The sequence below is a fragment of the Sphaeramia orbicularis genome, chromosome 24, assembly GCF_902148855.1.
Source record: "Sphaeramia orbicularis chromosome 24, fSphaOr1.1, whole genome shotgun sequence".
In the NCBI taxonomy this organism is placed as follows: Eukaryota; Metazoa; Chordata; class Actinopteri; order Kurtiformes; family Apogonidae; genus Sphaeramia; species Sphaeramia orbicularis.
This window is the reverse complement of record NC_043979.1, coordinates 22,168,185-22,312,363: the sequence shown is the minus strand read 5'-3', so window position 1 is coordinate 22,312,363 and position 144,179 is coordinate 22,168,185. Positions and strand designations below refer to the sequence as shown.

Below are 144,179 nucleotides of genomic sequence, written 5' to 3'. Positions count from 1 at the left end.
AGAGGGATGGAAGGAAAAAGTGATTGAAAGCTGGAAACTGAGGCGTATGGGATATGATGGAGAGGAGGGAGGGGAAGCAGGGGATTGGGGTGAAAGATGCAAGGAGAGAGGAGAGAGGAGGGGAGGGGAGGAAGGGGGGGTTGGGGGGTTACCGTGCACTGAAGGAAAAGGGGGAGAGGAATGAGAGGGCGGGCCACAGAAGATACAGATGTTGTGATTGTGTTTGTGTCAGTGTGAAATATGATTAGTGTTCCCTCTCCCTCTCTAGGAAGCTGATCACCCTGGTGCCTGCCACACACACACACACACACACACACATATACATGCACACACGCACAGTTAACGGAAAGCAAAGTGCTAAACAGGATGGTGAATGAGCATAAGCATGTCAGCATGTCTTGAGTGAGACCTGTGTGTCTGCATTTTGCACATTTTTATTTTTTTTAACCTGCAAATAGGTTTGTCTTCATCTGTGTATGGGTGTATTATGCTGGTGTGTATGTGTGTGTGTGTGTGTGTGTGTCTGTGATTTTTTTTTTTTTTTTTTTTGCGTTTTTTGTGTGTTCATGTGTGCACACGCAGACAAGTGTACGTTCACTCCCCCGTTGTGTTAGCTGGTAAGTGATTCCACAGGCTGTTGGCGGAGCTCCAGCCCAGCTCAGAGGAGGAAGAGAGAGAAGTGAAGGCAGAGGAGAAACAAGCAAACAGAGGAGAGAGAGAGAGAGAGAGAGAGAGAGAGAGAGAGAGAGGCAGCGGCTGTGTAATTAGTAGCAGGTTTTTGCAGCCCTCTGCTTCTGTTTAATTAAAAACTGAAAGAGGGAAAGAGGAAACAAGGAAGGAGAGGGAGCCTGCGAGAGTGAAAGAGAGTTTTGCATAGTTATTCTGTTTTTGCCAGGGGCAGGTGCGAGGCTGGCGCTGGGAAAGATGCCCAATAGCTCCAGGCTTCTCCCACTAGGCTTTGGAAAGAATAGTTAAAGGGATGAACTCCACCAACAGTTGGATTCATTTAGAAAGTGAATTAAAAGTGAACATTCTGACTTGCTCTCGTGTTACATGATACACATGATGGCTCAAATTCTGTGTAGTGATAATGACTAGCACTGATGGGTAATAGTGAAGGTGATGATGACGAAGGTGATAAAGAGAAAGTCTTTTTTTTTTTTTTTTTTTATCCGGCAGCTGTGTATCAGGGCGATGATGACTCAGCAATATCGGCAGCAGTCGAGGTGCTGATGAGGAGTTCTCTCTGTCTTCACTTACCCAGGGCTATGGATCCATATTGCTGAGCACGCTGTTTCACTTCCACAACAAACTACTTCCTTTTGTGTCTTTCCACCACCTCAACCTTATCGCCCTGTCATTCGTCCCGGCTGTTGAGCATCACCGCTCTGTTTTTTCTGTTTCCCAATTTCTGTTTGGCCTTTGCTTTCTGTTGCTGTCCCCTAGTGTCTGTCTTCATCTTTCTCTCTCTGGCTCATCACGTACATAAGCCATCACTATCTGAATTGTTCTGTCACACCGTGTTTTCTGGCTTTTTATATAATCTTAGTCAAATTCATAGTTTTCCAAGGCTACTTGAGATTTTTGGATAAAATTGTAGTCTTTCCCGGCCTTAAACCTGCATTAATGCACCTTTTTCTATTCTTTAGTTGACTACCATTTTAACACATCCAGCAAACACAAAGTAACATTATTTCTCATATAACCACCTTAGGATTGTTGAATCCAATATCCAGATGGTCTTATTCAGTTCCTGATTTGTAAAAATGAGAAAAATCCCAATCTTTGATGCACCACATGCAACACTTTCCTTATTATACAAATACGTGCAATCCATTTGTTATAGAAATGATCAATATTGCAGGTTTGGTGAAAAAAAAACCCACATATTAATGGACATGCATTAATACACATGCATTCAAAATGGGTACAAGCAGCTGGTAGTGAAATTTGTTTCCAGCAAAGCAATAGTGAAAACACCCATTAATGACATGTTCTGATTGATATCCAGAGCCATGGTGACACTGTTCCTGGACAGAGGCCTAGATGCAGCTGTTTTTAGTCATTTGTGTAAACATTCATTTACTCAACTTTATTAGTTGCTATTATGGAGATATATGTGTAAAGAAGTTTAAACAACTGGAAACTACACCGTACACCAGTCATGAGTTGATTCTTATGGCTCTCATTCCAGCGATACAACCCAGACAAACAAAACCTGTACAGCTGCTCTTCTCTGTCTTTGTCTCTTTTTGTGTGCGTTCAGGATATTTCCTCAACATCTTATGTTTCCTTGCCATTCTGTTGTACAGTGCATTTTTGTGTGTGTGTGTGTGTGTGTGTGTATGTATAAAATGCCTTTGCAAAGCTCTTTCTTTCTCTTTGCCTTTCATCTTTTGCTAAGTCTTCCTGTCTTGAGAAGTAAATGAGAGTGTGATGAACTGACATACGGTCAGGTAGGAAAATAAAGACAGGAGGAAATAGAGATTGGGGGGAGGGAGGGAGGGAAAGAAAGAGGAGGGGAGTTGGGGAGTGAGGAGCAGCTGCCAAAGCCAGTCAGTTGGAGGAGAGTGAGGAGTAGGGAGATAAGGAGACAGCCAGAGAGCGGGAGCTCGCAGGCACCCGAAAGAAAGACACTGATACCCTCTCTCTCACTCTCTCTCTCTCACTCTCTCCCCCACGTACCCCCAACCCCCCCTCCTCTCTTCCTTCCTCCACTCCCAGCCTCCTCTACTCCTTTGTGCAGTGTCTCAACGGAGCTGCGTTTGAGTGGCAGGCCGTCACAGATCAGCTAGCAGCTAAAGCAGAGGGCTGTGTGTATGTGTGTGTGTCAGCCAAGGCAAGGCAGGGGGCTGCCAGCCCAGAGCGAACAGATCAGGGAAGAGTCTAAGTGGGTTTATCAGTGCTGCCGAGAGCCAACACACACACACACACACACACACACACACACACACTCACACACACAAACACACATAAAAAAAAAACAAAAAAAACACACACACATTCAAATAGCATAAACACACAATGGTCACACAAACAGAAAGTAAGGAAACAAAGAAGTGGGCAGTAAGCCTTACATACAGTCAGATTTAGCATGCCGATGTGCATGCACACACACTCTCTCTCACACACACTCACACATAGATGCACATACAGAGAGAGAAAGGGGTATTAGACTCAACCAAAGCAAACCTGTGAGCGTGAAAGCGCCTTACTGCCTGCCTGCCAGCAAGAGATGTGACTGGATTCTTAAGCAGCCAGCTAGAGAGTGAGGGCTGCTAAATACACTCACACATCCACGCGCACACCGCTCATATCTCAAGGTTCAGACGAAGGCTCGTGCCTCATTCCTCTTGTAGCTCAGTGCCTCGGAGCCCCAGCATGCTTGTTGAGGTAACGATTAGGTGTGTTTGCTCACCTCTGTCTGTGATTTCCCAGGGTGTCATATCTTTATTTTGATCACATTTATGGAGTTTTAATGTTATTTTTTAAGGCGGTGACATTTTTATTAGATAGTGGAGTTAAGGCAGGAGGAACAGTGGATGTACGATAAGCTGGAAGATGCATATACCTCACCTTTGGTCTAGTTCAGGCAGAAATGTGTGAGATTTTTGTGCACAAGAAAACACATTGTATCTGCTTACTATTTTATATTTTTAGTGGATTAAATTCCTGAATATGCATAATGTTGACAGGGCTTAAAGGCTCCTACAGACTGAGATTTCAGCAGCCATAATGTGTAACGTGATCTAATAGAACCTTTTATGTAGACTGTGTGATGATTGCATTCACTGAAAGTCAGGAATGTAAATGCACAAGAGCAAAATGTTATTATGTTGTCGACCTGTGCCACTAAAGATGTACAGTAAACACTGAAGCTAAGGTAATGATCACACTGTTATGAAAGTGGTATTTACATAAACAGGAAAACCTCCAAAGTTGGGGAGGAAGACCAAGAATGAGCATGGAGTCTTGAATAAGGAAAACAGGACATTTTGGGATGACAATGTTGCAAAGAGTTTTAAGGTTTGTAGCTTATTTTCAACTACCTAACACGTGTCGTGTTAATCAATACATCATGTCATAGTAACTTCCTATTGGTTGTTAAGTATACGTGGGTCATAGTCACACTGTGAGATGGTTGTGTGAGATGGTTTATCCAAGACTGTCTTTAGTTTGACAGGGTTAATGGTTGTCTGTGAACCTCCCTTGTGATGCAAAATACTCACAGTCAAGAATATCACTATGTTTTCCCATCTTTGGTCTGTGGTGGCCCAAAATCAGTTCACACCTGGCTTAAAGCAACAAACAAGGAATTTTTTTGCTGATTTATTTCACGGATTCACTTCAGTGTCACCATGATTATTAGTAACTTTTCTGTGTGTAGCTCTTCCTCACAAAAACATCTGATAAGAACACTGTATTCTAAAATAATATTAAGAGAGAAATCATGTACAATTTGCAGGTTTGTGATGGACACTCTAAAAGTCATCATACTAAACACACTAGAATCCTAACCCACCATATATTCTTCAGGATAACACTTCATAAGATCATATTTGCAGTCTGTTGTGTATATTGTAAAACTAGCGTAGTTGTTTGCTGCAATGACTTTTTTCCATTTGAATACATTTTCTTAATTTAAAGTGTATGCTCAGCCACCACATTCAAGCCGCAGCACATAAAGTTAATAACAAGCGATTATATTTGTTTCCCATGCTTTCCATATACGTTAAGTGTATGCGATTAATATGTTAATTAAAATGTGTGTGTATTTGCTTGCTTGTGTGTGTGTGTGTGTGTGTGTGTGTGAAACTCTCCACAGAGTGCTGTAGTGTACTGTGTGATACTCTTTGTGTAGCACTGGAACAGGCAGGCCTAATTACGTCTTTAAGTGTGTAATTAGGAGCGAATGTAATTGGTCGTTTGCACACACAACACACTCCTGGTTGGGATACACAAATCATGTCTGACACAATGCCTTACATGGCTATACACTGCATTAATGACAGGTGATATAGGCATCCCGCACACACACATAGGTGAAGATTTAATTGCTTTTTCAGTATTTATTTGTTTTTATGGTATGCCTACAACCAACAGCCTGCTTTTATTATTGATTTAAGTAATTTGATTATTGCTTAGTCTAAGTGTCAGTTTACAGTGAGACCTGCTGGTTTCAGTTTGAGCTCAGACAGTCCGTAACCCAACAGGAGTCACTGTACAATGATGTAAAACAGAGAAAAAGTACCATTTTTGCACCCCTTCTGTGTCTACACGCTGCTCTTGTTAAATTGAATGAGTTGGTTGCACTTTTCCACCCAATGGTTTTGCTCATTTAAAGGGCACTCATGCAGTTTAGTGTTGCAATTCCATATACTGTAGTTTAGAGACCTGTAAGATGACAACTTAAAAAAAGAACAAAGCACGAACTGGAAGGATGTCGATCAGCTGACAGAGGGACTTTGGCTTCAAACATTCCTGGAGACAATCTCTTTGGAAGGAGCTGCGTCTAATCTTTTAGAAATGCATAATAAGGAACAACTGTGGAAAGACATAATGGACATTATTCATAGAATACCTACGTTCCCCAGAGACTTGAGACAAACTGTAGCAACATGAATGGTCTGTTTCCTTCGGCCCATATTAGATAGATGGTCCCAGTGGCCTTCATTTTGTTGATTTTATCCTCTGCACCCTCACCTCACAGAGCTACATGAATCCCTTTCTTTTAATTTTATTTTTTTTAATCTACACTTTGTGCAGGTATCTATATTGATATGTAAGTCAAAGCATTGCCCTTTTTGTTTGTTTGTTGGAAAAACAATAAAAATTTACGCAAAAAACAAACAAAAAAAGCTACAGATGCAAAAATGGAAAGGTTTTTGGTGAATTCACAAACGTGTCAGAAGATGCCACATATTGTGTCCTATACTGTCTGTTGTTTAACCCATATCTGAAAAAAGTTCATGACATATGCATACTGAATCAGAATGAACTGTAATAAGATAACATATACTTTACTTGACCCTTAAACTCAATTGGCCAGTATCTCAATACATTAAAATACCATAAAGTAAATAATTAATTAATTATTCATAATTAGACATTAGTAATTTTAGACTGTAAAGATAATTATTGAAAACAGGAACTGTCACCCATTGAGTTAGTTTTTGTAAGTGACATTTGTTATGTAAATTTTGTATTGTGTTAGAAAAGGCTGAATAACAAAATTTTAAAAAGAAATGTCCTCAGTGGCCATGTTTCCATAAAATGTCGAATGTATTTAAAGGATCATGTAAAATGTCATACTATATTTGTTTCCATGAACTAGTTTGAAATTAATACATTTATTTTCACACCGTTCTTACCTGCTGTTTTGAGGCTAGTAGTTTGCAGTTTGGTTGTCACCATGTTGGCTTTTTGGAGCAAGAAGTGACTATATTTGGACTAAAGGGGCGGAGCTACAGACATATCAATCAAAGCCAGACACAGCAGATATCAACTCTAGATTTTTTTAAATGGAGGATAGTTTAAAAATGCACGACCAAATCACTTATTAGAGTTTTCAAATTAAAAAAAAAAAAATTGGACTTGAATAAATCTGGAATAAACAACAACAACAACAACAACAACAACAACTGTGACTTAGTATCTCTAGAGGTAAGTTCAGTGTAAGTTTGTGAGAACCAGGACTTTTTTGAGCCAAACCAAACACTCCTCAGCACTGTTACAACTTTAAGACACTTCCACATTGGCTTCATTTTGGAGCCCAGATCCTTTTTTCTTGGCTGTAATAGTAAGGGGTTATAAATGTGTGAAGTGTTAAGCCAGGTTTCTATCCAAATTTCAACCTAATTTTCTGTAAATCTGTCAAAGAAAATACTAATATTTCCATCCACTACTGTCATGTCAGTATTAAGAGTTTGTTCATCCTCCTCCTTATCGTGGTTTAAAACTTTGCCAATTATAGTTGCTGTCTGGGCTGTTGAGTGAGAAGCTGATAGTCTTCTAGGGGTTTGTCCAAGCCTTTTAATAACATTTGTTTTTAGGCAGCTTTTTATATATGTTGCTGTTTCGATCTAATTTGACATTTGTTTGTTTCTTGTATTAATCAAGTGAATGTTTCACTGTCCTTATTGGACTACATCTACACACACACAAACTTATTTGCAAAATCTGTTTTCATTGCACTTATTTGCATTTACTTTTCATTTATACATCAACTTTTCTGCTTCTCCCATGGGTGAAAACAAACAAACTAAATGAAAATGTACAAATTGAAAATGCGAATATATACCTATTATAGCCCTAGTAGTAGTCAATAATGTTCTGTATGATGTAATGAAACCATCAGGGTTATTTTCTTAGACTGTAGAGAGCTCCCAGCAGGGCCGCAGAAGACACAAAATTGAGTTTTGCAGAGTGCCCCTTCCATTAATTATCAAAGTTGTTGTCCATTTGTTTTCTGTCCATCAAGCGATCAATAAATAGATTAACCATTACGACATTCATTTTGGAGTAAACGGGCAAAGTTTACGGGTCCAAAAGTCTATACAAACTTGGAGTGACAGTACTGATGTTGTGCTTACGTTACTGTATGGGGCTGTTGAAAAGTGCACACACCTATAAACACATACACACTGAATAGATGGATAAGGACAGAGGAGGAAAGAGGCGAGGAGAAGGAGATTGACAGGGCAGGCCTCCAGCCTCTCTGCTGTCCACAGAAGGGCTGTTTGTTTAGAGGAAATGACACGTGCTGCCGAGGAGGAAATGATCTGCTTGGCCCCATGTAAGATCCTCCCTGGCACGAAGACCACTGCACTCAGCTCTTTCCTCTCCTCCAATACGCCCTCACACACTCTCACACACACACACACACACACACACACACACCCCTCCTTCCCTTTTCGTCCCTTCATCTTCTCAGCTCTCCATCCATCGCTCGTCTGTCACGGCAGGAGTGCAGCCAATCCATCACGGGTCGGAGCTGGGCGAGCCGTTAGGGCATGTGTATGTGTGTGTGAATATGTGAGTCCCAGTTGTGTTTGAAAACGCACACACTGTGCATGTGAATCCATCTTATGTTTGTATGCAAGCTCTGGCGCACACAAACACGCACCTTTTCCTCACTCCTTCACCTTTAATAAACAGCTTGACCGGTGTGTGTGTATGTGTGTGTATGTGTGTGTGTGTGTTTGTGCGTGACACCAAGGAAGTGGACTGGCCCTCCCTCTGCTGTGCTCTACCGACAGATCATTGGACCATGGCGGGCTGCAAAGAGCCACACCATGCTGGGTTAGAGACTTGTGATGAAATATCAAATTATGTAGTGGAAGAGTGTGACTGCATGGGGGCTTCCACACGCGCACACACATACATATCCCTGCAACACAACTAATCGAACTGTTGCCATATTCCTCTAAAAGTCTCCCACTGAGTCATTATGATCCAGTGGCAGCAACAAGCCAGTATTACTGATGGCGTGTTGTTTTATTTACATAATACATCTCCTTTAGGCCGCTGATGTGGTCTCTGTAAAACCACTTTCGATTTATGAGGCCATTTTCACGCTTGTTACCACAGGAAATATGAGTGTCTATCAGCATGTGTTAGATAGGGAAAGAGTGAGAGAGAAATAGGTAGAGTCCTAGCGGCGTAGACAGCTTTACACACTCCGCTCACACACAGTATCTGCGACGACACACACTCTCACAAACTAACACACTCAGGCTTCTGTGCTTTGTTTTCTAGTGACAGTGAATTGTGGCTGTGTGCTGAAAGCCAAATTCGGACTCATAAAACACACCAGCGCTCAAGCTATGAGGGTCTCTGTGGGAATTGTGTGTGTATGTGTGTGGATACATGTTGCAGGTTAACCACAGAGTAGGTCTCTGTAGTTGCAAAGCCATCCAGGGGCACATAGGGATCAAGCTAAACCCAGCAGGGAGCTCTTGGCTGGCCATCAATATGCACCGCCACAGCCTCCCTGGACTGGATATCATCAGTTCTCTGTGTGAATGTAAGTAAGTACCTGAAATGACAGATCTTACATGTGTATGTTGGTAATTATTTTGTCTGAAAGTGTAGGTGTGTGTTAGTGCTGCATGATATGAGGAAAACCAACAATGTTCAATAACCTTGCCCAGTGCGGTGATGATGATGTGACATGTGATAAATCAGGAAATGAACCTGTCTGTGGTCGCCAAACTGACACCAATTAATCTGAGGGTAGTTGCTAGTCAGGGCTTCATCTGTTAAACGCTCACATGCTGAGTGTGAATGCACATGTTAATAAACTGATTCTTATTACTCATCAGGTTTGAGGCTGTCTTGTACAAAATGTTAGCCAGACATGTCCAGGCCATAATAATGATGAAGTGTGATTTATCGGTCAGGTCTAGTGCGTGTTTGTTTGGTTACTACGCATCTGCATGTGTGATTTTGTAAATGGCCGTGTATTTTGGTATTGTAATCATAATCATAGTCAAAGGAGGCGGAATGTAATTTCAGCTACAAGTACTATCTTAAATTATATGTTACAGCCAAGTAGTAGTTTGACAGTGGGAACAAGACATTCAACAACAAGATATTTTCACAGTTTGAAGCTATATGTAACGTTTAGAATAAATCAAAACAGTCAGGCCTGTGTTATATATATTTTGTGCTCTTAACACTATATTCAATGTTTCCAACAGTCTTCTGATGCACTTCAATTTAGTTGCTCGCTTGTTACTAATATTAGATATTTCAGCTACTTTGTTAAAAGGAAATTACATAGATTGCCTTTTAACAAATGACAGATCATAAATTGTAAATAAATGTGAATGAATATTATTTCTGCCCTAAGTTACATCAGGCAGATTTTCACTGACTCCTTCATAGTATCATTTACTTGTACTGTATGTGTTTTACTATTGCTTTGATTGAGGCCCCACATATTACACACTTAAAAGTATGGTAAATATGCACATTGAAAACACCACCAGGGATCTTTGGATGATAGTAAGATAACACCCAAATTCTCAAGAGGAAGACAAAAAGTAGGCTTTCATTTACATCCTGTAAGAATATTTGCTTGCATGTAATGAACAGACTTAAATGTCTGTTAATAGCTCAGAGGGTTTTAATCATATTTCATGATCATCTGCAAATAGAATATGTTTAGTGTCATGAGGTGTGAGATATTCAGAAAAAGGAAATTCAAGCATCAGCACTTAACCGGACCGTAAACTGAAAACTGAAAGCTGACAGAAATCTGCTATAAGTGGACACTGATCTAATATTGTTAAATAGTCAGCTATTTTAAGGGTTTATTTAAAAGCAGTGGATAAATCTGTTATCCAAAGTTCATACAGTAATCATCCAGTTGACAAAAATCAAATTCCATCTTTTTTTTCCTCCCATAATAATACTTTTACCTCTGAGACCCAAACCAATTTAATTTTGTTAATTAATTTTTATAAGCTGAAATGGTTTGGCTCTAATACGTTTTTTTTTTGGAATTTATTTGCAAATACACTAAGTGTGCCACAACTCAAATTATGATGAGAAAATTACCTGAATGACAGTCGGATCCAAATTGCACCGGTCGCTGGGGAAACAAACACACAGAGGCACATACACAGTGAATCAAAGGCAATTTCAGTATCGATGGCTCATGTTTCAATAAAAATCAATGGTGCTTGCCTTGTGTCAGGTAGGGTCAACCCTCCAATTCAATTTCCTACTGGAGTGCAGCTACACAGAGAGGGGTTACGGGGAGGAGGGCACACGTTTGTGTGATGTGTCCTGAGGTCGTATGCGCACACTGACAGCTGCAGCGTCAGTCGGAACAGCTTCCATCAAACTCACAAGATCAGCAACAGGCTACTGGGGTTTTTCACATATAAATGCTTACATTTCCGTCCCCTGTGAAAAACATGACAACACCTACTTTTTGGTTCGGACACAGTTACACTTTAACCCATGAAAACCCAAACAACCACCAGTGAACAAAATAATGTACTGATATAACAAGTTAATACCTGATGATCCACTAATCCTATTAATCCATGTAAATAATTGGTGTAAAATACAGTTTTTCATCTTTTCATGGTCATTAGATATGACCCATTTGGATGTTCAGAGGCTCCGTAGTTACTGTGGAAACACCGTCATCTTCTACAACATTGATTCACCAGTAAAACCCATGGAGTTGGATCTATGACAGTGGATGGAGACATGTATTTTTACATTGAGTTATTGATATCTTTGCTGGAAAAGTCACTTTTTCTTCCATTTTCTTAGTTTTGATATAATAACGTTGAATTTACTCTGAGTTTTAATGCATATCTAAATAAAATATAGGAAATTAAATACAGGAAAACATATGATTTACTATGAAAAATGCAAAATACAGAGGATAATATTGTAATAAATGGTGATAAATCACTTAAGAAAGGTTAAATAGAGAGAAACATTCACTTGGGAACCACCATAAAAGTAGCACTGGGTCTTTATGGGTTAACCCAGTAGGTCAACTGAGAACCAGTACTCATTTACAATGAAGACCTGTCAAGTGACAGCATAGCTGGCAGATAAAACAGTAAAAACAAAATAAAGGATCAAATAATATAGTTATATAACGAGCCATAACAGTGCTAAAAGAGTATTTATTTTAATAAATTTTTAATTAAAAATAGTAGATATAAACAGTAAGAACATAAAGACAGATAATACAGTTTTATCTTGTAATGCTTCTTTAAATAAATTCTGGCTTAAATATCTAACATGTTCTATTTCTGCTTAAAATCCCCATTAAAACTAAACCTACTATATGTTAAATATATTGTTGACGTGTTTTTCTGTTAAGAGAAATGTTTCAGTGTTGTCAGTGGCAACAATACATGACCTCTTCTGTAAACCTGAATTAAACATGAGTCACATCGGATAGATTTTAACAAAAGTGGTGAATAAAGCAACTCCCATGATCCAATGCTTCGTCACTGCATATTTTTTGCCATTGCTCTGATTGAGAGACCCCTAGTTGCAGAATTTATACTCTGTGCATTTAAAGAAATTATTCATCTAAACATAAATAATTTCCGCCACCAAAGGTGAAAGAGATCATTGCGTAAAGAAGCTTACAGAACGTCTTTAAGATGCCAAGACCTGCATTGTAATATGCATTAATCTTCTTACTTGGCATCGCCCTTTCATCTGAGAGGAGCCTTGAATCACTCCACACATTCACCCACACATTCTTACATTGTTCTCTACAGAAAAATGATGTCCTCCAAACTTTATACACTACTTTTCACTGCCGTAATAGTATTGGATGTGCATCAAGAGTTTAGTGAGTTAAGGAGTCAAACTTAAATTCTGTTAGAAAATTAGGAGTTAATATGGCTGGCAAAGACACACACAGTGTCGCCTCAGTCTCCAGTGAAAATAATGTCCTCGCTCTGCACAATGTGGAGCTGTCATGTTCGATGTAGAGGCAACTTGATTGTTCCCAGCAGCACAGTCACCAGAAGACAATGATGCCGCTGTGCATTTCTGGAGTATAAAACTTACATTTCTACTTACAAGAGAGTATCATGGTGTTTTACCACTAAGGCAACTGTGAGACTCTTTTATATTTTTACAAAATAAGCGCTCTCAGTTAGTTTTAGTCAAATGTGGTTAAAGGTGCGTATGACGTTCATTACTAGTTTTACATCAAATCTGTAAAACCCCAGTGATAGCTGAAGTGTCACAAGTCTGTTAGTCTTTCTGTGATTATGCACCTGAATCACTCCCCTCATGGTGAACAACTTTGAAGTGTACTCACTTGGGTTTTTTCATCATTTCCATGCAGCCGTAGTAGCAAGAGGTAATGAAGTCGTTTCCGTGTTTGTGTCCACTGCGGTCATAATTCGGTTGTGTGGAAATGCCAAAAAAACCTGAGTGATTGTTTGGTTTAGGTAAACAAATAGACTGTTTGAGGTATAGTTGTTCACTGTGAGAGGAGTGATTCAGGTGCGTGATCACAGAAAGACTAACGGATTCATGATACAAAGGCTATCACTCTTGTTTTACAGATTTGATGAAAAATTGGTGACGAACATCATACGCAGCTTTAAAATCCAGAAAGATGTAATCAAAACTGAGAATCTATTTATGATATATTTAAACTACCCCACTGTCTTTTCCAACCTTGCCTAAACCAACAATATACAGTCGCATAAAAAATTATTAGACCACTCTTGTTTTCTTCAATTTCTTGCTCATTTTAATGCCTGGTGCAACTAAAGGTACATTTGTTTGGACAAATATAATGATAATGATAACAACAAAAATAGCTCATAAGAGTTTAATTTCAGAGCTGATATCTATCCATTTTCCATGGTTTTCTTGATAATAACCAAAATTCCTTCAGTTCTTACATCAATATCTATGGCATTGTACTGACAAAAACAGTGCTTTTAAGCATTCCATGTTTTCTTTTCTGTCTGTTTTAGTCACATGATACACACAGGAGTTAGTACTTTGTTGTTTTTGATAACTTGATGGTCTCATAATTTTTTCTGCGACTGTATATTAACCTGTCTAGAAAAATAGAGAAAATATGTGCACAAGACAACCACAAAAATCAGAGCTTAATGACATCTATAGGTAAAAAGCAGTGTTTAGTATGATAATATGATTTCTGTTCATAAATACACCTAAACCATAAGAAACATCTGACATGAGCAGGATGAAACAACTGACAATCAGTGCATTAAATCTCATATTGTCTGTACAAAACAGTCAAAGACATTATTTGCAAAGGGAGGTCACATTAAATAGATGATGCTTTGGTCTGCAGAAGTATTTTTACTGATATTTTTTTCAACATATTTCCGGTCTATTCCAGTTTTATCTTGATCCAGAGACATAAATGCACATATATGATCACTATAACAGCAAAGCTAAAGATTTTATACATAGTACTATATGACAATAAAATGTTTAACCCCCAAGTGGTTACAACTCTCTTAATGCAGAACAGAATGCCACAGAAAAAATGTAAATGTGGTACATAAATGTGAATACAGGGTACTTTGGTCAGAGTTGTACGTGAACTATTAGGGCTTCTCTTGTGGGTTAAATATATGTAATGTGAATATTACTACCTGACAGGTCTTACCAAATTTATCAAAGTATGTGAGCATTTTCTTGCAACAATTGTAAAATAATGCAAACATGGATCCTTGGTATATGGAAGTAGTAGCTAATAATAATAATATTTTTTTTCCGTGACTGTATACCTGAGTTGGGATGCTTACTTTGATCTTTTATATCCATGTCCTGCCTTTTCATATCCACCATTCAGCTAATCCACATCCTGCCCATTGAGGAAAGGCAAAAACTAGCAGATCCATCAATGACAAAGTATGCTGAGATTATACTGTATGTATCCATGGTCTGTGGAGACGTAGAAAGGCAACATTCAGGTATATTTACATGGATTATATAATTTTTAGACAAACTCAATTAAGGTTAGGAGGTTAGCATACGTTTTGATCTGTCCCTGCGCTCTCTTTTACATAGTACTGTACACACACAAACCATACATCACTACATTTCTATACATTTTATATGTGCTGTACAACCCTCACAGTTTGTGTATACGTATCCAAAATATATTACACATGAAATATAGCCCTTCAAACAGGAGGGCTACACACCTCACCCCTCCGCTCATACTCTTTTCCATCTCCCTCTCTCTCTGTCTCTCTCTCTCTCTCTCTACACACACAAATTCACTTTATACTGGCTACATGCTGATTGGACACGGGCAGGGGTTTGCAAACAGAAATGCTAGTGACGGGAACTACACTGAGAGAGAGAGAGATGAGAGGAGCCCCTGCAGTGCCGAGGATTGGGTCACAGTCCTTCATACTCTTAACGATGAAAACATCAAAAAACAAGACACACTTGTGAAGGTGCGGACAGCAAACGCTGATACGCACATAAAAAAAGAAATACTGCCAGTGGCCTTGAGGCTGGCAGGATTTTATGTCTACCTTGTAAATGACTGCTCTCTGATCGTGTGAGTTTAGGGTTTATGTACGTTCAGGTGCCTCACAGAAAAAAAGGAAAAGAGAAAAAAGAAGAAGGAAAAGAAAGGAAGGAGCATGGATCACTGACCCCCAACCATCCCTTTCCGTTCAGATTGTGTCACTATTTCCCGACTGATCTATGCCATCTGGCTGTGGATCTAAATTTTGGCACCCCATCCATGTGGAATGCCCGACACACGGCTCAAGTCGCAGTGAAATGAAGGGAAAATGAAAATGAAATGAGCTGAGCTTCTCTCCTGATCCTGGTCTCAGCTCTGTCCTCTGCTCAATCTCATCACCCTCCTCCTCCCCCTGCCCCCCCCTTCCCCTCTGTATCATCATCCTCCTCCTCCATCCTCTCATCCCTCCCTCCCTCCCTCCCCTTCCTCCCTCCCCCTCCTCCTCATCCTCCTCCTCCCCTCCCTCCCGCCACCCCTGGGTAATCAGTGTGCTCTCTCATTCCGTGGCACACGGAGACACATTGATCTGGCAGTGCACACTCACGCTTGCATTCGTGGACAGCCACCTACACACACACACACACACACACACACCAGTCATCTCACACACACATAAACACACACACTCATACATTGATCTGGCCCGCAGGTCAAGTTCAATAGGAACAGCCAAGCGGGCCTTTCTTTTCTTTCTTTTTTTTTATTTTTTTACAGACTAGCTCCGCAGTATACTGCAAAGAGCTCTGTGTCTCTCTCTTCTCTTTCAGTCGTTTCCCATCTCTCTCCGCCACACACACACACCAACACACACACATTCTTTTACACGTACTGACTGGCACATGGATCTGATAAGAAAAAACACATAAAATAAATGAACTCACATAATTCTACATGATCAAATGACATACTGGAAACATCCATCATTTCCTGTTTAAAACCTTCAGCAAGACATATTTTTTATAGTTTCAAGTCCCATTAGATACATTCAGAGTCATTCTAAGTGACTGAAAGCCAGGCAGATCTGGCTGCAGCTGTTTTACCTGATACTTATAAATTAACATTGACCATTTTCATTACTATTTGTTGACATTTTGGTGTTTTATGATTCTGTAATTTATTTTTATTGTCATATAAATCCTATAACGTCTGTGTGTATAGACGTTTCTGTGTCTTGCTGTGGTAGTAAACTGGGCCTGTCTTGAAGGATGCTCTTGTAAAACAGGTTTTTAATCTCAATAAATGTTTCCTGGTTAAAGAGTCAAATTAAAAGTTAAAGGGTTAAAGTAAAGGGCATCCATTGTATATACTTAAATAATGAATCTTTTTGCCTTTAATTGAGACAGAGACAGTAGAGAATGATAGGAAACATTAAATAAAGAGACTTGAATCATTGCAGACACATGCTGCTACCTTTAAACCACAAACTACAGCGAGGCTCCGCCCAATTCTGCTTGCAGCTTTAATATATTCTTGTTATTCCAGTTAACTCTGGTGATGTGAAAAGAGTTTTTAATAAGATGATGGATACAGTTTACTCTTTTGACACCCTATCTAAATCTGTGTTATCGGTGTATATGATGATATGCCTGTGCAAATTAACATCTGTTTAAGTGTAACTCACCAACTTAGAACATTGTATTTGAGTAAATATCTGGAACCTATCAGTTTTTTCCTGCAGGTTAAAAATGAACAAAATGGGCTCAGTTTGTATTACCTTTAACCTGCATTTCAGTTATGGTCTGAGCAACTTGTATAAATTAAGCGGGTAAACAAAAGTGTGTTAGAGTGGGAGATAAAGTGTGTTTGGATCAGCCTACACCTTCATGGTCGATACTCCGTCTTGTTTTGCTTGCTTGAGCCCTTGGGTGCTTTGTAGGTCTTCAGTTATGTGTAGGTACATCATGTACTTGGATTGGATGTTTGTCATGTATTTTTTTTTATTAATTTACAGACCAATATAAATCAATCATTGTTAAATATGGATAAAAACACTATGCTGGAGCCCACGGGGTCCTCTCCTGTTTCTGTATGACATGAAAGACACAACGTCTATTTATGTTCAAGTAAGTATGAATTTTCCCCCCGAGACCAGGCTGACGTAAACATACAAATACTGTAAATGAATATATACATTACAACCTTAGAAACAGGGGAATACATGCACAGACAGACAAAAATCAGAGAAACACTCCCAGCACGCTGGAGACACATAAGACAACATCTCAGAGCATGCTGGGGTTGTTTGGGAGGGAGAATCCCACTTGACTAAAATCTCTCTTTTCCTCTCTCTGTAATTTTTCACTCTTTTATGATTCTGGAGTAATTTATCCCTCTGAGAGAGAAAGAGACAGACGGACATACAGAGAGGGAGAGACAGCGGGGGAGAGTGAGAGCGTCCCACATTTGGCACTACACTTTGATTTAGCGAAGCAAATTTAATTTTGTTTGCTTTATGCAAAAACGCAGCATCGGCCTCGACTTCTGTTGATTTCCACTGGAGGCAGAAACATCGCTAATGGGAGCTAGTGCCGCACTCACCACAGCTACAGGGCTACGACACTAACTGAATTAGCCTCATGCATATATTTAATACAGACCTGCTACACAAATTAGCCCAGTGGTATGTAGCCTAGCACCTCTCCAGTGAGGCTTTGAGATCTGAGCTGCAAATTAATTGGCTAGGTTGCCTCCAAGAGTAGCTCCTCTGTTTTTCCTCCACCCCGAATTATGCTTTCCAATTGCAGAAACACATTTGATATGCATGGAAAAAAAGCGTGTAAAGCAGTGTTCCCTGACAAAAGCAATATGCGCTTTCAGTTTTCACTTTTGTGCATCTGCCACTCACATGATGAAAGTAGTGTTTGTGCATTTGTTCATGTGTAATTGCCACAACATATAGGCTAATAACACATAGAAGTACAGGTCTGAATACATTAGACAACAGGAGCGTTTCCTTGTAGACTGCCCCGCTTTGATTCTTTATTGTGAAAGTGACTTAGTTTCTGAGTCTGTTCATTAGGTGTCACATGAATTCCACAGGCTTAGAGACACTGTAATGATCATGTTCATGTCTGTATCCCATGGAAACTGGATACTAGAGGGATAGTAAACCATATCCACTGATACTCACATAAACAGTCACTATTTAATAAAAAGAAAGAGGCACAAGGAGGGAAACTAAAAATCTTGATAAGAAAATCCTTTTGCACATTTGTGTAAAAGACGAAATAAAAAAGCAGGAGAACAAGGCAGAGATTAGTTTGATTACCACACTGAAAACAACCATTATTGCTCCCCGAGGTCTCTCCTCTATCCATCTTGGTTCGATCTCAGGACATACATCTTGGCTCAGGTTCAAGATCTTCAAACACAGCTGCAGTTTAAGTGAATGCTGCATACACTCATATGCTCAAATCAGACTTTTTTGTTTGACTTTTCATATTATTGTTTAATTCTGGTCTGGTATGAACTGGTAGCAGACCCGAACTGACCAGCATTTACAAAAGATGTTCCATGCAGCACATGACAAAGAGGGAGAATCAAGTGTGTGACTCCAGCACACAATTGTAACAAATACTGATAGAGAATGCAGACTGATCTCATGAAATCGCGTTGTATGTCATGCCAGTTCTTATGGCATTTGGTGTGCTATAGGTACGCATTTTCATCCTTTCACGTGTTATTCAACACCATTTGATCGCGTGTCAGATCTCCGGTTTACATATCCATAACTGCTAACCCTAACCGCTAGCTGCTAACCCTAACCCCTAACCCTAACTGCTAATCGAGTGGTATTTTATGCAACATGAACATACACGTGGAAACCTTATAATACGTACAGATAACAGGCCAATTAAAAGTGGCCTGTTACCTGTACGCAGTTCATGGTATTACGTTGGAGAATGACATAAAAGGAAAGAATATATCAGTTTACATTGTAAAAACATATAATTTTCCAGGTTTTCCATGGACCACTTCTGGACCTGCTGCAGTGGTTCTGCCTCTCTCCTGCCTTCATCATCATCACTCATTTATCCATATAGTTATGATAGTGTTTATCATATAGTTCCATAGATGGTAGAGGTTTCTATTATTAGTACTAACTGTTATAGTAGTAGTACATCCACTGTTAATACTTGTTATGTAGTAGTAGTAGTAGTAGTATTAACAGTCATGGACTTTTGTTCTGGTTTCTGGTAATTATACTAACAGCAGATGATCTGCTTTTGACAGTACTAGTTCAGTTATCTGTGCATCAGTTGCCTGCAGTGGCAGCTGCTAAAGACACAATGTGGAAATGGCAGGAGCTCCCTTCCCTCTATGCATATTCCTCTAGCCACTTCCGATGTTTCCAACGTTTCCACGTGTTTGTTTCATCCATATAATATCATATGGTCGCACTGCCGCTGCAGGTGGCTGCGTAAACCTCCCTTTCCCACAATGCACGTTGCGACAAAATTCCGAAGATGTCCAAAGATTACCTCCCAGCTCTTTTTGTAAACACACGGTTTGTTTATGGTGGATGGCACTTCGAAACTGTTCACCGTAATGCAAGAGATTCAGGTGAGTAATCGTAGAAAGACTTACAGATTTGTGATACTTAGGCTATGACTGAGGTTTTACAGATTTCATGAAAAATTGGTCACAAAAGTCTCCCACACCTTTAAAGTTTGCATACTTGGTGACAGAGGTTCATTGAACATCACACATCACAGGAAGTGTTTTATCTTGCTTGCAAGCGCTGCAGCAAAAAATGTATTCTTATGATCTGGAAATCTGGGGAGTATACTACAATGCAACACTGCATCAATAAGCTTGTGTCCTGAGAAAATACCTCATACTGTTGTGAGATCGGATCTGGGCCCTCATTTTGAAGGTGTTACCATATTGGGCTGTAGTGATTGAACTAATCCTTAACCTCTGGATTACAGTATTCTGTAGGACATTTATTCTGATGTAATTTTCATTTATTGTCATATGTTGCTGTACAATGATTTGATGACTGATGAAAATTATGAGGATTTTTTTTCTTGCACTGAAAAATTAAATGTGCTGATACCATGCATAATATATTTTCATGCTGCGTATTTACATTTCATTAAATACAGTACTGTGCAAAAGTCTTAGGCCATCTTTAGCTATGTTGTTTTTGCAGGGTTGAAATGAGTACACATATTTATTTCTTGTTCTCTTTTCTTTAAATACTAGAACATTCAGGGCAGATAGAATATGTACACAGTCTTTAAAGACACACAAAAAACTGAACTAAATGGGTTCAAAAGGTTAAAGTGACTATTTAGTGTGACCCCTGACCCCATGACAAGAAGCAGCACAAACAGTTACAAACATCTGACATGTGTTGAATGAAACCTGGTACAGAACATCAAAAAATGCAATAAATCTCATATTGTCTGAACAAAAGGGTTAAAGACATGTTACGTCCAAAGGGAGATCACACTTCTGTAAATACTACCTCTTTGTTTTATTGAAGCTGTTTTTTCCCTGAAAGTTTTGTTTTTACTGCTGCACATACATCACATATATCCAGAGTGTATCTTAGTTAGTTTAGTTTTATTTCGATACATAAAATCATCAGATAACAAAAAAACATACAACATGGTCAAACAAAATTTTTCAGCGCTTGAAAAGGGGTGGGAAGAAGTATAATTTATAAACTCCCACCCCCTTTTTACAAACTAATAATTAAATCAATACCGCGTCCTTTGCTTTGTTAACACTTTTTTTTTCTGCAAATTTTTCCAATAATACAAAACATCCATACAAACCATTCACATACACTTTTTTAGTCACCTCACACAATCAGATTTGGATAAACAACCGTTTTTAATATAAACTATAATATTTATATGCACTCTTAATCATGATAGTCTGTATTAATTCATTGCAATAATATCTTATTTTATGCATTCTCCTATAGTATAACTAGATATACACTTATTCAGATAATGTTCTATATTTTGTTATTATAGTGGATTTATACATCCTTTTAAATGCACAAACTTAAGAAAACATTTTAAAGTTCTGGTCCAGATTATACCACAGATGAACCCCTCTAACAGAGATACACTGGCTTTTTATGTATGTTCTACACTTAATTTTCTTGAAGATTCCAGTTCCCCTTAAATTATAGTGACTTTGCCCGGGCTCAAATATCTCCTGTAGATTGTAGGGGAGCATATGGACATGGGCTTTATATATTATTTTAAGAGAATTAAGGTCGACAGGATCGTGTAATTTTAGAGCATTTAATTTTATAAATAGGGGATTTGTTGGAGCTAAGTACTGTGCTTGATTGACAATTCGAATTGCATTTTTTTTACGTAAGAATATAGAATTAATATTTGAAATATAATTATTACCCCATATCACCACAAAATAGTTGAGATATGGTAGAACAAGAGAACACAGTCTGAACACAGAGACTGAGAATTGCATATGTGTGGTCATTATAACTTTAATAAACCAACAAACCTGAGAACGTTTGTATAGTACTGTACATCTTTACAAAAAAGAAAAGATTATCCATAAAAGGTGAGTGCAGATTTAGTGAATAGTTTTTTGTGTTTGCATGTGAGAACAAATAAGAAGCCCGTAATTAACACAAGAAACAAACATATAAATGGCATATTAGATGGGAACTGCTGTTGGAAAACCATCATTTCTGAAGAACAGGAGGAACCAATGTTAGATAAAGGCTGTGGTGTGTTCAGAGAAGAAACCACTGGGAGTGTTTGAAGCAGAGTTACATGATCCACTTTTGTCTGCGGTTTGAATATAGTCAAAGTATCTCACACTTTGGTCAAGTAAGAAATTGAAGATGAGTTATACTTGCCCGCGGTACCTGACCTTGACTCTGGAAATGGTTCAAGACAATTTCAGTGGCACTGTAATTTATTTCAGTGTTGAAAGTGCACATAAATTTACTGGGGGATCTTTATAATGGGCTGAACTGTGTGTTGTGTTTTAACAAAGGCTAGTCCAGTGCACCAGCGCTTAAGAACTTTTCGAGGTGATGTTGACTTTCCACTCATACTTTGTCATAAATTCACAAAATACCATCTTTTGTTCTCCAAACCTTTATGTTCCGACTTGTGGGTAGTGTGTGATGTAGTCAAACAGGGGGAGCTTGTGTTTTTTCAGGGTGTTTAAAAAGGCAACACAAAAGTAAGAGGTCTGTTGAATAGGACTCGCTGTGCCCTGCCCCCCAACTTGAAGTAGAGATGGAGGGTGTTGTAGAAGCTGTAGTTAACGGTTAAAGGATGATAAATAGACATGCAGGCAAAATTTTGCAGTATTTCACTAATTTTTGGTTTGCATATCTATATGTCTACATTTAAATTCTACTCTGATATAATGTGCTGACTATTCTGTTTCTTCTCATCTCTCTGCAGTGTTTCCATCTGTTCATCTCCAAAACACGAGTTCACCCCTCGCCCTCTGTTCCGATTTGTAATTGACCAATTTAGTAACTAGTGTTTGCACCTGTGAGTCATCACTGTGGCCAATTGATCATTTCACTTCAGCGTGTTGAAGGACAATGCTTACCGCATGAGCACGAGAGAGATTTTAGTCATAAAGATTGAGCCAAATGTAGCGTATATTGTGCAGCATGTTGACAAAAAACTGTGGTTCAGAATTGCCATCTGAGTGAAAGGCGGAAAATGTGCTGAGAATGAGTTTCAAGGGTTTGGGACATGGGTGTCAGGTTTTAGTCATTTTGTCAGGCTCAGGTGTTAGCATATAAACAGTTCAGACGGAAGTGTATTAAAATTATAGAAACAATATCAAACACATATAAACATACTTTGACACATGTTCACAATACAACATTTGTCAATTTCTTGCTCCGATGCATGATTAAACATGATTTGTGGACAGAAATCTCCTTTAAGAGGGAGACAAAAATCTCTACACTGCAAGAATTTGCTGATCAACATATAGACATGCAACAGTTTTTCCTTGCTCTTGCCTGCCAATAAGTACATTGACCAGTATCGGTAATTGATATGTGGACCTGTGCTTCTTAGATCAATACGTGCCGTGATGACCATCCTTCATTAGAGTGTGAAACAGTCAATCATGCATGTCGGGCATCTGTCTATAAGTCATTCCTTTATTATTGCTTTGCTGTCTGTATAACCACAGATGCAGAAATAAAAATGGCTGTTTTTCTCTTTTCATTTATCTGTCCTTTTCTCTGTTCGCATAACCTACACCTCCTAATTCTTATGTATAGATACGTTTATATTGTATGAAGCTAAAAATCCATCGAGATAAGCATGTTTAACTTAAAAACAGCAGTAAAAGTGTTGTCACTAAAAGATAACAACGAGCCTTAAAGCTGCAGGTAAAATATCAGAATATTAAAACACACCTTCCCTCTGCAGTTCTCTCCTGTCTGTCCAAATCAAAAGACTAAATATACTGTTGCCCATACAGTTAGAATATTTTTGTTTTCAGACACAATCCCCTTTTTATTGCTATTTATACACATCAGTAATCACCTTTGACCAGGTTCAGTGATTACATAGAGTTCCAGTTACATTTATCTGTCAAGAATAAATCACATCATCACAGTCCTTTCATTAAAAGAGGTAAAACTATTTTACCCCAACTTTATTTGCAACAGTGTATTAATATAGATGATATGACTTTTGCAAAGCCAATATGTCAACACACATAGTAGAGCAGCAGAGTCCTGTCTGCTTGAATCTGAGCAGCATTCAGTAAAAAATAAGGTAAATCACACATTGAAGTAAATACACAAAAGGGTATTTAGCCAAAATCTCCCATCACAAGGAAATTTTTTGACAACCTGTAGTCACGAGGACATGCAGAAATTTACTTTCCCCTAAAGACCACTTGAATTTTAATATATTGAAAGGTAATTCTCAAAAATATTAATATAAATATTTCTATTCTTTAACAGATGTTGCATTTTCTCCTCATGTCTGCATGGGTTCTCTCCAGGCCCTCCACCTTCCTCACACCATCCAAAATCATGCAGCTTAATGGGTTAATTGGTCAGTCTAAATCACCCATATGTGTAAACGTGACAATGAATGGTTGTTTGTCTGTACATGTCAGCCCTGCAATGAATTGACAACACATCCACGGTGTATCCTGACAACCCTCTCATGGACAAAACACTCCAGAAAATAAATGAATGAACTGATCTCAGTGTTAAAATATGAAAAAGTATTTGTTATTCCTCAGCTGGGATATTATACAGGCTATTGTTTTACCTTCTCACCAGTTAAATCTAGCACAATAATAGCTAGAATATCTTACCAAGGCTAAAGTAAATATGTTTTTCTTAAAATAAGATTACAGTACAAAGGCATACTTGACAAGATTCACAAAGGGAAAAGCTAATTTCCCAGAAACAAGATTTTACTTGCTTGAAATTTCTTTTATGCAGTGTGAAGCACATTTATGAGCTTCACTAACACTCTGCCCATTGAAGTCTCAATCTCCCATCTACGCTGATTGTCTATCTACACAGATACAACCGGATATGTCACCACTGAAGGCCTATAGAGTACTCTTCGTATCGACTACCATAGCACGGTTGCCCATTGTGTATCCATTTGCATGGATAGCTGTAGATTTATCTGTACTGTAGGCCACAGTGCAGACTTGTGTATGGACATGTATGGAGATTTACTCCTGTTTTAACCCCAGGGTTAGCCATCAGTATTGATTGGAACAGACTTAGCCAGATTTTAATCCCTGCTTGGCCCAGGACTATCGATCAGGGCGCTGAGCTTTCAAGTGGGTTTAACGACCTACCTGCCCCCTCTCCCGCCTCTCACTCTCCTCTTCATGATGCGCTCTTTTTCTTCTTTACTTACTTGGAAAGGAAAGAAAGACAGGTTTGTTATTACCCACCAAAGCAGAAGTGACATGAGGTGTTTAGCATGTACCCGCTCCATCGCTAACACCTCCACCACCAAACCATTACAGTAGGTTGTGACAGCAAGCTGCCTCTAATATATGACTGCACTCATGCTTCGTCTATCTGGAGTTTGTGTAGGACATTATAAAACAGCAGACGAGATGAATCTGTGCTCCACGACAGCAATGTCACGGTAAAAATACCTGCTGCTGAATTATGAGCACTCACCTAGAGGTAGGAGCGTCCCTTTATGTCTTTATGGGTTTTCTGAAGACAGTTATATGGGACAACATAGGAAGTCTTATAGGAGCCCTGGTGCCTTGGGAGTTGGGGAGTGTTCTGAATTTATAGTTTCATAGATGGTCACCACTCCGATTGGTCCAATATTGTAACGCTGGAAATGGCAAACTTCAGCTTTAAAGATGTTTGAGGGTTTTTCTATGTGTGTTCGTGTGTGCCGTTGCTTCCAAACCCTACGTAGAAATATGAATTTGAGTGAATATCAGCTTGTGGAAACATTTGTCACTGTGTGTGTGTGTGTGTGTGTGTGTGTGTGTGTGTGTGTGTGTGTGTGTGTGTGTGTGTGTGTGTGAGTGTGTGAAGGATGGTTACTGTGCATGGCGTTTCTCCTCCATTTGTCCTCCCAGAGGCAGATCAGGCGAAGGGGAAATAAATTGGAGAAAGAGAATAAATCAATGCTAAACTGAGCACCAGTGAGACCTCCTAACCCTGACACTGTTTCACACACACATACACACACACACAAATAAATGCACACAAAATGTGAAACGTGTCCAGGGAAAATGCCTCATATATACATATAAAACTAGACACACACATACATACATATGATGCAGGAGAAAACACGACACCTACTCTTTCAGTCTTAGAAAGAAAGTCGTACATGAGTAAGTACATGATGTGTTCTGATGGAGATGGACACCAACAACAAGACATCCTGACATAAGTCCAGATCCAAACTACACTGTACAGAACTAAGACTATACTGTTCAGGCTACAGATGGAGCCTAGCTATGGTAGTTGAGGGGCAGAGGGAGTGTATAGATTGGGATTATGGGGGAGCATTGGGAAAAGGCTCTTCAGTGTGTTTTCTATTCAACCTAAGTCCTCTAAGACCTCCTCATCACTTCTGAGAGCAGCAAGCTGAGATCTGATCTAATGCTGAGTGCCACATGTGTGTATTTGTGTGTGTGTGTGTGTGTGTGTGTGTGTGTGTGTGTGTGTGTGTGCGTGCACATGTGAGAGACACAACACTTTGATGAGAGCCTTTTTGGGCTGTGTGTGTATGTGTGTGTAATGAACAAGTCCGGAGTGTGTATGTGTGTGAGTATGAGCTTATGTTTAGGGGTAATGAAGGAGTCCAGGTTCTGTATATTTCTGTTTCATGTTCGTGCATTCTCCCTCATCCCTGAAGGGCTGTTTGGGGTATTCTGTGCAGGTTTTGCTCACGGGGGGAGGTGGGTTCTCGGGGTCTTGCATTCAGATGTAATTAGCCCAGACAATGGCCTGGTTAAAGCTGGAATCCTCCAAGTCCCCTCTCCCTTTGATTGTGTGGGCCAGCTGTGGAGGAATGGCCATTATCTCCCTGCGTCCGGCAGCATAAAGAAGCCCCCCTGCCCCAGTTACCCCTACTAAGGGTTCCCACAGGGGGAGGGACATGGGTCGGTCACGCACTGGTCTGGAAAGTGAAAGCAGACAGAATACAGGCGAACACTGGTTCGCTTGCAAACATTCACTCTCATAAAAAGCTTCACCTGGCACTTGAACCATTCTCTTTTCAAACTAATGTGGGAGAGAGGGTGGCAGTATTTACACAAGAGCAGAAAAGTGGCTTTTCACATCTGGATTTCAGGAGTGCTCGCCAGGTTTTGGGGACACACTTGTGGAAGAATTTTTAAGCCAAAAAGAAAATCTGAATTCCATGTGTAAAAAGCTCTAGATACCTTTATTTTATAGGTGTATACCAGACGCATGTGTTTGTTTTTGTTGAGTCTGTGTGCGTTTCAATCATAAATATCTCATAGAGGGTTCTGGCTGCGCACAGGGACACTTAGGCCCATTAGACTTGCCAAGAAATTGAATCTTTACAGCACTGGGGCCATATAATTACTGTTAATTTAACGCTCAGATTCTCCATCATTAACTCTCACTCTTGAATACAGAACGAAGGACAGCGAAACAGAGACAGTATGTGTATGTTACCGCTGCCTGTGTTGACAGCATACCCAGGCCTTTGACTGAATTAACAGCGACCTCTTCGTCTTGTAAGAACAGGACTCGCATCGTTTATGCGTTATTAAGTCCTGTAATTGGGCAGCCAGTAGTTTGCATATTAGTCTATTAGGGTAATATGTTTTGCCTCTCTCAACACACGGTTTTCCAGAGCCCCTGGCGACACATTTGGTAATTCTCAGAATTACCCCCTAATCATAAACCAGTGTTCTTTCGATCTCTATAATTCAGTGTACGTCAGGTTAGCTTTATCAGATTCAAAGTGTTTATTGATTAACCTATCACTTCCTATGCAGATTTCATTTTTTACTTTAGTCTTTAATTAAGACTATAAGGCAAATTTTATTGCATTTGTGTATAATTCTTACTTTCAGTTCACATATTTCACTGGTGCCCATAATGTTTCATGGCATGGCTGTTTGAAGGTGAAACTTGGATAGTTTTTGTCCTTTGTGGTTGCTTTAACCTCTTAATAGCTGTTATGTTTTACAGCTAGTGTCCCACTTTGCGCCAATAAAATCACATCTCCTAAACGCTAGTAGTTGCCAAAGTAGGTCCAGGGACCCCCCAGGGGTCTGGAAGGGTTTCAGGGGGGCTCAGAAAAATGAGAATTAGTTTAATTTCAATATTATTGCATTCATTTAGATATAGAACCACCACATAATCCAAAATGAGTGCTTTGATGAGGTTTTCTTATTGTCAGTGTTACTTTCCGACCAACAGTGCCAGGACTGCAAAATTATATTATCAGATGGGTTTACGCATTTTAGGTCCTTTTTTGATGAAAGCATTTACAGCTTTGGTAAAAGCTGTAAAACCACTGGTTAAACAGTGTTGTTAAACAGTAACTGAGTTGAGAATCTAAATTAATTCAATTGTAGTGTTACATTTACTGAGGAAATATATGATTAAAATTAGGTTATTAATCAAAACGTCAATGATTACATGTATTTGTTTTCAGAAATCGCCTTTTATGACCCTAGATTCAAATTTGTCTTTACTGTAATAAGTGTTTTCTGTTTGTGGTCAGCTTTAAATTCAACACATTCCTGTTTAATTAATGTTGATGGACTTCTGATAAAAGTAATTAGTGTTAAGTACTGCTGAGAGAATTAAAGTGTCTGCTGTAAAATTATGTTTTAGAACTTTTCAGCTGTATTTCACAATCACAGTTTAATGAAATGTAATATTTGATGTCATGAATGAATGAATTAAAAACGCTATATTTTAAGGGGGCAACTAATGATTTATAATCTTACATTTCAGAAATTCTTAATTGAAATTGTTTAGTATCATCGGGTCAAAGTAAAAGTAAAACTATTTTTATGCTTTATTGAAGCATATTTTTGTTTTTAAAACCTAAGAATACTTTCAAGCCATCACAGTTTTATTGAGCTGAGCTGTAATAAATTATTTTCTCCTGCAGATATTGAAATTCAAGTCTTACTTTGGCAGGTTTGGGAAAACCAAACCTCGCGTGGCAGTGTGAGTGCATCCATCTCAAAGTTTACCCAACAAGCAGGTGGAGGGGGGCAGCCCGGGTGCAGGGCAGGCTAAGGGATCCATTCTTGCAGCTTTCTCTCTTTGCCCTCGAGCTGCCCTCTCCGCTCGCCCCCATTATTTGTCCCGACGGCCGAGCGCGCGGCCCCAATGAGCCCTTTGGAACGGAACGAAAAGAAGGAGCGAATTGCAGCTGTGACGTGGGCGTTGTTGTTCCATTCAACGCGTTCGCCATGGCAACGGGGCAGAGGCCCTGGAAGCACGCAGCCCCTCTCTCTGGACAGCGTCCTGAGGGCAGAGAGGCAGCTGGAAGTTTCTGCTGTGATCACTGCTCTGGTTTCATGTCCCCAAATCCCCAAATATACTGCCTCAAAATCATGTGAATAACGTTAAAGTCTGCGTTCAGTCTTGCGTGTCCCGGGTGGGTGTGTGTTGGGCTCCTGGAGGTGCGTTCAGGAGCTGATTAATGCGCTCACAATATCAGTTAATGTGCAATTTATATCGCTCTGGTACAACTTTTACGCACCATTTTGACGCACGAATCAGTAAATCTTGACCCACTGACCTAGAGCAGATCGAGGTTAATAGTGAGTGTTTACAAAACAAAGTTACTTTTTTCCTCTTAGAAGAGCTTGTAGAGTCTATTCTGTGTTTACAGTCGGCAGCCCGATTTCTCCCTCCACTTTGTACTCTAGCATGCGGCAGGACTGCTAGTATTGTTGGGCAGAGTGATTGGGGTTTCTGTACAATCTCCCGTGACCAATGAGCGGGGTGCTGTCAGGGGTAACCACATCTGTCAACCGTTCTTGGCCAATAAAGAGAGGAGCGAGGCGGACCACAGGTGCGCGCCTCTGCGTCCCCTTGGCACAGCGCCCGGGAGATGCTGGAGAGAGACGCCTAGCTGCCCCGTGGCGCAAAAGAGTTACTGTCAAAGGCAGCCTCCTTTTAACTCCAGCTATCACTCTGGCTCCGATAGTTATGGCGACCGCAACGTCCAACCACTACAGCGTCCTCACCACCCCCAGCAGCGCGCCGCCGCCGCACTCGGAGTCCGGGAGCATGCAGCAGGCGGCAGCGTACAGGGACGCGCACACCCTGCTCCAGAACGACTACAGCACGTTACCGGGCGGTGGACATCCGCTCAGCCACGCGCACCAGTGGATAACGGCTCTGTCTCACGGTGACAGCGGGGCGCCCTGGCCATCCAGTCCCCTCGGAGAACAAGACGTGAAGCCCGTTCTACACGACAGTGACCGAGAGGAGCTGCAGAACTCCACCAGTCTGCAGCAACAGCAGCAGCAACAGCAGCAGCAACAGCGACACCCTCACCTAGCGCACCAGCAGGCGCATCACGACGCCAGAGCATGGCGAACCACCACAGCTTCCACGCACATCCCCGGCATGGCGACGTCTGAGGGACAGAGCCTGGTGTATTCGCAGTCCGGCTTCGGTCTGATGCCGGGAGGAGAGCAAGGGGGGATGCACCACCACCCCCTGCGGGATGAGGACCACCACAGCCACAGCCCGCACCTCAGTGAACATGGAGGCGGCCCTGGGGCCCACCAGCAGTCTCTTTCACACCATCACCAGCACGGGGGCCACCAGGACCAGTCGGATGAGGACACACCGACCTCGGACGAGTTGGAGCAGTTCGCCAAGCAGTTCAAACAGAGGCGCATCAAGCTGGGCTTCACCCAGGCGGATGTGGGTCTGGCTCTTGGGACGCTGTATGGAAACGTGTTTTCCCAGACCACCATTTGCAGGTTCGAGGCGCTTCAACTCAGCTTCAAAAACATGTGTAAACTCAAGCCCTTGTTGAACAAGTGGCTGGAGGAGGCGGACTCCACCTCGGGGAGCCCCACTAGCCTGGATAAAATCGCGGCACAAGGAAGGAAAAGGAAAAAGAGAACCTCCATTGAGGTTGGTGTTAAAGGGGCTCTGGAGAGCCATTTTCTCAAATGTCCGAAACCAGGAGCAGCGGAGATCAACTCCCTAGCGGACAGCTTGCAGCTGGAGAAGGAGGTGGTGAGAGTTTGGTTTTGTAACAGGCGGCAGAAGGAGAAGAGGATGACACCCGCTGGGGGACAGATACCAGGAGAGGACATGTACGGGGACACCCCTCCTCATCACGGAGGACAAACTCCTGTGCAGTGACCCAGTGTAGTCCGTCATTCTGAGCAGAACACAGACCCTTAAGGGGGTCGAATGCCTCCTTATTTGTTTGATTCTCTGTGCTGGACCGCTCCGAACTGGACCTTTGCCAGTTTAAATGTTGGACCCCTAGACACACACAGTGGGAATATAGTGGCACTCAAGCACTAAAAATACGCATAGCAGAGAGCTGTATGGAGAGGTTTCATGCCGCGGAACTGGCAGCATATTGGGATATTATGGCCGATGTGCGCGAACCAAAAAAGAAAAAAAAGGCGATACGAAATGCTTTTTATCCCTACTACCAAGGCGCCAATGTGTCATTATGTAATGTGTCATTAAAGAAAGGCAGAGTGGGATGCGGACACGAGGTGTCTGCAGGGGAAAATATAAAACAAGCTTCGGGCATGATAAGTCGCAGTCAGTGTGGGTAAATAAACGCCATCTTTCCATCATAACAAAAGCAACAGGGGTTCTGTGCAGCTTGTGGCAAGAGAGGGCTGAAATGGCAGACAACTGCTGTACAATGTTAAAAATTCAAACCAATACCAGCCTATTATTATTATTATTATTATTATTATTATTATTATTATTATTATTATTATTATTATTATTTTACGTGTTAATATTAATCCAAATTTAGGTAGTTGTTTAACTTCACCAATAATTTATTATAATAAAATGTTCTCTTATTTTATAAACGTAATTTCAAATTCTCACAATTAGAATAATCTATAATTAATATACAAGTACTTCCTAAAACATAATAATAATAATAATAATAATAATAATAATAATAATAATAATAATAATAATAATAATGTTAAAATGAAGACTGAGTATTGGTTCACTTTAATGCTTTTCTTTTTGTGCAGACATTTCTGTGCGCCTGTTTACAGTGTGTTTTGCTGTTCGTTATTTCTGTACTTTTCCAAATGCTGTGACAAGAAAGACCGAGACTGTCCGGCTGGAACACTCAAAGCAATCCAGCTCATTTGCCTTCCTTTCCTAAGAAAAAAAAATGCAACAAAAAAACAAAACAAAAAAACAAAAAACAAACTGAATATATCCTGGTACCAGCTCTGGCCGCAGAGGCTACTACTGTATGATTCACTTATCTCTGAGAAGACTATTTGTGGGATGTATTTCCATTCGTTTTTGTATGGCTTCGTTTGTTTGTTTGTTTGTATGTTCGTTTGTTCAGTTTTCTCTGTCAGTCTGTGCCAAAGCACAAACACAGACACGTGTTCTTGTGCCACTTAAATCCTGTGATAAATAACTTGATCTGAAAGTGGAAGGTTATGTGGGTAAATCCACTAATGGTTGGAGTTTTAATTCTCTGACTAAATTCAGTAGAAATTGCAGATATTAAAAAAACTCAAATCCAACTGGAGGATATGGATGATATAATGTAATATTAAAGTAGGCCCAGAGGACGAATTTAATGCGACTTTCATGGCACGTTTTGCTTTTGAGTAACTTTGTGAATGCATTAGGCCAAGTTAACAATGTCAAAACAATGTGTACGTGGAAATGGACCATCAAAAGTCCCGTTTTTAATTTTTTAATCACCAAGTAATAAGCAAAGCAATATTTTAACCAGTGTTTTGTAATTACATTTGCTTTGCTTAAACCATTTAATAATAATTTGCACTTAATTTAAATGGGCCCAGTATTTCTATTTTAATTAAAAAGAAGCCTACAGTAATTCTGTGACGACGTGAGAAGTAACTTTCATCAAATCCTTCATTTGCATTTGAGTTTTTTTGTTTTTTGTTTTTTGTTTTTTTGAGAGAGAGAGATAGAGAGGGAGGGGATAAATAAAAAACCAAAACAAAATAGCATCGACCTGAAATCTGTGATCATACGAAGAGGAAAAGAAATCAATGATTGCACAATTTCTATATGCTTTTTGTCATTAAATCGTATTTGTTTTCTACATCACTGTAGTCTTTGCACGTTTGTTGAAGCTGCAGGAAATGTCGCGAGCGTTTAGTGCGCTGTCTTGCATTATAATTATGGATTTTATCAATTCGTCTCGGTTGCTTTAATTGTCCTTCAGCTATTTCGGAGAAGTGTTTGCCATCGCTGATGTGCACTGATACTGTTCTGTGGAGAGATACCCGTGAAGATGCTCAGACAGCATTAAAACACACTGAGGAACACATTTTCATCAGGCCTCATAAGGAAAAAACTAAATTAAAATTAAAATAATATATTTCTTTGCACACATGGTGTTGATTTTCAGGCCTGTGAACGGAATAAGTTAACCAGAGGATACACTTTGGGCCTAAATGCCTTCATGGGACACAAGGTGATGCAATATAAATGCTATTTTTCAGGGTATTATGTTATCATTTGGCTTTCTGCCTCATTATACATTATAAAATATATACGCATAATAAAACTATAAACATGTATTGCAGCGTAACTTTAATCTTTAAGGAAGTAATTCCAATAATTGTAGGTATGTGATATGTGTGGCTTCATACACACATTAAAAAAATAAAATAAAATTTAAAAAAAGCTGAAAAATCAAAATAATAGTTGTTTAATTAATACAGAAGTGAAAATCCTGTTCACACTGTGTATTATACGAAAAAGCAGAACACCTCATACATTACTCCTGTCTCAGTAACATTATGTAATAGCCTTTAAATCATATATCACCCGCTAACTTATCTGTCTTTTTCTTTAGCCCAGCTCATTTTTCACACCTCATGTCTAATATTTTTTTATTAGATGCTTGGACTGATCAATAGCAAAATCAGCATCAGTCTGCTAATGCCACCTAGTGGATGTTATGAGACCAAAAGGAGACTTATGAGAGAAGGACAGAAACATTAAATGATGATGTAATGTACATTTTTACACTCTTTTCTTATTTAAAACTTGTAGAATTTTTTTTTTTTAATATCACAGAACAGCAAATGTCACTTGAAATTTCCAAACATTTTCCTGCATCATGTATTAATTAAGGGCAGGACAGAGTTTAGTTTGATAAGGTGCTCATTTTGATTTTTTTCCTTGATATAAGTGGAAATCATAAATTAAAATTAGCAGAAAATCGTATCAGACAGACTTAGTAGGCTCAGTGGGTGTAAAAATTGAAATGAATGAAGTACTAAAAAATCAGATCCATTGACGTAAAGAGTATTAAATAACCTGTTTTTGTGTTTGTAATCTATTTCAGTCCAGGAAGAATTCAGGCAATGGCAGGCTTTCATTTTCCTCTCACAGCGTCCTGTTTAACAACAGTTTTATTTCATAGTCTGGGCTAGACTATTAATATTCAGCCTTTTATGTTGAAATGTGAGCCAGAGTGTGCAATTTAAGGGCAAAAAGAGAGTGAAAAAAACCATGAATATTTGTGTGTGTGTGTGTGTGTGTGTGTGTGTGTGTGTGTGTGCGTGTCTGTGAGTGTGAGCCAAGTCCTAACCCAGCTCTCTGGAGGACCCTGTTGCCTGGATTCTGTCCTATCAGCAGGCGACCATCTGCCCTCCTCCCGGCCCTCACGCTCCTACAGGCATCCTCTGCATTATTCATATTTTTACACACATAAACACACAATGTGGCACACTCGCACCTCTCTGCACCTCTCTGCACACAAAAACCCCAGCAGCTCACACACCGTGCCTAACAAACACACACACACAGCTGCTATCTTTGACACTGTACGCCATCTCTGAGTCACCAGAGATGGTTACACTCTGGTGTCATTGTCAGTTCTGAATTGTCTCCTCTGTTTCGTGCCGAAGGGGGACTCCGAGGGATTGTGCACAATAGTTGCAAAAAAAAAAAAAAAAAATCGTGACGAACCAGTGTCATCAAATATTATTCATCTTTCCTTTTAATGCACTTTACTCACCTAAAATCTCCCTCCCTACAACCACTGCTTGCTTTCTGCCTCTCATTCTCTGCTGTCCTTTTCTTCTCTGTTTCTCCAGAGCTTCAGCACAAGCACAAAGAAAAGGGCAGAGAGCTAATCCTTCAGCATTGTTGGGTGGGCTTAGTATTGTCATATGGTAGCAAGCACAGAGGGAGGGGGATTATGAGACAGATATATGCCAGAGCATACCAACCTCTAAGTGTTGATTCAGAAGTGCTTATATTTGGCCCAAAGACACGGTTCACCTTTTCGTCGTGATTTTTCACTTTGACACAACTGACACCAAACAAGAGGAAAATATCACAGCTATATTTAATGAAATATCATGAGTAATCCATTGTCATACAGCTTTTAAGTCTAGGTATAATACATTCATAAGATTTTTTCCTTTTTTTTTTTTTTTTTTTTTTTACTTTACAGAGCATTTATCTTTTAGATCACATTGTCTATTATTTATTTATTTTTTTTGGCTCTCTTATATACATTTTGATGAGATTCCACAAGTGTTTCAGCACACACAACACCAACAAACAATGCAATATGGCTTCTACGGTCTACAAGCAGAAATCTCAATGGGAGAAAGGACGCATGACAGGGCCGAACCCCCGACCCCTGGCCTTTAACAGCAGAGGAAAGGAGACGGATGGAGTTGCCCACAGACACAAATGACTTTTGCAATTTTTCTAGAAATGGGTGAATTTTACCAGAGGGAGTGAGGACGGTGAGCAGCGGGATGACTGACCTCACCCTGCTGATCTGAGTCACTTTGGTATTTTTCCTCAGTGTTTTGTGTTTCTTATGGTTTCAGCTGAACATGAAGCTCTAACTCTAACTGAGTCTTTTGAGAAAGGCAAAATTTGCAGCAGATGAGGGACTTGATGAAACTGGCATTTTGATTTTTAACACTTATCAGATGGCATCTCCAACATGGACATACATGCTTGAATGAAGTGAAAATTTGTCAACAGAAACCAGAGAATCTACAGTATTGCACTACACGCACATTAATACATTTCATTTCTCAGCTGTAGACCAAAAAAACATGTAAACACAAGAAGTAATAGTGCAAAATAAATAAATAAATAAATAAATAAATAACCGTGGTATTATTTCCTAGATTCAAACACTTCCACAATCAAAACCAACAAATATAAACAACATACTAAATAAATAAATAAATATGACATATAAAACATAAGTCATATGCTGGCACTGGTATAAAGTAAACTGCTTAAGTGTCAGTTTCTATGAATCTGACAACTGATAAGAGAAGGCAAGAACATGCAGGCAAGGGGTTTTAAGACACACAATAAAATTACAGCTTCAGGCCAGATTATTGTCTGGAAATTCAACTGCAGCACACACACATAAAGATACTTAATATGACTTTGTGTCTTTCCTAAAGGCTTGGTTCTGGCTTTGATTTGTTGCCAAACGCACTGATGTTTTTGACAGAGAAAACAACAATAAACCAACCACAGTAGTGAATGTATTTCCACCGTCAATAAATTATTTTGGAGCCATTTTCATTAACGGCATCATGGTCCTACTTTAAATGTAAACTAAACTAAAATGTTTAATGACTTTTGAGCCATTGGTCTTATCAATACACTAATATAATTCAGGTAAAATGCAGCTTCTCAGCTTTTCAGTGGCATCACGTGTCTTTCTTGTACATTCAGAGACTCTGAAGTGAACGTAGCAACATGTAGTTCGATACATGACAGTGGTTGTAGATGCCTGTTCATTGTTAAGGTTATGACATGTTTTGCTGAAAACGTCACTTTTTCATCAGTTTTCTCTGCTCTGATATTATAACCACTAAATTTACTCTGAACTTTAATGAACATCTACATGGTCTGAAAAGTAAGTATAGGAAAATATGTGATTTTCACTGGAAAATGTAGAGGATTATATGACAAATATTGATAAATCATTTAGGAAGGCTACATGTAGGAAAAAAAAATGATTTGCAAGATGCCAGAAAATTCTTTTAGGTCTTTAAGGGTTAACAATCACATAATTTACAATTTACAACCCAGATTTTGCATGACATCAAATTGTTATTTCTTATTTGACAACATAATGCTACATGCTATTGCTACAAACTCTACATTTGTCCGTATTTATAAAGCATCGTGTTAAATCTCTGATGAAACTGTCATGATTCTCTTTTATTCCTTTCATGATTTATTAATATGTGACTATCGCTATCACTTCTAATTTGACATCCCTTTTCTGCAAAATGATACGAAATCATGACAGTATGTGAGTGTGTGTCTGTTAGAGAGAAAATGCAGCAGTGAATTCTAACCAGTGTGCTTTCCTTCTTCTACAGAGGATGACTCATCCATGCACATCGTAGACAGAAGCATATACCCCTTGCTTGCATCCATATAAGTGGCCTCAACACACAATAATAGTGGTATGTGCATTTGCTGAATGACAAACACACATATAAAACCCACACTTTTACCATCACACACCCCGAGTAACACGCAGCCTACCAGAAAATGAAAAAATGAACAGAACGGACCTGTTTTTGCTTTCTTATTGCTTTACATAATGTTTTCGGAGAAATCCATCATTTTTGAACAAGAGTCGGGTGATGATTGGTGAGAAAAAACTAAAACTGCTGAAACTTTGAAAGCAATGAATACACTTCTTTTTTATGATTGATTAGCTACATTTGTGTGTGTTTGATTCGGCCAGAGGCACTAACGAAATGAACTGCATCGAAACGTCAAAGTTAAGCTAACTAAGAAATGCTGATAAGATTTTGCGCATGAAGTGTAAAGGGAGATTTTCATCGGCACGTACCAGCCATGCACTTTCTTACCGACTCTATATGATCTATTTCTACATGATTGTTTCCCTCGCTTTCAGTGGTTGAATGCACATGTAAGATGATGTATTTTTCATTTATTTTTACCTAAAGCTAATTTTCCTAATTGAAACACAGCAGCCACATATGACAAGCACATGGCAAAACGCAGAATGACTCAAACTGCAGCAGCTGTCAGTCAGTGTTGTCATATCCCAGCTCTAAATGCATTGTGGGAATAATTATTCAAATTTTTTTGGCAAAAGAAACAGAAGCTACTTTAAAAGGTACTTGTGGCAGATTGCATTGCTTTACTCTGCCCTAAATATGTCTATAAGGATGGGAGTTGTAAGTGTAATATCCCAATTGCGTGTCATACTGATCCTAGACCAGCAGAGTGTGTGGTCTGTTAATGTCTACAAAACAGTTTGGTCATAACGTAACAAAGAAGGGATTTTATGAGACAAACACCTACAGTATTTACACCATGACAAAGGATGGTGAGTCATATTTGCAGGCTATCTATACTATTTATATTTATCTATATTCAAACAGTCTATCTGAGAATCAGATATATTTACACTGAAATGAGTTCATTCACATAAATCCTGTACAGGTCCTACGTGTCAGTGTCCTATCAATACCAGGCGTTAAGGGTTAATCAATACACACACAAGGCTGGATGGCGCTATGAGGGACACATGGGCCACGCACACACATAGTTGCCATGGTTACGGCAACACGACGACAGTTAGGAGTTGCGACTGCAGACAATGTCAACCTCGTGGAGGAGTTTCTCAGCAGCGGCGTCATTTACTCCTGATTTTTCTACGTTTAGTTTTTACTTTTCTCTCTTCATTTTCCCTTCACTTGGACTTATCTGCTGCCTCACTGCTTTCCTCTCCTCTTGTGACTTTTCTCTTTCGCATTACTCGACTTATTCCTCCACTGCAGCATGAGTTAAACCTCTCCATGTTCAACCTCTCCACTGACAGAGGTGATAAGACACCACAAATACGCCCCAATTATCTCCTGCTCTAAGAGGTAGGGGGTATGTATACCTGCAGGATGCAGTTCCAACCTGTGGTGTGTGTATTTGTGTGCATCTAGGTTGTGTGTGTGTGTACGTGACTGCTTTGTCAACACTTGAGCTGGTCTATTTCAGAGCACTCTGTGTCCATGTCAGAGTCATACAGCGAGTGGCCCGTAGGGTCGCTGTCGGGTGAACGCAGTTCCTGCGGTGTGTGAGTGTGTGACGTGTGAGTGTGTGACGTGTGAGTGTGTGTATCGTCCTGGAAAGAGTCCGAGCGGGAGTAGAGGCCCAGGTCGGGGAGTTTGGATGGTGAGTCGCTGCCATCTGATGTATCGGTGTAGCAGAAATCCTCCAGGTCCACGAACCACTCGGGCCAGAAACGCCGGCGGATACGCTCACAGTACATGGCCAGGTTGATCAGCTCACCTGCAGGAGACGAACACACAGCTCAGAGAGAACATTCAACCGACTGACATGATACGATAAAATACAATACGATATGAAACGATATGATATGATACCAACGATACAATGCCATAATATACGATGCGATTTGATATGTTATGATACGATGCGATGTGATGTGATACGAAACAATAAAATACAATATGATGCCATACGATATGATACAATACAATAACAATGTGATACAATACAATACCACAGTACTATATATTATAATATGACACCATATGATATGATGCAATACAGTGTGATACAATATGATATAATATGATAACAATATGAGACCATACAAGGTATATGGTATGATAGTGTACAATACTGTACCATACAATACCATATCATACAGTATGATACAATGTCATACAATGCAATATGATATGATCCGATAAAATCTGATTCTTTGCCTTTAGGAAGAGTTAAACACTGTTGGTAAAATCCTTAGACAAAGCATTAAAATTACATTAAACAAATTATTACACAACTTCAAGCAATAATGCATTATCTATCCGTTTTAAAAGGCTCCTCTAGACACTATAACTGCTATGACTCATGCTACTGCCTCAGTGTTTAACACTGTAACAGAAAGGGCATGTATGACTTCCTGTTCCTTATTCCTTAGTGCACAGGGTCCACAAAACAGTTTCTTATATGGTGCAGAAAGTAAGCTGCAATGGATTGTGTACAAACCAATAGAGTGTCAGAATGGTATATGTTTATACGTCTCATTCAACCACAATCAGTTTCACTCTATCCGGATGTCGCCATTTATCTGGATTGTTTTTTGGTTTTGTGTTTTTCTTTGAATGATGACAAGCTAGAATGAAAACAAGCCAAAATGAAATAGGAGTAACAAGGCTATTTTTAAAATGTAAGGAGTAGAAAGTACAGATAATTGCGTAGAAATGTAAGGAGTAGAAGTAAAAAGTTGGCAGAAAAATGATTACTCCAGTAAAGTATAGATAATCAAAATTTCTACTTAACCTCCTGAGACCCAGGAAATGTCAGCAAAGTACAAGCTTTTTTTGTTTTTTATTAAATAAGTGCCTATATTGGAAACATCATAATGCAACAGTTTTTTCAGATGCAGTTTTTAAAATTTTTATGGAATGTCCTTTGTAGTGGACAGTTTTCTTTTCTTTTTTTTTGTATAAAGTTGTGAAACTCTTGTCCACAAATGTGAACAGAAAACCCATAGCTGGGTCTTAGGAGGTTAAGTAAGGTAATGAATTTGTACTTTGTTACTTGACACCTCTGATGATTAATCTCTGTCTGTATTATGGGATTTTTCCGATGATTTTAAAACTAGAGTTGAGAGATAATGGTGACATTAACAGCTGATTATTCTTCTTTCCTCCTTCCTACTAAATTTGATTGCTGTTACGTAGACATCCTGTAACATTATCATGTCATTTTAATCTTCTAACAAAGGGACTGCTGGTTTTTTTGCCTTTAGGGTGAAATCCTCCTTCAACTGTGATCATAATTACATCCCAGGGTTTCAGTGATTCACACCTTTGATTAGCTGCTCAGGCCGTGTTCCTGGTAGCGTCCACATAGCAGGAGCCAGGTGACTAAACACTGCAGCATCGACTGTTGAAAGTTTAGAGCCCATCAGGTACTTTTTATCCCCTGAGACAAACACAAAAAGATGACTTTTATTACAATTATTCAGTACCCATGCTTTTCTTCTAACCCCTCTGTTCTTCTTCTTCTTTAGAGCTGAAACATTCTGTATTTGCAATTGGAACATTGGATCATAAGATCCAGTATAAATGTGAATATCTTGGGTCTTATGACACATTACTGTATGAATCATATACATTATGCTCTGGAATGCCCTTTAATATGAATGGGATGTGTTTCCTTCTATCAATGAAAAAACATGATCATATGTTACAGGTCTTCAGCTGGAAATATCAGAATCTGTCATGGTCAAGTATGACCACGAGGCTGCATCCCCACTCCTCTTGCACTGTATCTGTCTGGTGTTTTTCATCTGCAGTGTAATGTTGATTCTAAACAGTAATGCTCAATTTTCACCAGAAGAGGGCACTATAATGCTATCCTCTTCATTTTGCAGCCACTTCCAATCAAACCTAAATTATAATACATAAAATTATTAGACCACCCCTTGTTTTCTTCAATCTCTTGTTCATTTTAATACCTGTACAACTAAAGATACATTTGTTTGGACAAAAATAATGATAACAACAAAAATAGCTCATAAGAGTTTACTTTCAGAGCTGATATCTAGACATTTTTCATGGTTTTCATGATAATAACCAAAATCACTTCAGTTCTTATATCAATAGCTATGACATTGTACTGTCAAAAATAGTGCTTGTAGGCATTCCATGTTTTCTTTTTTGTCTGTTTTAGTCACATGATACACATAGGAGTTAGTACTTGATTGCATAACCATTGTTTTTGATGACTTTTGTGGTCTAATCATTTTTTCTTCCAAGTGTAGGTGGATATAGTTCAGAGGACACACATTACAAAACCATTTTAATGGTTTTATGATGGTTCAGTTAAATAATATGTGAAAATGAAAATGTGTCTTACTGGATGCTTATATATCACCAAATCTGCAATGTCTTGCTGTTGGATTTCTTTAACAATTACACAGTGTTGGTGTGTTTCTCCCTGTGATGAACTGCTATCACACCCACAGTGTACTCTTAGTAGCTGGGATATGTTCTAGCACCCACTGGGATCCTCTCGAGTGTTAAGCAAATGCGGAAAATGAATGTTGTGTTTCCTGTGACAATTAACTGCGTATTATTTCTGAGTGAAAGCATATATAACCTCTAGTTACCTAGCAGCGTGGCAAGTGTGCGCATGTCCTTCTCCATCAGGGCATAAACTTCCTCCTTAGAGAACCGTCCGATCCCATGGCCATACATCTCCCTCTTTACAATCCCGCCGGTCAGGTGACTCAGAATCCACTTGAGCAGGTCACTCAGTGGTCCGCTCACTGACAGCATCTTCTGTGTTTCTTCCAGGTTGTCTACCCACTGACAGTAAGCTATGGTCCTGTAACACAAAAGAATTATATTCATGTATATAATTGTCATCTCAGAGTTAGTTAGTTTTCAAAACCCCTGCTTAGACAGTGAATCCTGACCTCAATAGTTTGACATGTACTGTACCTTCTACCTAAAACAACAGAAATATCAGTTTGACTCCCACTCTCCTCTCACCAGTAGAAATGCTCCTCCACCATTTTAGTAATGGCACGAGACATGGCCTTTTCTTGCGGCGTCAGGCTCTTGTTGAGGCTCACGCCCAACCTCTCCTCCAGGAAGTCGATGATGAATTCTGTGCCACACACCTGCTCCTGGTTGTACTCGATCCATGGCATCTTTCCTTGTGGCGAAAGTTTCCCATCAAAGTAGTTCTGGAGAAGAGATGGATTGAGGTTCATGAAGGAGAATTAGGTGTGTTCAGAAAATGACAGATGGGGAGAAAGAAAGAAAAAGGAAAATAAGGTTGCAGGAGAATTACAACAGAAATCAATTAAGTAATAGTTGCCACAGAAACTCAGACTATAAATAAGTTATTTACAGAAAAAGCAATCACAGGAGACAGGATTTCACCATAAGTAGACTTAGATTATACTTTCTCAGTGAAGTTATTAGACATTCAGTCAATCTTTGGATCTATAAAGTCGGCAAAAACTGAAAAACAGCCACAGGGCTGTGTGTTGGTGGTAGAATATGCATCTGGGTGTCTACAGGTATCAGACGTTAAAAATTTGATGCACCTTTTTAAGATCAATTTTGGTCAAATTTTAGACAGTTTTGGATAACTTTTCTACTTTATAATGATGCAGTAGTAAATTATATAGCAAGTAAATATAGTCCCATGCAGAGGTAGGTTCATGTAGGGATATGACTGGATATCAGAGTTGGATTCATCTCCATAAGAGCAGATAGACAGTAATAACACATTATTATCTGTGGTTCAGCAATAAGTTTTAAAGATTTGTGAATTATTACGTATTTCCAGAAATGTGATCCGTGAATTGAATTAGAGACACTTATTGTGGCTTTTTAGCATCTAACTTCAGAAAAACAAACACACCAAATGAAAATTTTGCACAGTCCCATAAACATCCATCACAGAATAAACCCCCGCTCATAAAACTATTCCTACACAACTAAATAAACATCAATATGCTGATTCTGAGAACTGATGAAGGTCATAAAACATGTCAGAGTGTTTCATTATTTTCTGACACATGGCTACAATCCTACCTGGTAGGGCAGGTCCACCATACGGAGGTAGGTCTCCATCTTAAGGCAGAAAGGGGACAGAGACGGTGCGCCAGTTTTGGGCCTGGAGAACTGGTGGAGTATAATGGCATCCTTAGAGTCCAGCTCTTCCTGTTTTCTGCATGGACAAAGAGCAGCAAAGGGTCGGAGTTAGGTTATAGCAGAGTCACCTCCAGATCCACTGCATGTCAACTGGTTTACAATATGTGGATAGGAACAAAAGCTGGGAATTGGCACAGTTTATTTACAGTTTAAGTACAGAAGTGGTTGCAGTAAAAAGCAAATGCTTGCTTTTTTTCTCTGTCAGGTTAACAGACACAGCCACCAGAGATTTAATGTCTGTCACTGTAATCCTCGCTTAAGTGTCAAGAATGTTTTTGTATTTTGGTCTCTCTGGGAGTGTGTATGAAGACTAGACTACTGTACTTTTACTCAATCACTGCATTTAAATACTAATGTGAAGAGCTTATAATTGTTCTATAAGTATTTCTATTTAAAGTAGTTTTTTACTTCTACTCAACTACATCTCAGAGGCAAATATCATACTTTTACCCCACTATATTTGTCTGACAGCATAGTTAGTACCTACTCTTCAGGTTCAGATCTCCACCTAAGTTGACTTTGAAAGTCTGTGATAAACTGCAAGATTAATGGCTAAGAAAGTTCTTCAGTTTCTGTTGATTTGATGAAAAATGCATTGGTGAGAACCTGAAAACAGACCTGTTTTATTAAGCTCATTAAAAAGTTGACATTTAGAAATATGTGGTTCTCACAACACAACAATGCCAAAAACGTATGATGATGTTATAGAATATAATTCTTCATCGCTGTAGATTTAAATGTACAACCATGTCAGTAGTCATTCATATTAGCTCTACTGTAAACATTTACAGCAGTAAACTGCACTATACACATTGATGGAGCAGGGTAATTACACCTAAAATAATTAGATTTTTAGAAAATCTCCTTAACAGGCCATCTCAGATTTGCTTCACACTGGCAGAAAATAACATTATTAGTCTTAGTAAGTAAATACCATATGAAATTCCAGCTCTACATTACAGTCACACTCAATTATCAAAGCCCCAACGACTCAGAGACTACTGAAGATATAAGGGTCAACTTTTTTATGATGTTTACTGGAACTAATATAATTTCCTGAAAGTATGAAGCAAATTGGAGATGGTCCATTAGAGCCTAGGGTAATTTCATACAAACTGACTGAGCCATTATATCAGTCTTTAACATCATATATAATAGTATTTATATATGACTGTGCATTGACTTCCTTTAGTTATCACACTATATGTACATTTCATTGACAATACCTACACATTTCACTCAAGTAAGGTTTGTACATGATACACATTTCATCTGCACACACTGTATATTTTAGTCTCTATGTATTGTGATTATTGTATGCTTCTTTTTGTACAGACACGGGCCACTATTCCAGTTTCATTGTGCTATTGAATGAAGTACTGTAATGACAACAAAGATTTATCTTACTTATTTAAATGCAGAACGTTTAGTGTAATGAGTATTTCCACACCATGTCTTTTACTTAAAATAATCTGAGGACTTCTTCCACCTCTGTCATACTACACTGTAAAAAATAACCGTAGAATTAACACCAAAAGTTGTAAAATTGCAATATAAAAAACTGTAAGTGAAAATACAATGCAGAGTTGTTTATTTGAAAAGATTTTTGTGTTAATGAGTAAATATAGCTGTAGTTTTTAAAGGAAGAGTATATTAAAACTAGATTTGTGTGTAGAAATTCTGTATTTACATTGTTTTGAGAAAATAAAACTAAATTGAAAGAAATGTGGTGCCGTTTACATTGCAAGACAATAATGTTGAAATAACAGCCTATTTTCATGTTTTTGTTTTTGTATCTAAAAAAGTAAATTTAACATTTTAAACCTGTAAATATCACAGAAATCCAAAGTTGAAACATACATGTTAAATGTTAAATATACAGGTTACTCCATAAATATGTTTATGGTTTGATGTGTTTTTTTTTTTTTACAGTATTGTTCTGGTAACCACAGCTGCCACTTTTTTCCCGTAAAAACAATGGGATTTTTTTTCTTACGGTGTATAATTTGTCTAAAGGAATAAAAGTGAGTGATTTAGATTGACTGAATAAATCAAATGATCTGCAGCCAAGGCCATTTAAGTGTGTCTGATTGGCTGTCAGCCCCAGGCCTTTTATAGCCTCCCAGTCAAGGGTAAACTACTATGTCAAAATAACAACCCGAGAGAAAAGCCTATGCATGTAAATGGATAGTGTTATGAAATCCAGGGCTCGATATGGACACGACATGGGCACGAGACTCATGGATACATGTATAATGCAGAATTAAAGGGAGCTGTCCACTGTGGGTAGTGCTGAAACCTACAAACAAGCACCGGGAGCTGTTCATCCCACTGTGGTGCTGAAATAGCAAACGACTGTAGCATGAAGTTGTTATTGATGCAGTAAAACCCCCTGAATGCGTTTATATTTCTTACACATACACTAAAAGGTGATCAAATAAAGCCCAGCAGAAAGAGTAGGACTGAAAAAAATGCTACAGTTAGCAAAAACAACGATGTAAACACTGCGTAAAATGTGTCCAAACAGACATTCGGAATCCAAATGGACTTTTACTGTACGACATGCAACGTGTATTTCCGCTCTAAACATATAAAAATCGACCCCGCATTAACGACATACATAAGTTTACTGGTTTAGTATGTGTAAGGCCTGCACACCAAATGTCATTCACAGCTAAATTCACCTTACGTTACTTTGACATCCCATAAAAACACAAACGAGGCTCTCGCCAATGGTTAGCAGCCTCATATTTTCCACCTTTTACACCGATTATTATATATATATATATATATATATATATATATATATATATATATATATATATATATATCTCCTGTATAGCCTATATACAAATCTTATGGGCCCATTCGGTAATGCAAATGGACTGCAGGTGCAGCAAATCCAGATTTTTAGGAGAAACACAACAGTTTAACATGAATTCAGTCAAAAAAAACAAAACAAAAAAAAACCTAAACTAAAGATGTCGGTGACTTTAGGCTGAAGGCTGCAGGGCCTGTGTTGTTGTTGGATAAAATGACATTATAAATGCTTGTGTGCTGGAATCACAACAGGGGTCATCATAAAGCCAACACAACATGATCCTACATCATGTCGTCCCGTCCTTGAAATATAACAAAGTGACCCTCTGTCATAGCATGTTATGTCAGGAGACATGTTTAAAGAGGAACCAGTAATTGGGAGATTAACCTTGTAAAAAAAAAAAAGGAAAAAAAAGAGCAATCCGGGAGATATGAGGTTTTGACATTAATTTGTAATCATTAGTGCTAAAGATAATCCTTGAACTTCCCCCACAGGTCGTGTATTTCTGCGTCAAACAAGCCAATAAACGTGGAAATCTCCAAATGTGTATGGGTGAAGGGGCTGGGGTTGGGGGGGGGGGGGGGGTTTAGTTACATCATAAACCACCCACTCACGATTCCTTATTCTCCACAGACTCCGCTTTCACCCCGCCCAATCTGGCGAGATTAAGTAATGTCAAACCCCAGCGAAAATACACCAGACCTTGGAGATGTGAAATGAAAATGTGACAGAATAGGATCCACAGCGGTTTTTCTAATCGATTTCACCCCGGAAATAGTGTAAAGTGATGATGTGTGCAGCTGCAGATCACTCCTCTGATGCCTCTGTGTTGTTTTGTACCTGATGGCCAGCAGTTCGTGCAGCAAATAAGCCGCCGCAGCGAGCAGAGCCCCTCCAGTCAGATACAGCGTCTTCCGCCACCACGAGTCCGAGCCCAAAGCTGACATGATCCCGCCGTAGTCCTGCAGTGGGTCGGCGATGATGTACCCATAAAACGAGAGCTGCTCATCGGTGGCCAGCAGGCCGGAGGAGAAGCTCTGGTTCTGGCCAAGATCAACCACAAACGACCGCGTCCAGGCGAACCCGACGCGCCAGTACATGCTCTCTGTCTCCGGCCGCTTTCCGCCTCACTCTGGCAGCTCGGGGCTTCATCAGCGGGGGCTTCATGGGTGCAGTGGGGTCCAGGAGCGGGGCCACTGGATGAGGAAGGGCCCACCGGACACGAGCATCCCGCCCGGAGCCTGTCCCCGCAGAGGGGTCGACATCCTCCGCAGCCCACTCGGAGCTCGTTGCTTGCTTGTAGCCTCCCCACGATCACTGTCAACCGTGACAAACAGGCTTCCGGTGCACTGTTACAAAATAAAAGCCCAGTCCAGGTTTGAGGAGATCTGGGTCTACAACAGGGGTGTCAAACTCACTTAGGTTAAGGCAGGGGCCAAAGGTTCAAATCCGGCCCGTGGGATGAATTTGCAATGTGCTGTCTAACCCATTTTAGTTCAGGTTCCACATACAGACCAATGTGATCTACAGTAAAAATAACAGCATAACAACCTACAAAAAATAATGACTCCATATTTTCTAATCAATTTGATGTGGAAAAAAATAACATTACATTATGTCTGTAAATAATGACAACTTCAACTTTTTGTCTTTGTTTTAGTGCAAAAAATAACATTAAATTATGAAAATATTTACATTTACAAACTATCCTGTAACAATAAAATGTGAATAATCTGAATAAATATGAACAACCTAAAATGTCTAAAGAAAGTTAAGCGCAGTTTTAACCATTTTCTGCCTGTTACTAAGTATTTTGTGTCTTCGTAGATCCGATCCATAATGCACATGTAGAAATGATAAGTTGAGGCAGAATATTTTTAAAATTTCACTTATTTTTCTTTGGAAATTTCTTTTTTTTTTTTTCAGGTTATTCACATCTTTTTGTTTGGATAGTTTATAAAAGTAAGTATTTTCATAATTTAATGGGGTTTTTTGCTCTAAAACAAAGACAAAAAATTAGAGTTGTCATCATTTATAGGTTATTATGCTGTTATTATTTTACTGGTCCGGCTCTCTTGAGATCAAATTGGGCTGAATGTGGCCCCTGAAAGAAAATGAGTGTGAGACCCCTGGGTTAAGGGATCACATACAGCCCAGTTTGAGTGGAGTGGGTCAGAGCAGTAGAATTACAGGATAAAAACTTTCTCATTTATTCCATCATTTGCAATTACATTGTAAAAAAAAACCCTTGAATTTCCCTCAGGATCAGTAAAGTATCTATCTATCTATCTATCTATCTATCTATCTATCTATCTATCTATCTATCTATCTATCTATCTATCTATCTATCTATCTATCTATCTACAGGGTGGGGAAGCAAAATTTACAATATTTTGAGGCAGGGATTGAAAGACAGTGTATGACCAATTAGTTTATTGAAAGTCATGAGAATTGATTTGCCACAAGAAAATGTACATAATAGAAAATGTTTTTATTCTATGTGTCCTCCTTCTTTCTCAATAACTGCCTTCACACGCTTCCTGAAACTTGCGCAAGTGTTCCTCAAATATTCGGGTGACAACTTCTCCCATTCTTCTTTAATAGTATCTTCCAGACTTTCTCGTAATAGTTTTGCTCATAGTCATTCTCTTCTTTACATTATAAACAGTCTTTATGGACACTCCAACTATTTTTGAAATCCCCTTTGGTGTGACAAGTGCATTCAGCAAATCACACACTCTTTGACGTTTGCTTTCCTGATTACTCATATGGGCAAAAGTTTCTGAAAAGGTATGGATAATAGTGTTAGGTATGATTATGACATCAATATATGTTTTGTTTCAAAACAATTGACATAGTGCCTGCTGAGAAAAAACAACTAAATGTTCATTGTAAATTTTGCTTCCCCACCCTGTATCTAATACGTACGTAACGTTAATGTATATATAGTGCAAGTAATATAAATTGTAGATTTTCCTTTATTTTTCGCGTTTCACTGTTAATGTTTCTGGCTGTGTTTCCTGCACTTTACTTTATATATATTTTTTGTTGCTGTTAACATGATAATTTCCCCATGGTGGGATCAATAAAATCTTATCTTATCATATTTACTTAAATTTTATTTGTAGAGCCCAATATCACAACAAAGTCGCCTCTCGGGGCTTTGCAGAAATTGTTGAATTGATTAAAAAAAACACAATGAAAGATACGATATCTTATCTTAGCTCTAATTTTTCTTTTTGGTTTAGTGCAAATGTGTATCCACGAACAACGTGAAATTGTCCTCAAAAATATGCGCAATTTTGTCATTATTAGTTTATCATGTACACATGTGCATTACTGATCGCAGTGGATCGACAAAGGCACAAAACATTTCATAATAGGCATCTTGAACTGAAAAATATAGTATTTAACTTTATAATGGCTATATGTTTGGCACCCCCTGGTCTATAATTTAGTATTTGTAAAACCCACATAATATGAAGCAATTATTGTTATATGAACTTAGTTCTTATCATTTGCTGGTATTTATTTTAACATAATATTGCACTGCTCTGTATTTATAATAATTATATTTATCTGTGGAGAAGCATTCAAGAAACATTTTTAAAGTAATCAATTTAATACACTACACTTTTTACTTCTAGTACTGTGCAAAGGTCTTGTTTTTGCATCATTGTAAATAGCATATATATTAACCTGTTTAGAAAAATAGAGAAAATATGTGCACAAGACGACCACAAAAATCAGAGCTTAATGACATCTACAGGTAAAAGTCAGTATTTAGTATGATAATATGATTTCTGTTCATAAATACACCAAAACCATAAGAAACATTTGACATGAGTGGAATGAAACAACTGACGATCAGTGCATTAAATCTCATATTGTCTGTACAAAACAGTTCAAGATATGTTATTTGCAAAGGGAGGTCACATTAAATAGCTGATGCTTTGGTCTGCAGAAGCATTTTTACTAATATTTTTTTTCTAACTTCAACACATTTCTTGTCTATTCCAGTTTTATCTTGATCCAGAGACATATATGCACATGTATGATTACAATAACAGCAAAGCTAAAGATTTTGACAATAAAATGTTTAATCCCAAAGTGCTTACAGCTCTCTTGAGGCAGAACAGAATGCCACAGAAAAAAATGTAAATGTGATACATAAATATGAATACAAGGTACTTTGGTCAGAGTTATACTTGAACTATTAGGGCTTGTCTCGTGGGTTAAATATATGTAATGTGGATATTACTACCTGGCAGGTCTTACCACATTTATCAAAGTATATGAGCATTTTCTTACAACAATTGTAAAATATTGCAAATATGGATTCTTGGTGCATGGAAGGAGTAATGATATGTAGAAATTACCTTTTAACTATCGAACATCTACTGATCTCCTGAAATGAACAACCATTTTGCAAAAATAGGAAACCCAGAAGGTAATAAAACAATAAAAAAATACAAAACCATGAGGCCAAATGAATAAGAGATGATGAAAAACAAAAAATCAAGACATAAAACATATGTGGGATGGTTAAAATAGGTAAATGAATATAAAAGTTAAAAAGCAACAGAGCAATAATTAAATAAATTATATGTTTATGTTCAATAAAGTTTTTTTTTCACTGTGTAAATATCAAAGACGCTTGTGTTATTCTTTCCACATTGCAGTGTGATGTAGGGGCTTTTACTTTGAAGTACAGCTGCTTTAGGATGTGCAACCTATTTTTTTCTGCAAGCTTTACCATGCGTCTGTGACGTCACGGGGACTGCGTGTACCCCACTGTACCCACACCTGACGACAACAACTGAGCAGTACATCCTCTCATACTCTACAATGAGTTAAACAGCTTTGTTATTATGTTTTAACATTAAAATGTGGAATCATATATGATGTTTATGTTTAACTGAAAGGACCAAGGTGTTAAAACATGAACTAAATCCCAAAAACTGTTATATATAGCTGTTATGTATTTGTTACTTTAACCACTAGGGGTCCTACCACTGCTGGGTACTCACATTGAAGTTAGGTAAGGAGACTTTGAGACTTTTGTAACATGGTAGAGGATTCCCCAAGGGCAGTGCACGTCATCTGAAGAACAGCAGTGAACCACTTTGTTTTACACACCAAACATTTTATTACCTTAAGTGATCTCTCAAATGATAAACATAGCATTTCAAGTAATAGATAAAACATTTTGGGAACTACTTTTAGAAGATTTAGTAGGAATATTTAGGTGAGGTGAAGCCCTTTTATTTCTATGCCCTCTTGAGAGAATGATCATGTAACAGAGGGAGCCCGCTGAAGTGGAGGAAAAACGCCAGAAGGGAAAAGCAGAAAACGACAAAACTGCTTCACTGTTACGTCTGCTCTTCCCACAAAGTAAGACAAAAGCAACATGAGACCGACTTTAAACATGGTAATGTTTTCTAATAAGTGGTGTTTCCAACAGCTGCGAAAGAGAACACAGTAAGCCTCTAGAGACAAGAAAATCTAAATTAAAAAAGCTTTAAAAACAGAAACATTTCACCTGAATGGGATGTGATGTGTTTTACATGAGGGGGCATTTTCTGTCACCAGCAGCTTTTATTTTGTAAGGCTTTGAAGCACCTTGTTTTGATCCACACACACACACACACACACACACTTCTCACTGCATTACATGACAAAAATATAGACATCTACACATGGACACACACACATATTGCCACAATTTGATGATTAAATAAATGGCGGGAGCACAAATAAGAAAGCACAACAAAAATTTGACAAATAGTTCTAATTTGCCTTTAGCCCCGACAAGCATTTAATTAACAAATTAAGAAACAAAAAAGGATAAGAAAATAAACTTTACACAACACATTATTCTACAACTAAAGCAGAATAAATGAAATACAATTAAATGAAAAGAGCTTTGCAGCAGGCAAACAGAACCATGACAGGTAAAATAAAGGGAAAGGGCACTTTCACCAGCCTATAATTTCCATCCAAGTGGAGTTACTTAATTGAGCAAAAAACATGATAGAGCAAAAAAAACAAAAAAAGAATAGAATCATAAGACTATTTACAAAAGGGAAGCAGGAATGGGAGGAAGGAGGTGGAGTTGTCATGATTCAGAAAACAGTAAAATAGTCATAATTCATTTCAATTCATTTCTCAAAGAGAAAAGTTCATGATCTACCAGTAGACGGCAGGGGTGTCCACTCAACAGCACAGGATCAAACCGTTCTACAGACACCAGTACAGAAGACTACTATAGTCCCTGAGGAATAAAAAAAATCCACCCAGACTGGTCACACTCACACAAAAGACACACATACATACATATTTGTGATCAAGTTTGCTCAAAACCCAAGGAGCTCCATGTGAAAATCTCGCTCCTCGGGGCTGTTCAAGGATGTCAGGATCATCACAAGACTTCTGAACCATCACATCTCTAATTCACCCCACATTCCCACCCCTGTCCAAAAAAAAAGTTCCTCAGTTTTCGTTCATTTTCAAGTCTGGAGCAGAGTAGAGTGGCCTTCTGGCGGCTGATATCTTAAACCCATAACGAGCAGAGAATGGGGGGTTGAGTGTGAGGACATGGGTTCTCTGCTTTTGGGTGGTCATGTGACAGTCAAAGACGAACATGGGAACTCGTTCAGGGTTGTTCTGTATGTTTTTGACAGATCCACCCTGTCTACATCAATGTGATGGATCCAGAAGAACACAGAGTCCACGCTATGACTGGCTGTAGGAGTTGCTTTGGTTCCCGTTGGAGCTCTGGTCACTCTCACTGCAGAAATGAACAGAGACACAGATGGAGAAATTAAGTATATGCAACACAGATACATATTTACAAGCATGAGGCTTTACATGTATACTACAGGATGATGACAAACATTTAAGTGGCTGATATTTGAAACTTTACTCATTTTCAGATTCCATTAAACTGTTATTAAGATAACACTTAGGTAAATAGTACTAACACTAGAAGCACTCGGAGAGCGCAGACCTCCGCCAAGGCTGATCAGTGGCCCCCCCCCGTGGGCCCCCCCAACCCCGATCACCACCAAAATTTAATCATTTCTTCCTTATCCCATTTCCAACAAACCCTGAAAATTTCATCCAAATCTGTCCATAACTTTTTGAGTTATGTTGCACACTAACGATCAGTGCCCCCCCCCCATGGGCCCCCCCCACCCCCGATCACCACCAAAATTTAATCATTTCTTCCTTATCCCATTTCCAACAAACCCTGAAAATTTCATCCAAATCTGTCCATAACTTTTTGAGTTATGTTGCACACTAACGATCAGTGCCCCCCCCCCCCCCCATGGGCCCCCCCACCCCCGATCACCACCAAAATTTAATCATTTCTTCCTTATCCCATTTCCAACAAACCCTGAAAATTTCATTCAAATCTGTCCATAACTTTTTGAGTTATGTTGCACACTAACGGACAGACAAACAAAAACAAACCCTGGCAAAAACATAACCTCCTTGGCGGAGGTAATAATGGTGCCCAGTGTTGTCATTGTACAGAGGATGCTATTTGCTGCTCTAGGATCAGAGGCATAAAAGAGGTACAAAGATCTTGGATCCAAAACATAGCCAATATGGAAGTATCTTCAACTTGTAATGCCAACTGGCTCCAGAAAGCCCGGTCTCCTATAGACTTATATCGAACTTCTCTCTAAAAATCTGACAATTAGAGTTTTCCAGGATTCATTTCAGTCTCTTCACCTCTAATAAGTAATCTGATGGTCCATCTTTACATTTTGCCTCTGATGGTAAGATCTTTGTGCACATAGAAGCGTTTATGTCAGCTGTGTCAGACTTTGACAGATCTCGACTGTGATAACCTCTGCTGCCAACATAAAGATGGAACAACAATGTCCCTCCATTCCAGCCTGTAACTTTATACAGGTTGGTGAGGTGGAACAGCATTTCCATGTTTTACAGGATGTATAAAAGGACATATAGTCTCTTTGAATTTTAGAAGCTGCAGTCAGTAGATAAAATACCTGCAGAAAATCTGCAGTAATAGAAGTGCAATTGCATTTATTGACAACATTACCCACTTAAAAAAAAATCTTCTTAAGGTTGCACATCACAGCAGCACCAAAAGTCAACATTCAACCAGGTTTTCTTTTTCAATAGATCACATGAGATGTGTTGGAATTCCAGATTCACCACATTAAGGAAAACTAATTCCAGTATTTTCTTCTGGGTGATCTCTGCAAAACTAGAACTGGTAATATTATGTGGAGTTAGATTCAGTATGACACCAGAGAAAGACGACTGAAGGATGCAAACATTTGGTTTAATGTATTCAGGGTGCTTGCTCTTTATCCAAATAAAAATTCCAGAATCTTTCAAAACTGCTATTTTTCCCCCAAGACCTTGATTTTATGTACTTTTATACTTGCATGCCTGCTTTTTTGGTTGAGATTGTACCTGTTGTGTGTGGTAGAAACGTTAATTTTAATAAATGTATGAATGAATGAATGCATAGTTCACAGTACATTATGATTTACTGACAGAAACATTTTCAAAACATGAAAATCACAAAAGTAAATATGACACAAACAAGTTTCATTAGAATCATTCCAGTACCGACCGGTTAGCCAAATCATGTCAAGTTTTTTATATGCTTTTATGTATTTCTTATTTTACAAGATTATGTGCCTTTGAGCATACTCTAAAATTCAACTATGAGATAAACTTCTTTTCATACTTTATTAAGACTTTCACACAAAAATCCAGACTTTTCAAGGTCTGGAAAACGGCATGTCAAAATTCCATACTTTTTAAGACTTTCAAGACCTGCACAAGCACGCTGCGTATTGGTTAAATGTATTTAACTGCATTGCCCTTACTGGAAGAGGAAAGAGCAGGACACTTATTAACATATGTCTATAGTCTATTGACCACTGAAATGACATACAGAAAAACTGTCAGGTTTACCTGTTAGGAGGAGGTTTGGGCTTAGGCATCTTGTTTAACACTGCAGCTATCTCCTTACGATCATCAAAGTTTTTCCACTGGTCGTAGAGCTTCAGAATGACACGGATAATCTCCAGGATCTTGACAGAAAACATACATACACAGGAGTGAACTCAAACTGAGCTACAGCTAAAGTAAAACTGATTTTCAAGTATGGTATCAAGATGTATGAGTTCCAATCCAAATTTCTGAGAGCAACCATGCACTCTTGCTTTCAGTCAGATTCACCAAAAACTACTAAAATATTTTTTTTTATTAAATGTCTGAGGTACCAAACTTACTTTGTCCATATCTACAGAGAGCTCTGCAAACCACTGCCTGGCATCTTTCTGTTGCACCACACAGGCGACATGCAGACAGGCTGTGGGGAGAAAGGATGATCAAGTTACAGCTAATAAAGCTACTTTAAAAGTCAGTAACTACATTATACAGCAACAATAAGACATGCAATGGACTAATATTACCTAGGGCAATCATGAAGGGAGGATAGAGCAGACACAGATCCGTTCTGTAAGTGTCGTTCACTATTCGCCTGGTAGAGAAACACGACAGCATCAACTATGAGTGGTGCTACCAAAATCAGTTTAATGTATCATGATATAGATTTAAAACATCGTAACTGTCTCATATTTTAATGCAGATTCATGAGCACAGACACAATCATACCAGGCCAAGGGCAGCAGCATGTCCTCCTGTCCCATGTCCTGCACATACTGCAGCAGTGGTCTGTATGGGTGGTACACAATCAGGCAGCAGTCCTGAAAAATTCATTTAATCAAAAACAATCCATTCAACCAACAATTATATTACACCCTTTAACCTCATTAATAGCACAGATTGTACTCCTTACCATCAACTCTAGAAGGTAGAATTCACATTCTAATATCTGTGAAGAAACAGTGTGTGTACATGTTAGATCAGAAAGGGGGAAGTTACATTAAAAACTCTCATATTTACTTTGACCGAATATTTTATTATGTGTGTGTGTGTGTGTGTGTGTGTGTGTGTGTGTGTATATATATATATATATATATATATATATATATATATATATATATATATATATATGTACAGGGTGTCCCATAAGTCTCCATACATAGGAGACATAATACATATGGTTCTAACATGTATTTCTTTATATTTCTTCTTTATAGTTCTTCAGCAGTGGAGGACACGCATTGAAATGTGTTCCCGACAAAGTGGCAGTCATATAGAGCATATTATATAAATAAAAATGGTTTATGTCAAGAAACGTTTATTTTTCCTATGTATGGAGACTTATGGGACACCCTGTATATGTGTGTGTGTGTGCGTGTGTATGTATGTATGTATGTATGTATGTATATATACACACACACACAACATCAATGAGCATATCTTCTACTATTACAACTTTAATGTTTTCATAATGTGTGGTACATAATTAAAGTCAAGTGATATTCACCAGTTTATCTACACTTAAACTCATTATGGACGATATTTAGGTTTAATGCCACACATCTGTGTGTGCATATAATTGACTAGGTTCTAGTATTTCTCTCTTTTTTTTTTAAATCACTTGATTTCCACAGCAGAGATGGTCACTGGTAGTGAAGAACATTTGTCAATCAATAAATCACTACTACCAGACGACATAAATCTAATTTACTTCAGTGCTTGTTTGACACAAAGTTGTGCTGTAAAGCGTAACTACCAAGTGTAAGTGACCTTCCATAAACCATCAGTGTCCCCAATGGTCCTCCTGCCACTAGCATTAATATAATGTCTACAGAAAGTGGACATGAGAAATTATGTTATGTGTCGCAGCACTGTGCAAACTCATTCTCGACTATGTGAGCCACTCCCTCCTTTTATCGCTCCGCAGCGGCTCACTATAAATAATAGTTTACACTGCTTTCTGGACAAGCAACGTGTCAGAACAGCCCCAGTGACGCCCTGGCATCTCTGTGGAGATGCTGGATAAATAAAATTCTACTGCTGCATACCACTTAACACCACATTGATAGATGCTGTGCAGAATAAATGTGTGTACACTTCCACATGGGTCAAAGCCATCTCCCACAGCAACAGGATTTTTATCAGAGCTGTGTGAACATTAGCTGTGGAATTTCATGTATTACTAGACACTGACATGGCAACACTGTGATACAGTGTAAGGTGTCTTGGCATGCTGTAATGTAGCACAAGAGTGCATAAATAACTCTGCAACAGCAGAGGGAAAACAGTTATGAGTATGCATAGTTAATCCACTCACATGATTCATTCTGTAAGGGAACTCCTTTGGAAAGGCGTAGGAAAACCTTGTTTTCACTGTTTGACACAAAATACATTGATGGATTACGAAACCATGTACACTGATGAGCAAAAGAAAATAGAACAGATTTTTATTTAGCACTAAAATAACCTTAGAATGGAAAACATGTAACCAAATGCGGTCACTTACACACAGATGTTGCCGCAGAAATCAGCCTAGTATTTGACACAACTCCAAATTCCTGGAAAGGACATACATGTGTGAGGTCAGATCAAATAAAAACAGCAAAACTAAGGACAGAATATGAACCAGATCAAAATAAAAAACATTAGCACTGTAACACATGTGACACGACAGGATGATCCATACCTCAACTTTAGAAGCCAGGAAAACACAGGTAGGAGCCATAAGAACTGGATCTATACTTTTCAAGGAATACCTGAGAGCAAAAACAATTTATGAGTCTTACTGCTGCAACAAATATTTTGTAATCAGCTATTTTAGAGTCTTGTCAGAGGTGTCCTGATATTTTCCTGCTATGCCAAGTCAACCATCTCCCACTAGAGACACAGAGATGCATATCCTGACATTGGAATCATCTAAATAGTGACTGGAGACCAAACATAAATGCTGCCTCAAAAACGCCAGAGAGCCATGTATTGGTATTAGTTCTCATATAGATTAGAAATACACATATAGGGTCAATACAGACTTGAAAAACTACACTTCACTTTGCCTGCTGTTTACCTGGCGTAGAAGCGTTTAAAGTAAACAGTTGCAGTTGCGATGACTTGCTGCCGCAGTTTTAGATGTTCCCCTAAAGCCTGGATGACTGAAACACAGAGAAAGACACATACAACATGTTACAGGATAAATATACTGAGTTGATATAAATATTAAGATGAGTACAGTGAAATAGACGGAAAATATCCCATTGTTTATGAGTAGATAATAACAGATAGTAAATCTACATGAGAGCAAAGTCCAGGGACAAAACAAAACAAACTCAGATACCATTGGCAAAGAAAATCTGCAGCTTCCAGTACTCCTCTTCTGTCAGAAACTTCAGGTCCTTCTGACGCTCTTTCATCAGGTCCTGTTTATCCAGAACCCACTGCAGACTGTAGAGGATCAAGATGAATATAATGTTATTTGGAATATTAAACAGTTCTGCTTGTCAACCTGAATTCACCTCAGGCTAGCGGGTAGCATCAGTATTCACCCAAACACAGCCAGTTAGCCATTGAATCTGACTGCTATTGTGAAGCAGGAAAAAACACAAAGGCGGGGTAATACTGTTGAGCTTTTATCAATGTTGCATTATCGTTTAATCCATTTTATTTTAATGTATATTCTCTGTTTTAGCAACAGTTTACCGGAGATTGCTAGCGCTTCGTTACGATGCCGCCGCACAAACACAGCTAACGCTAGGCCTTATAACAAAGACGAAGATTGACAAAATAAAGACGTAACAAGTCAAAATATTCACTAAAACTTACTAATGAGAACTTTGCCAGAAGTTTCCCGCCATGTCGTAGAAGCTGAGGTAGAGAAATACACTTTAAATTGATTTTATTTCCTACAAAGAAGTGGGTACGAAAGGCAAAGTAGTTTTCTAAGCAGACACTGGGGTAACATGAAAAGTGTTCCGGAGAGCACCGCGAAGGAGTTGAATAGTTCCGAGGATGTTTAAATTATTATTCCTCTTCAAAATAGTCTTCTCAGACCACAGAAAAGCAGTTTTTCATTACGTTCATAATCGTAGTAGATTTTTGCAGATCCAAACATAAACTTTACTCTGAATCAAACTATAGCGATTGTTTGGATTTGATTAATGATCTCTGTCAATGAAATAAAACCAACTGTTAAAAAAATTAAAGAGATAAAATGACTAAATGCAGTGTGGTGAGAAATGGGCTATTATTACTACATATTGGGTACAACTGTCTTTAAAACTTGGCAAAGTAGTGTAAGAGAGAACGTAGTGTTTAAAATGAAGATTATTCCAGCATTCTCATTTAATCACTGTTTTCTTGGCATAACCTTGATAGATGTTTGCAGGGAATCTCACCACTGGGTTGGGAGGGTTCAACATTCCTCTGTAGTATTGAGGGAAGGGCTGAGGATATAAAGACCCCACCACAGGCTTAAGGTGTGAGTAAACAGATTCCAGCCTCCAGCTGAAGTTGAAGTAGCAGCGAAAGGAAAGTCAAGATGAGTCGCAGTCCTGAGAGGATGTCTTCATACCGCCGCCACTTTGAGGGGACCATGGCCGGACCCTCTATGTATCAGCTCCGGGTGTCCAGTCCATCTCCCACCCGGAGGGACATCAGGCATCGGTCAGCCAGCCTCACAAGAAGTGGTGGGATGGTTGGGCGAAGGGCTACCTCCAATAAGGCTCGTATGACCAGGTAGATCATCTTTTCACACTTATAATCTGAAGTTTTTACTCTTATTTTTGATGATTTTCAAATCTACTTGTATTTTAATTAATTTTAAAACAGAAAAAGATACAAAAGGCAAAATGAATCTGCTGTACTATCCTCTTTGGTCCTGTCTCCAGCAGTGTGAGTATGGGAGCCCTGTGCTTTGGTATGTCCATGGGACTGGGGCCCAAACTGGACCTGGATGCTGCTGCAGCAGAGAACCAGGCTTTTATGCTGACCCGAAAAAATGAAAGGCAGGAGATGGTAGCCCTAAATGACCGTCTGGCAGTGTACATTGAAAAGGTATGGCAGGTTCAGGACTCAAACACACAGAAACAGAAACAAATCTGCACAATACCTGTTAACATACATGTTTTCTTGACCCTAAACTCTCACTAATTATTAAAGTATTCCTAGATCAAGTACAATAAATAAATAGACGTACAAGAAATTGACCAATAAGTATTGACCCCCTCTTTGTGTTTTTATTTGTTATCATCCAAGTCTATATCTACTGTGTTTTCTCTTTTAGGTGCGTAGCCTTGAGTCAAAAAATAAGGTGTTGGAGGCTGAGATTGATTCCCTGAAGAGTCGTAATGCTCGATCATCAGGTCTCAGGCAGCTGTATGAGTCTCAGCTCAAAGATCTCCTTAGGGACGCTGAACAAATGAGAATCCAGAGGGTGAGATAGTCTGTATCAAATTCCACATCACATTTAGATCATTGCATGTTGTTGTAACTAGTTTACAGTCCATTTGCAGGTGAAACACTGGTGCTGGATGATGGATCATTGTGTCCCTGCTCTGTACAGGACTTGGCTTTGGCGGGGAAAGAGGCGATGTTAGGCCAGTTGGACGCACTGAAGGGTAAATACGATGCAGCCATGCTGGCCAGGAAGGAGACAGAGCAGGAGATTGAGGCTCTTCGTCCAGTAAGATGCACTGGAGTGTTCAACCTTTACATCTTTTAACTAACTGTAAATTAAAACTTATACTGTAGTTGACACATAACTACCTATATAGTATGTCCATATGAACATGTCTGTTCCAGGATGTGGATAAAGCCACGTCAGCACGGATTGCTTTGGAGAAACAGCTGGAAAACCTGGAGATTGAGCTGGCCTTCCTGCAGAGAGTTCACAAGGAGGTAAGATTTGTCCAATCTGTCAGTCTTCAGTGTACTATATGTATGAGTCATAAGCTGATAGCTGGCATGCCTTTCATTTTATCATTAATGGTTTAATAGCTGGGTAATTGTTGCTGTGACAGGTTGAACTTAAGCTGAGAGTGTGATGATGAATAGGGTGAGTAAGACCATGAATATGGCAATTATCAGCATAGTGCAAAGGCTGAGTAGGAAGCACAAATGAAAGGGTACGACCAGGAGTGCACAGTTGTAGAGTGAAGTTTCCTAAACATAAAGAATATACTGTCTAAATAAATGTTTTATCTAATCCCTGTATGAAATAAATGCAAATATATACACATATTTTTAGGTCAGCCTCAGCATTTCTTAGTTTTAATGTGTTTAATGTGACTGAAATTTTAATGTGACAAACAGGATACACAGTATTTTGTTTAGAATGCTGCATGTTTCATTTCTCTTCTTTTTATGACTGTCTATGATCTCCTGAAAGGAAATTGAGGAGCTGATGCAGCAGATATATTCAGCTGTTTCCAGGGTGGACATGACCTTTGGCCTCCCAGACCTCTCCTCTGCCCTCAGACAGATTCAGTCCCAGTATGACAGCATCGCAGCCAAAAACTTACAAGTAAAATTCAAGCCTCACTGCTGTTATTAACAATACCCCTCTTAGTGTACTTCAAGAAACATGTGATTCATTAAAACTGTGTTCCCCCAGGAGATGGATACCTGGTATAGAACAAAGTTCCAGGACTTGACCAGCGCCTCCACCAAACATGTTCAAAGTGTTCGAGGCGTGAGAGAGGAAATTGCAGGCTACAAGAAGGATGTGAGTCTGATTTTCTGCACATTTATGGTTGGTGTTATGATTTTAATGTTTAAAAAGCTGTGTGTATATGTGTATTTTATGTAGATCCTCAACAAAGAGCGTGACTTAGAGACACTGAAGACAAGGAATGAGTTTTTGGAGGCTCAGATCCGCGATGTAGGGCAGAAGTACAAGAAGAGAGAGGAAGAATTGCAGGCAAGTGAAATGACTCAATGTGGAGACGTAAATATTTATATTCATTCTAGCTGTTCTATTGTGTAACTGGTAAAAATATGGCAAAATGTTTGAAGTCCCATAGTCATCTGATGATGTATGTAAATGTAATATATAGTATATGAATGTATTGAATTTGTTAAGAAAATCTATCCAGCAAGTGAAAACTGTAAAGTAGTGTACATTATACCTATTGTATATATGTCAGAAGTTAATTTCTTGACATGCATGTCTTGCCCATAAATAGAAATATATCCTCATATACACAGAGGATATGTATATGTATGTGATTACAACATTGCAAATACTTCCTCATGAAGGTATTTGGTGATATTCTGTTGTTACAGGAACGTATAGACTCAATTAATCTGGACATGAAGGTGACTAAGGAGAAGATTGCTCTGCTGCTGCGGGAGTACCAGGATCTGCTGAATATGAAGATGGCTCTGGAGATTGAGATCACCACCTATAGGTGAATAATTGATCAGGTCTGGTTAAAATGGGCTTTTGAAAGTTGATAACTAGTATATCAACATATCCTCCTGAGACCCAGCAATGCATTTTTGTCTTTTGTTGGGGACAAGAGTTTCACAGCTTTACTTAAAAAAAAAAAAAAAAAAAAAAGTTCACCATAAAGGACATTCCATTTAAAAACAAATAAATGAATAAAACTTTAAAATGTATCTGAAAAAACAATGTTGCATCATGTCATTTCCAATCAAGTTGATTATTTAATGTAAAAACCCAAAATCTTTGCTTCCCTGTGTCTATATATTGAAGTTAAACTCAATATATGCAATATAATCTACAGTATATCTGTAATTTCACATTGAGCAATGGCTGTCATTCATCTGCTTTAAATACTTACAGAAACCCTTTTTAGTAGCTTTAATAGCTTTGAAATGTTCATTAGTTTTTATGTCCATTGATCCACCAGTTTGGTTTTTGATTTAGTTAAAAGAGTGTAAGTAGTTTTATTTTGTTTAAAGGAAATGGCCAGTTTTATTGGATTGGATTTATAGAAGCTGAAAATGGAATAATGAAAGACTGCTTAACATCAAACCCCTGTTTATTAAAGATCCTATATTGTGCAAGGCCATTTTCATACGCAGTTTTGTTTTAGCTCTCACATTTTGTCTTAGATTTAAGTCATGGTTTGCCATTAATGATAATAAATATCATTCTGTGCTTTCTTCTGTTTCTTGGCAGGAAGCTGATTGAGGGTGAAGACAGTCGTCTGAGCACCATGGTCCACAACCTGTCTCTGATTGGAGGCCTGCCTCTGACCTCCAGTGTGAGTCTGCAATCAGCCTCAGCGACTCCCGCAGCGACTTCAGAGCGAGATGATGGCCCCGGTGACAAGAAGAGCAGTGATGCTGAAAAAGCAGCAACTGGCAGCCCTCGAAAGGAGACGGCCTCATCAGACACCCAGACTGACCTCAGTGCAGAGGAGCAAGCCACTGAGACGTCTGAGAGGAAGACGGTTCTGATCAGGTAGAGCTGACTTTGCCAGAATTACATAGAGGATCATGTGGAAGACAGTGAATAACCCATTTTATTTCCACACTTGTTTCCCTTTTTTCCCAGAACAGTTAAAACAGATGAGGACACTTACGAGAGCAACACACAGGAGCGCACCATCACCATTTCTGGAGCAGCTGATGACACCGATGAAGAATAGGCTGAATCCAAATGCTATTTGTTGCTTTTAAATGCCCCCAAGTTACTGTGTGTACTGCAGTAAAAAGATATTCCACCTTGTGCACAAATATATGATCAAACTTCAGGACATGAGACTTAAAAGCAAAATAAATCAAAATCCTTTCCTTTGCTAATGCCTGCCCCTAACACTGTCAGCCTCCATCTTTTAATCCTCCTGTGTGACCGGAACATGTGCTTGAAAACTGCATAATAAAGAGCAAGAAATCATATCTGTGGTTTTCATCATTATTTATTCAAACCAGAGCAGCCCTTCATATTTATATCCAAGAGAGTGCATTTGATGCAACTGCTCATAAAAGGCAAACAGATTCATGTATTGGCATAGTTCAGTGAGACCCATCTTAAAAACATCTGGAAAGTACTTTTTAAAAAATGTATTTTGAAAATAATTGATGTTTTCTTAACCCATAAAGACCCAGTGTGACTTTTGAGAAAGTTCATTTTTGTCCATATTTAACCGTTCTTAAGTGATTTATCACTATATATCATAATATTATCCTTTATATTTTATGCGTTTTCAATGAAAATCTGGTATTTTACAATATTTAATTTGCGGATCATGTACATTAATCATTGTGATGAGATTACATTTGAGAGTTATTGTCAAAAACAGAGAAAACTTAAGAAAAAAAATGACTTTTTCAGAAAATATATCATTAACTGAGCATAAACTCAATGTGTCCATCCACTGTCATTGATCCAACTCCATGGGTTTTACCGGTGAATTAATGTTGTAGAAGATGATGGTGTTTCCACAGTAACTACGGAGCCTCTGATGACCATGAAAAGATGACAAACTGTATTTTACGCCAATTATTTGCATGCATTGATAGGATTAACGGATTAACAAGTATTAAACAGTCTAGGTCAGTAGATGCTTTTGGTCACTGGCGGAGGTTTGGGTCTTTATGGGTTAACTGTAAATACATAATATCTTATTCAGATTACACAGAAAGTCATGAATTTCAGACATAAAGTATGATTGCATCTATTTGAGACTGAATGAGGTTGAATAAGCCAAGGTAGCAGAGAAACCCTTTACCCCTCATTTTCTCACGCATCTCTTCACATGTCAAAGGAATTAGATAAATAGAAAATGACAATAAAGTACCTACTGCAGTTACCGGTATAAAATAATTTGGCACTTCACTAGATGAGACTGACACTTTCAGTTGGAACGGCATAAAGAAGCACCAATAATATAAGACACGGGTCAGTATTCTGTGCTTTTGGTCTAGTGCAATGGTTTTGGTTCCTCCCCGACTCCACCTGCAAGGCGGTAAACTGCAAGGCTGACTTCATGTGCTAGGGCATCAGCACTCTCCTGAAACACAAACACAATGCACAGAGCAAGAGGATTAGTCTCAACACAATCCCACTGATTAAAGGTGGGGTATGAGATCTTAGAAAAATGGTTCAAACAAGCTACATTTTGAAAATACTCAATTCAAAAGTCCAAACCCCTTTCTTCAGACATACCCCCCGAAGCCACGCCTCCAGAGTACTGGCACGCGCAATGGTTGTTCTCGAAGGGTTCACGAAAGCTGCACAGCAACAATTCAACTGGCTCTGGCGGCCCCGGCTCCGGCCCCAATCCATGCATACCTCATTCAGTCTCGTCCAACACCCCCGCTCTTACAGAACAGCTCCAATTCATACCTATCTGACTAACGTTACATTTCCTTGTGATTTATGTTTTCCGGTGAACTTTCCATCCTAATATAGCTGATATAGCCAAGCTCTGGCTTTGGCTTCATTTCCTGAGCAAGTGCTTCAAACCTCTGAGAAAGCATGATTCATGCACAAAGAGGGGTATGCGCAGAGGGGGGAGGGACAAATGGCAGTTGAGTTTGATAGACATATCAGCGTCATTTTGATTGGGCGCTGAAAATGAATGGATGGTGTTTTTCCGTCCTGTCCATTCCACAGATGACTACATTTTTTTAATTTCTGTGTTAGAGCATTTAATTAATTGGTTGTAATCAGGGTGTGAAAGGGATTTTAAGCAATATAGTCAAAAATGCTCCAGGAAAACATCTCGCACCCCACCTTTACGAAAAGAAGACGTTTTGCAAAAGATGATTTCTCACCTGAGTGTCTGCCTCTGCGTAAACTCTCACTATATCCTCAGTGCCAGAGGGTCTCACAAAGGACCGGGCCTGTTTGTACTTGTTCACAAGGCTGTCAACAGTGTCCTGCATTCCTGGTGGACTCACTGCACGTCTCTCTGCATCTGTTGTGTCTATTGCTCTGCGATCTGCAACCTACAGAACAAAGACGTGCACAAACACAAGTACAGCTGTGTTCACATCACATACTGGATAAATGTGTCTAAGTGGTTTAGAGAAACACTACAAACCCCTTCAGTGCAGACAGATCAGAACAGCAACAAGAGTAACACAGATATAATTTTATTATACAATAAGACTTCTCTAGGTCATATTTTAGAGAAGGAAAGAATATTAAAAATGTTCCCTTACTCACAGATGATCCTGTCAGGAAATCAGTCATTTAGTCATTTAGTGTGATGTGCAAGTGAAATTAACCAAATGTACGTCCCCCCTATTAAAGATTCAGTAAATAAATGCAACATTTACTTTTTAAGGTAGTGTAGTTTAAAGAAATATTAAAATACATTAAACAAATTTGTTTTCAATCAGTGTGAAATTCTGCCTAACTTTGATGCTTTAGTAAATATAAAATATAAATAAAACCTATATTAATTTTTGTGAAATATCTAATAAATCAGAAATTTGAATTGACTTTTCTTATGAAATGAATTTGGCTATATGTAAATTCAGACTGCATTGTTTAAATACAATCAACTTGAAAGAATAATGTTTGTGAAATCTTATTTTGCTTTAATTTTTATAAGTACCTCATAACTTTACACAGTCGTGGAAAAAATTATTAGACCATCAAAAGTCATCAAAAACAATGATTATGCAATCAAGTACTAACGCCTGTGTGTATCATGTGACTAAAACAGACAGAAAAGAAAACATGGAATGCCTAAAAACACTGTTTTTGTCAGTACAATGCCATAGCTATTGATATAAGACCTGAAGTGATTTTGATTATTATCAAGAAAACCATGGAAAATGTCTAGATACCAGCTCTGAAATTAAACTCTTATGAGCAATTTTTGTTGTTATCATTATATTTGTCCAAACAAATGTACCTTTAGTTGTACCAGGCATTAAAATGAACAGGAAATTGAAGAAAACAAGGGTGGTTTAATAAGATTTTCCACAACTGTACATATACATACTGTATATTACAGTAATACAATTTTCAATTTAGAAGACATATATATATTATTAAAAACCCTCATTCTTAAGACAGTTAAAGTAGGTTCCAGTGACCAATGTTTGCCTCATATTTTTACATTAAAGTTCAACAGAACTGATCACTCTACAAACCCCATTCACATTCTGATAGATGCTGTTTCATAGCTTCTCCAAATAAAAGTGACTGAATAACCATTTCCCTTTATACTTGACTGTCAGATTTTAAATACTATAAATGTTTATGGTACCTTGACTTTGAGCTGCCTGTTGGGCAGGTCAGCGTAGACGGCATCCCACTGCTGGACGCTCATACCTTTAATGGCTAATATGGCTTCAATGAACAGCATGTCAGAGATGGCATCACCCACAGTCTGTAGCGAACAAAAATCAAAATAAGAACAATTTAATGTAATAATGAAGCCTGTGTGTTGTAATCAGGGTGTCTATACAGTAGGTAAAACACAGTGAAATGTAATGACTGAAAGATTAAAGTCATTATTTAGTGTGACCCCTGACCCCATGACAAAGAACAGCTCAAGCAAATATAAACAAAATGACATGTGTTGGATGAAACCTGGTACAAAACATCAGAAAAATAATGCAAAAAATGTCATTCTGTCTGAACAAACCTGTTAAATGCAAAGGCAGGCCACACTAAATGGTTTATACAAACCCTCTGGTTTGTAGAAGCAGTTTTTCCCCTGAAACTTTTGTTTTTAATGCTGTATCTACTCTCCAAACATCCAGATTGTGTCTTAATATAGAGTCTCAGAAATGCATATGTGTGGTTATTAGAACTTTACTAAAACAACAAACCTGATGTTGGCTAAACACTTCTGCACAGTACTGTATATATTTGGATTTAAGACATTGTAGGACAGTGTTTTTCAACCTTGGGGTCGGGACCCCATGTAGGGTCGCCTGGAATTCAAATGGGGTTGCCTGAAATTTCTAGTAATTGATAAAAAAAAACCAAAAAAAACTTACTAATAAAAAATATATGACGAGTTGAGAGACAATCACAATCCATAAAAGACATGACAAACACTGAAGATGAAACTGAAGCACTGTGGTACTGTTTATCTTTCAAATGTTTACTGCGGCCGGTTTCAGATGCTGCAGCTCTTTCATAATTCATAGTTTTAGTTATTGTTTATTCAGTATTAATTGTCAGCCTTGTAAATCCAAGCTGGACTGACTGTACATATCCTGACCAAGGAAAATGAAATTCCCACTTTGTGCAGTAATCTACAACTGGCTTTTCTGCCTCCGTCCATAATAATATACATTATATAGACTAAATGTCATCTAAAATTAATGTTTATTTGCAACATAGTATAGCAAACTATTATATGATCAAAAACAAATTAATTTTAGCAAAAAAAAAAAAATGTCTGTTTTGAATGTCTGGGGTCGCCAGAAATTTGTGATGTTAAAATGGGGTCAGGAGCCAAAAAAGGTTGGAAACCACTGTTGTAGGATTTGAACTCTGGATGAAACGGTTCAATATGTGCATGTTTTTCTACCTGATTGATGACATTGATAGTGTTCTGCAGCAGAAGAGCCGCTCTCTTCTTCTCATCATTGATGTTGGGATCCTCTGCCAGCTGGCAAATCTTCTCTTCAGCCGCTTCACTGAACAACACCTGCACAGCACAGCAACACACACACCACGTCCCAAACATCCATTGGATACTCTACGCCACAACTTACATTTCTAATCAGAATACAGCATAAGACATTTTACAGTACTTTTAAGAGGGTGTGTCTTGTGAACTCACAGTTCCATGACCGTTGGACTCAAAGTACACAGCGACATCAAACTCCTGGGCTGCATGGTGGAGATGTTTCACTCCTGTTTTAGCACATCGCACTATTACCTAACACAGGAAAATATGTGTTGTTTATTTACTGCAAACATAAAAATAAAAGAAGTGTAGTGTGAGCGTCTTCTCACCTTCATTGTGTTCTCCAAATAGTGTGTTGAGCTTCCGTTAGCATAAGCCGTTTGTACAACTGCCACCTTCAAATTTAAGCCAGCCTGTACATCCACAAATAAACAAGGGTTGGCAAACCTCTGTGAGCTGTGTTTGATTCTTGGTGTATATTTATATGTGTTTGAAAGTGTACCTGTTCGAGTAGCTCCTTGAGGAAAGTGCTCATGAGTGTGGCTATCTTATCTCCATCCAACAGGTGAAACTGTCCTTCAGAGTCAGTGTAGTAATAAACTATCCGATCAGCATCTCCGTCAAATGAACAGTAGCGTTCGCCTGGGTTCATTTTAAAACCTTCCCAGAGAAAAGAAGAGTTGAAGACAGAGATATAAGGAAGGAAAATTAAACTCACTGTGGGTCTTTATTCAGTACTTTAGTAAAATAAAACATAGATCATATAAAAAAGGTTATTTAATATGTCACTTCAGTCACAAGTATCAGATGTTGTAACCCATCTGACTTCTACGCAACCATCCCAACATCCTCCAGATATTCTTCAGCATATTAGGAACTGTGTTATAGACAGTAGTAGAAAAATTGTTTAGACACCCTTAAAATTTTACACAATCTCAAATCTTGAAATATGAAATATTATTATCACAAAATGTTTTTTTTTTTGTGTGTGTGTAGATGGGATAGGCTCCAGCACCCCTGCAACCCTAGTGAGGATAAAGCAGGTTCAGAAGATGAATGAATGAATGAATGAATGTTTTGTGTGTTTCATAAGGTGTGGCTGCATCAGACAGACAGGTATGGAGGCTGGTGCACACCTAAAAAGTCTTCAGGGGACAGGTGCGTAGGAGCATGAGATACAAATGAAGAAGAAAAAAGGTATCCCACACACTGTCCATTCAATTTGCAAAAAACTTTAATATAGGCTTATAAGCAAGTTTTTTGCAAGCTGAATGGACAGTGTGGGGGATATCTTTTTTCTTCTTTACTGATGCATCAGACAGACATAAATGCAAATGATTATTTTTTGACAAGAAAAGATGACAAAATTAAATTCTTGATAGTTTCAAGTGCAGGGCATTATTTTCCCAGTTTTTACCTCAAGAGAACAGTGCACATGCAGAAGGGAGCATGAGGGTTTGGAGAATGGCACAACACTTTGCAGAATTCATTGATTTAAGAGTGATTCTTAATGCAACAAATCACCGATTTTCATGGCAAAAATTTGAAATATAGGGCATGGAATCAAGTTTTGCCTTTTACTAAAACTGTGTTCAGAAAGGACCAGAATAAATACAGGAGAGAAGGAGGAGGTGAAGTTTATTCTATAATTATTGCATCCAGGCAGTGCTCTGTTCGATAAGAAAGATAAGGAGGCGCCACTTCCTTGTCCTCAAATGCACATCTGAGAGAGTTTCTTAAGCTTCACAGATAAATCACGAGTGAAATTTTCATTTTCTGGCCAACTGTTGTTTAGAATTTCTATTTTTTTCCCTTGCAGTATCTGATTTGTTCATTTCCATTTGCTCCAAACACAAACTGAATGTTCAACTGTCGACTTCCAAAATAAGTGAATATTTCAACAAAAGTGTCTTAAAAAAACAAAAAACAAGACAGAATCCTCCAAGACAGATACTGGAACTGTGACTACAACAGTTTCTTGTGTTACGCAATAACAAAAAAATATGTATAAATATTTGCTTATTTTAGAAATAACAACTGCATTTTGTAATAATTTACAGGATTTTCTCTTTATAATGCCAAACATTTTTCCCTTTTTCAGCCACAGCATTTATTTTCTTCAGTTGCAGAAGGCACTGGGCCTTTATTTTTAATTTCCTGTTTAATAAGTGGAAAAAGTCATATTTAGTACAAAACCTCATTTGGATCCAACTGTGTTTTTCTACAAATGCAACACTTTCTTAATCAATACAAAATAAAACAGTTAATTTGAAGGAATGACAGTTTTGACTCACACATGCAGTTCATTTGTTTGTGTTGAGCTCGATAACAGCCATTATTAGAGATCGGCCTTGTAAGTTGACTATTGGTTTTTACTTGGGGATATAAAGTACAACACATACCTAAGTCATCACATATTGTGGTGGTTACTACAAAAAATGACAAAATATAGGAGTTGCATGAAATAACAAAATATAAACTAAACTATGGATGAATTTTTCTACAGTGGTTTTTGACAAGATTCCCTTGAGTTTGACAGTACTGTGTAAATGTAAGTGGATACTGTTTTTATATAGTTGCTAACAACAACAGCAGTCTATTTATCCTTATATGAGCTAATCTGATAATTTTATGTAGCTATTACAGTGCTGTGTTTGGACATAATGTGCCTTCTAAAAGCCAAAAGGTCAAACTTACAGTTGCGGAAAAAATTATTAGACCATCAAAAGTCATCAAAAACAATGGTTATGCAATGAAGTACTAACTCCTGTGTGTATCATGTGACTAAAACAGACAGAGAAGAAAATATGGAATGCCTAAAAGCGCTGTTTTTGTCAGTACAATGCCATGGCTATTGATGTAAGAACTGAAGGGATTTTGGTTATTATCAAGAAAACATGGAAAATGGCTAGATATCAGCTCTGAAATCAAACTCTTTTGAGCCATTTTTGTTGTTATCATTATATTTGTCCAAACAAATGTACCTTTAGTTGTATCAGGCATTAAAATGAACAGGAAATTGAAGAAAACAAGGGTGGATCTAATAATTTTTTCCGTGACTGGAGAGTATACACATTAAAAAGCCTTTGTCTCACCTGTTGGAGGCTTTTGCTGCACTTTAACAAAGTCAGCTCCACACTGATAATTAAGCTTTCCTTGGCTGCCATCGTTGAACAGTGAGATCTGCAGCTCCTTCTTTAAATGACTTTCCATCTCGCGAACCTTCAGAGCCCCGATGCCATTAGCACCATCCACGGAGAGGAGCTTCTGGTCATCTGTGCGGTTGGATGCCTACATGGTAAAAGAAGATTCAGAGGTTGGTGGAGAGACGGAGACAGGAAGATTATCAAAAGACTGTCACAGACACACCTACTGTACAATAAGTCAAAGACAAAAATAACAGACCACGCCCTATTTTCTTACATTCTTTGTGAGCTGGATGAAGGCTTGGCAGAGTTTGCTGTAGTAACCATCCAGTGTAGCCTCTCCATATTTACCCTTTGTGTTCTGACAGCGAACCATGTAATGGAGCTGTGGAGTGGTCACCAAACCATAGTCTGATGGAAAATAAACACACATCTGTAGTCAAATACTGAAGAGAAAATATTATAACAAAAGTAAGCAAATATTAAAAAAAAAAAAAACTGTGTAAATGAACCTTTGCTATGACCATCAAGAGCAGACACTCCATCCAATACTGCCTGTGATAGTCTGGCACTACTGCTCCTGCACACACAGACAAATATTTGTATAGAAACACAGATATCCCTGAACAATCCATGTAAGTATGTTTAAGTTAAGAAAAGTCAGTCTGTTAAAGACAGACGGCAATGTACACACTCACACACACATTGGTGACTGAAAGCATTGTGATATTTATACATTAATATTTGCAATTTTAGTTTTGCTAAGTCTATTATAAAGTCAGGTCTCATATTTTTACATGCAGCCACAAATTTGCCCCAATAGGACTTATAGTCTGTACAATACACAAAATTCTGATTTGCATAATGAGAACTCCTCAAAAACACTATTTAACACAGAGAAAAATAAACTGTAAGAAGCCTCGGCCTCTATGTAATGCAAGTGAACACTGGAATTCATTATTAATACGTGTACGGCTGCACTACACTGCTATTTGTACAAGACATACAAGTATGATCTAAATAAATGACTCATTACATGATAAATTATATATTTTTGTATTATATAACATGTATATTAATATTACTAACCTGGTGTCTTTTCCCACAAACACATTAGCTTCCTGGCTCATGTTTATCGCCTCCTTCTCTATAATATCCTTCAGAACTGTGAGTAAGTCGTCTGCATTGGCCAGCTGGGTGGCATAGTGCTCCCATGCTGGCGCCATCATCTCACCCATGGGGTCGATCAGTTTCAGCCCATTGTCTTCCTGCAATAAACATCCAAACAGATAGAGAAAGGAGAGTGAAGCCAGGGATAGGTAGGTACATTAAAGAGCTGTATAAATACAATTCTGAGCTGCAAATGTTGGCAAACATTACATTAGATGAGGTAAAATGAAAGAACACACTAACCTCTGGGTTGTGTGATGCTGTGACCATAACTCCGATGGTGGCTTTGGTGTTTTTGGAGCGGAGTGTTGCGAGCAGTCCCATTCTGAACATGGCATGGTCCAGATGTTTGGCATTTGTCCTCAATCCGGCTGTTCCATAATGCAAAGTCAACCCTGGGGGCTTCGGGTGCATAATGGACTGTTTTTCCACTTCCTGAAACTGGGCCATGACTGAAACACACAGTTTTGTTCAGCACTTTCAACAATTTACATAACAATGGTAAATGTCTTTGCTGTGCCCTAGGATAAAATCTCACTACACACACACACACACACACACACACACACACACACACACACACACACACACACAAGACAAGCAAACACTTCTTCCCACCCCTTTTCGGACATGCAAATGAAACTATTGTGCTGTTCTTCCTTCTAAGATTGTCTTGATTGTTAATTTTTGTATTATTATTTATATTTTACTTGTACACGTATATGTTAAATTTCATTGCATTTTCAGAATAAATCACTCAATCAAAATATAGGAATGATTCAGAAAAGAAAACATAAACACAACATTTTAATTAATTAATTAAAACATACTATCATTCAGACTAAAAACAGAACATTGAGTCGGTTTTCTCATTAAATGCCAAAGAACAAGATGAGGGCAAAGTGTGCTGTAAATTACAAGAGCAGCCTGTAGCCAACTAGAAACAGATAAGCTCAATAAACTGTATAATCACATGAATGACAATCCTAACTTACACTACTCATACCACCTCAGTTCACTTTAACACGTTACAAACATCTGTGCATTACACGCTAAACGTTACGACAACATCGAACATTTTAATCTACACAACAATATAATAATTGTCAGATTTAATTCACTTACTGTTGTGTTTTCTGAATGATCAGCAGGACAGAAGTGCAGTCGGTGAAAGACTTCCTGTTCCTCCGGTTGCTCTTCGATTCATTGAAGACGTGGCCGCAGTTCCGCGTACGTCATGACGTAAGCACGTACAGCCTCTTTGACAGTGCGTCAGTGAATTACCAGTCTTGTGCTGTGATGCAGGGATGCCCCAACCATGTCACCATATAGCATGTGATTTCTTACGATATTCTTTCTAGATTTGTATTTTTTTTAAAAAATATTATAGTTTTTACATGAACTTTATTTCATATATGATTTTTTTTAAATTACACTTCATCAGTTTAGCGCAATTAGTAGAAAGGACAAATTATACATATGTCCCCTTCAGCAGCTATGTTTAAGCCTAATCTAAATGCTTTTTCCAGTCACTAGAACTGTTTCACCTTCAGTACCTATACTATGCGTGCAAACTCGTGATGCAGGCTCCACAGCTGCGCAAAACCCACTGTCACGCTCCTGCATTAACCCTTTAGCTCCTAGTAAAACCAGGTTTTGCACAAACCCGTGTCTCCTTCCCTTTAAGAGACGTGGGACGGACGAGGGGACGTGTGTCATCCAACCGTGTCCAAGCACCGCGGGGGGAGGAGAGAGAGAGAGAGTAGATGGACACATAGACAGGACAAATAAATAAACAAACCACAAGGGGAAGGAGAAAAGGAAATTCCGTCCTGTCTTTTTTTTTTTCCTCTTCCCGAGCATCTTGCGCTGCGCAGTATTGGCGACACCTCCGGGGAGCGGTGCGCATTTTCTATCGAGGAGACGACCACGGCACCGAAAGCGACAATTTTTTAATCCTAAACTAACAGATCGAAGAGGAAAGAAACGTTGTGGTTTGTCAAACGGAAGGGAGACTATTATTTTTTATTTATTTATTTTTTTAATGCAAAGACGCGAGAGGAAAGGCAATCAAACCTGATGCCCCCTCCAAACGGGATATTTGACAGACCTAAGGAGAGCTGATCATTCTCTAAATTCTTACTATTATTTCTTGGACGATCGGTGAAGGTCTTTGCGCATATTTTTTCACTGGCCTATTTTTTTTTTTAGATATTTGCTGCGGGCTGAGAAAACGCTTCCATTGCCAGTTGAGTGTTACATAACCGAGTGGCTTTAGCTGTCCAAGGTGCTGAACTGAGCGGTCGTAGCCTAAACGGGACGAGCCGTGGGGAATTCACACCCTTGCGTAAGTCTACCCATGTCACAGCGCAAATTATCAATGTGACTATATGATTTGATGCAAAAAAATAAGGTTTATTTAATCACTGGGGCTCATTTTCTGTCCCTTTTCCACCCACACAGAGGTCACAGGCCTATCAGTCGGGGAAGAGGAACGCACCGGATCCGCTTACTGCATACTGGGAAAAAAAAAGACATTGGGGTTCATTTTCTATTTTTCCCTTGTCCTGTGGTGAAATAAATTCCTAAAGTGGTCGATTCAACGGAGAGAAAATGTCGGGGCAAACGCTCACGGATCGCATTGCCGCTGCGCAATACCAGCTAACGGGATCAGATATGGCCCGGGCTGTCTGCAAAGCCACCACTCATGAAGTGATGGCGCCCAAGAAGAAGCACCTGGACTGTAAGTGTAGTCCTTCTTCATCTTTACTGCTGCATTACCCTCCTTCCGTTCAGGGCCTTATAGATAGACTACCAGGCTTCACACATGCACACATGCAGACACACACATGCCACATGCCACCACAGTCATAAGAGCTATTACAACCCCTCAGTTCTTAATTTCCTTTGACTAAATGGGTGTGGTGCAGTAATGAATCGATGTAGCCATAGTGATGACCCCTCTGGTGACCCTCTGTGTCATACTCCAGTAAAAGATGATGGAAACCATGAGGGAGAGAAAGTGTGAAGGAGAGAAAAAAAGAGGGAGGGAGAAAAGGTTACATTTTAAAGCAATCTGACATGTCATACCCAGAAGAAACCCAGTTCATTTTCTTTCCTGTGCTTCTATAAAGCCATTTCCTGTAACTTCACTGAATAATTGTAGGCTTGCATGTCCACACACTGAAGGAGGAGGTGTAATTTTAATGTGATCACATGCATATTAACTGAAAAAAAAAAATGCTCCAGTTTCAGAGCAACATGCAGAGAGGTTCATACATCATCTAGGCTATCATTGAATTAGGGCTCAGCTGGTGGAGGTGTAATGTCATGGCAGAATAAAACTATCAAACCTCACAGCTTTATTGACACGTCTACAGTTGACAGCAGGGGCCACCGTATGATAAATCATGATTAATCACTGTCATCTCCCACAAACAGTGAGTCAGACCCCAGTATTGGTGCGGTGCTGCATACAGATGATTGGTAGTCTGTGTATGTCTTTTAGGTTTTTATGTCTGTCTGTGTCTGTGTGTGGTCTCTGGGAAGGTCTGGTTGGTCTGGTGTCTTGGGCAAGGACCTTATATCTTGTGATCCGCTCCCCTGCTGAATAATTTAATAATCAGCCAATGACTGCCTTGCATTATTTACACAGCCAAAGGTGACAATGCTAAAGCTAGATTGCAAGAGAAGACCATTGCTTCCTCATTCTCTGCTGTGTCCATGTGTCAGTTATGACTTTTTGGCTGTGGATACAGGCAGCAGAACACTTTAACTGCTACAAATCATGACCTCGTTTTCTAACCACAAAGAACAGACTGTGTTAAAACGATGACCTCTTGCCAGGGCTAATACTGAATGCAAATGGGGGGAGTTTAATACGCTTTATGTCTATGCTAATTCAACAAGATATAGCCTACATGTACATGAATCCCTGTAGTTTGAAGTCTACAAGGTTGTGCTGTATCCATTTCTAGGGCATTTCAACAAGCTGTATGTAGGCCACTGTGCTTTTCTTGCAGGAGTAAATTCGTAACCTAAAAAAAAGCACAATGTGTTTGCACTCAGAGCAGAAAATCTTTACAAAAATACTCAACAAAGAGCATCGATTATAATATTAAAAAGTACAAATGGAAGCCATAAATGCCCACAGTGACAGTGACACGGCCTCTGACCCTTGGGGTGGACGTGGGTGTGTGTTGGCAGAGATAGTGAAATGTAGTTGCCATGACAACAGATTGAGAGTGTCAGGGGCTGTCACTGTAATGACAGTGGAAGACCGTGAGAAGAAGAGAGCAAATGACAGGATGCTTACTTCCAGAGATGTAGCCATAATGAATGAACACTTTGTTTAATGCAATTCACTTAATGAAATGTGTTTTTCAGTGAATTTGCAATGAATTCAGGCAAATTAACATATACAGTGCATAAATTATAAGATAAGTGATGAATGAATATATAATCTAACACTAAACCAACATTTTTTATTTTGCATATTTTGTTCTAAAACCTTTTTGTATTGAAACATCATTACAAGTGATGGAAATGAGTATAGGCCTGAGTAAATATAGCCTAACTAACATGCAATTTCGATGACAAATTACTGTAGTTGTTGTTGTCATGGTTGTAAATGATGCCTAAGCTGAAATATGAGCAGATGTTGATGATGTTTGTAGGACATTTCCGTACAGAGGGAGCACAGGTTTCATTTCATTTTGACTCTGGAGTCCGATTAGTTGGTCTGTGAATCCAGTTCCCAGGTGTTTGCCCTTTGGATGTTACCCAGGCTCCCTCAGCTTCAAAATGCTCTTTATTTGATTACATAGACACAGTAGATGAAATGGACACTGGAGGGTCAAGTGCATAGGTTTACATTCAACTGAGGCTGTATTTTGAAAAAGTAAGATTAGGATCACATACTGTATGACATATGACCCTCCAGTCTGAGAACAGCATTGCCTGTTTTTCTGATCTGCTACCCTTTAGACCTTTTGTCTGTCTCTCCCTGATTTGCTTGGATTTTAGATTACATTTGACTTTAATTTGTGTGTCATTTTTTTTGGCAAAAGCATCTCCCAAATGAATAATTTAAAAAAGGATTATTGAGGTTAAACATGTGAATGGTGACCGCCACGTGCTGGTCACATGACAACCATTAGACTCACATGAGTGGTGTGAACTGTTGCAAAAGCATTTGAGAAGGTTCTGTAAATGCCTTGACAATACTCAGTCTGCTTACAGATACATCTATATATTAACAAAATGCATCAATGCCCTGTTTTTGGCTTCATGCAACTTCATTTTATCTAGACTGTTCTTGCTACCACCTGAGTGTTTGTTGTGTAACCAAAAACACACAGTTGCGACGTGCTCTTGTGCGGTATGGGGCCTTGGTTCATTCTTAGAAATCTCCTCAGTGCCGTGGATTACCGTAAGAGTCTTTATTTAGCTCAGCCAATCCTCATTAGAGTCACACACACAACTGTATACATAGACACATACATAATCATGCTTTGTGTGCCAGTGTTTGTTTGGTTCAGGTAATGATATCACAACAGAAAGCATGGATTATAGCCTATGATATGACCCATGTGGCAACACATTAAATACCACTTAACAGATATAATGGCATATCTACATGTGCAGATATTAGTGGGTATTAGAAGCGCTCCTGTTGGAATAGCCATGTTCATTGCACTAGTATGAATGTGAACTTGTAGCTGTGCCCGTGCTAGTGATAATGTTACATAATCACATTTCAGCCATTGTGGACCGTGTCTATGTGTGTCATTTGAAAAGACTGCAGGGGGGTGCGATCTACAGCCATTTTACACACAAGTGAGGCTAAATGATGAATCAGAAACAGAGAATGAATGAAAAAATCAAAGACTGAAAGACAGCCAAAATGAACCTTTACAATGAGAAAATGTTAATGTGAGAATAAAGATAAGATAAGATAAGATAAGATAAGATAAGATAAGATAAGATAAGATAAGATAAGATAAGATATACTTCAAGTGTACAGCAGCACAAGACAATATGCATCAAATACAAAAGAAAAATAAAAACAATAAAAAAAACCATAGACAAATAAAGTGTATAGAAAGGAGAGTATGTTGGATTAATGCATGAGGTTTTACTAAATACAGTCAAACACAAGCAGATTCTAGAGATGAAAGATCATTTATGACACTGCAGCCTTTATTAACTGTAGCTATATTAAACAGAGCTGAGGCAGGGTGTCTGTTGGGAACGTGGTCAAGCTGATAGAAGTATAATTAGTTCCATTTATAAAAGCAGATCAGTCTATTCACTTAAACCAGATAAAACCGGCAAATATTCATCATACAAACCGATATCACATCCTCCTGCAACACTGGTGACAAAGAGCTGATAACAGACACGTTAGGTGATGATCAGGGTGTAAAATGGGTTGTGTTGAGACAGGTGTGTGTATGTGTGCACTATGGGGGATGGGCAGAGAGATGCCCAAGTCCAGAAAGACCAGTGATTAGAAATAATCTGTTTACAAGCCCCATCCACTCAACCCCCCCTGTCCAGTCTGCCACTGTGTTATGACCTTCCTCTAATTCCCAGGTCTCTTCATTTCTTCCACATTCATGTTTAGTGTGTCTTAGTTCACTCCCTGCTGTTCAGCCGTCTAAGTATCTCACTCCTTCCTTCTGCTGTCTACCACCCCTTACTTATCACCTCAGAGTATTTCAGGGTTCTATCTACCTGCTGTTTTGTATCTCCCAGTGCTACCTATATCCAGGCAAGGCCAAAGCCTGTTCAATATAATGGCCTTCCTTTCCTTCCATTATCAGCTGTGCCTGCCAATATTGCATCTCTGCATCTGCGCTGCATCTCTCTCTGGCACTGGCCTCGCTCAGTCTCGCCCTTGTTGTTCAGTTGTCAATGTCAGAGTGGTGGACTGAGAAGTACATCTCTATATGCAATGTTTTAGAACTCTAGGTAGCTGTTCTTATTCATAGGGGGCTGCCTGCCGTGTACATGTCTTTCAGCTCTTTAGATGTTTTCAGGGCTTTAGCTTACAGGGGGTTCTGATTTAAAAAGGTACAAAGAGTCTCTTTTTAGATATGAGAACAGGAAGATAAGTCATCTGGAAACAATTTATTGACACATCAAAATGCTGTATGTTCCTTATTAAAAATGCATTATGATGGTTTTGTCTGTCCATATGTAAAAAAAAAAACAAAAAAAAAAACAATAAAGCAAAGCACATATGTACAGAAACTCTTGCATTTTTTACTCATTCATTCATTTTCCATCATTTGTGGGGTCACCAGGCGGCTGGAGCTGATCCTTTTTGACACTGGGTCAAAGCAGAGTACACCCTTCATAGGTTGGAGTCTGACATTTAGACGAACAACCATTGACTTTAAAATTCACTTATTTGGACAGTTACAAGTGACCGATAAACTTACTGAAGTGGGAGGAAGCCAGAGTGAACTCCCAGAGGGGTCAAACCCAGGATCTTCTTGCTGTGAACCAGCAGCGTTCACTTCTACATTCACACAACATTCTTTCATTTAAACAAAGACATTTAACATGTTGTGCTGAATTGACTCCCTTTATCTTTACCGATTCTTGGTTGGTTGACACGCTTGTTTTTATTCTGTGTTTACTGTATATTTACACTTTTTTTTCCTTTTAAACTGTTTTGCACTACACACCACAAGAGACTTGTCTCTTCTAATTTTGTTGTACACATGTATAATGACAATAAAGGCATTCTATTATATTCTGTTTGATTTTAATGGGTATCTCCATCAATAAAAAAACAATGGTTTCATTTTAATGAATGAATGAAGTGCTCCATTAGTCCCCAGTGCGGTTTTGGAATAATAAGATGCAATATTTGTTACACATAATACATGTGGTGCATGAAAACAGCGCAAAACTCAGGGAAACAAGTAAAATGCTTCCATGATAAATGTGGTGAAACCTTACCAAATTTGTGCCACTGATGAAGACCTCTTTACAGCTTCTATTCCACTTTACACTGATGCAATAGTCCGGACACTTGCACTGAGAGAGACCTCTCTGTCTGTCTGAATGTCTGAAGTAGCACTGAGAGGAGATGACAAAGCATTCTTCCTTCTATCTGCACTGTCAGCGAGTGTGTGTGAAAATATGGATGTGTATGTGTGTGTTGCTGGTGCACTAAAATCACTCTGTATGTGCATCAGGTCTTCTTCCAGGCTTAATATTCGCCTGGTGTCTCTGCAGTGAACCTTAAGTCTGCTCACTTAATCAAACTTTAATGAGAGTGATTCAAATTAGGCTGACATTTGTCTATGAATAAAGTAACTGTGACTTTCCTCTCACATTCCACAAAGTATAGAAGTTTTCCTGATTAGCTGTTTCATGTCGTTAAACCCTCGAGTATTGTATGTTGAAGGAAACTCACTGGTTTCTATGTGGCTGTGTTTCAGACCTGGTGTCAGCCACCAACACCACCAATGTGAACATCCCTCAGATGGCTGATACACTGTTTGAGAGGTCCACCAACGCCAGCTGGGTGGTCGTCTTCAAGGCTCTCGTCACTACTCATCATATGTGTGTCCACGGCAATGAGGTTAGTATTTGTGATCCACGTCTGTCTTTTCATTGATTGGAGTGACTATGATCTGTCAGTTAATGCCTCATTTACAAGTGTGGTAGATGTGCCTCTGTCATAGGTCTAGTTATCAGCAGCATGGTTTTAAATACGTCTTTTAATGATAGCCTGGCCTGTGAGGTTACCACTTCAGAGAGCTGAAATTGGTCCAGTGAGTGCATGGTGGGTTATGTGTGAGTCTGATGAATCATAGATAAATTGAGGCTTTGACTGGAATTCATTAAATAAGTAAAAGATATATGTCATGTGGGTCAGTCATCTGCAGTCAGACAAAGTATGGCTCATCTATTAGCAGAATATCCGCAGACTGAGAGTCATAATTAAAGTGTTACATTTTTTTTTTTTACAATGATCTTTCTTTTCTTTTACTACAAGACTATTTCTGTGCTTTCCTTCTACTCTTTAGAGATTTATTCAGTACTTGGCTTCCAGGACTTCCCTGTTCAACCTCAGCAATTTCATTGACAAAACCGGCTCTCACGGTAAGAACACTAGATTCTGATCCTTCGGTGCATGCACTTAATTAACCCTGTCTGAAAGTTACTGAGGACTGACTGTCCAGTGTGGCTTTAAATCCATCAGGCTATGACATGTCAACCTTCATCAGACGGTATGGACGATACCTGAACGAGAAAGCCTTCGCCTACCGCCAGATGGCTTTTGACTTCACCAGAGTCAAGAAGGGGTACGTCAAACCCAGACATGCAATCCCCTCTGTCTCTTACCTTACCCTGTCATGAAACCCCAACACTAAACAGTTTCTTCATGAGCCCATAAGGACCCATTGTTATCTTTGTGACAGTTTCCAAATGATTTTTTCCTCTATCTTTAACCTTCCTTAAGTGATTTATCATCATTTATTATAAGATTTTCTTTTGTATTCTGTGTTTTTTCAGTGTAAATCAGGTATTTTCCCATATTTAATCTACTAATCATCAGGGGTGTGTATTGGCAAGAATCTGGCGATACGATACAAATCACAATACTTAGAATCACAATACAATATATCATGATATATCATGATACTGTTAAAAAGGACATTTTTGTGTTTGTTTCTTTTTTTAAAGGTGCGGGAGACTTTTGTGATCAATTTTTCATCATATCTGTAAAACCTCTGTCATAGCCTAAGTATCATGAATCTGTAAGTCTTTCTGTGATTACTCACCTGAATCTTTTGCATTACGGTGAACAATTTCGAAGTGTCATCCACCACAAACATACCATTTGTTTATAAACCAAGCTGGGAAGTCACTCGGGCATCTTCGGAATTTTGTTGCGACGTGCATTGTGGGAAGCGAAGGCTCGTCCAGCCACCTGACAGCGGCAGCTGGAACAGACGCGGAAATGGCAGGAGTTCCCTTCCCTTTATGCATGTTCCTCCAGCCATTTCCGTGTTTCAGCCTTTTCCGCATTGTGTTTATTTCATTCATATAATACCATTTGGTTGCGCTGCCGTTGTCAGGTGGCTGTGCGAACCTCCCTTTCCCACAATGCACGTCGTGACAAAATTCCGAAGATGCCTAAGTTACCTCCCGGCTCGGTTTGTAAACAAATCGTATGTTTATGGTGGATGGCACTTCGAAATTGTTCACCGTAAGGCAAGAGATTCAGGTGAGTAATCACAGAAAGACCTACAGATTCATGATACTTAGGCTATGACTGAGGTTTAACAGATCTGATGAAAAATTGGTCACAAAAGTCTCCCACACCTTTAAAAAAAGAAACAAACAAAAAATTTCCTTTTTAATAGTATCATGATGTATCGTGATATATTGTATCGTGATCCTAGTATTGTGATTTGTATCGTATCACCAGATTCTTGCCAATACACACCCCTGATGATTAGTAGATTAAATATGGGAAAATACCTGATTTACACTGAAAAAACACATACTTAGGCTATGACTGAGGTTTGACAGATTTGATGAAAAATTGGTCACAAAAGTCTCTCACACCTTTAAATAATTATTTCCTTGAAAAATTGAATTACACTAGAGAAATGCACAAATACTAAATGCATTTTTATTTGATCAGAACAGGATCTAATGCTATATCACAAAATTTTCCTGTGTTAATACTTAAATTATGTTTTACAGACATTACAGTTTAAGATCCATTTGAAATGTTCATATTCTATTTGTTCATAACTAACAAAATAACATTATTTTTATAATATTTATTTATTTATTTATATAATATTTTATCAAACTCCATGGGTTTTATTGGTGAATCAATGTTGTACAAGATGACGGCGTCTCTTAGTTCACTACTGAGCCTCTAAACGTCCAAATGAGTCATATCTGATGACCATAAAAATATGACAAATTCTATTTTACACCAATTATTTCCAAATATTGATAGGATCAGTGGATCAACAGGTATTAAACAGTTTACATCAGTAGGTGGTTTTGGTAGACGGTGGAAGTTTGTGTGTTTATGGGTTAATAAAGCCATGTATCATTCAGAAACAACAATATTACTGTTATTACTGTTACTCTGTGTCCACAAAAGTAGTTTGAGGAGTTGGTGTTTACTTTTGACCCTGTTTTTCCAGAATCTCACAGATACTTTACTGGTCTACAAGGTCTCAGGGAGATTATCATGACCAGTCAGAACAACTAAAACGCTGTGGCAGTCATTTAAAAAACTCTATTTATTTTTGGATGTTAGTGTAGGCTGAGAAAGGCAGTAGTGTCACTTTTAAAGAGATAATATAGTCTGACATGGTTGGATTGTAAGCATGAAGTTGGCACTGGTGTCACTAGGGAAGTGGGGATGAGTACAGTTGTGTACAGTGACCTATGTTGGCTCCAGTACGAGCCCACATCTAACACTAAGGTTGTGTTGGCAGAAAGCAGGTGTGTTTTTACTTACTGTCACTTACTTTTGGCTCTGTCCCACTGCTGTTCTTATCCTGGAGGAGGATCTAATCTGTATTGTGTCCTTTCAGTGCTGAGGGTGTGATGAGGACCATGACTACTGAGAAGCTGTTGAAAGGCATGCCTGTTCTGCAGACTCAGATTGACACACTCCTGGAGTTCGACGTGAGTTCAGCCTTCCACTGATATCAACAGCTGACGTAGAGGCCAATATTAAACTCATCACTGATCCCCCCCCCCCCCCTCTTAGGTTCATCCAAAGGAGCTGAACAACGGAATCATCAATGCCGCTTTTATGCTTCTCTTCAAAGATCTGGTCAAACTGTTTGCATCCTACAATGACGGCATCATCAACCTATTAGGTCAGTCATCTCTGAGTCTTTAACCCTTTAACCCCTAACGTGTCTGTGCTGCTCATTCTGAATGCATGATTTATTTGAAATATTCATAAAAATTTGCTCAATAAGAAAGGTTTCAAAACATGCTGATAGAACAGACCTTGTTCTTCCCAAAGAGCATGCTCAGTACATCCCCCACAACCTGTAGAATGGGGGTTAAAACACAGAGCAGTGAGTGAGGCCGACTCACTGCAAAAATAGGTGTTTTTTTTATTTATTTATTTAATTTTATTTTCATTATTTGCTTGTGTTTTTTGTTTTTACTGTAGTTTGCAGTGTTGTTGTGGTTTTCCTTTTTCTTTCTTTTTTTTTTTTTTTTTTACTGCATTTTTACTGAGTTTTGACTGTAACTGCTTTTTGGAGTTCAACCAAGTGTCAAAAAGTAGCTGGATTGATTTAGAAAAAAGAGCCCCAGAACATAAACTACTGGGCCAAAATTCAAATATGTGTTGTTGTTCAATGTGTTCCAGTTCAACATCCTAAATCTTTCATTGATGTACATTCACAGTGCCTTATTTAGTAAAAACCTGTCAAACTTCAGTTCCTGTCTTTGTTTTTTCTGCTATCCCTCCCTATTTTGACTCTAAAGCACACGTAAAGCAAAACCACTGAAGAAAAGAAACACAAGCACATACTCACAGCAGCTTTTATGACACTGAAACAGACACAAATTCACAGCAGCACATTTACCTGGAATAATGTCTCAGGGGTTTAAAGGGTTAATGCATTAGGACTAAAGCACCTCACTGAAGAAAACTAAAAATTACATTTCTAAATTTGCTAAATGTGTGTTTTCCTTATAGAGAAATACTTCAAAATGAAGAAGAGTGACTGTAAGGAGGCCTTGGAGATCTACAAGAGGTTTTTGACCAGGGTGACAAAGATTGGGGAGTTCATGAAGCTGGCTGAGGTAGGGGTCTTCATCCAGTCAGTGTGTGCAGCTTTAATATGCAGCTGTGGGAAAAAAAACTAAGGAAGCACTCCAAGGCTATATTCAGACTGCAGGCAGATGTGGCCCAAATTTGATTTTTTTGCCCACATGTGACCTGTATCTGATCTGTTAACCCTTGTGTGGTGTTCAGATTTTTGTTATTCAACCATTGTTCGTGGGTCTGGTGGACCAGCTGCATTTGTGGGTTTTTTAAATTTAACATAATCAAACAATTTTATGTTAAAAGGCTCAACAGATATTTACTTCATCCCAATTACAAGCAACATAAAAAGCATGTATGTTTAATATTTGCCTTTGCTAGATCACATTTATGAATTAAAGCGCTACTTGTTTTTAGTTTGTTTTTTAATAAAATGTAATATAATCAAGATATCAGAGGGAAAAAAAATAATTACTTATCATTTTTCTTTTAATAAAAAATGAAAACGGGTCCCACAGACTGAAACATCATACAAGGGTTAAAGACACTTTGAACAGCACAAATCAGATTTTTTTTAAATCCAACCCAGGCCACTTTCATATGTGGTCCTAAATCTGATACTTATCTGATATTTTGCAATGCGATTTCAGTCTGAATGGCCAGGTTGCATTTATCTGAAGTTTATGTCATTGAAATGCAACAAATGTCACAATTCTGTGTCCCAGGATTGTTACTTTTGTAAACACAGTGCATGTCTGTATGGTCACGTATTATATCAGGACCTCTTTTGTGCATGCGAATCACTTCAGGGTCACATTCAATTCATACTCAAAACTAATAGAAGTGGCATTTAATGTGTAATATGAACGAGCACACAAAAAAAATCAGATTTCACCGAAAAATCCGAATTGTGCGTTAAGACCTGCTGTCTGAACGTAGCCTAAATAGCCACATGTGAACCTCTGCAATATGATCAAAAGGAAGATGAATGGTGACAAGTCGTCAAACAAAGACTGAAATAGCTTGAAATTGAAGTAAAACTGGCATAAAGCACCATTGAGGGATGTAAAAGACTGGAAACTGGAGACTGAAAGAGTTCTTGTTGAAATACTAGTGTCTGAATTGCCTCTAAATTAAAATAGAGCTATTCTGTTGTTTAAAAATGAATATGAACTTGTTTCTGTGAATTATTCAGTGTAATTTTCTGCAAATAAGTGCCAAAAATGACATTTGGAATTTAGGAGAAACATTGTTTTCTAGAATAACATGGCAAACAAATGCTAACAATAAAACCAGTAGTGTCTTATGTGTTTTTTTCCCAGAGCTGTAAATTACTGTCAGATTATCAGAAATTATTTTACAGTGAGAAGTTACAGTGTGATAATGCTGTGTTTTTCCTTTAACAGACAGTTGGAGTTGACAAAAACGACATTCCTGACATCAACTATGTAAGTTGTTGTACACTGTGGCGATAAATTGTCTATTTCTGCCTCAGAGATTCTATATTGATAAGCAAATATAAGAGCTTAAAACAGATGAACGCTTCCATCTCCACACACACTCATATACACTCAAGTCTCACCCACCACAATCTCCCCCCCACCCAGTGTCTCCACCCGGGGGTAGTAGTGGATCTAGCAGACTCAGATGACGAAGACTGTCCTTTTAAACCTCCTGAGGACCTGGTAACCACAGAAACACAGGGTGCCCTGGCTGAGTGCCTGTTTGCAGGATGGAGTGCTGGCATGTTGATATTGATTCAGTCTGACAAAGTGCAATATGGACGTATTTGTGTTTGTACAAGCGCGTGGATGTTGCAGTGAGACTTTTCAAAACCCTGTCACTCTGAGAGTTAAAATGTAAACACAGGCTTCATATACGGCCCACAGTTCAGCAGATATGTGGGTGATTTATTTATTGCTTACACTAGTTTTGAGGGGGTTTTTTTGTTTTTTTTTAGGCCCCCAGCAGTATTCTGGAGTCTCTGGAAACACACATGAACGGTCTGGAGGATACAAAGGGTGGAAAGAAGGGGTAAGTAGAAGACATATGCTGCACCTTGCTCATGATATTATGCACTAGTAAACAAACCTGTTTAACAGAACAGAAGAAGAGATCTGATTTTATGCAACAAAATGAAAGACTGAGTCTGAAAACCTCCTTGATCCTTTTTCTTTCCTTGCTTTTATGGACGGCCAGTCAAAACAGAGACACATATTAACCCATAAAGACCCAAATATACGCCAGTGACCAAAAGCATATACTGATGTAAAATGTTTAATAACCTTACAGCTAGGGTGCAATTTGTAACAAAAAAAAAAAAAAACTAAGAGGGGGATGTGTTTTTTTTTGTTTTTTTTTAATAATGAAAAACAAGTAATCAACAGGCCTAATTCTTTTTTAAGTTAACAGTGGCCTCATTACATGTTGAACAGTTGAACATTCATCTTTAATGCAAACTAAAAACACATGAAGCATTTAATTTTCTGCGACGGCCACACCTGCGATGTGCGAGATGGTCTAATTAAGTTTCAGGACCATGGATAAGGGTCGATCACGCCAACTTGGTGGAGGATTTATGGCGAAGGGGCAACTCAGTCATACTGTAAAACGTAATATAAAACCTAATCAATTAAGATTTCTTGTCATGTCAAAATAATTCAGCTAATTAGACTAAGTAAACAGTTTGCTCTGATGTCAGACTTCATGTGTTAAACATGCAGTTGAACATGTACATTGGTGCCAGCAGAAGTGCATCCGTACAACCTGCCGTGCATACCTTACGTGTACTGAGTGACATTTGAGAGAGAGACAGAGAGAGAGACACTGATATATACAGAGAGAGAGACAGGTAAGGTATACAATGTATTTATGTGCATGCGGATGTTTGTGAATTCTGAGACTGCCGACAGTTCGGTTCAGGTGAAAGTTCGTGCCAGTAATGTAGGATATATGTATAAGAAAACTCAGTCACTAACTGCCTGTTATTTCAATTGGTTTTTAATCATTGATAAGGCTGTCCCCACTGAGGATGAAATTCATTTAGCAGAAGTAGGGATGTAAAAACCAGAAGGGGGGTTGATCCCTACCATCCCCCTCAACAAACTGCACCCTGCTTAGAGCCACTAATCCTATCAATACATGTAAATAATTGGTGTAAAATGCAGTTTGTCATCTTTTCATGGTCATCAGATATGACCCATTTGGATGTTCAGAGGCTCCGTAGCGAACGTGGAAACACCGTCATCTTCAACAACATTGATTCACCATTAAAATCCATGCAGTTTGATCAGTGACAGTGAATGGAGACTTGTGGTCTATGTTCAGTTAATGATAGATTTTACTGAAAAAGTCACTTTTTCTCAGGTTTCCTCTGTTTTTGGTATAATAAGCCTCAAATATAATCACAGCATGATGATTAAAGTACATGATCAGTAAAATAAATATAGGAAATTACATGATTTTCAAAGAAAAATGCAAAATGGGGAGGATAATATTATGATAAATGGCGATAAATCACTTAAGAAAGGTTACATATAGAGAGAAAAATGAATTTGGGATCTACCACAGAAGTAGCACTGGGTCTTTATGGGTTAATCTCAAAAACGACATCAATGGGTGTTATAATTCTATAATTTCCCTAACCCTTCCTCTCTTTTATCCCTCTTTATGTTCATTTGGAATCACCAGTGAAGGGTGAGCATATACTGTATGTTTTGTTTAGAGTTTACTAACTTCTTAGAAAACTGTGTAGATGCATTAGATGTATTAATGTCACCCCCCTCCCTCCTGCTCCTCCGAGGCAAACTTACACATTATTCACATGTTAGTTCCATAGCAGATCTTCATGTGAATAGAAACATTATACAGTCAGGTATACATTTGTGTATTGGTGTGGTTACATGTGTGAACTCTGCCAGAGACACATGTTTAAGACAGCGTAAGTCACTGCATTTGTATTTTCACATCATGCCATGCGATGTGAATCAGTATATGAGGAGTTTAGGTCCAAAAGTAAACCGATTACAAAATAACTAGCTCATGCTGCTGACGATTATTTAATTGGATGTGAAGAGAGGACATATTGCTTTGGAAATGAACTCCTCATATGATCACATATGATGCTGTTTGTGTTGTATATATATCAGGGTTGTATAAAGTACTGGAAAGTCGCACTTGAGTAGAAGTACAGGTACCCTACCAAAAAATGACTTTGGTAGAAGTTCAAGTCACAACTGAAATGCAACTCAAAAGTCTTTAAGTATCTAGTATTTACTGTGCTTAAGTATATCAAGTAATCTACAACTGAATGTACTCAAGCAATGTTAATGTTAATAACAACCAAAGGCAGTCAGACTTTTTAATCTTACACTGCTGCTCACATCAACAGATCACCCACAGGTTGAGTGTGGACCATCGTTTGCGCTTGTTCATTATGTGATTAGGCCCAATGACAAATCAGCTTCCTGACTTTGTTGCAGTCATCGGTAATCTCAGCGGTCAAAACACAAAATTTCCATTAATTTGTTTTTTTGTAATAATAATAATAATAATGGATTAGATTTCTATTGCGCTTTTCAAGGCCACCCAAAGCATTTTACATTACTGATCCATTATTCATTCACTATCACATTCACACTCTGGTGGTGGTAAACTGCATTTGTAGCCACAGCTGCTCTGGCTACTCATTCATACACCAGTGTGTGTGACCCTAGAGGGAAGGTGCGTGAAGTGTCTTGCCCAAAGACACAATGGCACATGACTAGGACAGAGCAGGATTTGAACTGCCAACCCTTCCATTATTGGATGACCTGCTCTACCTCCTGAGCCATGGCCACCCATGCAACAAATAATGATACTGTGCATTAAAGACGTATCAGAGTACAAGTATGTAATTGAGTTAGAAAATGTACTGAACACTACAAAAATCAAAATCTTACCAAGTGTATTGTTCTCATTTCTAGTCAAAATATCTCATCACACTTAAAATAAGACATAATCACCTAAGGCAGTGGTTCCCACCCATTTTTGTCTCATGACTCCGTTTTAACATCACACATTTCTGGCGACCCCAGACATTCAAAATGAAGACTTTTTTTTTTTTTGCTAAAATTAATTTGTTTTTGATTGTGTAATAGTTTGCTATACTATGTTTCAAATAAACATTAATTTTAGATGACATTTAGTCTATATTGTTAGGACAGATAGTACGAGTACTGGACCCAGATGCAAGACCCTCAGACAGGAATACAGTTAAAAGGGATTTATTAGTAATAGACAGAGTAACAGGTTCACACAGAATAGTAATGAATATATCTTCAGCTGGACTGAGTTGGGGAATCGTCTCGGCTTCGGATCTTAAGTGAACCACGTTACGGCCCAGGTCGGGAGCACAAGAGGGGAACCCGACGATAGTCCAGGCAGGGGTCAAAACCAGGATAAGGCACCAAGGCGGAGGAACAGACAGGGGTCAGGCGTATACTCAGGTGTGATAGACAAACCAGGTCGAAGGCAGACGAGGAACAGGCAGAGTCGGTGGTCGATGGGCAAAACGGGTCACAACAGGCAGGCAGGATCAAAAAAACGCTGGTAAGTTATCACACCAAAGGTAGAAAACGAACTGGCAACGAACAGGGGAGAACACAGGGTTAAAATACACAAGAGGGCGGGAAGACAATTGGACACAGGTGGAGACAATCAGGGAGGAGTCAGGAAATCAGGGGAAAGGTGAACACAAAAAGGAAGTAAAGACACCAGACAAGACACATGAGGGAAACTTAACAAAATAAAACAGGAAACGACACACAAGACAGACAAAACAAGTAAAAGTCCGGGGACTGATATGACATATATAATGTATATTATTATGGACAGAGGCAGTAAAGCCAGGTGTAGATGACTGCACAAAGGGAGAATTTTATTTTCCTTGGTCAGGATATGTACAGTCAGTCCAGCTTGGATTTACAAGGCTGACAATTAATACTGAACAAACAAGAACTCAAACTATGAATTATGAAAGAGCTGCAGCATCTGAAACTGACCACAATGAACATTTGACAGATAAACAGTACCACAGTGCTTCAGTTTCAGCTTCACAGTTTCTCATGTCTTTTATGGATTGGGCTTGTCTCTCTCAACTCACCATATATTTTTATGGTAAGTTTGGGTATTTTTGCCTTTTTTTTAATCAATTACTAGAAATTTCAGGCGACCCCATTTTAATTCTATGCAACCCCATGTGGGGTCCCGACCCCAAGGTTGAAAAACACTGACCTAAAGAGTAACGTTTCAGTGAGATATAAGAACTTATTTTTAGACAACAGATCTTGAAAATCTTATTTCAAGAAATCTTACCAAGATAATTTTTACTTGTTCTATTGGCAGATTTTTTTTGCTTGAATTCAGCAAAAAAATCTTGAATTAAGCAAAAAAAAAAAAAATCTTCTGATGCAACAAGTGAAAATGATCTTTTTTCAAGATTTTTAAGATGTACTGTCTAAAAATAAGTTCTTAAATCTCACTTACAAGTTACTCTTTAGGTGATTATGTCTTATTTTAAGTGTGATGAGATATTTTGACTAGAAATGAAAAAAATACACTTGGTAAGATTTTGATTTTTTCCAGTGAAGTAAAAGTTAAAGTAAACAGAATTAAAAATACTCAGTAAAGTACAAATTCTCCAAAAACATACTTAAGTACAGTAGTGAAGTATTATTACTTTGTACAACGCTGATATATATTTGTTTTTTTTTTTGTTTTTTTACAGGCCTATGATAATATATTTACTGTTTCAGGCAGATCTTATTTGATGTAACTATTCTAACAACATCTCTTTTTCTTCCACTCTTTTAGCTCTCCTACAAAGGTAAGATCATACTGGAAATGAAATGATGGTTTGACTGTGCACTTTTTATCATCTTATCACTGTCATAGGTCTTCCCTCTCTGTTTTACTTCCAGGGATCCCCAACAAACAACGTGTCTCCAACATCAACTCCAGCCAAATCTTCAAACGCTGTTCCTACACTGCAGCCTCCTCCTGGGGAGAGCGCCGGTGCCACAGCTGCTCCAGAACCAGCCGAAGAGTAAGCGTTGCCTCATTACCTGAGATTTCCCTGTGCCTTCTCATCTCTCATCAATATGTTAATTTCATATTTTCCCTTTAGTTCTTTGTTGGACCTGGACCCACTCTCTTCCTCGGGTCCATCGGCACCATCAGCTGCCCCTACGTCCTGGGGAGGTAAGATTAACCCCTTTATGTCACATCAGCTGCTGGAACCATGCACATTTGAATACCACTACCAACAGTGTAATAGTGTATTAATCTGAGATACGTGTACTTGAATATCCCAATTTCAGCTCCTTTATACAATTACTTCATTATAATTTAGTGGAAAATCTTGTAATTTTTGCCCCCCTTAGTTACTAGTTAATTCAGATTTAGATTCCTAAAAAATTAGGCTAAAGAATACTAAGCGTAACATTAAAGACAGAAAACATTAATCCAGTAATGTATAAAGTATATTACTCTGAAATGGGTTTTTCAGCACTCTTACATTAAATACAATTTTAAGTATATTTTGAGGGTAATACTTGTTGAGAAAGTATCAGATCATTATTTCTTTCAAGCTTAAAGGTTCAGTTTTGGGCCTGAGTGAAAGCTGAAGAAAACAGAAGGTTCTTTGATATTTTAGGAGTTGTAAAATGATAAAATAACCTAATAACAGATAAAAGAAAGGACAAGAGACACAAATGACTTAAAAGACATAAGATGTAATAAAACACAAACAAACCCACTTTTAAGTTCTGCTTTCTTGTTGATTTTGTTGATTTTCTTTGCTTTGTTTAAAGAAGCTTAAATCAAAATGAAACCAAATAACGAACAAAATAATGTACATCATAATAATTATATTTATTGCTGTATAAAATCATGTCATCTTCATCGGTACAATTGCTTTTATGCTGTTTTATAGTTATTTTACATATTTATTGATATAGTTGTGTTGTGTATGTTTGTTTTTTTGTAGCATTTATTACTGATTACTTTAAACGCAGAGATGGCACTGTGCAAATTTTCTTACATTTTCAGTGCTTATTCTGCAATGAGAATAAAGTGAGTGTGATTCAGATTCTCAAATAAAACACTGAAGAATTTCCTCTGCCCCTAGTCTTCTTCAATATGATATCATTGTAACTCATAAATAATCCAATTACTTTTGAATAATATTTACATGCATCATGCCTTTTTTTGTTGTTGAACCAAATCTAAAATCACTCTTAAACTAAAATAATTGAAGGTATAAATCTCATGTCTGTTCTTTGTGTTTCCCTTGTTTCCTGCTCCCGTAGACCTTCTCGGATCAGGTGAGTTCTCCACCCGGTTTTGCTTTGTCCAGACTAGTGCAATCATCCTTCATGTTACCTCAGTGTGATTTATTTTGTCAGCCAACTGTTGAACAAGAGTGACCTGCAGACATTGTCAGTATTTTATCTCCAGTAGACTCTGAGGTAGACCATAATGTACCAATGTCACAGTGTTACCTCCCTGTTTGTGTCCTCGAGCTGTTCTTTTTAGTCTGAGTAGTCTCTCTGTTTCTCTCTGCCTTCTCTCTCCCCTCCCCTTCACATACTTCATTGTCTGTTTTTGGTTTACAACGGGGGCCATTTTGGTTGGTGTTTAATTTTTTATTCTTTATTGCTTCTGATCGGATGGCGTTGGATAATTTTGCAACTTTAATTTGGATTTTTACTTTTCTCTGTCAATAACAAATGATCTTAATTGGGTTTGGTTTTACTTGGATTGGCTTTTTTGTTTTGTTTTGTTTTGTTTTCGCTTGCTGTCATGGTAACGGTGACTCCTACTGGTTATTTTGGTTGCTCTTTTTCGGGTTTTCTTTTGGTCCATTTATTTGCGGATTTCAAACACCCCGTTGGTACTCGCAGAAATGGGCGATTCCTTGCTATCTGAACCCACCCTCACGGCAGAGCCCGCCCCTTCCCCTGCAGCAGCAACGCCCACTCCAGCCGCAGAACCCGGAGTCTCTCTAGCTCCTCCCACTAGCACAGCAGCCGCCACCTCCCCTGGCGCCGCCAATGTGGATCTATTGGGAGGTCAGTGGGCTTCCAGAGGGTTCACAGTGAAATGAATCTGGAAAGCTCCGTCCTAAAGCTCATCACACAGTATGATAACATAGACGACTGCATGCTCAAAACACGTAGACAGAACTTAGCTTTTCTGTGTCCTGCAAGCAAAGCTGCATCATGCCAAAAGTCTTACTGATGCACGATTGTACTCCATCATTTTCAACTCGATTGCCACATAGTAATAAAACTTGCAGGACAGCATTGTAAAAACTATATGCACTGTATTTTTCCTCAAATATCCTACATGCTCTTGCTCACAGACATTATTGCATTATGTAATTCTGTAAAGCCACAACACGCTCACCCTCGGCTTGCACAAAAACATACTGCTACACTCATTCTCCACATGCGTCTTGTTTGATAGGCCACCATGCTTTTCTTTGACCCCAGTGAAAAGCAAATCTATCAAACCCTCTCACATGGCTACAGCTACAGATGGCAGCTGTAACACTTGTAGTCACTGCTTTTTTTTACGTAGATTTTAGGCTTATTCTGCTCCTTGTGCAATAGATTAAACGTTGATGTAGCGCCTCCTGTCTGTATTCTCATGTGTCCATTCACCTGTCGGTCATTAATGTTACATATCAGTGCTGCAGCTACAGTTCTGTAAAGCTGAATGCTCATTTTGAGTGCTGATTAATTTCTGCTCTAAACTTGCCTTACATTTTCTTGATGTCTCTTTTCCTCATTAAGTGTCTTGCTTTGCTTTCTTTTTCCTCTTCTTTTTCTTTACTCTTCATCTGTTTCCGTCTTGGGACTTCTCTGTCCTCTGCTGGGGTTTGCGTGAACCTCAGATGCCTTTGCAACACCTGCTCCTGCCACCGAAGCCTCTGCAGCAGCAGCTGAAGGCGGGGCCGCTGCCACATCTGCCCCTGCTGCTACCGGTGGAGCTGGAGCTGGTGGGTGACTGATGTCCATGTGTGTTTGGTGTGTGAATGAATGTGTATGTGCTTCAGATGTTAATTAAAAGGGTTCAGGTACAGGTTCTGGAGTGGAGTTTTAGTTTATGGTGTATGCTTTTTTATTAGTTTTTGGCAGAAATAGTAGATACATTAAAGATCAAAACTTGGATGCACAAAATACAGGATGATCAGTTATCGCATTGGTATGTTTAACCCATAAAGACTCAAACATCCACTGTCAACCAAAAGCATTTACTGATGTAAACTGTTTAATAACTGTTGTTCCATTAATCCTATCAATACATGTAAATAATTGGTGTAAAATGCAGTTTGTTATCTTTTCGTGGTCATCAGATATGACCCATTTGGATGTTTTAGAGCACAGGTGTCAAACATGCGGCCCGGGGACCAAAACCGGCCCGCCAAAGGTTCCAAACTGGCCAGCGGGATGAATTTGCAAAGTGCAAGTTAGGGCATCAAAGTCAAAAATAATATCATAATAACCTATAAATAATGACAACACCAATTTTTTCTCTTTGATTTAGTGCAAAAAACATAAAATTATGAAAATGTTTACATTAACAAACTATTCTTTAACAATAAAATAAGAATAACCTGAACAAATATGAACAACCTGAAATGTCTACAGAAAATTAAGTAGAATTTTAACAATATTTTGCCTGTTACTAAATGTTTTGTGCCTTTGTAGATCTGCTCTGTAATGCATATGTATAAATGATAAGTCAAGGCAGAATATTGATAAAATTGTACTTATATTTCTTTATAAACTTCTTTTTTTTCAGGTTATTCACATCCTTTTTGTTTGGATAGCTTGTAAATGTAAATATTGGCATAATTTAATGCCATTTTTTGCACTAAAACCATTTGGAGTTGTAATAATTTATTGGCTATCATGCTATTATTTTACTGGTCCGGCCCACATCAGATTAAATTGGGCTGAATGTGGCCCCCGTAAGAAAATGAGTTTGACACCCTTGTTTTAGAGGCTCCGAAGTGAACATGGAGACACCGTCTTCTTCTACAACATTGATTCACCAGTAAAACCCATGGAGTTGGATCAATGACAGTGGCTGGAGAAACTTCTTTTATGTTCAGTTAGTAATATCTTTGCCGAAAAATCAGTTTTTTCTTCAGTCGTCTCTGTTTCTGATACAATAACCTTCAATTTTAATCTGAGCTTTTATGAACATCTACATGATCAGTAAATTAAATATAAGAAAATACTTAATTTTTCCTGAAAATTCCCAAAATAAAAAATACCATAAATGGTGATAATTCAGGAAAGGTTAAATAGAGAGAAAAATTCACAAAAGTCACTCTGGGTCTTTATGGGTTACTTAAAGGTGATAAAGTGACTAAAAGACAGTTCACCTGACATGATCATAAATCTGCATTCTTATATGTTTATCTCCGAAAGTGCAGGAAAATAATGAAACTAATGATGATTGATGGTTGAATTCCTTTTGGCTGCTTTGGTTTCATTGAATTGGCTTATTGTCAACACTTAGATTATGACTGTGTTTGCTGAACTCAGGGTGGGGGCCAAAAATGGATCACAGAGCTGTTTTGATTGCATTGTTCATTGGCAGAGTGTATATAATATGCTGATTGATGTATCTTATGAAAACAGAAGACAAGTCATCTCTGGAAGAGTTGATAAATGTTGACCTTAAAGATACGTGAAATGTAGAGAAAAGGCTTCAGTTATACAAGATGAAAGAAGACAAAAATTACGTAGAAGATCCCACAAAATGAAAATGGCATAACTAGACAGATATGACGTAAAAGATAACAAGACAAAAACCTCAACAAAAAGAAGCAGTAGTTTGACATTGGAATAATCCATAAAATTGTAGATTTATGGCAGTTTATGACTCCAGAGGACACACCAAATTTAGAAATGTCTGGATTATGATATTAGTACAAAGCTCATATCCTACTAAATGGGTCTGAAAAAGGCTTCATAATATAATATTGTGTAGAGGCCGATCACTCATTTGTAACAATCCCTGCTTTAGTCAAGAAAAAAAAAAAAAAAAAAAAATTAAATCATACTAATGAATTGAGTTGAATGTTTATTTTTTTTCTCTCAACATTCTTTTTATTGGAATCAAGGTAAAAAAAAAAAAAAAAAAGTGACAATCATACAAGAAAAAACAATGCTTTTGGATTTTCTACATAACATAAATACAATACCCACCCCATCCCTCCCCCCACCCTACAAATTCCCGGGTAATGCATCCCAATCTGAGAATAAATAAATAAATGAACAAATAGAAGCAATAATATTAGAAGGTATGACACTCATCAGGCATAACTATTAAAAAAAAACAACAAAAAAAACAAACCAAGAGTGGAGTCGAGTTGGTCTACAGGCCAGATTTGAGGGCGAGTCTAATGTTTGCGTCCAGCAAAAGAAGTCATTAACATTGCTCAAAACTTGTTTAGCTTTTTTCCACGTTTTTTTTATTGAGTGTCCTTCAAACTTATAAACCAATGCAATATATAAAATAGGAATGATACACTTTTTTAAAATAAACAATAAATGAACAGATGGACGAAATAACACATAGGGCATTTTAAATATCACAAATTAAAACAAAAGTACTGATGAAAATGAAAATGCACATACTTATATAGATACCCATACACAAATAAATAAATGAATTAAATAAAAAATAATAATTATTTACAAATAAATAAATACACATATATGTACATATACTCACATATACATTTAAATATATACAGGGTGGGGAAGCAAAATTTACAATATTTTGAGGCAGGGATTGAAAGACAGTGTATGACCAATTAGTTTATTGAAAGTCATGAGAATTTATTTGCCAAAAGAAAATTGACATAATAGAAAATGTTTTTATTCTATGTGTCCTCCTTCTTTCTCAATAACTGCCTTCACACACTTCCTGAAACTTGCGCAAGTGTTCCTCAAATATTCGGGTGACAACTTCTCCCATTCTTCTTTAATATTATCTTTAAGAAAGTCGACATTGCTGTGTGATGTTCTATTGGTAGCATGTTCTAAAACGCCCCAAATAGCATAATCCAGAGGGTTTAGATCTGGTCTAGAAGGCGGCCATAAACATGATTCCCAAAAACTGCTAAAGTTGGATTTGTTGCTGTTGTCAACAAGTGTTTTGGTGTTCTTGTGTAAGAGTTTAACTTCAAATCATATTTCACTGCATTTCTAACGGTCTTGTTGTCTACCTCAAGTTCAATTGCCATTTTTCTCATGGATTTGGTTGGATCCTTTAGGATTTTGGATTTGAGAGCTTTAATAAAAGCTTTGGTACGTTTTTTGTTGCTTCCTCCACTTCCAGACTTTCTTGTAATAGTTTTGCTCATAGTCATTCTCTTCTTTACATTATAAACAGTCTTTATGGACACTCCAACTATTTTTGAAATCTCCTTTGGTGTGACGAGTGCATTCAGCAAATCACACACTCTTTGACGTTTGCTTTCCTGATTACTCATACGGGTAAAAGTTTCTGAAAAGGTATGGATAACAGTGTTAGGTATGATTATGACATCAATATATGTTTGGTTTCAAAACGATTGACGTAGTGCCTGCTGAGAAAAAACAACTAAATGTTCATTGTAAATTTTGCTTCCCCACCCTGTACATATACATATATGTATTAAGCTCAACACTTGTCTAACATTAACTTAATTAACACTAGACATTTCCTTTCTCTCTTAATGTCCACTTTCAATCTTTGTGTATTGTTTGAGTCAGGATTCTGTGTCAGATTCATAAAGGCTGAATATCACAATGCGATTGCCACCTAAAGTTTTTTGTAATACCAGGAATTATGCTGGTCAGACATTTTGGTGGCCTCTCTGTGCAGGTGAATATGAAAAAACCTTCAAATATCAAACTAACACTGAAAGATACTTAGTGTTGAAAGCAGTAGACTTAAGAAAATCATGCAATAAATGTCATTTTTTTCATCACTATCACAAAAAGATGTTTAATAATTTGTTAGTGTAGGTGTGTATGTTTCTATGTGCTTTCATTATTTAGTGCATGTTGTAATCGGGTTTTCATCTCAAGGCTTTGTGTAGGTGAACAGATTCACCGTCCATTACTGATGCTGTCTGGGTAGTGCTATTGCTGTTACCATGGTGATTGAAGAAGCATCTTATCTTTGTTACTAGAAGATTTGGGCTTTTTGTGACTTGACAAGGTTGCCTGTAGCAGCTGGCGATTAATGTTGTTGTTTTTAAAAGCTGAATCTTTGGTTGGTTTGCTCCTGAGGTTTACAGTGAATATGTTCAATCATGTTGTTGCTTTTGTCGTAGATGTTGTTTTTGCGTTGGGCCCCTGTACGTTCTCTTCTCCTGTAAATCCCCTCAACCCTCATCACTCCTTCTTGTCAGATTCATAACATCAATATCACTGTCAGATTTCACCTTTCTCTCTATTTTCATCTAACATTACACCTTCCTCTCCATAACTCACATGTCTTCTTCTTCATCCCCATCCCACTTTTTTTTTTACCCCCCCCAAGACCCCTTCGCTCCCTCAGATGGTAACTCCAACGCAGCCTCTTCAGGTCTAGACCTTTTCGCCATGATGACAGTGGAGAATAACCCCCCGGGTAGCTCGCTGGATGTGTGTTTTAACTCTGTGGCGCCCCAGCTCTCCCCCTCCCCATCCCCTTCCCCTTCACCTCTCTTCAGCTGTGCATCCAGCACCATCACCACCACTGCAACCATTTCAGCTCCCGTAGCCCCCAGCTCCACCAACCCTTCGACCGACCTTTTCAGCGGTAAACATTACAGAGTGTGTGTGGCCTGTTTCTAACTTCCTGTTTCCTCAGTCTGACGCTGCTTGTCATCCTCTCCTCACATTTATTCGCCGGTTTCATGGCTAATGTGCACATATTAAATGTGTCTTTGTGGTGGCTGCTGCCTGTTTAATCTGCAACTTTTGCCCTTGACTTTTCAGATGTGAATATTATCACCATTTTCATGTGTGTTAACATTTTAATAACCCTGTTTCTTGATATGCATGTGTTTGTAGATCTCTTTGATTCTATACCAGACACAAGCTTTACCAAAGCAGATCCCGCTCCCAGTGTTGACTTGTTTACAGCAGGTACTCCATTGCACCTATTCTACTACTTCTAGTGCAGTGTTACTCTTCTGTCTTGCAGTGCCTGTTTTTTCAGCTTTGCTCTTTAATCAGAGAAAAAAAAAGGGAATTGAGATTGCTGTGACTGCTCCCTTATAGGTCAGCTAAAGCGGTTGAGCTGTCTGAAGTGTTTGCTGAACTTCTATTTCCTATTCCAGCATGTTCTGCGTGCACTGCTGTTGCGATTGGTATATATCTTCTATAATGAAACTAGTTATACGTACATGTGTGTGTCTGGGGTCTAAACATCATCTTCACCTCACCCTCCCCTGCAGACGTGTTCAGCTCCCCTGCCCCCATCCTCTCCTCAGCACCCCCAACAAAAATTGACACAGGAGCCATCATGAACCTGTTTGGTGGTGGGTAACATACACGACTACTGTGCTTACTGTGGCTGTAAAAATGAATGAAAACAAAAGGGAGAACATTAGTAGGCAATAATAATAATACCCTTAGCCAGTCATGATTACTAGGTTTGCCGTTGAATGTTTTGCTTTTCTTATTCATTACTTACTTAAGATGAGGCTCAGTCAGGTTAAAATCAGGGTTTGCTGCAAATTTAAGACCATGATTTATTCATTTTTGGATTCATTTCACATCCAACTGCTTGGTTTTGCTTGTTTCTGTAAATAAATAAATAAAGTACATCTATCTATCTATCTATCTATCTATCTATCTATCTATCTATCTATCTATCTATCTATCTATCTATCTATCTATCTATCTATCTATCTATCTATCTATCTATCTATCTATCTATCTATCTATCTATCTATCTATCTATCTATCTATCTATCTATCTATCTATCTATCTATCTATCGAGATGAAGGCCCAATCCCAATTCACCCCTTGGCCCTCCCCCTTACCCCTAACCCTTGGCACTAAGGGGTAGGGGAACATTCCCCTATGAAATGAGACAGACAATCCTTCCAGTCCTGCTACGTCATCAGTAGTCATGATGCCACAATAAACAGATGCTTCGTTTCTGAAAGAATTTACCATGCTGTCAGCAGCTGTAACCATCTCTGTTGCATGGGCTTTGAGCATCTTTTTATGGCTATCAACCACAAATTGCAGAAATGTGGTCTATAACACATTGAAACGGCATTAAACAGTCCATCAAATGATTTGCAAAGAAAATACGTACATTTGTGTGTTTCTTTCATCACACTGCTGTACTTTCTTGCTGTGCTTACCTCCATCTTGCCGATGATTCAAACAGAATTATGGGAGATTTCTCATACCCCGCCATTTATAGTGTGGTCCTGAAAACAGCCCTCCCTTTTTAGCCCTTCCCCTACGACTCATCAGGAATCGGGACACCCCTACCCCTTCACGTGAACACGCAAAATAGAGGGGTAGGGGTAAGGGGTGAATTGGGATTCGGCCGAAGTGTATTTAAGTGACATTTACCTGTCCAGAAGATATCATGTCCCTTAAACACTGGTAGGTTTTACTGTAAGTCAGAATCAGGAAACATTCTATATTTCAACAGTGAGACTGAACATTCAATAAGCTAACAATAGCATAATAATCCCAAAACACTAGTTTTTAAGGACCTGTGGAAACCTTGACAGTTGTGACATTAACTGCCTGTAATGATATTAGATCTGCATTTTAACTTTTTTTTCCACATTTTCCCTCTGGTCTAAATGTCTCAGTTTAAGATACTGTGCCACTACTACACAAATTAATGGAGTATGAACTGATGAATGAGTGTGTTTGTGTGTCTAATATTTCCTTGGCTACTTAAGTGTACATACAAATCTATGCGTTCCTTCCCTTCTAACTCCGAACACTGTGTTTGGTATTACCAGTGTGAACCTGAAGGCTGACTATTACCCCTTCTTTACCTTTATGCTGCGATGGAAATGGCTCACCCTGGCTTCATACAATGCGGTTGGTATGTTTATGGGTTGATCTGCCAGAGTCCACAGGAGGAGACGCCCCTGCTGCTGCTGCCACTGCCACCGCCGCTGCGCCTGCTGCCCCCGGTGCTGAGCTCATGTCAGGTAAAATCACATGCTAAAGTGTCAACCTGCATGGTTACTGTAGTGTGTACTGTGGAGGGTGTACTGACATGTTTCCATTTCACTGAAGTTCACTCTGGTGCTTTATGAGTAACTGCATGAAGGCTTTTTACTGGGGTACCACTGGGTACATTGCTACTTTATTGGTGTCTTTCATTACCTCGGCCATGGGGGTAATGTCATTGTCTGTGTCTGTCGGTTGGCTTTCTGTCAGTAGGACTACACTAAAGCTATTGCATAGCACATAAAGTCTGTCTAATCCAAGAAGAATGAGAAGAAACTAAAAAAACAGGGGCATTGTGGATTCTAAAAAATATAAAATGACTTAAGTTTTGTATTTTTTGTATTTTTTGTGGGATCTGTTCCAAAATTTTACAGCTCAGCCTTCTCTTTGCCCAATTTTCATGCAATCTAAGTCAGTAGTTTTTGCATAATCCTACTGAAAGACAAAGAAACCAGCAAAGCATTATAGTAATGAGGAGCCTCAGTGGACCGTCTAGTTTTAAAATGTTTATCTGTTGAGATGGTTGTTTTGTACGGAAGCCGAGAATGGCCATGGATTTGCATATTATTTTATGGTCGTTTTCAAAGATCGTTTTCTCATGATGACGAATTAATTTATTTTGTTATTTCGTAATAGAAAACCATATACAGAACTTCGATGCGAGCAGGACCACATCTTCCACTTCACAGTCTTCAAGAGCTGCTGCTGCCATGTGATGTACAGAGCAGAACACATATTCAACAACAACTTACAGTAACTTACAGCAAGTTACAGTAACTACGAAAAAATGAACTTTGTTATCTCGAGACAACGAATTGATTAATTTGTTATCTCGAGATAGCAAAGTTTGTTTTCTCGTAGTTACTGTAGCATACCTATTGGCGACTGTCTAACAAAGTTTATGTTGCTGAGCGGATGAGAAGGGGAAATTGCCTGACATGCCTCAGTCCAAAGAGCAATTCAAGGTTTAAACAAGATTCCTTTATTTCGTATCAACAAAATCTTCTGCGATTTAGTTCATTAGCCTTGAGGTAATCCATAAGAGCAAAATATACTTAAAAGGATAAAGCAAGAAGTGGTCAGCCAAAAGTAAACATCCCCCCATCACCCACTCGCCACCAAACCCCCACCTAGAGTGAACAGGTGATATAGATCACCAATCGCTAGCGTCACCAACACCATGTGATCCAATTAAAGTGCATCATTGCACAGCTGCTATATGACTGAGCCTACATCTGTCTCCTATATTACCGGTAAGTTGTTGTTGAATGTGTGTTCTGCTCTGTACACTCTTGACGGCTGTGATGTGGAAGATGTGGTACCTGCTTGCATCTGAGTTCTGTACATGGTTCTCTATTACAAAATAACAAAATAAATTAATTTGTTATCACAAGAAAACGATCTTTGTTATCTTGAGATAATGAATTAATTAATTCATTATCATGAGATAACGACCATAAAATAATATATAAATCCACGGCTGTTCTCGGCTTCCGTAGTTTTGTGCCGTTTGACTTAATGGTCTTTGTCAGTAATAGTTAATTCACAGTAAAGTGAGGTTTTATACACTATATGTTCTTTTAGGTTTGTGTTGTGGGTCCGGTGTCAAATTTACGTCAGCTGCATCTATGGATTTTCTGTCCATATATGGTCACCTTTAAATCATCATTATCATCACTAGCTCAACTCATTTGCATGGCTTTTGTTCTTTGCATGTGCGGAATTCCTCTAATATTTCCCAGCTACCCTGACTCAACTGGTTTCATTTCATTTTGTTTCCATGGCAATATGGGGACAGCTCACCATTGTTCTTCACGTTATGTAACTGATGATCTCTAATACTACTGCTTTAAGGCCTTAACCCTTCTTTTCCTTTCTCTCCATCATTCACACACTGAACTCCAATGGTTTCATCGTCGCCCGCTCCTTTAAAACCTCATTGCACTTTTTTTCTTTCTCTGGCATCTGTGCTTCTTTTCCTCTCTTCTCTCTCCTCCTCACTGTCTCTCTCCATCTGGCTCTTGGGCTGGCTCATTGCTTGCTTCCTGCCATTTGATTGGGTGAGTTTCCTTGCTCTTTAACACGCTAATTTCCCACAGTGCATTGCTGCATTGCAGTGGTGCACACTCAGCTGCACTGTCCCTTTCCACCAGATGCCTGATTGTTGCGGAGCATGTGTGAAGTAGCGGTTATATTTAGTGCTTCTTTATAAATTAACCCAAATAGATGCTGTACTTGATTTTGGCTTCATCATAATTTGTGTAGAAATCGCACGCAATCACAACATTTGCAAATTAGTTAAATGAACCCAAGAATTACTCCCAACTCTGTTTGCACACTGCAAATGTGAGTTTATGTCCCTTTCTTAAAAATATGTATTATCTTTATGAATACATTTTGCTCACATACCTTTTTGTGAACATATTTGAAATCATTTAACCTGACAGGTTCTTTCTTTGAGGTTCCGGATACAGCTTTGTTGAAAACGATTATTTATTTATTTATTTTACAAAACCATTTTTCCCATCCTAAACACATTAAAACTGGCCATATTTCTCATTCTAAAGACATTACCTTTATGATATTAACTTAGTCTTCAGCTCACATTCCTCTATAGCTCTCCTCTCTCTGTTGTCATGGAGACATCTATCGGTTGTCATGGTAATCTCCTGTAGTAAGAGAGCCTGTTACTGAGTTATAGTAGAGTGTGAGGATTGCTTGCATTGAGGAATGATAAATATCCCGTTGTCCCCTCCCCTTGCTCCTCCTTGCTCTTCCCTCCTGTAGTATTTGATGGATTAGGAGATGTAATGAAGCCCACTGTGACGCCTCAGGCAGGTGATGTTGACACCTCAATGGCGAACATGGCAAGTAGTAAGTAGATGTTCAGATTAACTGGAGCATTGTTTTAGATGTGCAAATGAATACTGACATTTTGGGAAATGCAATAAGCTTAGTTTAGTATAAAGACTGAGCATTAAGATTAATAGCCCATAAATGAACTTTGTCATCTTGACTTTTTTTTTTAGGTGTTTTTCTCATATTTGTGTCCCATGTGAAATTTGTGTTGTTTTATGCCGGGAGATGGACTTCCATTGACATTAGCTGGCTGCATTTCTAAACAAACAGTAGCTAGTGTTGCACAATGTTACAGCAGTTAAGGAACAGTAGGGAGGTCCTGAAGAACTCAAGAGTGGGTATGATACAATCTGACCTGAAACCGCCACATTAGAAATCAGTATTATGGAGTATCGTGGCTCTTCTTTGTGGCATCTTCCCGCACAAAACAGATTCCTATACAAACTTCACATAAGCACATGAGCAGTCTTCCATAGTTCACCTTTAAAACACATCATATTTATTACTGTATCTCATTATAACTCATTATTTATGGGAAAAAGTCAAATATGAATCATAGTTTTTAAGTAACTCCTATGTGAAATCTATGTAATCCTAATGGGTGGTGATATTATAGTCGTGGAAAAGAATTATTAGACCACCCTTGTTTTCTTCAATTTCTTGTTCATTTTAATGCCTGATACAACTAAATGTACATCTGTTTGGACAAATATAATGATAACAACAAAAATCGCTCGTAAGAGTTTAATTTCAGAGCTGATATCTAGCCATTTTCCATGTTTTCTTGATAGTAACCAAAATCACTTCAGTTCTTACATCAGTAGCTATGGCATTGTACTGACAAAAACAGACCTTTTAGGCATTTCATGTTTTTTTTTCTGTCCGTTTTAGTCACATGATACACACAGGCATTAGTACTTGATTGCATAACCATTATTTTGATGACTTTGATGGTTCTAATATTTTTTTCCACGACTGAAAAAACAATTAAAATACATAAATATAAAATATTGTGAGTTTGCAGTGAGGAAAACAGCAGTCAGCCAAATACGGTCTGTGCAAAAAAGCTAGGCAAATGTATATATACATTACATTACATTTATGCATTTGGCAAACACTTTTTTTGAAAGTGACTTACAGGGGAAAAACCAAAATAAAAGAATAAAATACAAGAATAGATTAAAGACATAAAACAGCTGTACAATTAAAAACAGTGTTGTACAGAAGAACAAAAAAGCAAAATGATAGACTAAAATACAAGAATAGATTAAAAAGACACAAAAACAGCAGTATATACTGTACATATACATATACATGTACAAATACATATACATATACATATACATATACATATACATATACATATACTCCTGAAACCCAGGAAAGTAAATGTTTTGACTTTTTTACATTAAATAATTATTTTGATTGGAAAAAACATAATGCAACAGTTTTTCAGATACAATTTTTATTTTTAGTAGATTTTTTTATGGAATGTTCTTTGCAGTGGACAGGATTTTTTTTTCCTAAGTAAAGCTGTGAAACTCTTGTCCACTACAGAGGACAAAAATGCATTACTGGGTCTCAGGAGGATATACATATGCATATACAGGGGTTGGACAAAATAATGGAAACACCTTCACCTCAAGATGATAATGCCTCAATCCATACAGCTAGAATTGTTAAAGAATGGCATGAGGAACATTCTAATGAAGTTGAGCATCTCGTATGGCCGGCACAGTCCCCAGACCTCAACATTATTGAGCATTTATGGTCAGTTTTAGAGATTCAAGTAAGACGTCGATTTCCACTGCCATCGTCTCTAAAAGAGTTGGAGGGTATTCTAACTGAAGAATGGCTTAAAATTCCTTTGGAAACAATTCACAAGTTGTATGAATCAATACCTCGGAGAATTGAGGCTGTAATTGCCGCAAAAGGCGGACCTACACCATATCAAATTATATTTTGTTGATTTTTTAAGGTGTTTCCATTATTTTGTCCAACCCCTGTACATATACATATACATATACATATACATATACATATACATATACATATACATATACATATACAGTAGTCTACCCTCTGGTCACGTATAAAGCAGGATACAATGTTATTTAATAGTTTTACTGGTGTTAGTAACTTCAAAGGAAAAGTTCAATTAATTCTAGGTAAAGATACAAACTTTAACTTCATATTTTGTGCACAGACAAAATGATGGCTCCAAAGCTATGAAAGAAAGTAAAGATTTCCCAAGATGTCAAGCTGTTGCTTCAATGCACCCTCACAACCTGCTTGTTTTTATCCCATATTTGGTCTGTTACAGTCTTTTAGTGGAGGCAGTGATTTTGCAGCTTCCTCTCTTCTCTCTCTCTCTTTGTCCCTCAGATCTCACAATGGGAACTCCAGCGGCCCCTCAGGTAGCTCCCCCCAGTTGGGGTGCCCCCATGGTAAATGTTGTCTGTGTCTTATAGCATGGAGTGAATCCGCATGGCAGCGACAGAGAGATTAGCACCCATCCCTTCATCTGGCTCTCCAGGTTCCTCACACATGAAACACTGGAAGGCGTGGTAGTATATCGAGAAAACAAAACACCCAGTAGAAGCCAGATGTAGCGAACTACTCCTGCTGTTGATGGATTTAAATAATCAAACACTCACTAGTTACAGGCAACATCATCATTGAGTGAAGTTTAGAAGATTTTTTGACGAATTATTTCTGAAACGTCAACTGGAGAGTGATGAAGTGGCAAATGATAGTGCCAAATTGAGAAAATTTGCTTGGAAATGGCTTTTTCTCTTCAGCTTAAACTTTCTTTGAAACCTCTGGGAAAGATTTTTAAAATATTGGCTTTTCTTGTTGTCATTCGGCAACAAATATTTGTATTTTTATACAAAGGAAATGCTTCACTTCCAACTTTCTTTCTTGCAACATGCCTATTGTCTGCTTTTTAAATCCCTTTGCATGAATAAATCAATTCTATAGTTTCATAGGTAAAATGAGGGGTTTTGTTGTGCCATGTTGGTTATTCATTTGTGGTGTGAAAGCTGATATTACCCAGAAAAACTCTGTGTTTGTCTGTATACCTTTTTTTTGCGTGTTGCCATATTTATGTCATTTTTTTTTTACATTTGTGCATGTGTGCGTTGTGTTGCATAGTACGTCTTTGTCTGTGTTACATGTAGTGTAGTAACATCCCAACTCCTCCTTCTCCCACGCCTCCCTCCCCTCCACACCTTTAGACCGTACCCATGGGTGTCCCTCCTTTTATGGGGACTCACCCCTGCTTCAGTATGGTAAGACCACCAGTCCAGCCCACTAATGACCCTGAACCTCTGTGGACATTAATGGACACGGATGGACAATGATCCCTTTAGGCGGCCCACAAACCCTTCAGACAGTCGATTTGTGTCTCATTGTCTGTTTTTACTTGTGTCTGTGTAAGGCCGGAGCACCAGGCGCTCCCATGATGCCCATGGTTAGGCCAGGCTTCCCTGCTGCCGGAGCAGGCCCAGCCCCTGGAGCACCGGTAACACACTCATTTTTAACCCATAAAGACCCAGGGTTACTTTTGTGGCAGCTCCCAAATTAATTTTTCTCTATTTTTAACCATTCTTGAGTGATTTATCACCATTTATTCTAATATTATGCTCTGTATTTTACATTTTTAAGTGAAAATCTGGTCTTTTCCTATATTTAATTTACTGATAATGTAGATGTTTATTAACTGAAGAAAAAGCAAAATTTTTCTGCAAAATCTATCATTAATTGAGCATAAAATACGTGTCTCCAACCACTGTCATTTACCAAACTCCATTGGTTTTACTGCTGAATCAATGTTGTAGAAGATGACAGTGTTTCCACGTTCACAACAGAGCCTCTGAACATCCAAAGTGGTCATATCTGATGACCATTAAAAGATGCCAAAATGCATTTTACACAAATTATTTACATGTATTGATACAATTAGTAGATCAGCAGCGATTAAACATTTTATATCAGTGAATGATTTTGGTCGCTGGTGAGAGTTTGGGTCTTTAAGGGTTAAGCTACAACACATACATAAAAATGCTTTCAGATAGTTCCAGTCCTGAAAGAAAATGTGTTTGCAGATGTCTGGTGCCGCCCAGAGCCCCAGAAAGCCCCCACCACCCAGGAATGCTCTGGATGATCTCAACATTAAGGATTTTATGTAGATGGACAGACCTGTAAACTCTTAAGGTACGTTTGATCACACTTTGCAGTTTGTAAAGTATGTTCAGATGAGTTTTATTATAAATCTGCTGCGCTTGATAGTTCTTTTTTTTTTGCATGACAAAGCATAAATTCCGTACCGACCTCACCTGACAGCATATTATAATTCAGCTGGTCTGAGAGGACATGAGACCTCTGCATCTGCTCTGCGTGTGTTTTCAGGCCGCAGAAAATCTACCCCATGAGGCAGGTTTTGTCTAATCACAGGTTCAGACAGGTACAGGGGTCAAATATGTGGTTGTCTGATGTACAAATCGCTGATCAGATTCTGTCAGATGTGACCTAGATGTGAATTTACTGCTCTGTTCCATGTCTCAAGATGACAGTTGGGAGAAGTGGTTTTATTTTTTTTTTTTATAAACACCATAGAATGATGTCAGCTCATCTATATTTATATTTAGCCTTTTGGTTTGGATCGAGGAAAGAAAGCTGGAGATGGAAGATTATAAGATTATTCTTCTTTAATTCACAATGTGGTCATTTTTGCTGACATGTAAAAGCAGCTTTTCTTTTTCTGTCTTTCTTTTACCTTATGAATGAAATGAAATAAATAAACTAAACTAAACTAATCTGGCATTGTAACACAGTGTTATTTGCATTGGTCTCTTGACTATGTGCAGTTACATCTGGAATAATTGTGCAATAACTTTTTACTTTATTCTCTAATTTTATGTTTATTTATTTATCCACTACACTTCCTCACCAGTATTTTAGAACATATTTTATCTCAGGCGTTTCTTTTTAACTATATGTGTTTTTAGTGTTGACCCTGCATTGTCATTTCATTTTGCAGTGCATCTTTGATGTAATCTTCCTGACAATAAAGTGATCTGATAGGAGGAAGATGCAAGCTATAACAAAAAAAATAATGAAAAATTAAGTTTTTATTTTCATTATGACAAAGCAGAAGGCACGGTGCTTAAACCTCTGCATCGATACTGCTGTTATTTCCAACATGCAGGCTCATTCTCCCTTTATGTGGCCTATGTGCAGATGTAGAATGAAGTAGAGTCAGTAGCTTAAAATGAACATGACTGAAACACTGAAACATGATTAGGAGGATGATGGATGATCAAACCATCAAAGAAAATTAAGTAGCGTGGAGGTAGTGGCATAAAACACCAAACATCAATGTGAAAGATTATGCATGTCAACATGCATGAAAGACTGATTAAACTCTCCTGAAGTGAAAGGATTAGTATTGAGTTGTTTAAAAGGGCTGCATCATTCGAAGTCGGAAAATACTCAGATAAATTCTCTCAATGACAAAAATGTATATGGAATTAAGAAGAAATAGTCATGTACTTCCAGGATGAGTCTGTTCACTTTTCTCAAAAACATATCTTGAATTGTAAAATTAGTGCTGTTTTCTTTTTTCTGATGTCTTAGTCTGTCTAGGTCCTGTTATATTTGACCTCTTCCTGTTGAGACGAATGGTTTTAATCATTTTCTCCACTCTTCTCCAGGTCTGTCATTGTGTCTGGAACTCTGGTGATGTGGATGTCTGCACTCCCCCACTGCCTCCCCTCAGTCATACCCCAGCTCCTTCAGCCAATCAGCCATCAACTCTACTAACTTTGCCCTCTGACCTTCTACCAGCCCCTAAAAGAACCCCTGCCCTTCCTATCTAATGTTGTAGCACAACTGTGAATGTGAACCCTAGATACAGAAAACGAAATTCAGTTTATGTGTGTGTGGGTGTGTGTGTAATTCAGTGTTAACCTTTACTTAATATACTATTGAAAAATGAACAAAAAAAATCAAATAAATGTGTATTTAGATTCATTCTGAATTTCCGCGTATCAGCTGACTTGGAATGGTGCATACTGTGTTGGTTTCTTTGCGCATCTCCCAGACGAGGACTGTGTTGTTAAATGTGGACTGTGTTCGGTGTGCGTAACCTCACCTGCCAACCCCCTCCCACTCTTCTACTCCTGTTGTCCAAACTTATATTGAGCTATGTGTTTATGTCATTAAAAACTTGGTTGTTCCTCTCTCTCTGCTTGGCCATCCATCCATCCATCCTTCCACCTGTCTACTTTCTGGAGAACAACATCTGATCAAAACGTATCTGGAAACAACTTGCACTGCAAATCTGGACGTATCATTGAACACACCAAAAGGTGTTCAGTTCAGTTTTTGTTTTTATTTCATCGTTTTTTAGGGGTTTTGTGTGAAACATGCAAAAATTTGTGAACTGTGTTCAAATTGACATATGCATTTTAGACTATTTTGATGATAGATTATACATATTTTCTTTAATCTTTATTTTGAAATGGAAAAAAAATGTATCATATATTTTTAGTTATGTCAACAAATTATATGGTTGAAAAAAAAGGCAAGTAGATCCAAAAACTTCCCCCATTCCTTGTAGATATTTCTCGATCTGTAATCAGAGGCAGTATTGAAAGGTAACATTGCCTGGAGTGTTTACTGTTGCGCTCTCTGCTGGTGTGAAGTGGTACTGCATCATATCGTGCAACACAGACTAATCTGGGATGCATTTGAAGTCTCTCAAAGAGCTCATTTTTTTTGTCTCAGTGTCCGCACTAAATGACATTCGACGTTGTGTGGCGCTCAAGAGGCAAGGAAGCTTTTGTGTATGTGGTTGGAATCTGGCCTCAGTCCTCTTTGGGTCGTTTGTGACCCAGCTGCAGTCGTGCACTGTCACTGGAAGTCACAGGGACTCTCACTGTAAAGCACTCAAGTACGCTGGATGTTCTGTGTGTTGTTTATTTCCAAAGTGACTGTATCTTAATCCATTGTGGCATTACAAAGTGTTGAAAGAAAATAAAGATGACTATGACTCATAAAAACAAAAAGAATGTGGATAAATAATGTTTGCTCAGTATTCATATGAAGGCTATGTTGTTTCCGGTTTTATTTGGGGCCATTATGGATGGTGTCGTCCTCCCTCCCTCACCCCACCTGCATGTGAGTCCAAATGAGATGCAATAAAATACAAATACACTGATCCAAACAACCCTCACGGCTCATCACTTATCTCTGTTCTGGTTTTGTCAAGACTGTTTTTTTTTTTTAATTCAATATTTTCATTTGCAGTTATTTGTTTTGAGGGGGAAAAAAAAGTGGGTTGAACATTCCATGAAGCTTCTAAGAGGCAAAATGCATTGTTAAACAAAAATATATATATATATATCCTGAAACCTTTACAACCCTTAAAATATCTTAACAAAATACATATTGTATACATGCTGTGAAAGCCCAGTATTCATTTTAATACAAAGTGTAATGAGGACTAACATCCCCAGTTCTGCTTAAATGCTTCCATACAAAGTAAGAAAAGCAATGCAGATTTTTTTTTTTTTTTTTTTTTTTTTTTTTTTTTTTTTTTTGTCTTGAGACACATACAGTTTTAGAATGACATAAATTAGGTGTTTTAGAGAAATCATATTACTCCACTGTCATTCATTTCTCTCAAAAAGAAAAAAAAACACACTCAACTGAAGCAACTCATGTCAAATTTGTTATGTTTTCCTGTTTGTAAATTATTCACATGGATTTCTGGAAAAGTGTGTTTCAACATGTGATCTCAAAGTCATTAAATGTCTGAATGGGTCGTGAATATGCACAACATTGAAATAAATGAGACAACCTTAGATCAACTCGTTCTGATCTTGACGTCTTCCGAGTGTCTTTAGACCCGTGTTTGTGTAGTTCAGATCTCTTTACAAAGACTTGGATCTCCGTGGATCCAGTGGCAGATCTGGACATATTTTGTAGATGTGATCCAAACAACCCTCACGGCTCATCACTTATCTCTGTTCTGGTTTTGTCAAGACTGTTTTTTTTTTTTTTATTCAATATTTTCATTTGCAGTTATTTGTTTTGAGGGGGAAAAAATGGGTTGAATATTCCTTGAAGCTTCTAAGAGGCAAAATGCATCGTTAAACAAAAAAATATATATTCTGAAACTTTTACAACCCTTAAAATATCTTAACAAAATACATATTGTATACATGCTGTGAAAGCCCAGTATTCATTTTAATACAAAGTGTAATGAGGACTAACATCCCCAGTTCTGCTTAAATGCTTCCATACAAAGCAAGAAAAGCAACACAGATTTAGAATGACATAAATTAGATGTTTTAGAGAAATCGCAAGACTCCACTGTCATTCCTTTCTCTCAAAAAAAAAAACCAAAAACACTCAACTGAAGCAACTCATGTCAAATTTGTTACGTTTTCCTGTTTGTAAATGATTCACATGGATTTCTGGAAAAGTGTGTTTCAACATGTGATCTCAAAGTCTTTAAATGTCTGAATGGATCATGAATATGCACAACACTGACATAAATGAGACAACCTTAGATCAACTCGTTCTGATCTTGACGTCTTCAAAGTGTCTGCAGATCATTTCCCTCTGCAGACTCGTGTTTATGTAGTTCAGATCTCTTTACAAAGACTTGGATCTCCGTGGATCCAGTGGCAGATCTGGGCATATTTCGTAGGTGTGATCCTCACTGCCACATTAAAGTCTGTCTGGTCTCCATCCTCCATCCACTGATGACCTGTAAACACCCCAATCACCCTCCTCTGCCACTTCCCTTTCTTGCCTGCATCTCCGTCTTGCTGCCTCAGACGGATGTACACACCCGCACCTGTCGCGCCCGCTTGTGCGTCACAGTGCTGATACATCAGATCATTGGATTCCTTTGACACTGAACAGAAGCGGTAGACCACCTTCCCGTCTCCACGCCCATCCAGCAGGCTTTTATCAGCGTCATAACCTGAGAAGTGGATCCGTGCCAGAGGAGTGCTGGAGGGCGCTACCCCCAGCTCCATGTACCTTTGCATGAGGGGGCGTTTTAGCTCCAAAAGGGCATAATTGTAATCAGGGGAGACAGATTTAGCTGAGCTCTGAGGCAGGATCCATCCTTGAGGGATTCGGGTTTGTTTGACCCGTGCCCAACGAAATACCGGTTGTTTTCTGGGTTCAGCACTGCGCCTTATTCGATTGGCCTTTTTCTTTTTGTCTCCATCTCCTCCTCTTTCTGACTCAACCACATCTTTTCTCCCCCTTCGCCTCCTGCCTCTTCCTCCCTTTCTCCTCACTACATTCCCATCTATACTATTCTGCTCCTCACCTTCCTCCATTACTACCTGACCATCTCCTTTTCCTCCAGCTGGCCTCTCCTCCCACCCCGTCCTCTCCCTCCTCTCTTCCTACCTCCTCCCCTTCTTTTAGTCTTGATCTGCAACACCCCAACCTTAAGCTTCCTGCTACCCTCTAGGTAATCCTTACCATCATGGATGCAGTGGGCTGCTGTTAGCACATGTTTTGGGGACACCAAGACCCCAGAGCAGCCTGTTGAGAGGCGAACCGCACTGGAGAAAGGGTAGTTGGTACTGAACTGTGAATCTGAGATAACAAAGCGTCCATCTGCTCCATAAACTTGACGTTTCCTGCGGGTGTTTTTTGGTGCATTTGCTGCCACACCTGCAGATTTGTTCAAACCTTGCAGAGTAATATCAGTGTGTGTGCGTGTACCATTTTCATACATGGTCTCATATCCAAGAATCCGCTCTTGTTCAGATCGGTCCATAGGTGGTAGTGTGCTTTGACACTCTATCCCACAGAACCTCTTTGACCCTGGTCCCTCTTCATCCTCCTCCTGGTCTCTGAACATAGGAGTGTTCAAAAGCTGTGTGTGTGCATCCAACAGCACTGGGAGACTCTGCTTTGTCCACACATACTCCATGTTGTTTTCATCTTTACCCAAAACTCCAGAGACAGTCAGGGCAGCTGCACAAAGCAGCAGACACAGCGTGTGACTGAGGTCCATCGCCCTGAAAACAGAACAGATAATGAAATGATTATGTGTTGGAAATAAACTGGGTGTGCACTAGTAAAACCTTCTCTTACACAAGTTCACTGTGTGTACACATGAAGTGACGATGTTTGTACTTAAAGCACAGTGTATACCACTCTACACTGCACAGGTGGGGTCAAACTACAGATGGGCAGTAGTTTATTTATAATGACACCTGAGTGAAATGTCCCATGACAAAATTCATTTACTGACTGAAAATTAAATCCCCTTGGGCCTGTCACCTGGTACAAGAGTCTTTTAAACCATTTTCTTTTTCATTATTGTTCTTTGTATCAATAAATAAAAGCATGAAAGCATCCCATAAACTTCAATTCAACAAACAAAGCTTAATTAAACATAAGGCACATCATTTACTGATTAAATTTCAAATAATTTTTAGCAGATGAATAATAATGACCATAATAATGCAGATGTTTATTTTTCTTATCTTAAAACACTGATTACAATTTTGATTTTAATTTTAGATTATATAATACTTTTTATGCTAGATTGGAGTTTCTCAGTTTAATGATACTTTGATGACAAAAACAAGTATTTTTTGGTGTAAATAATAAAAAAAAACCTAAAATAATACAAGCAAGAGTAACTAAATTTTAACCAGTACTTAAGTGAAGGCATAAACATATAACCACTTGTTGAATCTAAATGTAAATATAAAACTTTAATTGATTGATTGATTGATTGATTGATTGATGTCTATCAGCCTAAAAAAGACGCTATATCCAAGCATACATTGATATCACTCTTGTGTTTACAGTATATTATATGACCAAAAGGGGGCGCACAAGCTCAATTTCTAAACAACAAACTACTGATAGTCACAATTTGTTTTAAATGGACATTAAAATGTGTGCACTTGAATTAAAAGTAGAAGATACGGATATTATTACAAGAAAAAAAGAGTTTAATTCAACTTATCTTTACTGACACACAGATAAACCCTGATATTTAGCTATTGATCCGATATTCATCTATTAACCTCTCGTTTGGTTTTAGAAAATGAGAGTCGGTTTGCAAAATAAGATCATTTAAAGATATAGCAGTATTTATAAGCACAATGCAAGGAAATAACGGATCAAATAAGCGATATTGTTTAGATTAAAGTGATAGAAAATAAGTGAAAAGTGGAAAAATAGTTAAGTCTTAGAAGTATGTCCTACCTGAAAATATATAAATGTCACCCCAATGACTTCTAGTGAGTGTTCTCCTTCTCATTAATAAAAAAGCCACTCGATCCAAAAGGCTTCCAGCAGAATGGTTTCCATCATTTCCTGCGCTCAAAAAAACTGGAGCGCAAGGCTGAGCGCAAGATCCTGATAGAAACCTACATCCCACTGATGCAGGAAAAAAAAAAAAAAAAAAAGTGTCGATCAAAAAAGCAGAAGGGGGAGCCAGCTGGGTGCACTCATGAATGAAGTGTTTCACCATGCCATGACATTACAGTTGAGTTCACAAGTGGAGCCATGTGGAGAGAAATGTTGGTATTTTTCTCAAATATTTTTATTACGCACGGAATACGCGCAGAACAGTGATGCATTCAAGTGAAAATAAATGTATTTAGATGTAAAGCTATTTACAGAGAGATCTGCTGGGAAAATGTTGCCTTTGAGTTCGTGTTTATTCGGCGTTTTTGCGGTGAAAAATGCAAGTTTAGATTTATGTCAGGTGACGTTTGAAGTATGTCCAGATACACTCGCAAAAACCCAACATCTCACAGATCTGAGGAACTTATATTTTAACCCTGGTTGGTTTGTTTTGACAACTGACCCGCCGCCTGGTGCAACAGGAGTTCATTCAGGGCAGGAACTGCTCCTTGATTAGATGATCTAACACCAACACATGCACCTAAGGACACATATAGCCTACAGTGTCTGCTAGAACATCAACAATGAGAAATATTTACGCATTTGCACGAAAAAAAAAAACTAGTATTAAAGCCGTTATCTCTACTGGAAAGAAAATATTTGTTTTTAGATTGATTTTTGACCTTAAAAAAAACACAGATAAGAATCTTAGCCAAAGCATATAGTTTCACATGGTCTTTATTATTCATTAGTAGATGATGTTCCCCTTTGTGAATACATTAACCCTTTGATGCATGAATTATGAGAACCTTATTCAAGATTTTTTTTTTTTCCTGAGTGTTTTTATTCCTCTTTAGGCATGAAAAAAACAATGTGATTGCATTTTTTTTGATGAACCTATTTTTTATGGAGTTACAAAAATGTCCTCTCAGCTAGACAGCATGTGTTTAAGTTTTGAAGCAAAGAAACATGTATTTAAAACCCATCATCAGAAAGTGATATACTGTGTGAAAACTATGAAATAAAGACATTTTTACTGCAGCTAATCTGATGTTTTCTCACATTTTCTCACACTTTAACCCTTTCATGCGTAGTGGTCACTCCAGTGGACAGTTATTCTACAGCTGTTCTCTTGTATATTCATGGGTTTTGTTCTTTTAGTTCCATATCAGCCAACACAGAGGACACTTTTGCACCATCCCATAATAATACGCTGGCATTCATACCATTATTGTAATTTTGATCTTCTTGATAAACCTGATCTGCACTAACATGTTTAGTGTAAATCAGTTGCTAATTGTTATTAGACTGTAATTAATGTTTTTTTTTTTTTTTTTTTTTTGGTAATACAAAGGCTTTTCATACATATATATTTTTTTCTCCATGAAGTGAGTAATAACTACTATTAAAATATGTTAAAATGTGAGAAAACATCAGATTAGCAGCATTAAAAATGTTTTCATATCACTTTCTGATATTGGGTTTTATATATATGTTTCTTTGCTTCAAAAATTAAATCCATGGTGTAGCTGAGTGGACATTTTTGTAACTCTATGAAAAAAAAAGTCAGTCACATTGTTTTTTCATGCCTCAGGAGGAAAAAAAACACTCAAGAAAAAATCTTGACTAAGGTCCTCATAATTCATGCATGAAAGGGTTAATACTAGTTATTATTCACTTCATGGAGATAATTTACAAAAAAAAAAAAAACACTTTTTGTTTAAGAAAACTGTTAATTACAGTCTAATTACAATTACCCTCAAACATATTACTGCAGATCAGGTTTATCAAGAACAGCAAAGTTATTGTTATGGTATGAATTGCAGTGTATGGGATGGTGCATAAGCGTCCAATGTGGGGCCAAATCCGGCCCGCCAAAGGGTCCAGTCCAGCCCCTGGGATGAATTTGTGAAACACAGAAATTACACTGAAGAAATTATCAGTCAAGGATGTTGCAAATTTTAGGTCAGTTCAGTCTAAAGTGGATCAGACCAGTAAAATACTATCATAATAACTTGTAAATAATGAAAACTGTAAATTTGTCTCTTTGTTTTAGTGAAAAAAGTAAAATTACACAAAAATGTTCACATTTACAGACTAGCCTTTAACAAAAAATGTGAATATCTGAAATGTCTTAAGAGAAGTATGTGGAATTTTAATAATATTCTCCCTGTTGTTTAATGTTTTGTGTATTTGTAGATCCACTGTGATCTCTAAGTTGTGATTCACACGTATAAATGATAAACTGAGGCCTAATATTGTTAAAATTGCATTTATTTTACTAAAGAATTTTCAGGTTGTTCATATTTGTTCATGTTCAAGTACAATTTGTAGATGTAAACATTTTCATTACAGAATTTACTTTTTTCACTCAGAAGTTCTTATGCTATTATTTATATTATTTTACTGGTTCAGCCCACTTTATATCATATTAGGCTGAATGTGGAACTGAACTAAAATGAGTATGACAGCCCTGAACTAAAACAACAAAACCCATGACTATACAAGTAGAGTAACTGTCTACTGTAGCGACCACAATGCATGAAAGGGTTAAATTCAGAAACATCAACAGCAATAGTGTTTTTAATGATACACCATAAGAAATATATTTTAACAAGATCTGAAACAACAGGGTCAGAGCATCTCCAAAATCACAGAAATCACAGCTAGATCTTAGTCCAGACGAGCATCTGTGGAATGGTCTAAAAAGAAGAAGGAAAAAAAAAATAAAAAAAAATCCAATCCATGGAGACCCCCGTGTTGCACCTAACAGGACTTAAAGTATCTGCCCTCCCTATGGTACTGGTGTTCAGAGGTCTTGTAGAGTCCAGGCTCCAGGTTACAGCTGTTTTTGGCAGCAAAAGGAGGACCTGTACAGTATTAATGTTAAGCTCCTGCAGATGCTATTTGGTTTGAGATCTATGTGTCTATCCTGGGAATGTCCAACAATAGCTGCAGTTGTGGAGATGTGGCATGAGACACCCCAGGTGTGTGAAGGAGAGAGGTATCGCAGGCCTTTCCTTCCTGCAGCGGTCAGGCTCCACAACAAAAACTGCTCCTAATAAGCCTGTGCAATGAAGAAGAAAACATCCTAAAAAAAATAGATAAATTAATAAATACTACATGCAAATACAACATGCAATTCTGTACAACATCTTAGACATTAAAATTTATTACATTATATATAGTTACAGTTAGTAGTTACAGTACATCTATCTATCTATCTATCTATCTATCTATCTATCTATCTATCTATCTATCTATCTATCTATCTATCTATCTATCTATCTATCTATCTATCTATCTATCTATCTATCTATCCATCCATCCATCCATCCATCCATCCATCCATCCATCCATCCCCTCCTTCATGCATTTGCTTTGTGAAATATGTGCCCAAAATGTCCAAAATATCCTTCTGATAATACAGAAGCATGCAGTGTCAGGATCTATTGCTTCATTTTTCAGGTGTTTTCAGTCAACCCCCCCACCCATTGATACACATTATGAGGGTGTGGCATTCTGATTTCTCATGATGATTTGTGGTTTAATGGTGAATTCTTCTTCTCCTAAATCAGCTGCATACTGATTGCATGTGGTCTTCAGCCAGAGCTGTAAATACACATGGAAATGAATCAGGCAAAAAGTCAAAAGCCTGAACAATCTGGAAATGATAGAACTGATTCAATTTACTGTTTGCTTCACAGTAAACTTGATATATTTTTAGTGATCTCATAGTCTAGATATTTGTTTGTGTTAACCTGGATTTGTGTTGCACACTGTAATACATTTCATTATGTATACATATCACATGTTAATTAAATATTAGCAGCTTAGCAGTTAGGGGGAAAGCAGGTCAGAAAAGAAACCAACAGTTAATGAAAAGATAGAATAAATGTTTGTGTTGGATCTAATGAAAGAAGCAGATTGAAAGCAATTACCGGATATTATATGCAGCAGATGTTGAACCTAATGGGGTTTTTTTCTTTGCTGTTCATTCATTTATCCAGTACTTTCAGAATGTTAACATCTATACTGAAGCATAATGTGTATTGTTTTCAGTATTTGCTACAAAAAAAACTGTAAATATGCATTATGGATTGTTTTAAGCAGCCTGCCACATGATATGAGAGGAGTAAAGTAAAATGTTAAGTCTTTTTAAAGGAACATAAATGGACTTCACTTTTGTATTTTCAATGCAGGACCATAACAGTAATATTATACAATACAGCACAGTAAAAACATGGTAAAAGTGCAGAAAATTAATATTAATAAAGAAGCAATAATTAATGAATCATGAATGCAATCACCAAAATAACAGTGACTATATCTGGGTAAGAGAGGACTGATATTTCATAGGGTGGTAAGGAGACAAAACCAAAGAATAATAATACTGAAATATATTATACATAAAGCAACAAGGCAAGAATATTTAGTTATCGGGTCAATATCTCTATAAGATGCCTGTGGTGTCCCCAGCAGAATCCAACTGTCAACATACATGTATGTCAGTATAATTTTAACCCTTTCATGCATAGCGGTCACTACAGTGGACAGTTATTCTACAGCTGTTCTCTTGTATATTCATGGGTTTGTTGTTTTAGTTCCACATCAGCCAACACAGTGAACACTTATACACCATCTCATACACTGACATTCATACAATTACTATAACTTTGCTGTTCATGATAAACCTGATCTACAGTGACATGTTTGAGTGTAAATCAGTTGCTAGCTGTTATTAGAGTGTAATTAACAGTTTTCATACACATTTTTTTTTTTTTTGCATATTATCTCCATGAAGTGATTAATAACTAGTATTAGAGTATGCTCAAATGTGAGAAAACATCAGATTAGCTGCATTAAAAATGTTTTTACTTTACTGTTATTGCGTTTAAATACATGTTTCTTTGCTTCAGAAATTAAAGGCATGGTGTCCAGCTGAGTGGACATTCTTGTAACTTCATAAAAAATAGGTTCAGTAGAAAAATTTCAATCACTTTTTTTTTTTTCATGCCTAAAAGAGGAATAAAAACACTCAGGAAAAAAATATCTCATAATTCATGCATCAAAGGGTTAAACCTCTAGAAATGTGATTTTATTATCTTATACAATTTCTACATTACTTTTCTGCCCTTCTAACTATAGTGAGTTTGATAAGCATTTAAATGAAAGAAAAATGTAATATTTTTAGATGTTTTCATTATATTCAAGTTTTTAAATTAAAAAAATGATTGAAATTAATGATGAAATGATTAATTGGCGACCTGTTATAACCTGATTCTAATGAAGAATATAACATCTGTTAACATTTCTTTCTGACTGTAGTTGCATTGATCTTTCAACAAAATTTTATATTGATTATGGAGTTAGATCAATGTGTAAAATCTCCAACAACAAAAAATTCTCAGTAGGGTTCAGGTCTGGACTCTGTGGTGGCCAATCCACATCTGAAAATGATGTCTCATGCTCCCTGAAGGACTGTCACAATTTGAGCAAGATGAATCCTGGCACATGTTGGAATATGTCAGTGTCATTAGCGAAGAAAAAATCCACTGATATTTAATCCTGGTCATTCAGTTTATTCAGGTTCAGCTGACCTCATTTTCTGGACACATAACGCTGCTGAACCTAGACCTGACCAACTGAACCCACACTGCCCCCACAGGCTTGTACTGTAGCCACTAGGCATGATGGATAATCACTCCATTCACTTCTCGTCTCATCCTGATTCAGTTCCATCAGTCTGGAACAGGGCCAATCTGGACTCATCAGACCACGTGACCTTTATCCACTGAAACACAGTCTAGACTTTATGTTCTTTATCCAACTGATGGTTGTTTCAGAAATGAAAAGCTCCTCATTCTGTATCAGTTACAGTTAAAGAAGTTGTTCCAGCTGAAACATATTAATCCCTGCAGTAATTATCCAATGGAAGGATCTGAAATATTTGCTTGATTAAATCCATGTGAGGATTTTTTTTTTTTTTGGCCTGGCTGTACACATAGAATATAGGTTTATTTCCACAATATCATGGCCAGTATTGGTGAAAAAGACTCTAGATCATCAGTGTTATCCGGTTCTAAAGTGTATCATTTCTTCCTAATACTTTTTCATGTTATTCTCCAGCAAAGTAATTGTGTTGTAGCTTTTTAAAATATTATTATTATTATTATTATTATTATTATTATTATTATTCATTTAACACTTTCCTTCCTTTTCTTTTCTTAACTTCCTGTATTACTACACTGTGACTGAAAATAATTATCAGCCAATCTCAGTGTTGTTTTCTTTCCACTTAAGTGACGCATGATCATGTCTTTTTTATTATCATTTTAATGCTCCTTCCAGTCTCCACCTTCTGTGTTTTCTTTCCAGTAACTTCCAGCAGGACTGAGCTGACATCAGTTGAAGTTTGATTGTGTTGCATACACAGCGGGGGTCTTCCTCTGTGTGTGTGGCTGAGCAGCAGGACTTCTCTTTTGCAGTAACTCCTCTGGTCTAATGCCCCCAGTGGCAGAGGATGTCCTATCCTTTTTTTGTTCTCTCCTCAGGCTGTGTGGACAGCAGTCTGGGTCAACACATAACTCCTTCCCGCTGAACTCTGTCTAGACACCACTGTTAATAAAATGAATCCAACCGAAGGGTCAGGACTGGTGGGGGAGTTTGTACTCTCTGTGCTGTTTGTGAGTCAGTATTTCTTCCAGCTGCTCCTTTGGGCCCAGTCAGGGTTTTCTCTGGCCACTTCTCAAAACAGAAAGCATCCCATTCCCATGCAAGAGTGACTTCTTCTTAATTCAGTGTATGTACTCTTGCCAAAACCCTTGATTTAAACTTTTATGATTTGTAACGCACTGGGCTGATCTTGACCCCTCGCCAAGACATTTAAGTGCGTATGCATGCTGCAAGACGTGTGCAGTGGTACGATTTTGTGATGTGCGACTATAAAATACATTAAAACAGCCTCTAAGCGGTTGATTTTTTTTTTCTCTGTATCAATGCACCAGATGCATCCAGATAAAAGATGCAGTGTTTACTTGTGCAAAGCATGAATTGTGGTGTAATTATAGTCATTGTGTCTATAAATCACATCCAGGACATCCAAATTGTGATAAAATTTGGTCACTCAGATTGCACCATGATAAATTGTCCCCCACTGCTGTAATCAGAGAGTATATTTACAATAACTAGGCATGTTTAATTTTAACAATCTGAGCTAAAACAGGGCTCATCTGAGGAATGTGAGGAGAAAAATCTTAAAATTTCAACTTTTAAGGTTTATAGCTTTAAACTTGTAATTCCTTTTTTGATTGGTAAATGATTTAATAACCGAAGATGTGGGAAGAAAGCAGTTGGAAAAGAATCTGATGAAGTGATGTAATGAGATTTTTATAAAAAATAAGTTGAGTCAAGTCTGTGGAGAGCAAGAGATAACAGGAACTTTGTTGCCCTGGGATGGTGCATGACTCATTGTAGCCTGTTCATTCCTGTATTCTCACGCATCTAAGATTGCTATCCATTTCCCTTCTGTCTATCCTTAGTCTCTTAATCTTTCCTTTCCTTTCCTGTCCTTTCTTTCTTTTATAAAATGCAGATTTTATTATATGTGTATGTAAATATGTCTTTTGTCTCTGTTTCTTCAGTCTCACTTGCTCCCTTACTTCACTTTTTTTTTGTTCTTGGTAACTTCTTCCTTCACTCCTTATGTTTATTCCAGCTAAAAACAGACCCACAGAAACCAGGTGCAGAGATTTGTCTGAGTATAAAGCAGGGAGGAGAACTGGAGGTGGTTTATCTTGGCTCTCAACACCTCCCTCTGTCTTCTAATAAAGCCTTATGGGACCTTATCCAATTGCAATTTTTGGTGTAGTGGGATTCTTTATCTAAGTGGAAAGTTCCCCTCTCATTGCAAATCTTATTAGATTATTCAGACTTAGAGTGACCTGCTGAGCTGGGATTGTGATATTTCAAATAACGTGGCCTTGGGATGCTCTTTATCTCCCACTGCAAGCATAAAGTTATGTCAATTTAGCGATTTTAGATCAGCAGTGTTTAGGCCGTTTCTTGCATTCTCCTTTGGAAACTTTTGGATAAAAGGATAAAGTAAAAAAAAAAAAAAAAAAAAAAAAAAGAATAGCATTAGGCTATAATTAAAGCTACTGGGATGCTTCTGGACCTCTTCATGTGCATACATGTTGTGTGAGCTGCATTGAAAACACAAAACATTCCACATGATGTGCCTAAGAGTCAGAAAGACGGCCAAGAATCATAGTGCCTGCGCCGAAGGCTACTATTATGTGTCTATACCACAATACACCAAAATATTGGTTAACATAAAACATCCTCACATATCTCATCTCATTTGCATCATCCTATTATGTGGAAAAGATCCACTAGATCACTTGTTGAAAAGTCCCAAAAAACTTAATAGAGTATGTGAAAATTTGTTGAGTTGATGTATTCGTTTTTAGATGAGTGCTGTAGGTAACTTTACGCAGGTGAAAATACTGCACAAAGAGGGTGACATATGCAGATGGGTGACAAATTAAAGGTCAAGTGAATAAGATTTTAGAGACTGTAACTGCATAAACTGAATGTAATGTTCATAATTATGCTTCTAGTTAGTGTATAATCACATAAAAATAGGACTCCTTGTGCTTTTGTTACCGTAGAATGAGCTGTTTATATCTACAGAAGGAACAGCTGACTCCACATAGTTCACTGTGTTCTCATAGCAGCTCAGAGAAGACTTCCAGATCTTGTCAAAGATGCTGATAAACATTATGATACAGACCAGATGGTCAGTTCAGGTGTAAAACCCAAAGCCAGCTTGAGATTTTTGACAAAATACATCGATATCTATTATCTCATCAATTAACTCAGCATTATGTCGTGTGAAATATCCCATGGAACTGGCAATGTTTTAGACCATATGGATGATGATGGTGATGATGATGATGATGATGATGATGATGATGAACCCATTCATACTATTTGCCTACAATCATTTATAGAAATGTGCATAAATTTGCATTGCCTTTTGCAAATTTGGTCAAAATTTGTGATGCATTTCCATGAAAGCCACAGAAAGACATAACATGTTACTCAATAAAATTGCATATTTTTACTAAAAGGCTTTGTTATAAGGTCAGATATGTAAAGCTTTACATTCAGCATTTACGCTGGTAAGGTTTTGCCGTGGTTGCCACGCCATACATTTGATACAAAAAATCATCACAGTCACATTAGACTTATTATACATATGCATAATATATAATAGGTCTACTATTTTCAATTAGAAGGTGCGCAAGCTTCATGCCGCTGTACAATTTATACCCCAGTACTTTTTTTTACCCCCTAAGAATTATACACATGCTCCAAACCATCGGGCATGCGCAACTGCATTCTTTCCAGTGTGAATATCCAGTAGTGATCTGGTAGTGAAACCTGTCGTACTGAATTTATCCCCTTTATTTATCATTTACTATAGTAAATTTCACTTTATTTGGATATTTAAAACTGTATAGTTAATGGGGGTAAAAATAATACGGGTATAAAACCAGCATGCTGCAAGCTGTACCAAAATTACCCACGTAGTGCACATGTGCAAAAATAAGCAGAAGTACAAAAATAACATGGGGGTAAAAATTATACGTGACACCACACAGAGGTAATCTGAAGATCAGCGCGTGAAGGGATTTTTTTCCTACACTGAGCGGCTGCTACAACAAAAGGTGAGTGTTTCAAATAAAATTATCCTAATGTTAATCTGTGGATTGGGCCAAAATAGATGGACCACCACCAACAGAGTTTCCATAAAGGAGAGCTCTAGAGCTCTTTTATGAGAAACCAAGAAGAATTAAGTGCATGGATAAAACCTGTGCACTATGTCATTGAGTGTATCATGACTCAATAATTAATACTATTTTCATCATAAAATGTTATTATTAAGTTATTAAATGCTGTTACAATGTAGTTATTTTCTTTCCTTAAAAATGCAGAACAGAAACTGACCAACCTGCGTGTATGACACACTGCCACACCAAGAGATCAGTTCCACAGGAAACAGTGTGTACCTGTTAAAAAACCTGTTCAGAACAGGTACATGTAGGTTCTGGTGAAGATCTGGAGTCGGTACCCAAGCAAGTGCCTTCAGTTACAGCTAACTGCTACCAGTATGCGTGTCTGTGTGTCTGTATGTATGTGCGTGTGTGCGTCCGTGCGTGTGTGTGTGTGTGTGTGTGTATTAGGATGGATAAAGTGCAGAGACCAAATTTCCCAGTGGGGATAATGAGGCAAGTTAACTGTTAACTGTTAACTTCATGTGTTTCTGTGTCTCTTCAGTCACTGGTAAATGTTGACCTCATTTGAAGTTTTGATGATGTGTTTTGATGGAGAACATTTAAGATGTTGGTTCAAAATCTTTGGTGACCATGAAGGCCACAGTAGATGAGTCACATCATTTAAAAGTGTTCATTGAACCCTTGTGCTTTAATAAAGGCAACACTGTCATCCTAGAAGGCATCGCCATGTTAGGTTTTCCTTTAATTTGTCATGTGTTTGTAACTCAAGGCATGTGTTACATTCAGACCTCCCTCACTTCCTATTTTCCAAACAGCCTCTGATCTCAAATTTAAATCAAAGCCAGGTATCTAATTTGAGTGCAACATTAACATATGGTTCTAAATTGCCAAACTCACCCTGATTTGTCCTCTCTTTCACCCAGGTATGCAAACACTGTTTAGCCTGAAACAGTCCAGATAAAACCACTGGGTTGTTCAACAGTGATTGCCAAAACCTTGTATTCCAGATGTGATGTTTCTGAAACGTGTGCTAAGGGATATTCTGCTTGACTTCATAAATAAGTTATAACAGGGGTTTTCCCCAGCTCTGTTTATCTGCAAATCTTTTTCTTGGAGAAATAAACAAATCACCCACGGCTCTGAATCCATGATGAACATCAGTGTCATGGGTAATTTCAGCTCTTTGCTTCGCTGCTTTCATCTGTCTCAGTGGAGGATTTATATATTAAAAGCCAAGCACTGTCTGTCCGGTAGAAATCAGGGGATACTGTATTTTCTTGGCCAGTATAATGTAAAACAATACTCCTCTATGGGCTGAGATGTAACAGAGCTCAGATACAGAAAACCTTCAACAAACAAGTTCACATGTAATGTAAGAAAATTTAGGGAGTTTACAAAAAAATGTGACAGAGAACAATAATTGTTATTGGTTTTCTGTATTTATGTATCTATTTGTTTGTTTGTTTTATTCATTCATTCTTTAGAGTAGCTTTTATTGATTGACATTTAGAGTGAATGTTTTTTCCAGCAGTTCCACAAACTCTGATTTCCTACAAACACAATTTAGGATGTAGCATGTATGATATTGCTTAGTTCTTAGCAGTATTTTGTGTGCTTTTATTCTTTTCTGGGATAGAGTTCAGTGTGAAATTTTTTTTTTTTTCTTCTTATATAAATGTCAGTGCAGTTCCTGTCTACAGTCGCGCTTAACAACTGTTAGACCATCAAAAATCCTCAAAAACAATGGTTATGCAATCAAGTACTAACTCTTGTGTGTATCATGTGACTAAAACAGACAGAAAAGAAAACATGGAATGCCTAAAAGCACTGTTTTTGGCAGTACAATGCCATAGATATTGATGTAAGAACTGAAGTGATTTTGGCTATTATCAAGAAAACATGGAAAATGTCTAGATATTAGCTCTTAAATTAAACTCTTATGAGCTATTTTTGTTGTTATCATTATATTTGTCCAAACAAATGTACCTTTAGTTGTACCAGGCATTAAAATGAACAAGAAATTGACGAAAACAAGGGTGGTCTAATAATTTTTTCCGCAAATGTATATGTCAATCTGTCTATAAACAAGATTACACAAAAACTTTTGCACCCATGTAGATTTGTTTTTCCTTTTTGTTTGACAGATGGAACTAATTTTTTTTTTTTTTTTTTTTTTTTTTACCTTGACATGTTTCGGCTACAACCTGTAGTCGAAACATGTCAAGGCAAAAAAATAACTTTTGTTCCATTTGTCTGACAAAAAAGAAAAACAAATCTTTATAAGTTCTAGTAGACAGTATGCACCTAATCAAACCAACTATCGCACCCATTTTCTTTTAAAAATTGGTAAAAAGTAGCACATTTTGGCACAGATCCATAAAAAGGAGCAGAAGCTGGAATTGATTTTCAATTTCTGTGACTTTGAAGAACCTCCTGACATACAACACAGAATGATAATTGTCAGTTATATACACACTTAATAATGGTGTCGTATGATAAGAGGAGTGGACTACTGGCCTGGGTGGAGGTCTGCACTCTCTTCTAGTTGTGATGTGATTTGGGATTTATGTTTAAATTAATGATAATAAATATTACAAATGTGTCATTCAGAGAACATCTGTGAAGCTGTGTTGGTCTCAGTGCTACAGCCATAATATGCAGGTTTCTTATAAACAGCTGACGTTTGCTAAATAACTATCATCATGATTCACTGCAGCAGCAGGAGGAGTTTTTGTTGTCCTATTATTCCAAATCAAAACAGATGTGTGTCTGTGGGACAGCAGTGTGTTTGTAGGATGTAGATATTTGTCCTGCTGTTGGTATATTTGTTAGTGTTTGAGTTTCTGTCTGTTTTCTCTGGTCCAGTATGAATGTGTGTGGTCCAGTTTTTCTGTTTATACACATTTTGCTGTGATAAGGGTCACCTGTTTCTGCTGGTTTTGTATTTACTGCTTATCACTCAGCTTTACATACTAAAGCCTGGACCTGGACCACCATATGTTCAGCACTTGGTTGGATCTGAGCATCTTTAAACCTTAGATGAACCTGGAAAATGATGCAAAAGTTTAGGCCTGGTGTCAACTATTGATACTAAGTGGCTTCCAGCTCCAGGAGCATAAAATGTTTTTCTTCTGTTATCAATTATCTCATGTCCTTTAGATTTATTTTTTGTGACCCAAAGACCCACAATATGCAAACCACTGCCTGACGAGAGCTACATAGCTGTCACCATTTATACCATTGCTGTAAAATCTTATGGCAGACAACAGAGATCCCATACTCCCTTTGGATATTTGGTTGTACAAAAATCAATACACTCACAACACAAACCCACAACGTTGCAAAGTTCTTGAACAAGAGAGTTTCTCCTTTCCAAGTCCAGGATCAAGTGGAGAGCAAACTGGTTTAAAATGTCTTAAACAGACAGATATGATTATAGAGTGTAGAAATATGAAGCTTGTTTCTATTATACAAATATCTGATGAGTGAAACTATGCTTTTGGAGGATGGAAAGGGAAGGAAAAGTTGTTTTTTAATAGTAGTGGTAGTACTCAAAATGGGCTTGGTCTTATCTCTGAAACAGCTGTAATGGACAGGAGATTATTTGAAGATCATTCAAGACCACAGCTGCAGGGATATCATTAAACCGATAGTGAATTTATTCATAAAATGTTCACTCTGAGTGTAAAGCATCCTGCCTCAAATGCAATAAATTATTTATCTTTTTTTATTTAATGCCATGTCCACATTTATACTGATGTAACAGGCCAAAGTATACCCCAGACTGGAATATACCCAGGGTCAATGCGGCCAGAATATACCTCCACCCCCCAGGCTAGATTATACCCCCATGATATAGTGTTGAGAGATATAAGTACACAATAACTACTTAATTTTTCATTCTATTCTATTCTATTCTATTCTATTCTATTCTATTCTATTCTATGTTGTTATCAGTGTTTAACTTTGAACATTTATATTGTAGTGAGGACTATTCTTAGAACTTGAAGTTTCAAGACTTTTATTATATGATGAACAGTCAAATAACTGAACATTGTGTTCCAGTTGCATTATTATGTTTTGTTTTTAATTAATATTTTAATAAAACACTACTGAGAAATATGGCAGTAATCTTTGAGCTTCGTGGAAGTTAAATTTTTTTTTAACTAATTAAGGTTTTTTTTGTTGAAGTAATAAAAGTAATTTAAAATTTTAAGATCACTTAACTTACCTGACAAAGCTGAACCCCAATAAAATCCTGAAAAAGTAAGTAATTCTTATGTATATCACTCAACACTACGGATATTAACCCCAGGTATATACTTTGGCCTGTTACACTAATTTATCTTATCGTATTGCAAAGATTTTTTTTTCCAAAAGTAAGACTTTGAAAAGTTGGGTTGTTGTGTATTTATATGGAAAATGAAGAAATAAGAACACAATCACCTTCCAAATCATGCATGTTTGTTGTTGCATGCGTATAGGTGTATGCATCAGTGCACGACCGGCAGATTTAGGAGACAGATGTGTGAAGTGATGTTATTTACACGAGCACTTAAGTTCAGAAAGAAAAAAAAAAAGAAAGGAAGGAAATCATAAATAATCAGCAATCAGTAACAACAGACAAACAACAATCGCTGTAGGTATACAAGCACTTGTGAACTCCTACTCTGTAAACATGAGAAGTTAATTGAATACTTTCTGTAGTTAATATTCACTGTTGGGGAGCTTTATTCTAGAGAAATTACATCAGCTAACATGTTGGAAAATAAGTTGCATTATATTAATACCACATGCACTTGCTTTCAGTCCTCAGTATACTTCTGTGGAAAAAAAAGTGCAAGAGCTAAAACTAACAAACAGAAACTAATCTGGAATGAAAACCCTTTCATGTATTGTGTGAATTTCTTTTTGGATGAAGGATACAGGCATTTTAGCCAATATTTATCTTGGACTTCCATTGTACAGAATACAGACTTCTACTGAAGTGCATTTGGACTTTGGGTGTGGTGCTAAATAGCATGTCTATAAGTAAGGGAAGAGTGATTACTTTATCAAATCTATGCTAAATCCTATCCATCAGTGTAATTTAAGGGTAATTTTGGTGCACAGTAACATCAGTTTAAGTGTAACGCCCTCTAGCTGGAGAACGTGACAGATTAGGATGTTATTTAGCTAAATATACAGGCCCTGAATGCTCCCATTTCCAGACTGATGCTTCTGTTTTAGCTCTACATAAAAAGAAAAATTAGCTCATAACGGAAACTTTTGAAGTTGAATTTCAGGGTTTAAACTGCTGCCGCATTTCTGTTTTATGTGTATTAACAAAGTAGTGTTTACGCATGCTTAGTTGGGAAAGAAATGTCGCGTCTAACGGTAACTATGAGTGTGTTTACCAGAACACAGACTGTGCATGGATGAAATCATGGCAGTGAACAGAGGGTTTATAAAACAACTGGTGTGCAGCCGAGATGGAAGAAAATATGACAGCAGTCGAGCTGGTTAACTATTTATTTGACCTTTTTTAGTCACTTTTATATTTTCCTCTGTCTTCTTTGGCCTTCTCCCCAGTCTTTGTATCTCAAGTCATGGCACATTTTAGATTTTATACTGAATACATAATGACACATGGATAAATCATTTACCTCTAAAATATGCTTTTTTTTTTCTTCCTTCTGTTCCTTTCATCATCCTCATCTCAGTCTGGATTCATTTGTGCAGAATAGATAACTCGCTAACACACAAACAACCAAACCTACAGCCAAGGATTATCTCATTTTATCGCTTGATGTTTACTTGCAAGTGTTGTGTTCTTGTGTGACCTTTCCATGTCCTCGCCCCTTTTTTTTGCCTCATTTTTGTACATGTGAATCCTCCCAAACGAATTCATCTTCTTATTACCAAACAGCTGTTAATCCTGTCAGATAAATTTCATTAGAATCTTAGGATTTTAAGGTATGAAGGCAATATACTGTGGAAGTTGCCAACAAAAACAGACAGGACTCATTGACCAACACACAGATAAATACAAAAGACAAAGGAGATCAGTGCATATCTGAGAAGGTAGATCATACATTTATATGAGTCAAAAATATCTCCTCATTTCTGTATCACAAATCATCAGATCAAACAATTGCACATGAACGACTTTGCCAATGTCTGAAAGAAGAGCAGATCTGTCACCCTCATCTGAAAAGAAATTGCTTTGAATCGTCCAATAACAACTGAAGAACTGACAAAGGGCAGGTCTTGCATCAACTGGAAGTGAAACACTAATGTCACACTTCAGAGACTACAGTTTTTTTGTCACCGTGGATTGAGAGGCTGCCGTCCAAGAAAGAAGCTCCAAAATTGACACCTTCAAGCTCAAGCAAAGTTTGCAGTTGACCACACAGACAAAGAACAGGGAGATTTTATGGTCAATTGAGGCAAAGATTGAGTTGTGTGGTTTCAGTGACCAGAGATAGTTTGAAGGAATAAAAAAAAAAAAAAAAAACAACACTGTTTTAAAAGTGAAGTGTGCTGGTGGTAAGAGTATGTGGAACTGGAGCATCACACAAAATGTATGAAATAATGAAAAAGGAGGATTACCTCAGAATTCTTCAGCATAACCTCTAACCATCCATGGTTGAAACTTGGATAGAATCAGGTGTTCTAACACAATAGTAACCCAAAAAACACAACAAACCAGGTTGTGGAATGAATCAAGCAACCTAGCATTACACTTCTCAAAAGTCCTGACCTGAACCTTATTGAAAATGTGTGGAATAGACATAAAAGTAAGATCAGAGCCAGAAAAGCAACAAATATAATACCATTCTGTCAGAAAGAGTGGTCAAATATTAAACCAGAATTCTGCCAGATGCTTGCTGGCTTCCAAAGTTATCTGACAGGAGTGTTTTTCTTGGATTTTTCTGCTTTTAAAGATGAATGTTGTCCAGTGTGAACCAACCTCCAGAGAAAGAACAAATCAAAGAAATCACAGAAACCCATTAAGGTCATGAGAATCACGTCCATAAGGATGGTATGTAAACATCCAACCACAACTGCACTCTCTTAAACAGAATTTGTAGAAAGTTAAACAAATTTTGTGCAGCATTTTAGCTTTCACATTTGGCATCAATAATGATTAAAAAGGTGTCAGATAGGTTTTATGAAATGTATGTGCCTGCCAGTTCCAGCATATGAATGACATGGTGTTAATAAATCTGGAGGATGAAAACAATCATAACTTAATACCACACCTCTACCGATTCTGCTATTTGAGTTTATGACACTGAGACATGTTATGCACGTCCAATTTAATGAGTTAACCTGAAAAGAATAATCAAATGAGGTCAGAACACTGTAACACAGTGTTTTTCAACCTTGGGGTCGGGACCCCACATGGGGTCGCCTGGAATTCAAATGGGGTCGTCTGAAATTTCTAGTAATTGATAAAAAAAAAACTTACAAATAAAAAATATATGGTGAATTGATAGAGACAATCCCAATACATAAATGACATGACAAACTCTGAAGCTGAAACTGAAGCACTGTGCCACTGCTTATCTTTCAAATGTTCATTGTGGTCGGTTTCAGATGCTGCAGCTCTTTCACAATTCATAGTTTCAGTTTTTGTTTGTTCGGTATTAATTGTCGGCCTTGTAAATCCAAGCTGGACTGACTGTACATATCCTGACCAAGGAAAATAAAATTCTCACTTTGTGCAGTAATCTACACCTGGCTTTTCTGCCTCCGTCCTTAATAATATAAATTATATAGACTAAATGTCGTCTAAAATTAATGTTTATTTGCAGCATAGTATAGCAAACTATTACATAATCAAAAACAAATTAATTTTAGTTCAAAAAAATTTCTCTGTTTTGAATGTCTGGGGTCGCCAGAAATTTGTGCTGTTAAAATGGGGTCATGAGCCAAAAAAGGTTGGAAATCACTGCTGTAATACATCAGTGCTGTAGCACCTACAGGCAAACAGGCAAACATCAGCTTCAGATTTCAATATGCAATTTATACATGTGTGATATGTGTAACATATCCTGCATGTAATAGTAGACCTAATATGTTGGCTTGAATTAGACTATTAAATTTGGTGTATGTAGTAATGAAAATTCAGCTTTTATGTGAAACATTTTAGTCTTATTTGGAAAATTTTTCATCCACAAATGTAGGTACTGTAAAACTGATCCATGTATAAATCACCGGTTGAATGAGTTTGATATTCTGTACAAATCTCTACAGTATTTAAAAGATAAGAAAGTCCCTCATGTATTGTCTTTCATTTGCTCCTGGAGGATTCTGTTGGGTTTCTGTAAATTGGCTTGAGACTCTGGTTTCGATCCAGCTCTATATGTAAAGTGTCATGAGATAACTTTTGTTATGATTTGGCGCTATATAAAAAATGGAAATTTGATTGATTGATTGATTGATTGATTCTGTTTACAACTTGAGATAAGCCCCTGTTTTTTTATTTATTAATTTTTTCCAATTCTCACTCTTAATTCCTATATACTTGTGCCTTTATGGGAATTGTGACAGTGACATAAATGCCATGTATGTTTATCTTTCAACAAAAAAATAAATAAATAAATAAAAAATGTTGACTTATATTGCAATTTGTTACATAAAAAGAAGAAAAAAAGGGCAAGACCTCAAACTCACCACCAAAAAGTGTGTTGTGGGTTATTGGTGAGTTTGAGGCTTGATCCCAGTCTCACATTGATCCAGACTGAACAATGTTTGAGCCGAGGCTGTTTCAACTCTGGGTGTAAGAAGTGGCAGAGGAGACAAACTTCTGTGTCCCAGCTGTAACAATGGGACTGTTGTTGTAAACTGATGTTGCAACAGGAACTGTTATGGACCAGTTTGAGTGCAGATTCAAGGCAGCATTAGACATAAAATATGCTATGTTTGTTCGCTTAAATTCCCTGTGAGTAAGTGCTAATGTGTACCAGTCCATCTGACAGAACAAGGTGAAAAATGGTGATATGAACAACAGGCAAGTACATGAATCATACACAGTAAATCATTAAATAACATCAAATAATTGACCGTAGAGATGGATACAAATCAGATTCTCGGAAAAAATATTGATATACTGTATATGTCACAGACTTTAAGATGTTACCCAGTACCTGTGCTTTCGTGGAGCTAAAAGACTCACGTCACTTATATTCCAGGGTGTGACATGTGACCTGCTGACACAAAGACACAAACTGTGAAGAAGCTGTAAACAGGGTTGCATATTCTCAATTTCAGCTGAGAGTGTGTTTTTATTCAGGCAATATTTGAGTTCCAGGATAAATTAATCTCCCAGTGTGGATTGGTTTTCAAGGAAAATAGAGTTTTTAATTTCTTAATTGTTAACTATTTATTAGCATGGAAAGAATGCACATATTCATTGCAAAATGTGACACCAGTAGATCTTTATACACAAAACAGCAAAAGGAGAAACTATAGTTGCACTGGGATTATAAACAGGACATGAGCTAAACTCAGCACGCACCTTTTCAGCTTTGAGAAAAGAAATTACTCTCTTAACCCTTTAACGCCAAACGTATCATATTTGATACAGTAGTTTTGAAGCCCTCTACATGATCAGTGTGATTTTTTTTTTTTCTTGAAAAATCTGATGTATACAATTAGATACATGCAGTACACAGATAATCCACCAGGGGGAGGGATTCATTCACCAGAGGCCTTTCCAGTGACACTACAAGACTCTCATTAATGAGGAAGGAGGCAGAACTTTGCCAACTTTGAAAAGGAATTACCAATTTGTTCGACATGTTTGTGTTATATTATGTTTTTGTTTGTTCAAAAATAATAATATTTGAGCACTGAGGCCCGATGTATCAAATATGAAACAAAATTAAAACTCATACATGGAAATTGATATTCCTGTTCTTGATATTACTGATACTGTTCTGAAGGACCAGTAAAGGCTTCATTTTAAAAGAACTGGAATTTTCTGTCAATGATTTAATGGTTCAGGCTTTACATGGTTAAAGTCTCACACATCTATGGTTGAGTTTTTGGGTTTTTTTCAGGAATGTGTTAATTTTGACACATGTACTGCGGAAAATGTGTGAGGATCATTAACGCAGAGATGTATAAACTTGATCCAAAATTACTCCCTAACAATGACATCTAAAATACAGAGTCACCAGTTAAAGTGTTAAGATGCATGTGTTTGGACTGTGGGATGAAGCCAGACTACTGTGAAAGGATCCACACTGACACAAGAGAGCAGGAAAACTCCACACAGAAAGCCCCCAGGATGGAAGTTATTAACCACTGAATGGCTTGATTATAATTTGTATGCATTTAACTGCATGATTTGCAAATACCATTTAAAGTAGAAGGTGGTATGGTGGTGCAGCAGTCAGCACTGTCACGTCACAACAACAGGGTTTGAAGCCTGTACCAGCTGGTGTGGGCTTTTCTGTGTGGAGTTTGCATGTTCTGCCTGTGTCTCCGTCAGGTCTTACTGGGTGCAAAAGCTTCCTCCCGCCATCCAAAGACATGCACCTTAATAGTTTAACCCATAAAGACCCAGTGCTACTTATGTGGCAGTTCCAAGATCCTTTTTTTCCTCTATATTTAACTTTTCTTCAGTGATTTACCACCATTTATTATAATATTATACTCTGCATTTTGTGGTTTTCAGTGAAAATCAAGTGTTTTCTAATATTTAATTCACTGATCATGTACATGTTCATTAAAGCTCAGATTAACCCATAAAGACCCAAACAGTCATCGGCAACCAAATCATCTACTGCTCTAAAATGTTTAATACCTGCTGATCCACTGATCCTATCAATACATGTAAATAATTAGTTTCAGTTTCAGTTTGTCATCTTTTCATGGTCATCAGATATGGCCCATTTGGACGTTCAGAGGCTGCGTAGTTACTGAGGAAACATTGTCATCTTCAGCAACATTGATTCACCAGTAAAACCTATGAATCAGTTGGATCAATGACAGTGGATGGACACACTTGGTTTATGTTCAGTTAATGATGTATTCTGCTGAAAAAAAATCACGTTTTCTTCAGTTTTCTCTATTTCTGATATAATAACCTCTGAATTTGCTCTGAGCTTTAATGAACATGATACATGATCAGTGAATTAAATATAGGAAAATACATGATTTACACTGAAATATACAAAATACAGATGACAATATTGCAATAAATGGCGATAAATCACATAAGAAAGGTTAGAGAGAAAAATTGATTTGGGAAATGACACAAAAGTAGTGCTGGGTCTTTTTGGGTTAAGGTTGAGGGGTATTAAATCCGAAACAGAGAAAACTCAAGAAAATGTGGCTTTTTCAGTGAAGATATAAATAACTGAACATAAAAAAGAGTGTCTCCATCCATATTATCCTCTGTATTTTACATTTTTTGGTGTAAATCGTGTATTTTCCTATATTTACTGGCCTTGATCATGTAGATTATCATGAAAACTCAGAGTAAATTCAAAGTAAATTATATCAAAGTGGAGAAAAATGAAGAAAAAGTTACTTTTTCAGCAAAGATATTGTTAACTGAATGTTAAAACAGTGTCTCCATCCACTGTCATTGATCCAACTTCATGGTTTTTACTAGTGACTCAAAGTTGTGGAAGATGACAGTGTTTCCATGTTCACTACAGAGCCTCTGAACGTCCAAATGGGTCATATCTGATGACCATGAAAAGATGACAAACTGTATTTTACACCATTGATTTACATGTAATGATAGGATTAGTGGACCAACAGGTATTAAACAGTTTAGATCATTAGATGGTTTTGGTTGCCAGCTGCTGTTTGGGTCTTTATGGGTTAATTGGTCAATATAAACCACCCATATGTGAATGTGAGAGTGAATGGTTTGTATCAGTATATATCAGCCATGTGATGAACTGTTGATGCACCCTGTGTTCGCCTGTTGTCAGATGGGATAGGCTCCAACCCCACTCTGACCTTTCAGAGGATTAAGCGGATCGGAAAATGAATGGAGGAATGAATTACTAGCAGTAATAATGGTGCCTTCAAGTACTATCAGGAGGACGATCCTTTCCACCTGTGAATTCAAAAGTGCTTTTGTTGTCGCAGCAAAATGAAAAATGCTGACACAGATGACCAGGAAATATACAAAACAATTCAATACATTTATCATGACCTACTACTTGGGTAAAAGAGTTCTGGATGTGTTAATTCATCTGCAACAACATTTTTGTATTATTTTGCTGAAAATTGTGTATACTATAAATGTGCAAAATCGTCAACTAACAACAACAGAAGGTCAATAAAAGCATTATTTATCATTCACAATGAATCCCTCCTTGCTCTCCACCATGTTGAAATGTTCAAAGGTTATTTTTATCTTGGCAGTTCAAGTATCAAATGTTTTTCCCAGTTCTCCAGTGGAAAATATGACGTGAGGGGGCGTTCGTGTGCAATTTTCAAGTTAGTAACTAATATCTACCATAATTTTCTTAGCATGTGAAGGCAGGATACACATCATAAGAATAACCGTGGTATTCAGCAAATTCAGATCCAAAAACACAGTGAAAAAGGTCTATATCAACAAGAAAAAGTTGTGGATTTCCATCTTTCCGTCAGTAAAAGTGTGTAGTTATTAACAGGATTTTACTCTAAATGAATCTAAAATATCATGTGTTACTGTCTGATTGGCTGCTCTTCATCCAAATCAAACAGTTGACACATTATTAAAAAGATGGCACAATGTGTAAAGTAGATCAAACAACTAATCTTACACTGAATCCTGTATATCAGTGGTTTCCAACCTTTTTTGGCTTGTGACCCTATTTTAATATCACAAATTTCTGGCGACCCCAGACATTCAAAACAGAGACTTTTTTTTTTTTTGCTAAAATTAATTTCTTTTTGATCATGTAATAGTTTGCTATATTATGTTGCATATAAACAGAAATTTTAGACTACATTTAGGCTATATAATGTATATTATTATGGATGGAGGCAGAAAAGCCAGGTGTAGATTACTGCACAAAGTGAGAATTTTATTTTGCTTGGTCAGGATATGTACAGTCAGTCCAGCCTGTATTTACAAGGCTGCAAATTAATACTGAACAAACAATAACTCAAACTATGAATTATGAAAGAGCTGCAGCATCTGAAACCAACCACAGTGAACATTTGAAAGATAAACAGTACCACAGTGCTTTAGGTTCAGCTTCACAGTTTGTCATGTCTTTTATGTATTGGGATTGTCTCTCTCAACTCACCATATATATTTTTATTGGTAAGATTTTTTTTAAATTATTTTTATCAATTACTAGAAATTTCAGGAGACCCCATTTGAATTCCAGGTGACCCCACATGGGTATACATATACATAATTTATGTCATTTTTCTACACATTCCTTCTAAGAGTGTAGACAGAGGCCTTTGTTTGGTCTGTATATTGTCCACCCATCCTCCAAAAATCTTCATTTCAAGATAGTGATAGCAACAAACTGTTCAAAAATGAAGTGCCAGCACAACAAAAAGGAAATATGAGGCCAACAAAATAGAGGATAATGCACTGTGTTTGTAGCAGCACTGACACAAATACTTAAGTAGAATAATGATGTGCAGCTGTAGATTATAGTCGGACCTCTCACATATATATCTTCTTTGTGTTCCCATGATTAAGCCTCCAGCTGACCGGAAATTTCAGCTGACTTGATGTTTTAACGTTAATATGAATCACAAGGCAATGTGCTGTCTATTTTCCTGATTGTTCTGCAGAAAGAAAAATGTTTGATGATGCAATTACTCATTCAGCAAGAAAGGGCACACTGGCAGATCAGACCTACTAAAGTGCATGTAAATCAGCTGCTGGGACTTAAACTGTGTCATGTGAAGGTACTAACTCATCACCTTACAGGCCAAATGCTACAAGCTAATTGTTTTGATGAAAGATATTCCATCTGGGGTAACTCTTGCCATAATAACCACTACACACACACACACACACACACACACTATTCTCAGACCACAGTCACTAAGTGTCTCTTCTCACTGCTCCAAACAGGAAAGACCATGATTAGAAATACATGACAATTATTTATGAAGCAACAGCGAGTCCAGTCCAATGAATACTTCCTCTGAAACACACACCGGGAATGAATGTTTTAAACAACAAAGACAGAAACAGCTGAGAAGTTGATTGTGAAATTGCAATGATCACAGAAAAACACTGATGTGAAACTTAGATTAAGAACTTCCAAGGAAAAACTGTAATTTACCTTTCACAATAATAAACTAACACAATTAACACAGTGCCAGTAAGAACTCATTGTCCCTCTTTTGCATCCATAGAACTCACACAACATAAAACACAAATGGCTTTCTAACAAAACCAACTGCACAAAATTATCACAGATCATGAGATTGTTGCAAACTCCAAATATAGTCGCGGAAAAAATTATTAGACCATCAAAAGTCATCAAAAACAATGCTTATGCAATCAAGTACTAACTCCTGTGTGTATCATGTGACTAAAACAGACAGAAAAGAAACACGGAATGCCTAAAAGCATTGTTTTTGGCAGTACAATGCCATAGTTAGTGATGTAAGAACTGAAGGGATTTTGGTGATTATCAAGAAAACCATGGAAAATGGGTAGATATCAGCTGTTATATTAAACTCTTATGAGCTATTTTTGTTGTTATCATTATATTTGTCCAAACAAATGTACCTTAGTTGTACCAGGCATTAAAATGAACAAGAAATTGAAGAAAGCAAGGGGTGGTCGAATAATTTTTTCCACGACTGTATACTCATCTATCAGGATGTACAAACATTTGACGATTGACTCAGTGAAATTCAATACAGTTATTAATGTAATGTTCATACAGGTCTCTCAGTTACAAAAAACAATAATTAAAGTTTGTACTACCTCTGTATGGAAATTCCCCTTTACACTTCACCCATCCAAGTACACACACAACTCCAGATCTTCACCAGTACCATGATCAGGGGCACCATATGTACCTGTTTTTAATCACAGGGGAAATTGGACAGAACACAGAAAGGCTCTCATCCAACTGAGAGGCAAACCCAGAACCTTCTTGATGTGAGGTGGAAGTGCAAACCTCTATGCCACAGTGCCACCCAGAAGGAGTGGCTGCCACCGATAGTCTATGCCTGTAGCTTGATCAGGAGAATTAACCTAGCATACGTGTTCTTGATGGTGGGGGAAGCCAGAGGACCCAGAAAGAACATGCAAACTCCACACAGAAATTAAATTTTGGTAGTGCTAAAAATTGCATCATAAACTATTTAGTTTATCAAACTTTTTAGTTTGATAACCTTTAGTATAGTTCAGGTAATTGGCCACTTTGACCTTTGACCTCTGTCCAACAGTTATCTAGTCAGTTCATCCTTGAGTCCAAGTGAACGTCTTCAACAAATCTGAGGAAATTTCCACAAAGTGTTCCTAACGTATCACATTCATTAGGATGGACATACATGAAGTCACAGTGACCTTAACCTTTAGTCACTAAAATCTTTTTTGTTTTCCAGTGAATGTTTATGCTCAGTTTTGAGATACTCTGTCAAACCAGTTCTGAGATATTGCCGTTTAAACAGAAAGTGGAACATCCAATGGACAATCCAAAGTGAATGCATCTAAAAAAGATTTTGCGTCACTCACATTTGACAGTAGGATCACACTACCAGCCAAAAGTTTGTTCTCACCTTCTTATTTAAATGGCATGAGGTGGACCAAAGATGGCCACCAAGTGCTCAGAATCACTGGGACCCCTTTAAGACTTTTGGAAAACATTTCAGGTGACTACCTCACGAAGCTCATCAAGAGAATGACAAGAATGTGCAAAGCGATAATAAAAGCAAAATGTGGCTATTTTGAACAATCTAAAATATAAAACATGCTTTGAGTTATGTCACCCTTTTTTTAATTACATAATTCCGTGTGTGTTCATTCATGGTTTTGATACCTTCAGTGAGAATCTACAATGTAAATAGTCATGAAAATAAAGAAAAACCAGGTGAGTCCAAACTATTGACTGGGAGTGCAGATCTTCTATCACTGTGACATACCAAGTAGATACAGACATAATATCAGTCTCTGCACTGCTTTCTGCAAAATCCTTAAACTGGTTGACAGTATTTCTCATTGTGTATTGGTTGAAGAGGTTAAGCAATCCTTCCTGTTTATCTGTCTTTCAGCAGGATTGAAACTTGGTGGAATGGTGAGTAGTTAATAATATCGTGGAAAAAAAAAAAAAAACTACCGTTGGCCTTGGTGTCACACTTGCTTTTCTAGCTGTTAATTTTATAGTGCTATTGTGTCTTTACCCTTTTTAGTTTGTTACAGATTCTCTGGTTTTTGCTTTTCCAGATAATTAATTCAGTTCTGAGCCAGAGGCAAAATCTGCAGCTAACTGGCAAATGTGTATGTTATATAGTTTGTTAAATCTGGATCAGGTTCCTCCCATCTTGTATATATCCCTTTAATTACATTATCTGCTGACTTATGTGCAGGCAGGAGAAAAGAAAGCCAAAAAATAGAGGATTGTTAAAAATGACAAGTCAGAAAAAAGCTCCAGCAGTGTGAGAAGTGGGCTGTGGAAAGGATATTGCTTTCATGAGACAAATAGAGAAAGCTGTGGTACGTCAGGCTTGGATGGCTTCACTGGCTGCATGCTCCGTTCTGTATGTGAGACGCTGACGTGGTCCTCTGGTGCTTGGGTTTGCAGTTTTATTTCAAGCTCTTCATCATCTATCCACCTCTGCTCTTAATGTTTTGTTTATGCTTTCCAACCCCCACTCCTTCCTCGTCTTCCTCCACCCCTCCCTGATGTCCAACTCATCATTGCTCCCTGCAGTCTTCAACCTCACCTACTCTGTATTTCACTCATCTGTGTCTTTATCCATGACCTCAATTATACATCCCGGTAGTTTCCCCTTTTCATCTGTCATTCGCTTTCCTTTTC

General features: G+C 38.0%; 6 protein-coding genes and 1 pseudogene across 24 annotated transcripts; 3 read left to right on the top strand and 4 right to left on the bottom strand.

The window, feature by feature from the left end:
* The first annotated feature begins 29,465 nt into the window (after positions 1-29,465).
* Positions 29,466-31,473, top strand: pou3f2a (POU class 3 homeobox 2a). Its single transcript, XM_030128383.1, has one exon. The coding sequence runs from the start codon at positions 29,466-29,468 to the stop codon at positions 30,855-30,857; it is 1,392 nt and encodes a 463-aa protein (XP_029984243.1). The 3' UTR covers positions 30,858-31,473.
* A 3,632-nt stretch (positions 31,474-35,105) lies between these two features.
* Positions 35,106-47,578, bottom strand: faxca (failed axon connections homolog, metaxin like GST domain containing a). Its single transcript, XM_030128384.1, has 6 exons — positions 47,106-47,578; positions 43,325-43,460; positions 42,269-42,465; positions 41,884-42,101; positions 40,578-40,694; positions 35,106-39,026 (listed from the first exon to the last, which is right to left on the bottom strand). Exons 1-6 carry the CDS (start codon positions 47,363-47,365, stop codon positions 38,707-38,709), a joined length of 1,248 nt encoding a protein of 415 aa, XP_029984244.1. The 5' UTR covers positions 47,366-47,578; the 3' UTR covers positions 35,106-38,706.
* A 3,958-nt stretch (positions 47,579-51,536) lies between these two features.
* Positions 51,537-59,174, bottom strand: ccnc (cyclin C). 2 transcript variants are annotated; one of them, XM_030129001.1, is made up of 13 exons: positions 59,022-59,174; positions 58,537-58,643; positions 58,270-58,354; positions 57,892-57,961; positions 57,712-57,763; positions 57,523-57,578; positions 56,119-56,154; positions 55,935-56,026; positions 55,733-55,800; positions 55,550-55,629; positions 55,230-55,348; positions 52,997-53,055; positions 51,537-52,960 (listed from the first exon to the last, which is right to left on the bottom strand). In XM_030129001.1, exons 1-12 carry the CDS (start codon positions 59,051-59,053, stop codon positions 53,001-53,003), a joined length of 852 nt encoding a protein of 283 aa, XP_029984861.1. In that variant the 5' UTR covers positions 59,054-59,174; the 3' UTR covers positions 51,537-52,960; positions 52,997-53,000. The 2 variants fall into 2 exon arrangements, with proteins under 2 accessions (XP_029984861.1, XP_029984860.1); XM_030129000.1 differs by having other exon boundaries at positions 51,537-53,055.
* A 477-nt stretch (positions 59,175-59,651) lies between these two features.
* On the top strand, positions 59,652-64,056 carry ngs (notochord granular surface). 2 transcript variants are annotated; one of them, XM_030129264.1, is made up of 11 exons: positions 59,652-59,933; positions 60,086-60,251; positions 60,481-60,630; positions 60,760-60,879; positions 60,999-61,094; positions 61,585-61,719; positions 61,810-61,920; positions 62,005-62,115; positions 62,481-62,605; positions 63,343-63,627; positions 63,721-64,056. In XM_030129264.1, exons 1-11 carry the CDS (start codon positions 59,737-59,739, stop codon positions 63,812-63,814), a joined length of 1,590 nt encoding a protein of 529 aa, XP_029985124.1. In that variant the 5' UTR covers positions 59,652-59,736; the 3' UTR covers positions 63,815-64,056. The 2 variants fall into 2 exon arrangements, with proteins under 2 accessions (XP_029985124.1, XP_029985125.1); XM_030129265.1 differs by having other exon boundaries at positions 63,726-63,765.
* A 594-nt stretch (positions 64,057-64,650) lies between these two features.
* pgm3 (phosphoglucomutase 3) lies at positions 64,651-74,446 on the bottom strand. Of its 2 annotated transcripts, none has more exons than XM_030129262.1 (13): positions 74,215-74,446; positions 73,333-73,541; positions 73,009-73,187; positions 72,432-72,499; positions 72,197-72,330; positions 71,869-72,064; positions 69,276-69,433; positions 69,103-69,186; positions 68,927-69,025; positions 68,672-68,791; positions 67,394-67,516; positions 65,946-66,119; positions 64,651-65,179 (listed from the first exon to the last, which is right to left on the bottom strand). In XM_030129262.1, exons 2-13 carry the CDS (start codon positions 73,537-73,539, stop codon positions 65,090-65,092), a joined length of 1,632 nt encoding a protein of 543 aa, XP_029985122.1. In that variant the 5' UTR covers positions 73,540-73,541; positions 74,215-74,446; the 3' UTR covers positions 64,651-65,089. The 2 variants fall into 2 exon arrangements, with proteins under 2 accessions (XP_029985122.1, XP_029985123.1); XM_030129263.1 differs by having other exon boundaries at positions 73,333-73,542; positions 74,219-74,256.
* A 348-nt stretch (positions 74,447-74,794) lies between these two features.
* On the top strand, positions 74,795-112,585 carry LOC115414635 (clathrin coat assembly protein AP180). 16 transcript variants are annotated; one of them, XM_030127868.1, is made up of 26 exons: positions 74,795-75,436; positions 75,553-75,832; positions 81,549-81,691; positions 82,140-82,215; positions 82,316-82,418; positions 84,684-84,777; positions 84,863-84,974; positions 85,814-85,920; positions 87,289-87,330; positions 87,843-87,916; positions 89,573-89,578; positions 92,735-92,747; positions 92,842-92,966; positions 93,048-93,121; positions 94,231-94,245; positions 94,825-94,992; positions 95,820-95,924; positions 100,478-100,738; positions 100,993-101,067; positions 101,379-101,462; positions 103,033-103,116; positions 105,926-106,012; positions 108,383-108,444; positions 109,440-109,523; positions 110,107-110,215; positions 111,715-112,585. In XM_030127868.1, exons 2-25 carry the CDS (start codon positions 75,703-75,705, stop codon positions 110,188-110,190), a joined length of 2,208 nt encoding a protein of 735 aa, XP_029983728.1. In that variant the 5' UTR covers positions 74,795-75,436; positions 75,553-75,702; the 3' UTR covers positions 110,191-110,215; positions 111,715-112,585. The 16 variants fall into 16 exon arrangements, with proteins under 16 accessions (XP_029983728.1, XP_029983714.1, XP_029983712.1 ...); XM_030127852.1 differs by lacking the exons at positions 100,478-100,738; positions 100,993-101,067; positions 101,379-101,462 and having other exon boundaries at positions 74,805-75,436; positions 95,820-95,927; positions 103,030-103,116; XM_030127856.1 differs by lacking the exons at positions 100,478-100,738; positions 100,993-101,067; positions 101,379-101,462 and having other exon boundaries at positions 74,806-75,436; positions 105,941-106,012.
* A 380-nt stretch (positions 112,586-112,965) lies between these two features.
* On the bottom strand, positions 112,966-117,447 carry LOC115414637 (serine protease 23-like; annotated as a pseudogene).
* Positions 117,448-144,179: the final 26,732 nt, after the last annotated feature.

Excerpts from the sequence above, each read along its gene's own strand:
- pou3f2a (XM_030128383.1), top strand. The coding sequence starts at position 29,466 with ATGAGCGGGGTGCTGTCAGGGGTAACCACATCTGTCAACCGTTCTTGG.
- faxca (XM_030128384.1), bottom strand. The coding sequence starts at position 47,365 with ATGTACTGGCGCGTCGGGTTCGCCTGGACGCGGTCGTTTGTGGTTGAT. Across the intron at positions 42,102-42,268 it reads GTGGAGGAGCATTTCTACTG|GACCATAGCTTACTGTCAGT; the intron begins GTGAGAGGAGAG and ends TTTGTGTTACAG. Across the intron at positions 40,695-41,883 it reads CACACTTGCCACGCTGCTAG|GGGATAAAAAGTACCTGATG; the intron begins GTAACTAGAGGT and ends TGTTTGTCTCAG.
- ccnc (XM_030129000.1), bottom strand. The coding sequence starts at position 59,053 with ATGGCGGGAAACTTCTGGCAAAGTTCTCATTA. Across the intron at positions 56,027-56,118 it reads TCTACCTTCTAGAGTTGATG|GACTGCTGCCTGATTGTGTA; the intron begins GTAAGGAGTACA and ends TGAATTTTTCAG. Across the intron at positions 55,349-55,549 it reads TCTCTGTAGATATGGACAAA|ATCCTGGAGATTATCCGTGT; the intron begins GTAAGTTTGGTA and ends TTTTCTGTCAAG.
- ngs (XM_030129264.1), top strand. The coding sequence starts at position 59,737 with ATGAGTCGCAGTCCTGAGAGGATGTCTTCATACCGCCGCCACTTTGAG. Across the intron at positions 60,880-60,998 it reads AGATTGAGGCTCTTCGTCCA|GATGTGGATAAAGCCACGTC; the intron begins GTAAGATGCACT and ends TGTCTGTTCCAG. Across the intron at positions 61,720-61,809 it reads TCGCAGCCAAAAACTTACAA|GAGATGGATACCTGGTATAG; the intron begins GTAAAATTCAAG and ends GTGTTCCCCCAG.
- pgm3 (XM_030129262.1), bottom strand. The coding sequence starts at position 73,539 with ATGGCCCAGTTTCAGGAAGTGGAAAAACAGTCCATTATGCACCCGAAG. Across the intron at positions 73,188-73,332 it reads CAGCATCACACAACCCAGAG|GAAGACAATGGGCTGAAACT; the intron begins GTTAGTGTGTTC and ends TGTTTATTGCAG. Across the intron at positions 69,434-71,868 it reads GCAGCAAAAGCCTCCAACAG|GTTTTAAAATGAACCCAGGC; the intron begins GTGAGACAAAGG and ends TTCTCTGGGAAG.
- LOC115414635 (XM_030127868.1), top strand. The coding sequence starts at position 75,703 with ATGTCGGGGCAAACGCTCACGGATCGCATTGCCGCTGCGCAATACCAG. Across the intron at positions 82,216-82,315 it reads TGACAAAACCGGCTCTCACG|GCTATGACATGTCAACCTTC; the intron begins GTAAGAACACTA and ends TAAATCCATCAG. Across the intron at positions 95,925-100,477 it reads TACCGGTGGAGCTGGAGCTG|ACCCCTTCGCTCCCTCAGAT; the intron begins GTGGGTGACTGA and ends ACCCCCCCCAAG.